The sequence below is a fragment of the Lemur catta genome, chromosome 8, assembly GCF_020740605.2.
Source record: "Lemur catta isolate mLemCat1 chromosome 8, mLemCat1.pri, whole genome shotgun sequence".
NCBI classification, from domain to species: Eukaryota; Metazoa; Chordata; class Mammalia; order Primates; family Lemuridae; genus Lemur; species Lemur catta.
The window spans coordinates 13,652,061-13,796,239 of record NC_059135.1 but is presented as its reverse complement, the minus strand read 5'-3'; the positions used below and the strand labels follow the sequence as shown (position 1 = coordinate 13,796,239).

At 38.8% G+C, this 144,179-nt stretch overlaps 1 protein-coding gene, 1 long non-coding RNA gene and 1 other non-coding gene across 5 annotated transcripts in view; all 3 read left to right on the top strand.

Annotated features, from left to right (window-relative positions):
* Nucleotides 1-25,601, top strand: part of LOC123643473 — a 49,020-nt gene extending 23,419 nt beyond the window's left edge. The window contains exon 5 of the long non-coding RNA XR_006736804.1: nucleotides 25,523-25,601. This is a non-coding gene — a long non-coding RNA (uncharacterized LOC123643473). The remainder of the gene's footprint in view (nucleotides 1-25,522) is intronic.
* Nucleotides 815-918, top strand: LOC123644193. The gene has a single exon (XR_006737020.1). It is a non-coding gene; the product is annotated as a U6 spliceosomal RNA (small nuclear RNA).
* Nucleotides 25,602-67,732: 42,131 nt separating the features above from the next.
* On the top strand, nucleotides 67,733-132,769 carry ACSL3 (acyl-CoA synthetase long chain family member 3). Of its 3 annotated transcripts, XM_045560306.1 has the most exons (16): nucleotides 67,733-67,945; nucleotides 94,228-94,283; nucleotides 103,985-104,402; nucleotides 111,289-111,466; nucleotides 112,724-112,833; nucleotides 114,046-114,184; nucleotides 116,176-116,326; nucleotides 117,643-117,766; nucleotides 118,024-118,095; nucleotides 119,333-119,472; nucleotides 122,672-122,844; nucleotides 124,487-124,561; nucleotides 125,871-126,062; nucleotides 127,477-127,591; nucleotides 128,861-129,018; nucleotides 132,042-132,769. In XM_045560306.1, the coding sequence occupies exons 3-16, from the start codon at nucleotides 104,025-104,027 to the stop codon at nucleotides 132,197-132,199; spliced, it is 2,163 nt and encodes a 720-aa protein (XP_045416262.1). In that variant the 5' UTR covers nucleotides 67,733-67,945; nucleotides 94,228-94,283; nucleotides 103,985-104,024; the 3' UTR covers nucleotides 132,200-132,769. The 3 variants fall into 3 exon arrangements, with proteins under 3 accessions (XP_045416262.1, XP_045416263.1, XP_045416264.1); XM_045560307.1 differs by lacking the exon at nucleotides 94,228-94,283; XM_045560308.1 differs by lacking the exons at nucleotides 67,733-67,945; nucleotides 94,228-94,283 and having other exon boundaries at nucleotides 103,983-104,402.
* Nucleotides 132,770-144,179: the final 11,410 nt, after the last annotated feature.

The following is a 144,179-nucleotide window of genomic DNA, read 5'->3' as shown; positions in this document are numbered from 1 at the left end:
ACACCATGACACCTCCTGTTTGACCATATTTAGTCAAAAGGAGAATGGCACCCTAACACCAGGAAAACACAGCCCCTTTCCAGGAAATAACATGAATATTCCTCTCCAGCCTACAATTAAGCTGTTGCTTAAATAGAGGGACCCAGGGAACTGTGGGGGCGGGGTCTCCTCCACAGGGAGAACTAGCCTCTACTCTGTCTGTGGACTGTCTATACTTTCTATATAAAACTTCCTATATTTTGTGAATAAAACTCACTTTCACTTTATACTGTCATCTGGCTCCTGAATTTTTTCTTGCACAAAGCCAAGGACCCACTTGGACTTCAAGTGATTCCCAGCATTGAGAGTCACAATCCTGTGTCACTATAACCCTTTCTTTGATGGGCAAAACTTGAACATTTCTGGAACCACTTTTATTTTCATCTCATTGTCCTGAACTTAGTTAGGCATCCACACTTACCTGTAAGGAATACTGACTGGGAAATGAATGTCATCTTGATTTTGGGTGGGCAAGTGTCCAGCTAAAAACTGGAGATTGTTTGTATGTGAGAGAAGGAGAACGTAGAGGGAGATAACCAACCATCTCCATCAACACTCACTGCCCACGCAAGCCCACTGCTTTCAGAGACAAGTGGAGATCATTTCTGATGAATGAAAAGCAGAACTGGTTCCAGTGTCTGCCATTACTTTTTCCTGATTGTATTCCCCATAGTCACAAAACTTTCTTCTGGTTGAAACACAAGGACCCAATCCCAGTCATTGAACCTACCGTCTACATTACTGAGGGAATTTTTCTGTGTTAAAATGTTTTTCAGTGCTTGCTTCAGCAGCACATATACTAAAATTGGAATAGAGAGAAGATTAGCATGGTCCCTGTGCAAGGATGACACATAAATTCATGAAGCATTCCATAATTTTTTTAAAAAATAAAAAATAAATCTTTTTCAAAAAATGATTATTAAAGTAAAATGTAGAAAAAAAAATAACAAAGTAAACTTCTCTATAGACTAATTCACCAAGAAATAATAACTGTTAGCATTTTGGTGTATACTTTTTGTATTATTTTATATTCTTTCTCTTGTGATATAGGCAATGATTTTAACATAAAATTATACCATACAAACTATTTTAAAATTAATTTTCTCAGACTTAATATATCTCTCACATTTTTTCATTCTATCAGCTATTCTATTTTTTATTTTTTTATTTTTATTTTTTCATTTTTAAAATTTTTTTTTAATTTTTTTAATTTCTTAATTTTTGAGACAGAGTCTCACTCTGTTGCCTGGGCTAGAGTGCCGTGGTGTCAGCCTAGCTCACAGCAACCTCAAACTCCTGGGCTCAAGCAATCCTCCTGTCTCAGCCTCCCGAGTAGCTAGGACTATAGGCACGCACCACCATGCCCAGCTAATTTTTCTATATATATATTTTTAGTTGTCCATATAATTTCTTTCTATTTTTAGTAGAGACGGGGTCTCGCTCTTGCTCAGGCTGGTCTCGAACTCCTGAGCTCAAACAATCCGCCCACTTCAGCCTCCCAGAGCGCTAGGATTACAGGTGTGAGCCACCGCCCCTGGCCTCTATCAGCTATTCTATAGCATCATTATTCCTGTTCTATTTTTTAAGGTATTATTTACATACAATAAAATTGGTCAAGTTTTAAGTGCAAGTTTGAGGACTTTGGGTAATTGTGTACAATCTCGTAACCATCATCAAAACAAGATAAAGAACATTTTTTCACCTTAAAAAATTTTCTGGTTGGGCATCGCAGCATTATTCCTCTCCCTCACGTCTCCAGGCCCTGGGCAACCACTAATCTGCTGTCGCTATAATTTTAGAATCATTTAAAATGCCTATTTTTTTTTATATTGATGTACCAGAATTTATTTCACCAGTACCTTGCTTGGGGGAGTGCAGTTGTTTGCAGTTTTTTTTTGTTGTTGTATAAACACCCCCGTGATACAGATACTGGTAGGTAAGTCTTTGCCCTCATCAATGATATGTTCTGTAAGATAAATTCCTACATGAGGAACTGCTTGAGTAATAAAACGAAATGCAGACTTTCAAGCTTTTAGAAAGGTAGATGATCCAAATTGCTCCCAGAAAGATTATGCTACCAGCCATGTATGTGAAGAATCATTGCCCTACATCCTTGTCCAGTCAATTTGATAGGTGAACTACAGTATCTCAATTTCACTTATGTTTTTTGATTACTAGTAAGTAATCCTTTCTGTGTTTATTGGTTATACAATTTACCCCAATTTATATAAAGGTTATATGTGGCTCAGGCTATGTGCAGATTCATGTTAAAAAGTACTACTCACATTAAAGAAGCACAATTCAGTAGCCAAAAGTAATTAAAGATAAATTTTATTCTCTACACTCATCTCATAAAGAACATTAAAGGAAATCCCATTCATAACTCATGTTTACTCATCTCAAATGCTCCACTCTTTGATTCTCCTGCCCTGGGTCTCTCATATCCCAAAACTGCTAAAACCTAGCCCAGGAGGCATTTTCTGTCTACCGCTTCTCTTCCATCCCTCCATCCATTTATTCTGTAGATGGAGTTCTCTCTCCTCCAAGCAGGGTCAGGGAAATAAACGAGCAATGACAAGGGAGTATTCTTCCTCCTGGTATGGATTGAATGTTTGTGTCCTCTCCCAAATTCATACGTTGAAATCTACTCCCCAGTGTGATGGTACCTGGAGGTGGGGCCTTTGGCGGGGGTGATTAGGTCATGAAGGGGGAGCCCTCCCCACTGGGGTTAGAGCCCTTATAAGAAGAGCCAGGGAGCTGGCTCCATCTCTTTCTGCCACATGGGGATACAATGGGAATCTGCAGCTCAGAAGAGGGTCCTCACCAGAACCTACCATGCTAGCACCCTGATCTCAGATTCCAGCCTCCAGAACTGTAAGAAATAAATTTCTGTTGTTTAAGCCCTCCCAGTCTGTAATTTGTTACAGCAGTCCAAGCTGACGAAGACACTCCCCATCCCAGTAAAAAGAGCAAGTGTCCTTTAGGTCGCTCCTGCTTCCTGAAGGCTGGTTTTCTCCATAAAGAGAACCTTGTAACTGGGAAGTGTCCGAGTTTCATTTCCCTTTCTTTTTTCCTCCACCTGCTGCCACCCTCACTCGATGCCTTGGAGCATTCCTACGACCAGTCATCCACCCTCCACCCCTTAGCTTTTCCCTTACTGTAAAACAAAACAAAACAAAACAAAACTCTGGCAGACCGGGAGGGCCAGGTTTGGAAAGAAGGGCTTGCAAAGACCCCCCAGTGGTGTCGCAATGTTTTCCTTCTTGAGAGACAAATGAAACAAATTGTGGCTTTCTCACTTATGCCAAAAATAACAACGTATGGAAGTTGCACACTTGCTCATGCAAGAACTTGAATCCCACTAACAATCCGTTTATTTCTGTGACTACCCAAATTGGCGTTTCAACATACACCCTGAAGTCACACCCTCAGTGGCAGTTACCCTAGAGTACCTGCCGGGTCCCTCTTCTCTGCTTCCCAACGCCCACTCCTCAGGAGGGAAACAGGAAGCGTCTGACTCCTGCTCTGACCTGGCCCCTGTTGGAGATCCTCGTCCTGTGGACGTGGGGAGAGCGGCCCCTCCCCAACACCGTGTCACTTGCTACCACCTGTGCTGCAAATCAGCCTGGACTATGCTCAGAAACTCAGAAGGTATCTCCCAAGAGTTATTTCTGGTTTTGGCTCTCGTTTCTCTAACCAGAGGGCTCGACACCAGGCCAGGAGGCTGGGAGGGAACAGATTCAGACACTGGGCTTTTCCCGTTATGGCTGCTGCCCCTCTTCCCAGGGCCTCGGTTCCTTATCTCCCAGAAACAGCCTTCAAAGCAAACGCGTATGTTCGTCCCTATATGAACAAAGGACACCACTCCCTCACTGTGCAGTGGGATCATAACTGTACCAGGGCAGTCTGGTGAAGCATATAAATACCTTCTCAGAAAAATATACATATATATATTTTTGAGACTCTGTCCCCCAGACTGGAGTGCAGTGGTGTCATCATAGCTCACTGTAACCTCCAACGCCTGGGCTCAAGGGATCCTCCTGCCTCAGCCTCCTGAGTAGCTGGGACTACAGCACCACACCTGGCTAATTTTTTTCTATTTTTGGTAGAGATGGGGTCTTGCTCTTGCTCAGGCTGGTCTCAAACTCCTGAGCTCAAGGGATCCTCCCACCTCAGCCTTACCAGAGTGCTCGGATTACAGGCGTGAGCCACGGCACCCAGCCTCTGAGCTGCTAATTCTTTAACCAGGTCTTGCCTGACACCTTGCCTGGGCCAGCAGCCTCACTACTCAGGCTCTGCCCAGGGCCTTTTCTCTCCCTGCAGGATGAATGTGTGAAGTGATCTTCCCCTTCCTTCCCTGCTACAGCATCTTGCCCTGGGCTCTGTTATGGGCTGAACTGTGCTGAAGCCCCACCCCAAGTACTGCAGAAAGTATTTGAGATAAGATCTTTAAAGAGGTGATTAAGTTAACATGGAGCCGTTAGGGTGGGGCTCTAATTCAATAAGACAGGTGTGCTTAGAAGAACAGACACCAGGGGTGCATGTCTCAGGAGGAGCCAACCCTGTCAACACCTTGATCTTGAACTTCCAGCCTCCAGAACAGTGAGAAAATAAATTTTTGTTGTTTAAGCCACCCAATCTGTGATATTTTTTATGACAGCCTGGGTAATTAAAAAAAAAAGCTAGTATAGGCTCTAACTCAGTCTTTGTATCTGGTTAAAGCAGCCTTACACCAACAAACACTCTGAGCCCAGCTACCCAATTGACCCCTGCATGATCAGCCTCGTGACCTGGGCATAAACAACAAGCTATTCTTCTTTTTTTTTAAAGACAGAGAGTCTCCCTCTGTCACCCAAGCTGAAGTACACTGGCAGGATTCACAGCTCACTGCAGCCTCGAACTCTTGGGCTCAAGAGATCTTCCTGCCTCAGCTTCCCGAGTAGCTGAGACTACAAGTTCGTGCCACCACATCTGGCTAATTTTTTTTATTTTTTAATTTTTTGTAGATACAGTGTCTCATTATGTTTCCCGGGCTGGTGTTGAACTCCTGGCCTCAAGCAATCGTCCTGCCTCAGCTTCCCGTGTAGTGGGGACTACAGACGCACATCATCATGTCCAGCTAATTTTTTTATTTTTTGTACAGATAGAGTCTCAGCCTGGTCTTAAACCCCTGGCTTTCTTCAAGTGATCCTCCCACCTTGGCTTCCCTAATCACTAGGACTACAGGCCTGAGTCACTGCTCCTGGCTTTGCTTGAAACTTGGAAATAATCTGTTTACTAACTGCTCCTCACATTATCTATTTTAATTGCTCCATCTGTTTTCTCTGGGGTCTCTGGCTGATACAGGTATATAGAAGGGTCTGAAATGTTATTGTGTGAATGAGTGAATGAATGGACGCATGAGCAGTAGAAAAAGCCTGGACTCTGGAGGTGGATCAGCGTTTAAAGCCAGCCTGGAAGGGTAGAGTCAGAGGAACCCCGTACGTTTCCCACCATCCCCATCAAACTCCGGTGACATAGTGACGTCCAGAAGGAGAGCAAATTCTATTGGTCAGAAATAGAAAAGACCCGCCAGAGATGTGTGGAATCAGCCAAGTGAACTGAGAAATTTGGGTCGTGGTACAATCAGGGTGGTCAAGGAGAAGGAACCCGTTTCAAAATGAACACAGCGTCCGTGACCTTGAGAATGTTTGCATATTTATTGTTGGGGCATTTGTTATTTCCTTACCTCCTACCAACTCTCAAGCAGACCTCTTTAGGTTTTATATAAGAGGATGCGTCTTATACGCAGTTGCAAATATCCTTCTTTATTCTTCTCTGGCTAAGAGCCAGCAAGGTCACAGTCATGAATATTCACCCTCTGAGGCTGCTCTTTAAGAGATTTTCTTAAAGCTGTGAGCAATGTTCTTTAGAATCTCTCAAGAGAGATTTTAGTTTTCTTTGGTCTTTATTCTTGTGTCAATGGCAAAAAAATGTGATACCAAAATACACTCCCATGCTCGAAAATTTCCAGTGGAATATAGGTTGTCTCGAAATGAGAAGCAGAAACGATGCTTATGTCATCACATCAGTGACTGCTATTGCGGAAAGTATGACAGTCTGATTTTAAGAAATGCTGATCTGCTATTAGGGAGAAAGTTGCTATTTTAGCACAGTCTGTTTGTTTAGAGAAAAGTCCTCTAGGTTGGCAGCTTCACGCCCTTCTATTAACCCTGCTTCCCGCATACTTCCATTCTGATGCCCAGTACCGATAATGGAGATTTCTTTCAACGCTATCATATTAATATTTCCTAACTCAGTTAACTCTTATGTAAACCTTGACCGCAGGTGAGAAACATACTGGCTTTGTGGCCACTTATGGTGAACTTTGTAAGAAATGTTTCTTTGAAGGTTATGTGCTTTGAGATCTGTTTATGGTTATGAAGATAGATTTTCCTCATTCAATTTTCATTCATTCAAAGTCTCTCACATTTGTTCTCTCTTGTGAGTAATGGCACTCATAATGGAAAATTTGAGGTTATAGATATAATCATGGTCATAAAACAGCAAAAACTTCTCTGGCCTGCCCAGAAATCAAAACTGTGACCCTGATGTGATTAGCACCCTGTATTGACCACAGGTTTATGGATACCTCTTACACTTAAGAACTATTGGTGAGTCTATGGTCTTTCTAGCACAAAAAGAGGCAGATCCTTGTATGTATTGAAAACGGTGCTTTAAAGTGTACTAATCATTTTACTCCTTAAAGACCACTGAACGTGGATTCTCCAAATAGAAAAATTTCAGGTTGTGTCCAAGAATATAAAGGAGGTGAGAACTGATGACACCTATGTTAATATGTTCTGGAAATTATTGTCCAGGAAGATACATGTCAACCAATAAAGAAGTTAACTATTTGCTTCAGGAGATTCCTGCAAACTAATTTATTCAGGAAAATATTTGGCTCATGGGGGAAAACAATTCTTCCATTAGGAAATGGATTGCACATCTGAGAAAAGAGCTTGTCTATTGGACAACAGCTTACTCACTAAAACCCTTCCCTTGCTGAGTACACCAGCCCTACACTTTATGTCATAAACTGTGCCCAGCATCAGTGGGTTCCCTATGGTGAAAAATCAGCTGAATACTACCTGAGACTGACCCCAAATCCTATAACTAGCCTTCCTTGATATCCTCCTTCTGGGATACTACCTGTTATCTGTCAAGGTGGTGTTTTTTGTTGCTACAGTGAGTCTAATAAAATTAGCTTTCGTGGATTTGAGAGTCAACAGAAGGGAAGAAAATCACTAATATTTATGGACTATACGTGTAGCTGCTTATTATGTGCCAAATTGCTATATATTATCCACTTCCATTGCTAATTTGTTAGAACACATTTGCTGTAAGTCGGTGTTAAGTTATGCTGTGACTTGGGCTAGGAGAGGTAAAGTCTTTATTTTCTTATTCTGAACTCTAAGATTCTTAGTGAAAATCAGTGGACACTTGAAGCTTTCTATACTATTAAAGGGTTAAACATGTTCAGACTTTAAGGCCTTAAACGAGCCCCTACTTTTCATCCTTTATGTTCATCTGGCCTCTACAAATGTAGTGTTAAAGAAGTGGGTGTGGAAAATCTTTCCTTTCTATTGTCCCCAGCTCCCAGCATCCTGAGGTTCACTTCTGTGGCCATTACTATCTTTGCTCATACAGCTCAGTATGGCCCCGTAATTCTTCGCTCAAGCCCAGTTTATGGGTTGAACTGTGTCCCGCAAGAAAGATTTGAAGTCCCAACTCCCAGTGCCTCAGAATGTGGCCTTATTTGGAAATAGGGTCTTTACAGGGGTGGTCAACTTAAAATGGAAGTTATTGGAGTTGGATTCTAATCTAATACAACTGGTAGCCTTATACAAAGGGAAGATTTGGATACAGAGACAGATAACACACAGAAGGAAGTTAATATTAAGATGCACAGAGAGAAGATGGCCATGTGACCAGAGTGATGCGTCTACATGCCAAGGAACGCCAGGGATTGTGGGCAAGCACCAGAAGCTAGAAGAGGCAAGGAAAGGGTCTCCCCTAGAGCCACCAGAGAGAGCACGGCCTTGCCCACACTTTGATTCAGACTTCCAGCCTCCAGGACTGTGAGACAAATTTCCTTTGTTTTAAGCCATTTAGTTTTTTTACGTTAGCCCTAGGAAATGAATAGATCTAGAGTCAACATTTTAAAGGAAAGACTAATGACAAAAACCATTTCATTACATTTTATTATACAAGTAATTAATTTTAAATTGTTACTTAATGTGGTTCAAGGCAACACTAATGGATAAAACAAACTGAATGCTGGGTTTCTGGTTACTTAGATGGATTGTTTTACAGTAATTTTTGTGGAAAAAATTTTCCTTTATATGTATTTTTGAAATAAATTATCTTTTTTTGAAATATGACTTTAACATATAACATGGAGACCTGGATCAGCTGGGTGCTTTACATATATGACTTAAATTGTTGAAATGGTTATCAATAACCCTTTCTGAAGATGGGGAAATAATTTCAAAAACGTTGAGTTAACTTGCCTAAGATCACATGACTGATAAATAATGAAGTCAATCATGCACACTAACTGCCATCCTGAAAACAAAAACCATCTTCCAACTCCATAATTTCATTATTAAAGGAACTAATTATAAGGATCAACTTACACTAAAAGATCATCACAGGATCAGTCTCTAAGGTCATGAAAGAGATGAGGCTGCTTTGGAAAAATAAAATGTCAATGGCCAAAATCTCCTCCAATTTTTCAAATAGTATGTATATATCTTGAATCTAGAAAAATTTATATGCAAATCTGGTGGCACCTACTACGTGTCAGACCTTGTGCTAGGTACTTTCATAGGTAATAACTTTTCAATCCTCATACCAAAAAAATCTATTGATATGTATTCAGATTATAAAGTGTTCATGTGAAAACAACACAAATTATATATTTAGAATTCTCCACCTTTCCCCCTTCTAGAGATGGATTTGATAAAATGTTTAAAATGTTCTGTGATGGATGTCCTTTTGTACCTTTATTTAGACTAGTTCAGTGTTTCTCAAGCTTTGACGTGGAGAAGGTTTATTGTACAAGATTGTACACGATGCACCATGTATACTGTCTTAAAGTTTGTTGTTATTTTTTTTTTCCTTTTTATATATATATATTTTTTTGTCTGCAAACGGAAACTGTCTTAAACTCTGAGAGTCATTTAAGGGATTTTCAAAAATCACTTTAAGTACACATAAGTTTTACCTTTGTGCTAACCCCTGGTTAATGGGCAATTTTGTAACAATTGCTGCGATTCAGCCCCAAATTTTGCACTGGAGTTCCAGTATCCAATGTTAGAAGGGCAATATGATCATAAAAAGTTCTGGACTAGAGTACATAAAGGTTAATTCAAAGAACTCAGAAGGGAAATTAGTGCTCTCTAGGAATTAGTATGGATTCATTGGAAAAAAAAATTTCTCCCACATAAACTTCACTAAGTATCACAGTTATTTGATTAGGAGATAGTTTCTCTTGATATGAATTTGTTGCAAAGGAGTTGAAAAAGGATCTTACAACGTCCTTAGGACAAAAGGTGAAGTATGAGCAGAATGATCATGAGGTGAACTTATCACATGTTGAAGGACCCTAGCTAAATGGTGATCAGCTTCAGTTTAGAAAGAAGTAAAGGGGGACAGGTTGAAAGACTACTCTGACCTTCTGAGAGTGACAAAGAGTATAAATTTATCACAATTGCAGATGATATCAATCTGGGAGGAATAACTAATGCCTTGGATAATAGAATTAGTATCTAGAAAGAACTCAATAAACTAGAAATACAAGTCAAATCTAATACCATAAAATACACTAATAACAAATACAAATTCTTTTCTAGGATCCCTAGAACAATTACATAAATAAGGAAGATGAAGAGGTGAAAAAGGTTCATGATCTTTTCTTAAGAGAGAGGGTCTCACTCTGTTGCCCAAGCTACAGTGCAGTGGCGTGATTATAGATTTATGTTCTTTAGTTGATTGAATCACCAGCAGGAAGTGCACAGAAGGTCACGCAAACGTGAACTGCCTTAGTGATAATCCAGAACAACGGAGATAATTTTCTGACTTCTCTGGCTTTGCTGAAGCCACCCTTTGATCAGTGGTGTCATTTAGGGCAATGAAGTCTAACAGAAACATTGATAAACTGAAACACATGCAGAGGAGAGCAAACTGAAAGATAAGAACCTGTGAAGTCGTGTCTCATGAAGACCCAACTGGAGATGCTTCATGTGGATAAGAGGAGAGTTAGAGGAGATATGGCAGCTGTCTTCAAATATTTGTACAGCTGTCACCAAGAAGTATCAAAATTTATCTGCATAGCTCCCACAGGGCAGAACCAACAACCACAGGGACAAGCTAGAGGAAGGGTGATTCTGATTCGAAATAAAACATCTTTTTAGACCTGTCAAAAATAGGACAGACTGTTCCCTTGCCCTGAAAATTTTCAAGCAAGTAGAAATGGCCTGTGATTGAGGAAATCTGTCCATCACTCACAATGCCTACTTAAAATCCATCCTCTACTTTCTTTTTAACCACACCTCAGTTCTACTTAGGCATGAACAGATGACCCAGTTCTAACCTTAGAGGACCATAGATCTTAGAGAAATTCCCTGCTGGGGCATTTGGGTGAGCTTTTGATTTCCTGATAAGAAGGGACAGATGTAGCTGGTGGCCACCTTCCTCCTTATTCTGCCTGGAATGCAGATGTGATGCTAAGAGCTGCACAAGCCATCGTAAAATCATGAAGAAAGGCCAAGAGAATCAGGGAGAATGAGTTCTGACATCGCTGAGCTGCTAGACCAAAGTCAGTAACTGCACACCTACAGACACCTCGCTGTGTGAGAAAAATACATCCTTATTTGTTTAAGCTGCTGCAGTCAGACATTCTGTTATTTGCAGCCAAATGCATTCCTAACTAATACAGGAAAGTGGAATACAAAGCAGTGGCAGCAGATTTGATAAACTCTAGAGTCCTTCCAGCTCTAAGATTCTTTTAGTTCATAAACTAAGTTAATGTTCTTAAACTTTTCTATATTTAACCTGTAAGTATCTTTGTTAGTACTTACTGTGTGATGGTAATATAGTAAGCAGTAAACACTCCCTTGTATGCGTATAGTACCAAAGCCTCTTAGTTTTTGCTGAGGGTTCAATAGTATACTGGAAACTCACAACAATATCACTTTAAGGAAAGATGATTTAACTTTCGATTGAGTTTTGTATGGCAATCCTAGTGCAATTTTGTAATCTATGATTAGTGTTTCAGACCCAGATTCATATTTGTTTTACAAAGCCTGGCCAGGCACGATGGCTCATGCCTATAATCCTAGCACTCTGGGAGGCTCACGTAGGAGGATGGCTTGAGGTCAGGAGTTTGAGACCAGCCTGAGCAAGAACAAGACCCCGTCTTTACTAAAAAATAGAAAGAAAATTATCCAGGCAACTAAAAATAGAAAAAATTAGCTGGGTGTGGTGGTGCATGCCTGTAGTCCCAGCTACTAGGGAGGCTGAGGCAGGAGGTTAGCTTGAGGCCAGGAGTTTGAGGATGCTGTGAGCTAGGCTGATGCCATGGCACTCTAGCTCAGGCAACAGAGTGAGACTCTGTCTCCAAAACAAAACAAAAACAAAAACAAAGCTTATGCCCTTTGGCTCAGGGCCTGTGAAGAGGGTTTTGGGGATTTCCAATAGGTCCTACATATTTAGGTCAACTTCTCCCCTTCCCTCCACCACACACACAGTACGGGAGAGAGAATGTCACACTGAAACTACTGGGGAGGGTGTCCTGGGGAAACAGAGTGGGACTCCAAGCCAGGGGGCAATCTGTGATCATTGCCCTGCTTTTGAACATGGGGAAGAGAGAAGGGAGAAGTCTCAACTCCACTACTTCGTCTGGAGACACTCACTGAATAGCTTCCTCCAAGGATAGCATCTCCATTTCTGTTATACCTGCACAGTCCTCGTTGGCTGAAAATCAGGAACCCTCAGATTGAGGAGTCTCCTGCATACAAGCACACTGTCAGAGACAGGGTACACAGTGACCTAGGAGCAAGGGTTTGCAGCACCACCTCTGCCAAGGTAGTAGAGGCACCTGAGCAGGTACACCAGGGTTAGCTGTGGAACAAGAAGGCAGTTAAATCTGGAAGAGTGGAGCCAGAGCTTAGGCCAACTTTGACCACAGTGGAGGTGGACCCCATCCTGGTGCCTTGGTAGCGTCCAAGGGCAACACCACCAAGGGAAGATGGGTAAGCAGGGGGAGAAATTATTCTGAGGGCTCTGTCCTGCTTTGCCAAGAGCAGAGGTTTCCCAGGCTATTTGGAGGAGGGATAGAAACCACATCTCCCTAAGAGAGGTGAGAAAACCTCTGGAAACATAGCTGGGGAGTCTAGCTCGCATTCCATAAACTTTGGTCGTAGGCTGGAGCTGAATAAAGCTTCCATTGTAACCCAGGTCTGGGTTCTCTCAGCAGCAGCAGAGGCAGGTGTGGCGTCAGAAATTAGGACGTTGCACATTAGGCCAGTTAATAAATGTGTTCAAACTGTGAAATGCAACCCATTAGTGTGTCATGAAATCAACCTAGTGGGTCTCTAACAGCATTTTAGAAAATGAGAAATAGAATAAAATAAAATAGGCTAAAAATAAAATATAAGTGCATTCCTTGTAGTAAAGGTAATTAATGTGAAAATTCTATTATTGTGTGTGTTTGTGTACCAGATTCTGATGGAAAATATATTTCTTACTGTGAGTCAGGGCTAAAAATGCTTGAAAGCCACCGATTAAAAGTCTTACTGCCTCGATAAATACTTAACTTGAGTAATACAGCCTTCAGGACATTTTGTAGCCTGTTTCATTTTTATGACAAAACTAACGGGAAGCAAAGTGATCCAGGGTATCTACTGATATTAATTAAACAAATGTCTCCTGATTTGGGGATGGTGTGTTCTGGTTTTCGGTTGCTCTTTTGGCTCATACAAATGTGCATACTTTATTCAGGGAGCGGATTGTTTGTTCTTTTGCTGCTCTTATTTCCTTCTTTCTCATCGTTAGTGATTTATTTCCTGTAACATTATCTACCTCCATTTCCATAATTTTGGTCATTGGTTCCAACATTCCTCCTTTCAATCTGATACGAATTATCTGTTTGTTTTTTTTTTTTAAATCAAACTGTCTCTTTTTTAAAAAAAAAATGTAGTTCAGGGGTCACGGTGATGTTCCTGGCTTTTCATTTTCTCACTTGGATAGGTTAAGGACCTTGTTTTATTTCCCTTCGTTTTACCAAGCACTTGTTGAAGATCTCAAACAAGGACTCAGCTTCTAGAACCTGCTGACAGAGGCTGGTGCTAGCAGGGAAAGATTTTCATGAAGAGGGGAATGAAGTGTTCTGCTTGAATACATATTGCTTCCCGAGAATTATCACATATATTGAAGTAATTAGAATACTCTTATAAAACAATTAGGGTCATGCTACAGAGCCAAGAGGGCTCAAGGACCCTTCCTCCTTTGGTCTGGAAGAAGCACTGGACTTCCAGGCTGGGTAATGCCACCAGAGCCAACATAGTCTCAAGTCTTTTAAAACATAGTGCTATCTCATGGGAGGGGATGTTAGGAACTTAGGAAGTTATTGCTAATCAAAAACTTAGCAGGGGGCTATGTATGACTTTCCACTGGGGCCACAAGACTCACTAGTAGACTAGTCTCTAACCTTCATTCAGTGCCAGAATCTTAACCCAGTAAGACCTTCATTGGCTACTTGGGCCCTCATCCCTGCCTGCTGACCAAATTGGAGCTTATCTTGCTCCAGTCCTGCCCTGACCCTCTATTGTTCTCATACTTTGGCTTTATCTCCTTCTGGGGACTGTACCAGGTCCTCGTCGCTGCCATCTTGTACTTCAGCCTTGCCTATGCCATGCTCCCCTCGCCTGCGTTCCTGAGGGTTGTGTCTTCTGCTCAGTTTCCCTCTATCCTGGCCCACCACTGTGATGATCTGCCCAGTACTACACCTTCTCTGTCCCCACCGTTACCATCACTAACACATACATTTTTAGTATTATACAGTAAGAAAATCCTGGGCATTTAGATGTTGGTTGTTCTACTGGTCACCTTTTTTGTTTATGTTACTTTGAGATGGTTTTTATGACATTTATAACCAAAAGGATCCTGACTATAACATATTAATTCACATGCTGCCATTAACTAGCTATGGAACATATGACTTAATCTTTCTGGTCCTCAGTTTCCTAATCTGATGGAGGAGGGAGTTGTAGTAGGTTCTTTCTAAAGTCTTCTCTCATATCCAAAAGTCTCTGAGCATACTTTTACTGAAGTTGAAAAGAGACAAAGTTGTCAGAAGACGAAAAGTCCAGAATCAGAGACCATCAAAAGCGTGAAAATCCACGGAATGAAAGAACTTTTTTTGCAAATTGTACATCTGATAAAGGATTTATATCTAGAACATATCAAGACCTCTCACAACTCAATAATAAAAAGACAAATAACCCAGTTTAAAAATTGGCAAAGGATCTGAATAGACATTTCTCCAAAGGAATTACACATGAAAAGACTGTCAACATCATTAGCCATCAGGGAAATGCAAGTAATGAGACAACACTTTATACCCACTAGGATGGCTATGATCAGAAAATAACAAGTGTTAGCCAGAATGTGAGGAAATTGAAAACTTCATACACTGCTGATGAGAATATAAAATGGTATGGCCTTTACGGAAAATCATCTGGCAGTTTCTCAAAAGGTAAACACAGAGCTACCACATGACCCAGCAATTCCATGCCCAAGAGAAATGAACACATATATCCACACAAAAACTGTACACAAATATTTACAGCAGCATTATTCATAATAGTCCAAAGGTGGAAAAAATCCAAATATCTACTAATTGATTAAAGAATAGACAAAATGTGGTATATATATACCAGAGAGTGTGTGAAAGTGAGATCAAGGATTACTAAATTCTTTTAGTTACTAAAGTTATAAATCAAGCACCAAGGCTGGATCATCAACTTTCTTCGTTAAAAATTAAAAAAGAAAAAAAAAAGGTCTTTTTCACCTTTTAAAAATTTATTTCTAATTTTTTAAAAATTTGATATATCATTTTTTTTCACGTCATGGCTAGGACGATATAATGAAGGGAAAGAGTAAAACCCTTGCAAATGGAAGAAGAGAGAAAAAGGGAAAGCAGAGAAGTTAAAACAAGGATTTTTACCTGCTGCTTCCTGAAGCTGTATGTAGTTCAGGGCTGTCTAACATGCACTGGAGGTGATGGTGGGCAGGTGGCACCAGGGAATGAGACCTCCCTGCACGCCTGGAAGGGAGGGCGTGGAGGTTCTGAGTGCACAATGGAACAGCAGAGGCCTGGGATCAGCACAGTGGGGACCCCAAGACCAGGGAAACCAGCACCACAGGTGCCAACTAGAAGAACCAGCAGATCATCCCCAAAGCCAAGATGGGACCAGGAATGTCTCAGGTGTTTAACTAGACCAGGAGACCAGCCCAGCCCCTCCGCAGAGATAAGCCCGGATCCAGCTGGCACAGCAAGGACCACCATCCACCCCCAGGCCCCTGTAAGCTACACACACCCCCATAACCCCAAGGCTGTGTGGGAGAGGAGCAGACAGAAGGAGAAATGGGAAACACCCTTTGTCTAATGGAACTGTTTAAATGATTGAATTGGAATAAGCTGCACTAAACCTTAGGTGTTTTCGCCTATTGTGGGCCAAATTGTGTTTCTCCAAGATTCACATGTTGAAGTCTCAACCCCCACCACCTCAGAATGTGACTATATTTAAAGATAAGGCCATTAAAGAGGTAATTAAGTTAAAATGCATTTTTTTAAGGCCGACCTTTACCCAATCTGACTGGTGTCCTTATAAAAAGAGGAAGTTTAGACTCACAAAGACCCCCCAGGGACGTGTGCACCCAGAAAAGAGACCAGGTGAGGGCATAGCAAGAAGGTAGTCATCTGCAAGTGAAGGTGAGGGCCCCAGGAGGAGCCAGACCTGCCGGGTACTTCGATCTAGGACTGTCAGTCTCCAGAACTGTGAGGAAATACTCCTTGTTGTTTAGGCCACCCAGAGTGTGGCACTTTGTCACGGCAGTCCTAGCAGACTAGTACACTCCCCCACCCTCCCCTGGGTCTACCCAGTAGGTGGAGGTCTTGAGGAAAAGCAAACCACTGAATAGGAAAATAAAGAAGCTATAGGCTGGGGCGCGGTGGCTCACGCCTGTAATCCTAGCACTCTGGGAGGCCGAGGCGGGTGGATGGCTCGAGGTCAGGAGTTCGAGACCAGCCTGAGCAAGAGCGAGACCCCACCTCTACTAAAATTAGAAAGAAATTATCTGGCCAACTAAAAATATATATAGAAAAAATTAGCTGGGCATGGTGGCACATGCCTGTAGTCCCAGGTACCCAGGAGGCTGAGGCAGTAGGATTGCTTAAGCCCAGGAGTCTGAGGTTGCTGTGAGCTAGGCTGACGCCACAGCACTCACTCTGGCCCAGGCAACAGAGTGAGACTCTGTCTCAAAAAAAAAAAAAAAAGAAGGTATAGTTTCTTGAATTTGTTCAAATCATTTAGAAAACAGTTTTTCAAACTTAATTTTATCTACAAATAACCTACTCTCATTTATCTAGTCATTGATGAAGAGGAAAGAAAATCTTTACTTACTAAACCTATATATATTAAAAAGCAACCCCCCCAGACTGTCTTTCTTTATTTCTAATCTGATGGTTTTTAAAAAATTAGACTAGCGGAATTTATTCCAAATTAGTAAATTATACCATATTTTATTTTCAAAGTCAGTCTCAGAGAATGCTAGGTTCATCCTATCTTACATTCAGTAAAAATAAAAGATCGTATTTTCCCACTAAAAAAAGGCCCCTGAAATTAACTTTAGAAGTATTTCCCTACCGTTGGTATTTGAATGTATGTTGCTGTTTTGTTCCCTGTGGTCCATGGTTCTATTTTATATGTTAAATTTTCAAACAGAGATGTGGAATTTTCTCATGAGTATTTCTGCTCAGAAGCATTATTTGAACAGAAATGGGACAAACTCGGCCAGTCCTCGGTGAGAGTCGCCCTTGGTCTTTGTTCGGGCCCAGGCCTTTCCCTCTTCATTGTAAGTAGGACAGTCGGGGCCTTAGCCGATTGCCCCATTGAAGCTGAGTCATACAGAACAAAACCGCTGCCTCTGATGGGGAACACGAAGCCTGGACACCGTGTGCTCCCGACTGCGCATGTTTCCATTTGGCGTCTGTGGAAATTGTTGCCAAGTCTTTAACAGTTGCAGCCTATTAAACACACTTCCCTAATGTTCACGACTTCCTTTTGCAATCATTTAATTCATCACAGGCTCTGCCTGACAAGTGTTAGGACCAACGCCAAACACTGTCTTAAACGTCTGAAAAGAGGGGTTTCCAAGCACTTGTTCCTTCCCCACAGACCAACCCACCCGCCTCTCACGGCAGACCAATTGCTGGAAAGACTGACCTTGGCTTTGACCAGAGGATTTTTCTGGCTAGTCACAGTTCCTCCTCCTTTTCCCAGTCTAGAGCTGTCTATCTTAGAGCACAGAATGTGTGGCTTCAGCACAAGGCTCCCTGGAGACATGCAAATGCAAAAAAGGAATGAATATTTGGACGGAACATGTCAAGTCAATGAAGATGGCGTGAGGATGTTTGTAGGATTTGCAGGACGGTGGAGCTTTGTGGAGTCTGGGCAGGAAAACAGGTCATCCGTGGCACAGTTAGGCAGCTGTGTATCTCTTCTTTTTAAATCTATTGCTTTTCCAAAAAAAGACTCCCTGCTAGTGGTTAAGAAGCCCAAAATGTGAACCCATGATAAAAATTGCTGTGTCACTTTTTGGAAACCCTCCTTTTTTCTTTTATTTCCAAAATAAAGCTGCTCCTCCCTCTCCTCCTCCTCTTTCTTCTACTTCAATAAAATGTTATTTCTGGACATCATCAAAATTCAAGAGGTATAAAAAAAAATACTGCAGACTAGTATTTTTTAAAGGGCAGAAATAATTCTCTTAAAGCATAAAGAAAAGTACAGAAGTATAGAAATATTATTTTTAAAGAATTCCATCCTTACCCTCAATTCTTCCTCTGAAGACAGTTACTATTACCAATTTCTTGTGCATATTTCTAGAGATATTCTGTATATAAATGAATTCTGATATATATATTTTTTTTAATTTTTTGTTTCTAGGGACAGAGTCTCACTCTGTTGCCCAGGCTAGAGTGCCGTGGCGTCAGCCTAGCTCACAGCAACCTCAAACTCCTGGGCTCAAACGATCCTCCTGCCTCAGCCTCCCAAGTAGCTGGGACTACAGGCATGTGCCACCATGCCTGGCTAATTTTTTCTATATAATTTTAGCTGTCCATATAATTTCTTTCTATTTTTAGTAGAGACGGGGTCTTGCTCTTGCTCAGGCTGGTCTCGAACTCCTGAGCTCAAACAATCCGCCCGCCTCGGCCTCCCAGAGTGTTAGGATTACAGGCGTGAGCCACCACGCCTGGCCCTGACATATTATTTTGAGGCTTGCAAAACCAAAACAAGATTTGCAACCCAGTGAAAGACCATCCTATTGTACCCAGGGAGAAAAGGGAGGTCATGATGTGGATTATGTAAGACCATAAGGCTCCCACCTAGATTTTCTGATCCATGTAGAATTCCCCATAGGATTGTCCTGCTTTTTATCCATAGGTCAAAAAACACAGTCTGTCCCCTGCTTAGGTTAGGTACAGTAAAATAGAATCTTTTTCAGAGTTTTTCCAATTCTAAATTGCGGGGCACAAATGAGTAGATTATTTTGCCAGCAGTATCCATGTGGAGTCTGTCTTTGGTCTACAAATGTAAATCAGTGGTTTTTTTTTTTAATATTTTTATTTTTACTTATTCTGGGTACATAATAAGTATACATCTAAATCAGTGTTGTATTGGGCTGCCATAAGAAAATGCCATAAGAAAATGATGCTGTGGCTTAAAAAACAGATTTATTTTCTTGCAGTTCTGGTGGTTGGAAGTTCAAGATGTAGGAGCCAGCAGGGTTGGTTTGTGGTGAGACCTCTCCTCCTGGCTTGTAGATGGACATCTTCTCATCATGTCCTCATGTGGTCATGGTCTTTCTTCTGTGCACGGGAGGGTAGAGAGTGAGCTCTCTGGTATCTCTTCTTCTTGTAACTACGCCCATTCTATTACATTAGGGCCCAGCTCTTGTCACCCCACTTTACCTAAATTACCTCCTTAGAGGCCCTAACTCCACATACAGAAGATCCCCGACTTACAGCAATGCGACTTACGCTTTTTTGACTACAATCGTGTGAAAGTGACATCATTCAGTAGAAACCGTATTTTGAGTACCCATACAACCATTTCTGCTTTTCACTTTCACTACATTATTCAATAAATTACATGAGATAATCAACAATTAATTATAAAATAGGCTTTGTGTTAGATGATTTACCCAACTGCAGGATAATGAAAGTATCCTGAGCATGTTTAAGGTAGGCTAGGCTAAGCTATGATGTTTGGTATATTGGGTGTGTTAAATGTATTTTTGACTTACAGTACTTTCAATTTATGATAGGTTTATCATGGCATAACCCATCATAAGTCAAGGAGCATCCGTATAGTCAAATCTGGGGTTAGGGCTTCAACATATGAATTTGGTGGGGAGTTGGGAAGCTGACACACAATTCAGTCTACAACAGTTAGCAATAATAACTATTTTAATAAAATAATGGCTACTATTTATTTAAGTACCAGCTATATGTCAGCCTGCTTTATGCATATTACTTACAGTCTGTAGAATAACTCCATCAATTACCTTGCTCATTCCAAGTTTACCACACTTCCCTCCAAATGTCACCTTGCCCAGAGGGACAAGGTAAAGTTCTGCGATCAGCAAATTTACTGTCACATTCAAACTTTACCTAGACATCCTCCATTTTTTCAACAGAGTTCCACTGTACGTAGCATTCTTTGGTCCTACATCCTGTTGTATTCATTGTTACTAGAATAAATATTTGTAGTACAAGCAGAACTTTGCTCAGAGGATAAATCAAAAGGATACTTCACACTCTGACAGATGAAAAGCCATTTTTTGTCTGCCCTTTGTTGTGTTTTCTTTTATGGGCTATGTATAATGTGCCAATTCGAGGCACTCCTTGAAGAGAGCTTGTTATGGAAAAACGCCCTCTAGACAATGACTCTAGACAGCCTTCCCCTCCCTGAAAATATCCCTCCATAGCGCCGAGGGTCTCAGTCTAAGAGTGAGGTCCTGGCCACTTCTTTGCTTTTGCACCATAAATGAAATGACAGTGAAGACATCAGCCTTGCCATGTTGGAAAACTGCCTAGGATGTTTCTTGGAACTGTGAACAATGCCCGTAACACACACAGGCGTACCCTCATGCTGGAGAGTTGCTGCAGGAAAGGGCTACTCATTTCTTATATTTACACTGCAGTAGTTGACACCCAGAGATCAAGGGATATCCTGGCAAGGCAGTATAGATCCTGAACCAGAAACCTCAGAATCGGCTGCCCATGAGCTGATGTTCCTTTATTTAGTCGTCACTCAGCACATACTTACTGAGTGTTGTCTCTGTGCCAGATACTACACTGGGTGTGAATGTCCAGCAATGGAGGAAACAGGCCTGAGATCTGGCCTTAAGGAGCTGACAGTCCCCTAGCAGATGGACCGTGGCTCCTTGCAGTGGGTCGCCACCCTGGGCACTGAGGAGCAGTGGCATGAGCTTGCTGAGCTATAGGGGCTGTGAACTGTTCCTACTATACCCGAGCCTCAGGCCTCAGGGAGTCTCCCCTGTTGCACCCAAACTGCAGGTAAACCTCAGCTTTTGAAATCCGCCCTTAATGTGTCAAAGACCTTAGCTTTTTCTGGTTGGGGAAATTTTTTTTCCTACATGACAAAGATTAAAAACAGGAGCCCGACAAGCAGGATCTATACCTAATGTTAAAGGAAAGACTTCCTAGGGACCATGCTCCAGAGATCATTTTCAGGAATGTTTAATCTTGTTAGGACAGATTTCTGTGACTGCTGTGAGGGTCTCTGAACCCTAAGCAAATAAATGCAGATGACATTTATTTGCTCAAGTTAATGCTACCTCAAATAAATATAAAAGGGTCACCATCTTTCCCCCAAACTCCCTCCTCCCCCAAAATAATCTTTCCTGAAGCTTATCTTCTTTGGCTGCAGGAGGCATAGGCTTCTCATCAAGTCCTTATTCCTTTTGAACTTGATGCCATCTGCCTTTGGGAAAAATTGTCCTAATAATGCTTTTGAAAGGAATTATTTGAAAGTTTTCAAAGCCAGTTCTTGGCCTTTTTTTTTTTTCTTTAAAGCTCCAGTCATTCAGTGGTCAACTTTCTGCCTATTACTTTATCACTGCCACTGAATTTGCATTTAAATACAGACATGCATCAAATAACAACGTTTCATTCAACAATGGGCCTCAAATACAATGGTGGTCCCATAAGATTATAATGGAGCTGCCCTATATAGATGCATCATTTTTAAATCTCTTATATTGTAATTTTACTGTATGTTTTCTATATTTAAATATGTTTACCTATACAAATACCACTGTGTTACAGTTGCCCACAGTGTTCAGCGCAGTAATATGCAGTACAGGTTTGTAGCTTAGGAGCAATAGGCTATACCCTACAGCCTAGGCGTGTAGCAGGCTGCCCCACCTAGGTTTGCCTAAGTACACTCTGTGATGTTCACATTATGACAAAATCACCTAACAATGAATTTCTCAGAACTTATCCCCACTGTTAAGCGATGGATGACTGCAATTATAATTCTTAAAGACAAGACAGTTTAGATTCAGGAAGAGGATGACTAACGACTTATTTTAACTGTGGTGACTAAAACACGGTAAATCTCCTGATTCTGAGTGGCACCTAGAAACATAATTCCTCCTTTTCTTTTTAATTATTCTAATTTTCAAGATAATATTTAAAGAATGGTGTGGGTTGATATTTTAAGATCCCAGACTATCTATTGTCCAGAAAATGCCCTGTAGGTGATACACCGAGAGGTGACTCAGCTGTGTTGACAGGTGACTCAGGGTGGCAGCCCCCTCTGCTTGCACCTCCTGGGGCACGGGAACTTTGAGATAAGCACATATCACTGAAGGAGTAGGTGTGGCCCAGGTGTAGCTCATTGGACCAACAGTCCCCCACCCCCACCCCCACCCCTCCACCCCGCATTAACGTGACAGGTTTGCTCATTCAGATCTGACCTACTACTTGACTGGAGAATACTTCAGCCGAAAGCCACTTGGGCTACTTGGTTCTATAGTGGGGCTCTCTTTCAGGCGTACAATTATGTCTGAATCCTAATCCCAGGAGCCTCAGGTGTGAGGTGGGATTTGGGTGTCGGGCAGGATGGGCCCATGGCCCAGTGACGCCTACTGGTGTTCATTCTAGATTCACATTCAACTGTAGCCAGGACCTTAAAGGAGCCATTTTACCAAGTTCTGGAAATGAAAGCTATGCACACTGCCCATACATCTTTAAGTGTAGTTCCCTCTTGAAGCTGGCAAATTGCTATCCATACAAAAATTATTTTCTGCCACACACTTCAGGGTTTCCCATTTCCAAATTCAGATAATCACACTGCTATAACTTAAAGTGATTTAAGGATTAATTCATTAAAATCTTAGGTCTTTTTATTATTCAACGTTGCAAATGTAATTTTGGAAATTATATCACTATACCAAATGATGGAATTCTTCAGAGGAAGGACACTTCTTAGAGTTCCTATATGTTGTTACTTGCATGCAATTTTGTGATTACTTTCTTGAAGGTTTGTATTGCATTAACTAAGAGGAATTAGTTGTCTTTATCACTCAAGGAAAGGTTAAGAAGTTTATGGAGAAATACCGAGTATTTTCTTAACTGTTACATGTTTAAGGGTACAGATAAGCTGGTTATGAAGGATCCAACCTGGAATTTCACTTTGCACTGTTTTCATGGTCCTGGTGAGAATTGTGGATAGGAAGGGGAGGTGACGAGTGAGGAACAGAGAGGAGATGAAGTTCAATTCCATGCATAGGCAGTCGAATCCAGTAAGACTGGCATCTTATTCTGTTTAGCCTTCTCTTCATGATTCTACCCCTTCTCTCACACAATTGGATGATCATGCTTGATGTGTGGTTATTATCTTCCTAAAAGAAGGCAAAATATATAGATAAACATTCATTAAACCCTTGCTCTGTGAAACCCATGTACTACATAAGCTTTTCAGGAGAATACAAAGGACTATAAGACACAGTATGTGCCCTCTTAAGGACTTTGATTTAGCAGGGGTAACATTAAACACCACTAATGACAGTAGTGATGATGTCACTGGTACCTGTCCCATCCAAAACAACACCATGAGCTTCCCACAGGCACTCAAATGAATGGGGATAAAGTGGCTAGTCAGTCCCAATGTCCAGAGGACCCCTTCTCTCCAGTGCAGAGCTTCTCCCATTAGCAGTGCTTGGGCCATAGAAGCCAAAGCGAGAATACCCTCACTGCCTTCCTATCCTCAACTGGAAGGCTGTGCACATGGAACAAGTGGACTTCCCGCCCACGTTCCAGCCAGTTACAGAACACGGAGTTGGACCAGAGAGTCTGCAAATGGCCCAGTTCAGAAGGCAGGGAACACTGGAAGAGTTTTACTCACTGCTGCACCCCCAGGGTCGGGCATAGAGTAGAAACTCAACAGAGACTGGCTGAATGAATGATTGACTGGAGCACGAGTGGATTCCATTAGGTGACTAAAATACGAGCTAAGAAATTCTTACTGTAAGTCCAGGAAAAATGTGGCATTGTTGTTAGAACAAACATAAGCAATTAGACATATATTCTTGCTGCATTTTAAGAAATCACTGCCATTCCAAAATTACTTTTAATTTTAGTAAACATTTTCCTATTAAGCCGTAAAAAATATTTCTTTTAAAATTTATTTTTCTAGAACCCAAGAAGGTTAATATAGAATCAGTACATTAACCAAGATGACAAAATGAGGTTACTATTATTTAAAAATTATCTGGGGATTAATTCTATTTTCTTTTACCTAAGAAAACTGTTAGGTATTTTCAATGGAATATTTATGCTTTGGTGCAAAATACTAAGGTTAAAATATGCAAATAGAAAAACATTAAGGAACATTGTTGCATTATGCAAATGAGAGGAAAAAAAGCCCTTGAGAAAAGCTCTCAGATTTTTTTGTTTGATTGTTTTTATTTTAAAAATTAGCCAACTGTCAGTTATCTTAGTTTATATCACAATGCAAGTAAATTGATTTATTGAAACCACTCTTTGGAAATAATGACAAGAAACCAATCACCCAGGGTATACCATGTCTAGCTATTTAATTTGTCCTGTGCATGACTACCCAATTTGAGGGAGAGAAATATTGATAGAAAGGGAAATCAGTTTTGTGTTGAGAACATTTGTACGAGAAACCATGACTTATCCAGGCTGCCTTCTGATGTACTGGGTGTCTATACCTATCAGATCCCTTCTTTCTTTAGATTTCTTATCTGTGTTCTAAAAGAGAATATTTTTATTATTTCTTGGGACTATAGAAAAAATTATGCTAACTATAAAAAACACAGATAAGTGAAATAAAAAGTTAAAATATCCTTACTCTTAACAGTAATCACTGGTAAGAGTTTGATATATATTTTTTCTAGTTTTCTTCCTAAGCATAATAAAAATCATACTTTTTAAAGTAACATGATGTATTATACATACTATTTTTGCAATTCTTTTTTCATTTAATATCTTTTCATGTCAGTCTTGTTTGGAATAAATGTCTCACCATAAATTATTTTGCAAAACTCAGATTCATTAAGGGCAATATTATATTTGGGGTGAACATTAACAAGATGATGTTTTGGACACAGAAACATAAATGATATAAATGCAGAAGTTAATGCTGATTTTCCTTAATCTAAGAATGGTGCCTTTTTCTCAGATCCTGTGGTATACTGTAGTTTGGATAAAATAGAATGAATAAATAAAAAATGACAACAGAGTCTTCATTTTAGGGCTAACTTCATCTCCCTTTTCCAATCCTCCCATAGAGTTAAGCAGGGTACAAGTGATTTTATATGGGGTCTGATTTTATATACAGTATATTTACTAATAGTTTTCTGACACAATATATTTTTTATTAAGGAGGTTGTTACGGTTGACAATTTGTCTTAAGAAAGAATGCATTTTTTTTGTCAGTCCTTCATCCCTAATTTAATGGGGATTTCCACCATTTTTATTAAAAATAATTTCTTTTGAATTTGTTTTTCCCTGATCTTGATATAATGGAGTAACTGGACAATTTACTGAATTGCGGTCTAAGAGAAATAACATGTTTGACATTTCAAGTTTGTGTTTTTGCAGACAGAGACTCCAACAGAACATCTAGAGACACACACTGAAGAGTGAATCCCCAGGCACAGGTCAGGAACAACCGTACCACGTGAGCTGTGGACGTCTCTCCCTCGCTGGTGTCCAGGGCAACGCCATGCCTCCCACCAGCTCTCAGACAGAACAGCATGCAGTGCCAGCTTATGATCTGTCTCCATTGTGGAGATGGATTAAAATCAGTTGAAAGAGCTGAGATTGTATTAATATTTGGAATCTGTGAATTATAATTTTCTTTCCTGTATCAGAAAGCAGAACTCAACAGCTTCATCTTCAAAGTACTGTATTAAGGTGAATCTGTTCCACGTGTCACTTGCCTTCATTTCCCTTCCTGGTCACATCAGCAAGCATGTGGGTGACAATCTGTGGTGCTGGGGAACCTTGCCACGGTGGTATGAGGAGCTCCTTGCACATGGGCTGAGGAATGGAGCTTGGGGACACGTGCTAGATGAAGCCAGTTCATCAATTCATCCAGATGTCTCTGCATATTTCTGGCTGTGACTTTTCCATCCTTTGATGAGTCCAAATGCAAACATCTCCTAATAGAACAAACAAGCACACTATCAGGGCAGTTTGATAAAGCTATCTGTTTGGGAAAAATAATGTGTATATGCCTGGATAATTTAAAATATTGTCCCAAGATTAAAACATAGTGTTAAGTGTGTGCATTGGCTAAACCAATCATATCAAATTAATACCCATTGTCAAGAAGTCTGGTAACAAATACATGGACACTTTGGCTCTGTCTATATCTTCCCCCACCTCAGGTGAGCACTTTAATTAGTTTCATGTATATCCTCCCTCCCAGTGTTTCTTTATGCATATGAAAAAAACCCACATTTTTATTTTCCCCTTTTCCTACTTAGAAGATAGTATAATAAGTTGGCTGTTCTACATTTTGCTCTTTTTAATATATCCTAGAGACCTTATATCAGTATGAAGAGAGCATCCTTATTCTTCTTTCTCTCTTTCTTTTTTTTTTTTTTTTTTTTTGGTAGTCTTGGTCTGAGACAGATATTCTTTTGTAATACAGCTTTATTAAGATACAATTCACATGCTATACAATTCATCCATATGAAATGTACAATTCAGCACTCTGGGAGGCCGAGGTGGGAGGATTGCTCGAGCTCAGGAGTTAGAGACCAGCCTGAGCAAGAGCGAGACCCTGCCTCTACTAAAAATTAGAAAGAAATGATCTGGATAGCTAAAAATCTATATAGAAAAAAATTAGTTGGGCATGGTGGCACATGCCTGTAGTCCCAGCTACTCAGGAGGCTGAGGCGGAAGGATTGCTTGAGCCCAAGAGTTTGAGGTTGCTGTGAGCTAGGCTGACGCCACAGCACTCACTCTAGCCCGGGCAACAGAGTGAGACACTGTCTCAAAAAAAAAAAGAAAGAAATGTACAATTCAATGGCTTTTACTATATTCACAGAGTTATGGGTCTATCACCACCTTCAATTTTATTGCATTTTTATTACCTCCAAAACAAACCCTATACTCTAGCCATCACCCCCAAACTCTCCACCCCACTCCCACTCCTTTGCCCAAGACAATCACTAATCTGCTTTCTGTCTCTATAGATTGCCCATTCTGGACATTTTATGCAAATGAAATCATATAATATACGGTCCTTTGTGACTGGCTTCTTTCACATAACATATTTTCAAGGTTCATTCACGTTGTACCACTTGTTCTTTTTTATAGCTGCATAGTATATTATTATGCACAAGTACTATAGTTCGTTTGACCAACCATTTCCCCTTCGATGGGTGAGTTGTTCCTAATCTTTGCTCTTTCAAGCAACACTGTAATGAATAACCTTGAACATATTTCTTTTCCTGTATGTGCTGGTACATATGTGTAACACATTTACTGAACTGGGATTTCTGGAGCAGACAGTAAATGCAACTGTAATTTTGTTACATATTGTCAAATCACTCTATTGTACTCCCAACAGCCAGATATGACAAACTTGTTTCCTCTAGCCTTGCCAGCATTGCATGTTACCAAACTTCCTGTTTTTTGCTAATTGTATGGGTTGGGAAAAAAAGGGAATCCCCATGTGGTTTTCATTTACATATTTCTTATTATGGTTGAGGTTGATATCAATACTTATTGACAGCTCTCAGAAGTTCCTTGTTTGAACTATATTTTCTTGACTTCATCAGAGTGGCAGTCAGAATCTACCAGCTATGATAATTTGGTTTTCCACAATGTTTGATTTTAACATCTTTTATATTTTACATTTTGCAACGACCATTACAATAAAGGTATATATTTTAAGCATAAATAATTATCTTCATACCACAAATATAAAAATGAATATAATTTGTTTATTCCCAAATTATTTTGCCCTTCTTTTCCTGGAATAATTGAATAAGAAATTATCTTTCACTAGTGATGGCTATTTTGGTTGGCAACATAACTGTTCTCATTATGAAACTGCAATTCACATTAAATATAAACAAAACATCTATTTATAACCAATTGAACTACTTTATTATACGTTAGATGCCTGTCATCAGTCCCATTTTGAATTTCTCAGAAAAACCTACGCTCTAGTATTTCCTGGAGAAAAAAAAAACTTTCTATGAACATTCTCCTCCTTTCATATAATTTTATCTAGTGCGTTTGTCTTTTTGAAACTAAGGTTTCTTTAAGGAGTAAGCAAATCTATATATGTTCTGATTTATTTCAGCTTATTGTACTGAAATTCTGAGACTTCTCCACAAGTTATTTGTATATTTCCTTGGCAGCAAGAGGTAAATATTTTTCTTTCTTTCTTTTTTTTTTTTTTTAATATTTTTCTTTCAAAGCACTGAGGTCTAATCTGCATATCTGCCTAAGAGACTCTGGGGTGTCAGAGCAGGACAGCAGAAATTCTTGCGTGGGGTACCCTTCACCTCCTGAAAGGAACAATCATGAAAGCAGGGTGGGTGGTCAGGCCCTTAGGACCCTGACATAAACGCTCCCAAAACAAAAGCAGAAACAAGCCTGCCCTAACTTGAAAATGGGCTACCCTGATACCTCCCAGTGAACCAGGCATGAGACAGGGGTGCTTCAGGTAACAAGCGTCAGAGTTTGAAACAGGTGGTTAATTGCTATGGCGGGAGGCAGAAGTGCTCTTGAGGGTGCCAGGGAGGTGACCCTCGAAAACTCTAAGACAACACGCCAGCATCCACAGCAGGAAGAAGTATACACTGTAAGTCAGACCCTCTTGCATAAGCTGAATTTTCTGAAAGGCCACGCCATTTAATATTATGCAACAACAAAAACAACAACAATAATAATACAAAATGTATTGTATTTTGTAATTTGTTTGACCTCAACGGGGAATATGCATGACAAGGGAGGGGTAGGCTCACATATTTTCACTGCTCTGAGCCTGTCCACAAGTGACCAAGAAAGCACAGGGGGTACTGATTTGGGGGTTATGATACATTTCACGTGTAGGCGAATTTGCAAGTATAGAATCTGGAATAATGAAAAGTAACTGTCATTGCAATCGTTGAAAAAAAAATAAATCCTTCCCCACCGTTGAGGAACATGGTTGCAAGAAGCAGTGAAGCGAGGAAGCTGATCTACAAAGAGTGGCCCCGAGTGCTCTGGGGCAGCCATCGTGAGGACACTTTGGGGTCTGATACTGATTTTCTGTGCGCCTCCGGACATGTCATGGAATTGCACCGGTTTCTCATCGGCAAAACGGACATAACAATTCCTGATCCGCCTCCTTCAAAGGGATGTTTTGAAACTAAAATGTAGAAAACCCAAGGGACTAAATAAATTAGAGAATGAATTATAAAAAGAACACAAACAACAATAGCAAAAAAATAAAATAAAATAAAATAAACCCTAAGGGTCAACAGTGGTTATTTCTGCATGGGAATAGTAGTTAAAGGTAATTTTTATTTCCTTCTTGGGATCTCTCTAAATTTTTTCACAATGATCTCTACTTAATATGGGCTATATTTATAATCAGAAAGAAATCTTTAAAAGGCAAAAGCACCCATGAAAATAACAAATTCATATGAAACTTTTTTGAAAAAAAAACAAACTTAAAATGTTAAAGATTAGAGGGTATCACTTTCCTGAAATAAATCAATATAAACGGAGGGTTGGTAAACTGCACTGAAATTCCAACCTGCTCTGTCATGAATGGAAAAACAAGTCACACCTGGTTTTTATGGTTAATCTTGTCAGAGCCATTTGGCTCAGAACTACCTTTATAGCATTAAAGAAGCTCCCCGGCTTGGTGCAGACTCCGCCTGCCTCACTGAGCTGCCAGAACTGCCCTTGACTTCATTTGTCCTGAAAGGAAAAGGAAGGGGAGGAGGGCAAGTATGTTCCCCTGTAACAGCAGTGTGTAATATGACATAAGGGGCCGGGAGATGGGCATGCCGCTCTCCTAAAAGGAGAAGCCTGCACTGTTTCCCCTTGACTTAGTAATGCAATTTATTAATAAAAAACATAATGCTCTTGTGTTCTTTTGGTTCCAGGAACTAAATCGACCCACTGTTTTAGAAGCGGTGGTGCTTTTGAATAAAGAGTAGGTTTGTCTGATTGGAAAGTACACTGCCTTCTGTAAACGGTCGTTTACTTGACGTCAAATTTCTCCCTGTCATTTCAATTGGACATGCGACTCTTTTTCATTTTCTAATATAAACTGCCCTGTGGTGTGGCTGAGGGCAATTCAACAGCTGGGATGTTTTATGATAGAGATAGCCGTTCTCCACGCTAGGTAATGTGATCCTAAAATAGATTAAGAGTGAAGCCTAAGCCCTTCAGCCCTTCAGCTCTCCTCTCCGGCTTACGTAAAGCACAAACCTAGTTAATATATTTTATCGATTCTGAGACAATTAGGCCCCTTGCAAAAGTCAGCAATAGCATCACTGTGTAAATATGTAAAATCACTTTTAGATATGCCAGAATAAAAAAAAAGTTGTAGAATTAATAAGGAACCATATACATGGTTATTATTTTTAATAAGAAATATAAAGTAATTCATGTTTTTTGAAGTGAACATTGTTTTAACATTGATTCTGTTGACACAACTAACATACTAGTAAGCTGGGTTTAGAACATGAACTAAGTGTGCTCCACGTAGATTTTCACAGAAAAGTCTGCAGTTTCACAATAATCCTTCAAAAGGTCACTTCAAAGGAACCCAGAAATGCTGGCAGGCTTGGGAGGGAGCAGAGAACCAGCAGGAGCTGAGAGACTAGGGAGGGACGCAGTGTGAAATCCGAGTTAGTAGAGTCTGGCAACCAAGAGGTCATTAAAACATAGATTCCAAGGAAAGGGGTTGACAGATGACAAGTTGAAGCCAATCATGTTTAACTAACAGTTAACACAACTGATGTAGGTAAAAATTTAATTTTAAAAGACTTTACCAGCTGGAAGTGGTTATGAACACATGAAATATTTATTATCATCGTGATAATAATAATACTCAAAGATCCAGTAGTATATATCATCAAGTCATTTAAATTTCTATATTAGTTAGGGTATTTTGGGGTTGTGAGTAGAAGAAACCCAAACCAGCTTAAACTGCTAAAAAAGAGCAGGGAATACGGCAACTCTGTACTTTCCACTGAATATTGCTGTGAACCTAAAACTGGTCTAAAAAATAAAGTCAATTTAAAAAAAAAGGGGTGACAGGCAGATCTTGGGGTAATTGATAGTCTAGATGTAATATTTTTGTAACCTGGATTAATTATTTAGAGCAATCTGGAAAAGATCTGCTCCTAGAACTACCCAAATGCATGAGATTTTGGTTCAACCCTTTATAATTTTGTATCATGAATTAATTATGAAGATATTGCTTTATATAATTCTTTTTTTAGAAAAAAAAAAAACATTGTACTGCTGTTAGAGAATCACTAAAAAGTGCTTATATGAGTAAGGCAGTTAATTCTGATCCAAAATAGGGAAATTTGGTAGTGGCATTTGTAAGCATTTCCTTGCAAGGAAACTAAGTCTGGAACATGGTGAAATTGATAACTGTAATCCTGGCAGAAACCAGTCTATTCTGACCTCTCTGTTAATTCATAGACAAAGCCCTATTTGAAAATAGTACCATCAAGGTACATTTTATGCATCTAAGAAGAATCTTGGAGTTTGTCGGACTCTCAGGCTGTTGGAATTTCATGAGCAAGGGGGAAAAAAGAAGCGATAGATAAGTGAAAATAAAATGAAATTAACCAGGGTCCATGAAACAAAGATTTGGTTTTGTAGAACATTTACATAAATATACAGGCAAAGTATTTTTGCTGACATGTATAAAGTAAGCCTTTCTTTGAAACCATTAGATAGAAGCAGATGTCAAAGGTGAAATAAAAGAAGGTAGCATTCTTGGTAGAGCTTAGAGGGACCCCTGAAATCTCTCTCCAGCCCTGTCATTTTAAAGTTGGAGACACTGAAGCCCAGAGAACCCAAGTGACTGGTGCACTGAGATTTCTTTCCTCCATGTCTCACTTCTCTTGAAATAAAACACTCTAAAAGAGCCAGCAATTCGTAGAACCTCCTCTGTGACTACAAGGAAGAACAGAAGAAGGAGAAGGAGATCCTTGCTCGAGAAGGAAGGCATTTTTCTTAAATTTCAGGCTTCCTGTTCATCTCCCCGCCTGCTCCTAATTATCTATCATTAGTTACCAAGGTACCATACCCAATTAAAAATGAAATGGACTTGAACGGATAAACTGTGGTACATCCAGACAATGGAATATTATTTAGCAATACAAAGAAATGAGCTATCAAGCCATGGAAAGACATGGAGAAAACTTAAATGCATTATTACTAAGTGAAAGAGGACAATCTGAAAAGGCTACATGCTGTATGATTCCAGTTGCCATTCTGGAAAAGGCAAAACTATGGAGACAGTAAAGACAGCAAAGTGGTTTCCAGGGACTGGGGGGAGGAGGGATGAATAGGCACAACACAGGATTTTTGGGGCATTGAAAACACTCAGTATGATACTACAATGATGCATACAGGTCATTATACACTTATCCAAACTCATAGAATATACAACACCAAGAGCGAACTCTAATGTGAACTGTGGACTTTGGGTCATAATGACCTGTCAATGTAGGGATTCAGCAATTCTAATAATTGCTTCACTCTGGTGGGGTTGATGACGGGACTGTGCAGGGGTATATGGGAAATCACTCTACCTTCCTCTTAATTTTGCTGTGAGCCTAAAACTGCTTGAAAAAAATAATAATGAAGCCTTAAAAAAGAATAGAAATATGAAAAAAAGCAAGATTTAAAAAAATGAAATGAACTTAAGGATGGAATGCAAGGATATGTTAGAAACAGCACCTGATATATCCATCTTAAGAAGAATAAATTGGCTTTTAAAATTGTAATCCTAATGAACTTATTGTCTTACTAAAAATGAAGTTCATTAGAGTATATAAATGCTAATCTAATAAAATATGCTCCATGACTTGAATGTCCCAAATATTAATTAGTAGGAGGATAGATGCCTGTGAGCACGAAAGAAAGATTTAAGAGTCTTGGCTTTTGTCTCTCATTTGTTGAGTGACCTTGGGCATGTCACTCTACTTTGGTTGCAGCTTTTCAATCCATAAAAAGGATAATAAAATTACCCACTGAGATAATCTCAAAGAAGTGTTCTCATGATTAATGAGTTGATGATGCTGAATGCCTTACACATCTGAAATGAAAGGTTGCTTATAAAAATGTAATGTCATTGTTGTTGTAATTATTGTTATTGCTCATACACAAGGAACAAATATTGGGGTATGTTGGTCATAGCTAAAGACCAGGCCACCCAAGAAAAAGAATGAGCACATTTATGAATTGTGGTTTCATTTGCACTGTATTTTCAAGGTTATGTTAGCAAATACACACCTTAACTTGAGTTATTGTTATAATAAATGTTTTCAGAACCTGATTTCCCAGTAGTAGATGTAGAATATGTGGAATGTTCTAATAGCCAGCACTGTGTCGATTGGATCTCAGTTTCCATGACAGTAAAATGCAGTTGTAGGATTAGCTGATCTCCATGTTTTCTACTAGCTCCGAGAGTTTACAATTCTATCACTCCAGCAACCTTGAAGGTCAGTCCTGCGGCTGATGAAAAAGCCCGCTGGGTTGCGGAAGGTTGATTACAAAACTGATTAGCACTGTGGAGAGGTTTAGAACAAGGGCTCTGGAGTCAGGGAGCCATGCTATAATTCTCGTTATGCTACTTTTTGTTAGCTTGTGGGCAGATTTCCTCATCTGAAAAGGGAGTTGAAACAGTGCTCAGTGACCCTTCAGAAGGTTGCTGGGAGGATTGCATGAAGGGTTTATAGCACCTGACACATAAGAAATGCTCAACCCATGTGGGACATCAGTACCAAGGTCTGGGAGGATCCACACAGCACTGACTGCATTCGCTCTGGCGCCCATAAAACATTCATTAAACACCCATTGTGTTCCTAGCATAGTGTCTCCCACCCAGAAGGTGCTTATTAATTTAAATCATTACCTTAGGTGTTAGGAACTGCAGTGAACCCAAACATGAAGAAAGTGTGTTTCACTGGGAGGCCGAGGCGGGTGGATCGCTCGAGGTCAGGAGTTCGAGACCAGCCTGAGCAAGAAAGAGACCCCATCTCTACTAAAAATAGAAAGAAATGATCTGTCCAACTAAAAATATATATAGAAAAATTAGCCGGGCATGGTGGCGCATGCCTGTAGTCCCAGCTACTTGGGAGGCTGAGGTGGAAGGATTGCTTAAGCCCAGGAGTTTGAGGTTGCTCTGAGCTAGGCTGATGCCACGGCACTCACTCCAACCCGGGCAACAGAGCGAGACTGTGTCTCAAAAAAAAAAAAAAAAAGAAAGTGTGTTTCATGTTTGGGGACAGGTGGCCCCAACAGGTATAACAAAGATCGAACACATTGGGAAGAATGGATTGGGTGGTATGAGATTAGGAAGCAGAATGGTGGATATTTGTTGTTTCAGCTGACCCAGATCCAACTCATCACTTCCAAGATTTCAGGAATTTCATATTGTAGTTTATGTTGGCAGAAGCAGTGCCCCATCTCCCTAAACATCCAGATCCTGCCTCCCCCTGTCTCCTAGCAGCCACTACTCAGGTCAAGGACTAGCCCCAGCCAATTGGCTGCTTTCATTAGAGATTTTGAGTATGGAGTGATAAACCAAGATGAACTGGCTGAATTTGCCAGCAGTTCTGAGGGGTGGGCAGCAGCACTGTTCTTTCCAGATTGTCTCTGCTAAAAGACCATTGTTGTGTGTCCTACTTCATGGCTCTCTGGAGCTGCCCAGGTTTCTGGACTGTTTTCAGGTCTGATCCTCTGCCCTTCCACTGGTGCTGTGAGCCCCTGCTCCTATCCAATGACTCCCGTATTAGGATTAAAAAGGAAAAAAATAAAAAGATTGCTGGGCCTTCTGCCACCTTATTATTGGTTCCATATGCCAAAATACCACTACTATCACCAATGAAAATATGTCACCCAATGGGGGACATTTGAACATGGATTGACTATGAGATGCTACTTATGCAGTATTATTTATTTTCTTAGACGTTTTAATGGTTTTGTGATCATGTAGGAGAATATCTTTATTCTCAGGAGACACATGCTAAGGTATTTATGGTAAATGTCATGATACCCAAAATTCAATTTCAAATGGTTTAGCCCAAAACCCTCCACTACATGCCTATATATGTGTGTGTGTACATATATACACATACGTACACCTATCTATTCATCCATTTACCTATCTCTACGGCAAATCAGCAAAGTGTTAACAATTGATGGACCTAAATGGAGAATATGAGTATTCATTGCATTGTTCTTTCACTGTTTCTGTAGGCTTAACAATTTTGAAAATAAGAAGTTGGGGGAAAGATAAAATATAGTATTTCATGAATTGAGAAAAATGTTTTAGAGAAAAATCCCTACATAAGCCAGGTTTCCCGAGATACCAGCAACTGGTAGATCTGTTAACTGTTATAACCCACAATGCCTAGCATGTAATTGGTATTCAGTGAATAAATAAATGAGTGGATATTTCAATGTCTCTTTAGTTCCTTTGCTTTTCCACCAAATACCAACTGCCTGCAAAGTGCTCCCCCACCAACTACGCAGAATGGCTTTCACACGTGCTCATAGCCAAGTCTGGTTCTCAGACTTTTCATTCATCCATTAATTCGTTCACCCAGGTGCTCATTTATCTAACTCTCAAGTGCTTCCTGAGTCCCGGAGATGCACTATGTACAGCGCTAAATACCAAGATACAATTTTGAATGGGACAAAAATCCTTCAAGGACCTTACATTCTAATGACATCTAAACTGCTTCTTTTCCCTTCTCCTGCCCTGGATACTCTTTGCTTGTTTCCTGTTGCTCTCAGGAATGTTCGAGGTAACAAAGCTGCCTAAACCAGCATTCATTTGGAAAGCAGAGAAGCTGCCCCCTCTCTCTGTGCGGCACTGGCTCTGCGTGTGTGGCAGTTGTGACTGTATGTACTGTTCTCAGCCATGACAGTTACCATCTACTGAATGATTTTCTTTGCCTGGCACTACACTAAACACATTGTTTTCGGTATCTCCTTTAATCCAACGCTATGGGGTAGATATAATTACTAGCCCTTTTTGGCAGATGAGGAAACTGAGGCATAGGAAGTTTAAAGCAACTTACCCAAGCTACAGGGCCAGTAAGTGTTTGAGTTGATACTTGGGGTTTAAAATCAGAATTGCCTCACTCTTTATGTGGCCATTTGTCTCCTGGAGATTTTAGTGAATTTTCTGTTTTGGTTTTTGCTCACAGCCCCTCTTTGCCCCACCCTTTTCTCCCTATCACTATACGATTGACACTCCTTGTGCAGATGTGAGTTGCACAACGAATGGGAGAGGGAAATCTTCCCTAGGTTGAGGGGCAGGCTTCATAATGCTCAGGCCAGCTCACTGCCCCCCAACACAGAGAGAGGTGTCCAGGGATCAACTTCCTCATACCATATATGAATGTTGTTATGGTATTGGGTCTTTGCAAATTTATGTATTAGTCTGCTCAGGCTGCCATGACAAAATACCATAGACTGAGTGGCTTAAAGAACAGAAATTTAATTCTCACAGTTCTGGAGGCTGGAAGTCTGAGATCAGGGTGCCAGCATGGTTGTGTTCTGGTGAGGGTTCTCTTCCTGGCTTGCAGACAGCTGCCTGCTCAATATGTCCTCTCATGGTGGTGAGAGAACAAGCTCCCGTCTCTGCCTTTTCTTATAAGGGCGCTAATCCCTTCATAGGGGTCCCACCCTCATGATCTCATCTAAACCTAATTGTTTTCCAAAGGCTCCACCTCCAAATATCATCCTATTAGGGAGTGAGGGCTTCAACATATGAATGTTGAGGGGACAAAAATTCAGTCCATACAATTTATAAAAAGCCATTTATAACTAAAGTCTAATAGGCATAGAGTGAAATCAGAGTATCTGTCCACCAAGAGGAAAGGGACGTGGAGACATCACCGTAAAATGCACCAGAGGTGTTTGTACATGTGTTTCAGGTACCTGGGGACTCACTGACAAAAGCCAGGGAATGAGAACTCCCTCTATGTAGAAGGAATTGGGTATTTTGGAAGGTGTGGGCAAGTGCCTTTCTGGTAAGATCTCTCAGAACCACACTTCCCAAACTGGGAGCCATATGCATCTGGGAGTAGGAAGTGCTTTCACTCCACAGTTGAAACAATTAAAATGATACATATTAGAATACAAAGTATCACAGTTCATAATCTATGGTAAATGTGTTCTATGAAACCTTTGTACATACACATGTATTTGTGTGCACTGTGTGGCACACATTTTTTCTGTGGGTTGTGGTCAAATGTTTGAAAGTTACTATTAACATCTTCAGTAATGACCCAGAATATGAAAGAAGTTTATGTTATAAAATTGTCTTCTTGTTCCAAAAATGAACATGAGCACAGTTCATCTGCTGTTGCCATTTCTCTTTTTCTTCTCTTTCTCCTCCTTTTCCAGTTTTAACAAATATAATTTGCCAATGTTCAATAGCAGGTTAATGGACTTAAGCCTTCTTTAGCAAGACAATGGTTTTCTTTTGAAAGCTCATTTTTAAAAGAAAACTAAAACATTTAACTGAAAGACAGAAAAGGTGTAAATAAGGCTGGGCATGGTGGCTCATTCCTGTAATCCTAGTACTTTGGGAGGCAGAGGTGGAAGGATCACTTGAGGCCAGGAATTTGAGACCAGCCTGAGAAAGAGTGAGACCCTGTTTCTACAAACTCTTCAAAAAATAGAAAAATTAGCTGGGCATGGTGGCATGCACCTGTAGTCACTGGAGCCCAGGAGTATGAAGTTGCAGTGAGCTATGATGATGCCACTGCACTCTAGCCAGAGTGACAGAGCAAGACTCTGCCTCAAAAATAAAAAAATAGATGTAAATAAAGGGAGATAATGTATCATATCCTTGGGTGAAAAGACTCAATAGCATTTAGAGTCTATTGCAAGTTAGATTTTCATTTCCTCATAGGTAACTTGCTTTTTACTTTTGTTCATTCAGCTATTCCATCCTTTTATTAATATTTGTCTATTGCATTTAAAATTTCCAAAATATGTAACTATTTCTTTTCTATGATAGCTTTTCAAATTTTCTGAGGAGGTTAATTTATCATGAAATCTTCTTTTGCCTATCTAATTAACTCTATTTCCTCATAATTCTTTTGTTTGTGGAATTTGGTGCCTTTTTATGGTAGTATTTCTCCCTAAATTTTTGGTGATACTTTTTTTCCTTCGATCTCCATACTTATGGTTCCTGGTCACCTGCCAGTTATATCTAGTGTTCTGGGGGTGGGGGGATAAATAGGAGAAACCACGTAGGCAGGAGGAATCTACCTTTAGCTTCTCCTCTGAGTGTGGAAGCTTTAGTGCCCATGGGGATGTGTAATTCTCCAGATCTTGCCTCTCTACAGCACCAGTGTCCACAACCAAGGCTTTGACAATGGGCAAAGCCCTAAGCTCTCCAAATGGCCCAACTACTCATACACCCTCCCAGTTGCTCACCCTTGTGTGCACTGCTTCTTAAACCCACCGCTCCTCAGCTCCATGGTCTCCCCGACCTGCTCTAACATGAAGGTTTTTTCCCTCTGGTTATTAATCCATAGTGCTAACCCTTAGGGCTCTCTACCAGTAATTCTTCAACTTTTCTGGTTTATTGAGGACACTTTTGTTTTCCACGTCTATGTTGATTTGTTGCTGATATTGATAGGCTTAAAGTTTGTTCCAGCTTCAAAACTACAATTATGACATCAAGTATACATCTCTTGATCCAATCTTTTAACTGTATCATTGAAGTTTAATATTAACCTTTCTTATCTTTGATCACTACCTCCCCTAAAATGGGTAAATAGCATTTTCATTATCAGTCCTCTCTTTTTAGCGAAGCAATTTAGGTTTTTTGCTTAGAAATAGAAACAGTAAGAGTTCTCAAGTATATAGAATTGTCCTTTTCTGGTGGAATTACTTGTATTATTAATATAGGGTGGGTCATAGCTAATATATAGCCTTCTAGTCTTTTTTAGGTAATTTCTTTTTAATAGTAAAAACAAAGTAGTAAATTTCAAATCCAGTACATACATTGGCTTTATCTATATAATCAGTTTTCATGATAGGTGTCATTTCACTTTCCACAGGAATATCAGGGCAGGCACTTAACTGATGTCTTTATCAGACTTGCCTTCTATCCCTTAGTAGATAGAAACAAAGAAAGGCTGTTGAATAAACAGGGTCAAAAGCCAAAAAACCCCGTCATCTGAAGGTTCAGTTTCCCTGGAATGGGGCTTGTTGCCTTAATCTTTATATTTCTGTAAAATCTCTTTGCATTTTAGATTAGTTGCACAGATTACAATCCATATCTCATTTAGTACGAGTGTGAAAAAGCCTTCTAGGGTAATTATTGCAGAAAAGATCAAGTTTCTGAGAAAAACAAATGCAGACTTAGCACAGACAAAAATGCATATTAGTAGGAGACTTTTCTCTTTAATGGATCCATGAGATCCATCATCAGTTGAGCACTTGTCACAGCTCAGCACGGAACTCCCTCACTAGCAAAGCCAGCAAAAAACAAGTTTCCATAAGCCTAATGTCAAGAAATAGGAGAAAACAAGGATACCAGTGAAACCATTGAGAAATCACTGCAGTGATGATATGGGAGTCATTATAGGATTTGGGGACATTGACCTTCATTTGTTCCAGACTGGTGGATAAACTGGGTCCTGGTTTTTTCTGCAGCCTTATATAATGGTCTTCCTTTTTCAGGTTGAATGGAGTTCACAGTGGTTCTTAACCTCATTCTCTTTTAGCTGAAAGTTATGACTCGTTTTATATATGCAGCTGCCTTACCCTTTCATTTGTCAGTGGAGCTGAGGGGGCAGGGACAGGGAGGTGCAGCCAGATCCTTACGGAGAAACCTGAGGGATGGGATGGAAGATACTAATGATGGCAGAGAAACACAGGCCTGCTTCGTTTTGCAGAACTCAGTCTCCCTCTGTTTGGAATGTTGTCTCTGTTCCTTCTCAGCTTAAAAGTCACCTCCTCTAGGCAGCCTCCCCTGACCTTCCAGACTAGACACAGTCTTAACCTTCCGTCCTTATCCTTCTTTACATGGTTATGTGATTATGTGTTGGGGAAAGTGAAATTTGCCTGGCACTCAGCAGAGTATCTTTCTTTTTCCATCTCACTTCTCCTTCAGTTGTCATTTTCGCTTACTCATTCCCATCTCAAGCTTGGCTCAAAAAGTGCTAGGGTGACTTCTTTTTTTGTTTGTTTTGTTTTTTAAGAGATAGGCTCTTGCTCTGTCTCCAGGGCTGGAGTGCAATGGCAGGATCACAGCTCTTTGCAACCTCAAACTCCTGGGCTCAAGGGATCCTCCAGCCTCAGCCTCCCAAGTAGTTAGGACTACAGGTACGCTCTACCATACCCAGCGAATTTTTAAAAAATTTCTTTTGTACAAACAAGGTCTCATCTTGTTAGGTTGCCCAGGCTGGTCTTAAACTCCTGGCCTCAAGTGGTCCTCCCGCCTCGGCCTCCAAAAGTGCTGGAACTACAGGTGTGAGCCATGCTTGGCCAACTTCAATATTTTGTTGATGGGTTTGTATCTTTCTATTGTCTGTCTAAAGTATCTTCTAACCCAACATTATTATTCTCTGTAAAGAACAATAAAAATTCAGTTATAAGGCCCCTTGGATAACTTGGTTATAATTTTTATAAACTGGAAATAAAATATTGATGTTGAGTGAGTTCAAACAGTTATTGCTATCACATCAGGAAGTCATCTCTTCTGAAATCAAATCTATGACTTAATTCTTTCAAGAAAAGTAATATTTTGACTACCATTAGTAATCAGAAAAAAACAATGTCTTAAATTATAACAAAAAAGCCCAATTAACATTCAAAATAGATTTGCCACCCAGATCATCTAATGTTATCAAGTGAGGCATCACTTTCACAAAATGTTTAAAATGAAGGAGAAATAAAAATTGTGTGAAGCAATTTTACCTGAAGTACTAATTAAATGTAATCACTTAATAAATTAGAGTGCTTAAAATTTTAAAAAATTTGCTCTGGAAATATTAGCAATGTAACAATTTAGAAAATAACAGATGTAGGACGCCACTGAGAAAATTGATTAAATTAACTAATTTTTAAGTTAATGATTACAGTTGGCCCTCTGTATCTGTAGGTTCTGCATCCATGGATTCAATCAACCACGGATCAAAAATATTTTTAAAAACCCAAACAATAACAATACAACAACAAAGAATGATACAAATTTAAAAAGCAGAAGAACTATTTATATACCATTTACATTGTATTCGGTATTATAAGTAATCTAGGGATGATTTAAAGTATACAGAAGGATATTTGTAGGTTACATGGAAAGACTACGTTATTTTATATAAGGGACTTGAGCATCCATGGATTTTTGGACTTTGCTGTGGGGTCCTGGAACCAATCCCCTGTGGGTACCGAGGGATGACTATATGTCACTTTATAAATTAGTTATATGGATTTTTCTATGAATATATCACATTAATGAAGTTTGATTTATCCTATCATTATATTTAAACTCACTGTGATGAAAAATGCACTAATACCATTTATTTTTCTAGTTCATATATTTTTCTATATTGTAGGGAGAAATTTTCAAAAGTTCCAAGAAGGAGAGTTCTTAAGTAAGTGGCTAAGAGAGGTTAAATAAGTCAACTTAAAGAAGTGGGACATGAGTTGGTTTTGTTTTTAAAGTTTGTTTTACCTGATCAGGAACTTTAAATGTATAACTTATTTAGTTAAAATATTAAAACATTAAGGAGGGAGAAACATCAAGGTATAAGTAATAATATAAAGACTGTATATCTCATGTCTTTTTCAGAGTTAAAAAGAGACAAATTCAAGATGTATTAAACTGGACCAAGTCTGTGCGTAGTTAAAGGTTAATTGCATTCTACTGTAGTCTGGCCATGAATACAGAGGGGACAGTAACCCTGAAGCAAATACACACATTTGACCATTTATGGATCTAGCATAATGATAGCTGTAAAATACCCAGCACCTGCTGAGATTGTAGCATGATTTTATTTTAATTAGTATGCTCTGCTCTATCATGTTTAAGGTTCAAATAAGGTCACATCTCCTTTCAATAATCAAGCTAATCATGGAGGCCCTACTTGCCCAGATATGCAGAAGTCTGCTTTCTCTCTCGAGGGCCTCTCTCAAGAACACCAAGGGGTTACACAGTCTGATTGGGCAAGTCTGCTTCCAAACATCTTGCCAAGATAGCCTGGGGAATCTCATTAGTCCACTGACAGATCTAGCATTTTCTGAGGCTGGTGCTTTGCGAATACCCTTGGTTTTTACTCTGTTCAGCCACAGTTCCCCAAAGCACAGCTTCCTTGTCAGAGTAAGCCATGCATTGTGCTGGAACTGGGTCTCAATAATCCAGACCTTGGTGGTGGATCTAGGAGTCTAGGCCAGTGCGCTCTTTCCTTCTTGGCCAGAGTCCCCTAGCAGACCCTCTCAGTCCCATAGAGAGAATCTGAACCCCCAATGGGTAGGAGCTTTAAGACTCTACATTTTCCCAGTACCCCATGCACATTTGCCCACATTCTCCCCCACACATAACACCTCTGCATACCACAGAATATTGAAAGAAGTGTACTTTGGCAGGCCAAAAACAAAATAACTACAACAACCAAAAATAAAAATTAAAAAGCAGCAGCATTACTTTCTTAAACGAAGAAAAGCATGCTTCACACTTGTTTGCTTCCACCATCTGGGCTGAGAGGTAGGTGTTCAACATGATTTAAATGGCAATCTCTCTAGGTAAATTTAAATCCAGCAGTAAGCAGTAAAACTATATTCAAAGTGCAACGGAGTTGAAAACCAGTTTATTTCTCAATCCCTTTTTGCATTAACCTTACTTCTTTCCAGTCTTGTGGGTGATTTATTTATGGATAAAGAAACTCTTTCACGCCACTCCATAACACGTTGACAAAGAATGGGGCTGCCCCGATAGCCTTGAAAAATATAATTTCATGGTACATACAGCTACTTTTTCTTAATTGGCTATTTCTCATAATTTAACTTCCTGTACATTTTTGAGATCCTTATTCAACTTCAAAGGCTCACTTCTTGGAAGAAAATTATGAATTCAATCTGTGTTATCTGACTAAAGTACAGTAAGAAATAATATAAATTGTTTGCAGATGGGTTACAATCTGATTATGTTCCTCACGCTTGGCAAACCTTGGCAGTTTGTGATCAGATGTAGACTTAATATCTGAATCAAGTGAAATTAAACAAACCCAAAAACCTCTTTACTATCTTTCTACCAATTTTTGAATATAATGTTTTTAGATTCTGTGTCTTCATGGTAGGGGTTTTTAGATATATTTTCTTTAAAAAATATGTCTGGTTTTTATTCTTAGTATTCAGGCTTCTACACTTTAATCTTCAGAGATGGAACTTATTTTCTTATATAACTTTTAATGTCACATCTTATGGGAACAAAGACTTTCTGTTTCTGGTTATGTATGGAGTCTCCTTTTGGATTTCAAGAATTAAATACTGTTGTTTGAAATGTAAATGTTTTTTATTTCTTAGTCAAATCTCAATGTTTCTAGATATTGATGTCCTATAAAAGACTGTGAAATACCACATGAGTAGTTCTGAACACTTTATATATGGTTTCCAGTGATTTGTTAAGCAGTATTTATTAAGTAATGAACCATTCAAACTTGAATTTTACAGAAAACCACTCAGGATAGAATCTCTGCTGCTGGTAAGTAGGTCTATTGCGAACAAGTCTTTCAAAATGTTTTAGAAGTTTATTTACAAGGTCATAACTCCACAGATATGGTATTCTCAGACATTGACTTCAGCTGGATTTTATTTCCAAGTCAGCACATTAGCAACGCTCCATGTGGCATAGAGAAAAGAAGATCCTTTGTATTAATTAGGGCTTTTTGCAATGGACAGAAAAAGCACCTCCAACTAATTTAGACAATGAAGGGGATTTATTGGCTTAAATAATTAAAAGCTGCAAGATATATAGCCTTCAGACAAAGTTTGAGCTCTCAGTTTAAACAGTCTCAGCATGAAGGAGATCATCTTCTGGTACTTTAGGGCATTTGACCCGCCTCCGCTCCTCCCCAGTGGCTCCAGGTGGTGAAATGGCACCAGCATTCAAAGACCTCACATCTTCACATCATACCTTCTGGCGTAGCTAGTTCCTCCATAGGCCTTGGGTGTCATGATTTCATTGACCAAAATTGTGTAACTTGTCTATCCCTGAGCCAATCTCTGTGGCTGAGGAGATGGAACATGTTGATAATCAACCAACCCAAACCCTTTTCCAGAAACGAGGTTGATCCCTTGGGCAGGAGTGAAATGCCTGTTGTTCTTGGTGGCAGGAGATGGGGTAATGGATAGAGAGGGGGCACACACGACACTCTTCTCCTCCATGCTCTCTTCTTTCCCAATGCCTTTTCATGGGACACATGGGAATGTAGAAAATAGGTCCCCAGATGTCAGCAGCCCATTTGACTGCTTTCAGAACTGTGTCCTCCAGAGTAGCCTGTTGTCTCTGGCCATCTCCGTGGGGCAAAACAAATGTTCCTACTCCTTTGTTGATGTGATTCATTCAGCCACCATTTCATTATTTCATCCATTCATTTTTCCTTCAGTATACATTAATGTGCCCTGTATTGTGCTCTTCTTCTCATCTCTTCTCTGAAGACTGAGTGAAGGTGCTGGGCCTGGATGAAGGAGCTGAACCTAGGCAGAGTCAGTGCAATGGAAGCAGAGGGGACAATGTGTAAATAGTTTTTCTCACTTATATGTAGGCCTGCCAAGAGCTTTTCTTTATGGGCATGTAACTCACTCCACCCACTCTTACCTAGAAATGCCTGGGGATTTTCAAGGTAGTTAATTAGCTATTCAAAGATAATCCTTGGGAAGCTGCAATTTTCAAACAAGGTATCTTTTAATGGTATTTTAAAATTCTCTCCTTAGATAACAAAGGTAATCACTGCCATTTATTGAACGCCTACTAGGCACTACATTATTCATTTTACTTACATTATGTTATTAATTCCTTACAACAAACCTCCAAGGGAGGAAGTATGATCCCACTATAAAATGAAGGCAGGGAGAGGCCAAGTGAATTTCCCAAGGTAGAAAGTGCCAGAAGCAGCAGGTAAACCTAGATCTGTCCAATGCCAAAGCCAGTGTTTATTCCATGGGCTTCTCTCGCCCACGAGTACGCTGCACCATGCCACTAAACACTGTCTTATTTTCATTTTTAAACGTGTGCGTTCTATCAGTGTCTATTTAATTCAATTTAGTAAGTAATTCTGAAACTAACACATAGATTTCAAATGGATCTAAGAGATCATGTAAATAGAACTACATTTTACTAGGAACTAGTAGTAGAACTTAGGTTTCCTGACTCCCAACTTGGTGTACTTTTCTGGATCCCACAAAAGAAAATAAGACAGAGACCCTTTCTGAACTTATACTCTAGCTGAGGAACAGATCTTATGAAAGGAAACACTACTCTTATTTATCAAAGCAAATTGTGCAAAGGTAGTCAAATGTCAAATGAAACGCTATCAACAGCAAGAACTACAGGAGGAGCTTGGAATGTGCATTGCTCCTGTGATTTCTTTTCATTTTCACAATCGTGGGAGAAAACTTCTTTCACCTTCCCCATTGTTCCACATGGAGAAACTCCCATTAGAATCACATGCCTACATTGGAGGTGAGTTGTCTGATGAGTGGATATCGAGGATCCCACACCTAATGGTGCATGTTCCTTGATTAAAAGTAATCTATTACAGAGCTGCAAGGCTGCAACCATCAGAGAGGTTCATTCTTTTCGCTCCGCCAGACCAGTGAGTCGGTGATCCCGGGTAAGTGCATGTGCTCAGGTGCCCTGTCCCACCGTTTAGACTGCACCGTATGGGCTCACAATGTTAATTCAGCCCTGCGCTTTTCGCCATAGGTGTAACTTCATGTTCTCTAACTAACTGCCCCTTTTATCTCCATCGGTCAGTTTCCTGTGTCTTATATCTCAGTTGCTTCAGTACTCCACAGAGGAGAAAAAGAGGCGTTATGTATTGGTCTCCTAAAAATCTGAAAGCATATAGCATTCACTTTCTTCTTTATTTAAAATCTGGCCGACATCATGTCTTATTACCACTGAGGTAAAGGAACTCAAAATAAAACTTCTTTATTAATACTTTAATTTGCATTAAGAATGCTCAGCAATGATTTACCAAGATGTACCTTTTTAGAAAACATGTGACTGCTTCTCCCAGGGCCCTCGGTAGTCTGACTGTAGCCGAGGTCTGTGGTAGCCCATGTCACAGCCTTCTATCCCCTCTAATTCCAGCCACAGCTGGGGTGGATAATTCCTTGTGACCTCCAACTACCCCACCTCAAGCAGATACCATGTGTTCTCCATTTTCAACCCCCGAGTGCTCCCCCAAGTGTGGGAGGCTGCTCACTTAACCCAAAATCACAGCCTGGGCTTGTGGAGGAGCCAGTGTAATCGCTCCAGGCTCCTGTCCCGCAGGCGGACCATTCTGGGAGTTCATTCTGAACACTTCCCAGGGGGTCCCAGTAGAACAAAGTCTCTTTGCCCATAGATATGACAGATAATGTATTCTTTTATTGGCATTTCCTTCTTTCTGGTCTCTGACTTCTCTCTCCTGCTACCAGGGATCACCCCCAATTAAACTACCTGCACTCAAGTCCTGGCACTGCTTTGGGGGAGACCCAAACAGTCAGTGACAAAAGAGGATATGGTCTATCCAATAGGAGCAGACTACTCCCTCAGGGTAGACTCTGATGTCCCAACCTACCCAGCACACACATAGAAGAGTTCCTGTCATTGCCTCTGGTCATGTTTAGCTGTCATCACCTAGGGTGAAAATAAAGACCATCTCTTCATCAAAACCATGCCCCTGAATTCTGGCCTTTTCTCACAGCCTGGGCTTGTCCACATTTATCCTTAATTTGTCCTGTTCACTACAATCAAGCAACTAGTTCAAGTGCAAAACAACGGCTCAGAACTGTGAGAAAATGTCAAGGTGTCAGTTAAGCTGAATTCTGTTTCACGTTCCTCTGTTGGTGTTTTCCAACTTTGAACCATTAGACAATGTTTTATGACACTTATTGCTATCTTTTCCCCATTGTAGACAATAGGCTTTTTCTTTTAGATCCTGACCTTTAAGTTTTTCCTAGACCACCCTTCCTTTTTATTCTTTTGTTTGGGTTATCGCTATTGAGTACCCTGTGGGGTTTGTGGAGAAACATATATTTTTATATATACACACATGCAAATGATGCATCACTTAACAACTGTGATGCATTCTGAGAAATGCATCATTAGGCAATTTTGTCATTGTACAAACATCACAGAGTGCACTTACAAATACCTAGATGGCATGGCCTGCTACACACCTAGGCTATCGGGCATAGCCTATTGCTTCTAAACTAGGAGCCTGTGCAGCATGTACTGAATATTGTAGGCAACTGTAGCACAATGGTAAGAATTTGTGTATCTAAACATATCCGAACATAGAGAAGGTACAGTAAAAATTTGGTATTATAATCTTGAGGGACCACCATTGTGTATGGGGTCCATCATTGACCAAAACTTCATCATGCAGTTCGTGGTGACTGTATTTCCATCTGGGTTGCAGAACTATTCTTTGATATGCTGGATGAAATAATCACTTTGGAAGTTGCTCCCTCTCAATCTTTCCTGCAGTCTCACTATAGCTACAGCCTAGAATCCTGCTCCACTTTATCCCCATAGTTGGCTCTTTCTCTTGGAGTCTCCGTATTTGGGGTCCTATCACAGTTTGGGTTCCCTGGGAGTATCCACTGAGATTACTGTTCAATAAGTTTTTAAGGAATGTTCGTGTGATTTAACAACTGAGGTAGGTGTGAGGGAATGCAAACAGAATTGGGCAGGGGGAAAGGTGGGCTGTCATGCAGGTGCAAGAAGGCCTCACTCCACAGAGAGCCCTGAAGTCGGGATGGCTCTTCAGGATTGTCCTGTGTTGGGGCAAAAAGCATGGCCTTGAGGACCTCCTTGCAGACCAGTCCTTGGATCAGGCTGCTCTGGGAAAAGGTGGTGACCTTGGGTGTGGTGGGTTGACTCAGTCTAGGCAATTCCTGAAGAGGGCTGATAGCTGAGGAACATTCCCAGCAGCTGAGGAAATAAATCCTTTAGCTCTGAAGGAGGAGGGATCCCAGAAGCATGATAACCACAAGTGCCTAAACTCTTCCACTGCTTAGTCTCCATTATTCATCCTCTAAGTCCTCGTCCTAAGCTCTGTCTAAAGATCTTCAGGGTAAAAATCAAAGGCCTAGCAACATCTTAACAAACAAACAGAAAAATATGTAAAAATTGTGGTACAAGGTAGTCCTATTTTCTTTCCAAAACAATTGAGACATCAATCCTTTTTTTTTGGTAAACAAATGTCTGTGTTCCAAAATACATTTCTGAAGCCTAAAGCTTTCTTTTCCAGACACACTAAACTTTGCGAATGCCCTAGGAAATTGAAGCTATTTTCAACAATAAACCTTGGAGCAATTTGAAAATAAAGAGGATCTTCCTTTTGAACCTATGCTCAAAGTTAAGCAGGCCCACAGGCACTGTGAACCAAACTTCTTAAGACTTCTTCGGAATTTGAAAAGATTGTAATAACAGATGTCCTAGAGTATGTGGCAAGATTTTAAAGTAGCTTAGGGAATACTGAGGAGGCTTCCAGTGAGAAACTTACAAATTCTTTTTTCTGAACTTAAAGTACATTCTAAGGTCCTTCAGACTTTGTGAAGTTATGTGAAGACAGGAGTGCAAGCCCATTTGGAGGTATGAACAACTCAGTGTTAAGCCATCGCTGTGGGATGAGCTATGTTTCCAAGGCTCCTTCTCGCCACCTCTCCCCTCAACCCCCAAAAGATATGCTGGTGTCCTAATCCCCTGGACCTCAGAATGTGACCTTATTTGGAGACAGGGTCTTTACAGAAGCGAACAGTTTAAAATGAGGCCATTAGGGTGGTCCTTAATCCAAATGACTGATGTCCTTATGTTAATATAAAGGAGAAATGTGGACCTGGAGTCAGGAATAGAGGGGAGATGATGTAAACACACAGGGAGAACATCATCTATGCCAAGAAACACCTGAGGCTACTGGAAGCTGGGAGAGAGGACAAGGGACAGATTCTCCTCTGCATTCTTCAAAAAAAAAAAACCAACTCTGCTACCATGTTGATTTTGAACTTGTAGCCTCCAGAACTGAGACAATACATTTCTGTTGTTTAAGCCACCCAGGTAGTGGTCCTTTTGTTGCTGCAGCCCCAGGAAAGAAATACAGCTACTCTGACAGCACCTTCTCTGCCTCACACACTCATCTTCCACAAAGGTAGCTCAGAAGTTGGACAGACCTGATCCTGGTTCAGTCATTTGGTCACGTTACTTAATTTCTCCAGCCTGGTTCCTCATATGTAAAAGAAGAACATTAACAATACCTACTATGGAGGCCTTTTGAGCATTAAATGTGCTAAAATAGATAAGATTCTTCCTTTCTAGATGCTTATAAATTCAAGGGTGTCACGTAAGGCCAACTGGCTATCCTCCAATGAATGCTCCTAGTCTAATGGTGGATAGTCTGATCCTTGTAATTTTTATACCTCTTAGAGATTCAAGTTCAGCATCATTCTTCTGTCCACTAGTGCTCATTATTAATATTGCTGTCATTTTTTTCTTATCAACTCTCAAGGATCAAGGCCTGAAACAAAACAATTTGTTATCTCTAAATATTGAAGAAGTCATAAACCAGAAAAACAACAGCCTAGAGCCAGCACCCACCCAGCCTTTCTCGACGAGCCATGGGAATCAGTCTGGGGACATTGTATATTAATTAGCACTGTGGTCAGGCTCAAGAAGTCACCCAGCCAGATACCAGTGTCCAGCCTCTTTTGAGCCAGATATGTACACGGGGCTTTCTTATTTTGAATGTATTTTTTAAACCAGATAATCATCCTTGGTTTCTGTGGCACAGATACTTTCAAATAACACCTCCGCATTACAAAACTAAATACAGATAGTCTTTGGCCTATTGGTTAGATTTGATTATCTGAACTGTTTTCTTGCATTGTCAGAGATAACTAAAAGCCGATTAGATTAAACCACAAGATACCACTTCACACCTACTAAAATGTCTATAATCCAAAAATTGGAAAATAGCAAGTGTTGGTGAGGATATGGAGAAACTGGAACCCTCCTATGTTACTGCTGGAAATGAAAGCAGTATAGTGCTGTGGAACAGTTTGGTAGTTCCTCAAAATGTTTACCTAGAATTACCATATGACCTAGCATTTCCTAATTTCTGTTTGAATGAAAACATCAACCTAGCTGTCGCCCAAGCCAGAAACCTGGGAATGCCCCCCACCCCGGAATCCCCTTTCCTCCTCTGTCTTTTCCTGCACCCATCTCACTTTCTCTGTCCTGTGAATTCTGTCTCCTGTGTGTTACAAATCCAGTCTGTCTTCTCCACCCTCACTGTGCTTCGTTTAATTCCTCCTGATCAAAGGCCACCTGGACTACTGCAGCAGCCTGTGTTTGTCTCCCTCTCTCCAATCTTAGTCCTCTGCAATTTGTCCTCCAGGAATGTTTAAACAAACAAACAAAACCACATTTGGTTGTATTTTTCTTCTACCTAAAAGCATTCAGTGGCTAATGCTTGCTCACAAGATAAATTTCAAACATCCAGGCTTGGCATGGCTGACAAGTTCGTTCCTGCTCTTTACCACACGTTCTTGGGCCACATTCTTACACACAATCTGAGCTATAGTCATTCTGGCCGACTTGTAATTCCAAAGATGCACCATGGCCCATCACGCCTGTGTGCTTCGGCACAAATTGTTCTTCCCACCTGGAATGTCCATCCACCCCCTTGTCCTTTACCTCTCTGCCTACCTCTTACATGTCCTTGGAGACTAAGCTCAAATATTGTCTTCTCTCAGGAGCATGTCCTGACCACCCTGAGCTGATGTGGAGGCTTCTCCTTTTAACCCTCCCTTGTCAGTCTGTGCAGAACTCTACCTACTCCTTATTGCACTGTCTTAATATTGATTTTTGTGTATAATACCTTCACTAGGCTATTTAGGTGGGAACTGGTTCAAACATATGTTTAAAACATAGAAGGGGACGAAAGACATGTTGAATCAATGTTCCCTGCCTAGAAAATTATTCCATCTCAGTCCAAATCACAGGGAGTTGATAGACAATCTCTTCCCAGCAATGACAGTAATGCCTCACAGGCTCCTTGGGACTCCCAGGTTGAAGAGAAAAGACTAACAGATTGAGACAGGACAGTCAGAGCCTGTTAGGCATTAGAGACCTAAAAAGGACAGTAATTATGATGAGCCTGGATTATCTGGCGTAGCTACTCATCAGGGAGACTGGTAGACATCTCTTGTTTTTGCTTCCTAGTAACATTTCCCCTTCCTGTTACTGATAGTACCTTCATATGCCTCAGAAATAGCAACCTGACCCCAGATGGGGCTGACCCCAGGCTTCCATGCCATTGGTAAGCACATGAGCTAAGCCTGTCCAATCAGGACATTCCATTCCCATTGCCTCAGCAATTGGTTCACAGATTGGGCACATGACCCAGGCCAGACCTATGACAACACCAGGATGTTCTCTGGTGCTATCTAGAGAGAGAGGTTCTTTTTCCACTAGAGTTGCTTGTTGGAAATATACAGTAGGATTATAAGGCTGCAGTGACTTGTTTGCCATCTTTGTCTCCATATGGGAGAAGACTTCAGAATGAAGCCTGTGTAAAAGAAAGAAGACCCGAGAGGCTGAAAAACATACTGCTTATAATAGTTTGTGTACCTACTCCAACTTTGCATGACACCCAGCTTGTTTTGTTTTGCTTTTCTAGTTACAGGATAAAAATAAATTCCCCTTTTTGAATAAGGAAATTCAGTTTGGGTCTCATCACTTACAACCAAGAGTCTTAATTAATATAGAAATCAGAGCAGTTGACAAATCTATAAAGAAAATGTGAGTACAGATGTTCTGTGACCATGTGACAAATATGTGTTTCCTTCCATCCAAATCATTTCACCCAGTGACCCTCTGGCTGACCCTCTGGACATGTAGTACAGGTAAGAGTTCCTTGGAGGGAGTGTGGGTCTCAAACTGCTTTAACTATGGCTCATTTAGATAGAACACACTTACTTCCTATTCCATTTGCATTTTTCAAAGAATTTATTTTGTTTTACATTTGTTTTTAATTACCAAGCAAAACATGAGTATATTCTTCTTATAGAAATTGAAATATTACAGAAAAAGCAGAAAGTCCCCTGACTTTCGCTTGATCATTCTCTTGTAGTAGTTACCCTGTCTCCAGCTAGTATCCTTTAAAGCCGTATATATAACTCAGCACAGGCACACACAGGAACACAGAGGTTTGTATCACATGGGGGCTGTGCAGGGGATGGTGACTGTAATTATGTAGTGTCTTCCCACATATACACAAAGACTAAAGATGCATTAAAAAGTCCCACCTGCAAAAAACACCTCCCTTCTCACTCTATCACCCAACCCCAGAGATGTCTCAAACTGCCCCTTCTTTTAAATCCCTTCTATGTATTTAGAAATACATAGAAGCCCGCTATTAAAAAATTTTCCATGAAGGGGAGGATGAGCTAAACTATAATTTTTCTCATGTTTTTTTCACTCATTTAAAAGAATTATATTAGTAATATATGAAAATGTGCTTAATTTAAAAGATTAAAAAATACAGACCAGTCACGGTGGCTCATGCCTATAATCCCAGCACTTTGGGAGGCTGAGGCGGGAGGATCATGTGCGGCCAGGAGTTCAAGACCAGCTTGGGCAACATAAACATAGCAATACCCTGTGTCTATAAAAAACAAAAACAAACCACAACAAAAAAAAATCCCAGAAATATATGGAACAAAAGGTGAAAAATCTGCCCTCATTTTATAATCTCACCCCACCATTCCCTCCTCTCCTCATTATATTGTATTTTTCTAGTCCTTTTTCTATGCATTTTCATTTTACATATGTCATGCAGCAATATATTTTAGGAACTTTTCCGTGTTAGTTTCATATGATTAAAAGGTTAAGTTATGAAAAACAGAGAATATGCCTTTAGGTAATGACATACAGGATGGGCAAGTTTTGAAGGGTGGGGAGGGGCCAGGAAATTGTTGTACACAAGCCTGAATAGGGAGAGCTGGCTGGGTGGGGTGCTGAATATTTGTATGGGTGTAGCGCTCAGTGGGGCCATGTCAAAAGCAAACTTCACTGATTTCCCAATTTTTCTAGACCTGCTTGTCAAATCCCAAGACTGGGAGGATGGTTGTGTTATTGGCAATAGTAACACTCTAATTGTTTCTATTCCTAATTGCTATTTAAATACAGTATTTTTTTTGCTACAATGTTCACTCTTCCTTTTTTTCAGAAAAATCAAGCTAAATATCTTTTTTCTCCCTGTGTGCTAATTTCATAACATGAGATGAATAGTCTTTGAAGACTGATTCTTGCACTCTGGGAGGCCGAGGCAGGAGGATCACTCGAGGTCAGGAGTTTGAGACTAGCCTGAGCAAGAGCGAGACCCTGTCTCTACTAAAAAATAGAAAGAAATTATCTGGACAGCTAAAAATATATAGAAAAAAGTAGCCAGGCATGGTGGCACATGCCTGTAGTCCCAGCTACTTGGGAGGCTGAGGTAGAAGGATTGCTTGAGCCCAGGAGTTTGAGGTTGCTGTGAGCTGGGCTGATGCCACGACACTCTAGCCTGGGCAACAGAGTGAGACTCTGTCTCAAAAAAAAAAAAAAAAAAAGACTGATTCTTGTTTTGAGTTCTTTTTTATCTGGCAGAAATTTCCTCTTCCTGTGCTCCTCTTCCTTCTTCTGTTCTTCCTCTTCCTCCTCTTTCTTCATTAGTCTTTGCTCTAGTCAATATGTTTGTGGCACCAGGGAATGCATTTTCTTTATTTCTTTCCATTTTGGACTTTCATTCAATTCAGGCTCAATCCTGTGATTACTTATCTAACATGCTAACTATTTTACACTGAGGCTTATAGAACGTTGAATATACTTCCAAAATGCTAGAGCATAGGGGCTTTGGTGTAATATAAGACATACCACCAGGATGACTGACAATCCTGCCCTGTTCTCTGGAAAGCAATGTAGTGCCAGGGAGAAAATCATGGGCTGTAGGGAGTCAGAGAGACCTGGGTGTATATCTAGGTTTTACCTCTTAGTTTCAGGATCTCAAGAAAGTATCTCACAAGGTTTCAGTATTTCTTCTGTAAAACAGGGAAATTCTTCATGGGGTAGTTATCAGATTGATAACATTGATTCAATAAATGAGTGCTGTCTTTCCATCCTAACATTTTGATTTTGACAATAATTGAAGGAAATTTTATACCATTCACTGAGTCAACCAGGGCAGAAAGGGAGAGAGTGATTCAGTGAGAAGATCTGTGTAAAAGAACACACTGCTTTATACCTCTTTTTTGCTGTATTTATTCAGAAACCTGAGCTTGCCTGACCTAGTGCAGGAAGAAAAGGAAGCCCTCGAAATTTGATTCCTGCTTTACAGAGACAGGATGATAGAATATCTGCCAAACACAGGAACTAGCATAATGTCTTGCCACATGTTTGTTTAGTAAAGACATAACCATAGTTTCACAATATCAACACGCTACCTTTGCAAGTGTCAATGAATTTCATTTTTTAAATCCCTCTTTCATTTTCCTGTTTGTATATCAGAAAGTATGAGTTATGAATGATCCAAAACTAGCTTAAGCAAACACACACACGTGTACTGACTCATTTTTCTGGGGAGAATAAGAGGTGCTGACCTCAAGCACTGCTAGATTTGGGGATTCTCCTCCCCATCTTTTTCCTGGGTTCCCCTCTGGCTATGTTGGCCTGATGGCTTCTGAGAGAGAGTTGATATGGACTCAGTAAACTTCAAGCGTAGGTGGCTCCAAATCATTAGGGATACAGATGTAAAATGCCAGTGATGGACTCTGATTGGTCTTCCCTGGATCATGTCGACTGCCCTTTGAGCCAATACCTGTGACAAGGGGAGACGGGATATTTTGATTGGTGGGTTGAGTTCGGTACTTATTTCTGTGGGTAGTGTGGACAAAGTTTGGTGACCTATAGTTCCTCCAGAAACACACAGAATGGGGAGGGGCTGTTTTCCAAAGGGAAGGAATGACTTTTCATAGAAAAAGTGGGGGAGGGGTTGCTGGGCAGACAATACAACAAATGTCCATACTCGAGATAATCTTTTATAAAAGATCCTCTAGCTAGAATTTTACTGTGATTGTATAAAATAGAATTTTGAAATGTTATATATATCAAGTCCTTTATCCCTTGTAAGAGTGTGTTTGTCACAACATTACTTCTGGTAAGTGTATCCTAAAGTATTCAGGGAAGTGATTATTTTTCAGATTTGCTTTAATAGTGGTAATAGGTAGGGGTATATTGAGGTATCTCTCACCAGAACCAACAAATTCTCACTAATTGTCCATTTAGTGGTTTTCTTCTTTCTGTCCTTGCTAAAAGTAGCTGATTGAAAAGTGGAGAGATGAGAATTTGTGATTTCGTAGTTAAAACCCATGTGTGATGAATGACTTTGATTTTCTCGAGTATAAAATGAGGCTGGGAAGCATGTTCTGATGTTTTAAGTACTCCTTGGCATCGCTTAGTTTAGTTCTGTGAGGGGGTGGGAGTGGGGAAGGTTGTCTTTGAGAAGATTAGGAGCCACTTTGGGAAAAACTTGGTTCTTTAAAACATGCACGTACTTTTTTTGGTTTTTTTTCAGCCTAGATGCTCAGGGGCTGGCAAAAGCTCCTGCTTTTTTGATGAGTAACAAACAACCAGATAAACTTAAGGTCTGTCTTCCCATCACTCTTCCCCCCAGCTTTTGCTCCAGCTGTGGCAAGCTCCATTGTGTCCCTGTTCAGCAAGCCAAGGCGCTGGAGATCAGGGATCCCGTAGCTGTTCTCTGAGCCAGTCTTTTTTTTTTTCCGTCTCTCTCTGTGCCTGGCTGTAAGGTAAGCAGCAGGTATATCTACATTTGTGATAGAAGGAGCTGACAGTAATGCCGAGTCACTGCTTCTCAAACTTTCATGTGCACACGAATTACTTTGTTAAAAATGTTATTAAAATGCGGATTCTGATTCAGTAGATCTGGGCAGGGGCCTGAGAGCCTGCATTTCTCACAAATTCCCAAGTGAGGCAGCTGCTGCTGGTCCACGGAACACAGTTTAAATAACAAAACAGTAAATCATGGTTAGGTTTTCCCAAGTTTTAATTAAAGCTGTTTTATACCTAGGTGAAGTAAATTAGGTACTCTTAGTAGACTTTTATTTAATACTTTGACACTTCCACAATTCATGCAAGTTTGAGAAATACATTCTTAAGCAAGGTGTGATGACAAGAAAGTGATGATTTAAAAATTACATAGAAAATATATAAAATAGATAAAATATAAAACATACAAAAATGTTTTTATATTTGTATATGGATCCTAGAAATGTTCACAAGATCATTAGAGATTCAGTATGAATAAGAATAAATTACTAGCAAGATGCATATAAACCACCTTTACAAGTAGTTTTTTTTTTTTTTTCTTTTTTTGAGACACAGTCTCACTCTGTTGCCTGGGCTAGAGTGCCATGGCATCAGCCTAGCTCACAGCAACCTCAGACTCCTGGGCTCAAGCAATCCTCCTGCCTTAGCCTCCCAAGTAGCTGGGACTACAGGCATGTGCCACCATGCCTGGCTAATTTTTCTACATATATTTTTAGCTGTCCATATAATTTCTTTCTATTTTTAGTAGAGACGGGGGTCTCTCTCTTGCTCAGGCTGGTCTCGAACTCCTGAGCTCAAACGATCTGCCCACCTCGGCCTCCCAGAGTGTTAGGATTACAGGCGTGAGCCACCACGCCCCGCCTGGTTAAACGTTTTAAATATCCTTCCCCTCAAACGTATAAATTTGACAAGCACTTATTGAATGCCTGTTACACGTCAGGCACTGAGCAGGGACTGGGCTACAGGGGTGAGTGAAACAGACGTGGTTTGTTGTTTTCAGGCATGTTACAATCTAGAGTTGCGCTCATCTGCACAGTTGTCACCAGCCACGTGTGGCTGTTGAGCACTTGGAAGGTAGCTAGTCCAAACTGAGATGTGTTGTAAATATAAACACGGGGTTTAAAGGAATACCCCCGAAGGTATCTCATTAATAATTTTTTATATTGATTACAAATTGAAATGACAATATCTTGGACATATTGGGTTATACAAGCTATATTATTAAAATTAATTTCATTTGTTTTCTTTTTACTTTTTTAATGTGGCTACCAGAAAAATTTAAATTACATATTATCTCCAATGAATGGTGCTGGTCTAGAGCAGTTGGCCACTGATTCTCAAATGTTATTGTGTCTATGAATCACCTGAAAATCTTGTTTAAATGCAAGTTTTGTTTAAGTAGGCCTGGAATTCTGCATTTCTTATAAGCTCCCAGGTGATGCTAATGCTGCTGTTCCACAGAGCCCACTTTGAGCGCCAAGGGACTAGAAGACTTCAGAAATGGAAAATTGAATGTGGATTGAAATATATGATTAAGAAAAAACATAGGAATGAATTCATTGTAGAAAGGATGATGAACTAAAAATATCACAGAAGAAATCACTGAAGTAAATGTAACATGAGGATAGTTTTTCAGATAAACTTTTAGGAAACAGTTTGATGTCTTGTGAGAGAATCAAATGTACTGTAAAGGGCCAGACACTGTGGCTCACGCCTGTAATCCTAGCACTCTGGGAGGCCGAGGCAGGATGATCTCTTGAGCTCAGGAGTTCGAAACCAGCCTGAGCAAGAGCGAGACCCGGTCTCTACTAAAAATAGAAAAAATTAGCCAGGCGTCGTGGTATGCACCTGTAGACCCAGCTACTCGGGAGGCTGAGGCAGGAGGACCACTTGAGCCCAGGTGATATTACTGTGAGCTAAGCTGATGCCACAGCACTCCAGCCTGGGCACCAGAGTGAGACTCTGTCTCAAAAAAAAAAAAAAAAAGTACTGTCAATACCAACATTGGTGCATGATATACACACAGTATTTATAGTTGAATTCAACAAACGTGTATGGTGCTGACTTGGTGGAGTCATTGTAACTACCAGCACATTGGGTAGACCTTAGGGATAAAAAAATGAAGGTGACGTGCTTCTTGTTCTCAAACAGCTCATCACTGAATTAAAGAAAGTGATGAACACAACTGATAATAAAACTCACAAGAAGCACTAAGCTCAAGGTAGTGCCCCATGATGTTTTTTTTCCTTTCACCTTTCTTCTAACAACTATACTCTGATTTTCCTGTGAGGAATTCACAGCTGCCTCTTTAGCCACATTCTTTAAGTGTTTTGGGGCTTGGACTGGGGAACTCCACCCTAGGATCTAATGGTAAATCTAGTGGGTGAGGCTTGGACAGATAGAGCCATGTTCCAGACACAAAGATTGGGCAAGGAGGGACACACAACCTCTCAAGAGGAAATAAAATTTCTGGGAGGAGACCCTGAGTTTCCAGGGGGATAGGAACCTGAAAGGGCCTCTAGCCATCTTGCTGCCACGGGGACCTCAGGGTGGAGCAAACACCTACACTGAGGAAGCAGACCTGCAGAATGAAGAGTCAATACTGCTCTTTCTGACATCTTTTGAGCCCAGGATCAAGCTGTCCCTGAAGGCGAATATACTCCAGGACCATTTGATTTTGTAAGCCAATAAATTCCATTTATTTAAGCAAGGTTAATTTGCATTTTCTATTCCCTGTAGCCTAAAGAGGCCTAACTGGTAAACTAATAGCATGAACAAAACACAGAAAATGGGACAAGTAATTTTGCAAATGACAAAGCAAGATCTAATAGGCCTTTAGATATGATAGGATTGTGTTCCTTATTATGTTTATGGATTCTGAAAATTGGGCAGGATTCCTACAAATGACAGGTCAAGTTGACACGATACAAGAATATGTTCCTAATCTCTAGGGGAGGCTCTTTAAAGCTGGAGAAACATTTTTCCTGCTATAAATACCAGTTAGTTCCTCATTAGGGCTTAAATGTCACCTCTCAAAGTTGGTTTCCCTGACCTCCCCACTCAAAATTGTCTCTCTTCCTCATTTCTCCCAAATATCCTGTTTAAATGTCTGAAGAGAAATTTTGACTCTGTAATTATCTTTTTTATTATCTTGTTCACTATTTTTATTTATTTATTATAACGATCTTAAACTCTTTAAGGGTCAGGAGCTTTTCAGTCTTGGTAAGTGCTATATCTGCAGTGTTTAGCATAGCACTTGTCTTCCGGTAGCACTTACATTTTGTTGAATTAATGTCCAATTAATTAGAGCATTGAATCCAGGCTTGGCTTCCAAATAGTTTTTAATGATTTAGAGAAACCATAGCATTTCCAGAGAAAAGAAACAAAAAGTATGAAAGGGGTAAGAAGCAAGTTCACTAAGAAACTTAGAAGGAAATTAATACGAATGATTTCAGAGAAGAGAACACTCAGGGATTATTTATTTCATAATTATATAAAGGCTCTTTATTAGAAACATGTAAATAAAAAAGCTGCTTTCTACTGTCACAAACTTCTAAAGCAAAGGGAGAAGGAAACAAGAGCACTTTCATTGGTCCTAAGGAAGCAGCTTGAGTATCATCAGGTTAAGTGAAGTATTTCAGGGCCCAACATATTGTGGCTTTCTTCAGCTGCTCTCCTTTTATGAAGAGGGCAGAGACTGTTGGTTGCTTTCCCAATAACTCTTCTCCCCTTCATGGCTAGTAGTAGAACCCTGATTTTAGTTAAGATGACACTGTGTGCTTCTAAGAAATTGCATGTTCCAGCTTCCTTAGTATGTCGTGATATTCTGGCCAATGAGATGTACGGAGAGATGTTGTGTGGAGAAAACTCTTTAAAGGAATTACTAGAAGCTGCATCTCTTTTGCATTGTCCTCTTCTTCCTTCCTGATGCCTGAAATGCAGAAGAATGGCTGGAGCTCCAGTAGCTATTTTATGACTATTTTATGAGTATGAAAGTCACACACTAAGAAGTACATACTGAGAATGGCAGAACGGAAAGAGAGAAACATCTTGGGTCCCTGCTGATTTTGTGGAGTTGCCATACTGGCCCTGGACTACCAACTTCCAGATTCCTTTTATGTGAAATAAAAATCCTTGTATATTTCAGTTACTATTATTTTGAATTCTTAGTTATATGCAGCCAAACTTAATTCTAATAATCTTATTTTTTCTATTTTTAATCAAATATATAAAGTCTATGTTACAGAAGATCTTAAAAAATAATAGAGAAAGAGCTATTTTGGAGAATTTAACATAACTGAATTCAGGGTTGTTTACATATATACTTAGGTGGAAAGCAGACTCAAATTATTTGATAAGTTATAGAGAAGATTTAGTAAAGATAATATAAAATATTCTCTATGCAGAGACTCATATATATAATAGAACAAAAATCAAATAAGCTCAACAATAGATTCAAAGGGATTCTTAGATATATAAGCATGTGTGCTAATAAATGTTTACTTCCTTAATTGGGAATTATTATCAATCAAAATTAACCAGGAATGAAAAGTATGTGGTGTTACTTATAAAAGCTAATGAATTTCAGGCTATTTTAATGGAATTCTGATGTGTAAGGACCGAGAATAGATCTTTTCAATATGTTTTACAATTGTCAGGTCCTTGATAAAATCTAGGTATTCTATTTTATCCTCCAAAGATGAAGAGGGGAAAAGAATAATAAAAATGATTAAAGGGATAGAAAATAGGTTATTTGGGAAAGGTGTTTTTTTTTTTTTTTTTTGAGGCAGAGTCTCACTCTGTTGCCTGGGCTAGAGTGCCGTGGCATCAGCCTAGCTCACAGCAACCTCAAATTCCTGGGCTCAAGCAATCCTCCTGCCCTGGCCTGCCAGGTAGCAAGGACAACAGGCATGCACCACCATGTCCTGCTAATTTTCAAATTTTTAAATTTCTTATAGAGATAAGGTCTTGCTGTTGTCCAGGCTGGTCTCAAACTCCTGGCTTCAAGGGATCCTCCTGCCTCGGCCTCCCAAAGTGCTAGGATTACATGTGTGAGCCACCATGCCCAGCCCTGATTCTTTGAAATTTTGGTAACTAGAAAATTCTTTGAAATATATTCCAGGATTTTTTTAAAACAGAATTATAAATGGCAGACATTGTTGATTGTCCACTTGCAGCAGATTTTGTGGGTGTCCTGCACACACCCCCTTGGCATTCCCATGTTCAGCACGTGCTGATGACATCTGGGAATATCCACCTCAGGGCTTTCCCTCCCCCAGCAAGTGTCTAAGGCAGTAATGCCTCCTTACCGGGATGGATCTGTAATCTGGTTACGAGTTTGTTGTTCCTGCTCACTGAGCCAGCACCACAGACTGAGGGCTCACAGAACGTCTGATTTGCTCTCATGGAATCCTGTATAACATTGGTCTGGGACCGAGGGACCCATCTTATGGCAGACGAGCAACAGTGGGCATGTGACTATGGGTCTTACCGTATACTTCACCACTGAGAAGTGCTGCCTGATGGAACTGTTAGAGTCCCCTTAAAGGACCAGCAAAGGAGCCAGCTTGAGGATGATGTTCTGTTGGGGTGGGGGTTCACAATGTGGCACGTGGTACTTTGAGAACTAAAGGGCAAATGGTATTGTGTCCCCAGTAGCTAGAATACCCTCCCCTGGCCTCAGCAGATGATCTATGATTGAGCTAGATTTTTCAGGGCAAATTCATTTGCCAGCGATTGGTTTAGGAGAATTGGGCTTAATGCATCTTGGAAAGATGTAGTTCCTCAATAAACATAAACTGACATGTAAGGAGAAGCTGTTTTTCCTTTCTGGTTTTGGATGTGTTGTACAAGCTAATGATTGGTGCAGTTGCAGCCATCTTAGAACCGTGAAGGGAGAGACAACGTGGAGACTGAGAATGGCAGAGTGAGAGAAGAGGTGGAAGGAGTTGGATCCTTGATGACACCATTGAGCCTTTGAAGGAGCCGAGGAACTGCTTCCTCTAGACATTTTGTTAAGTGAAATATCAGATGGCTTTATCGTTTAAGCCATTTTTAGTACAAAATGGGTAATTTCAGGGGATGTCCATGGCAGACATTGCTAGTTAAGCTCTCCTACATTTCTTCCTTCCCATGGCTTCCTCTGTGCTGATGGTGGCTACCTCCCATTACAGAGGCTGAAAATGCCTAACACTTTCCCAGCCTCCTGTGCAGCTAGGATATGGATGTGTGACCCAAGTCTGGCCAATGGGATTTATGGAGTGGTCTGTTGTGAGCGTCCTGAGAAAGGGTGTCCTCCTTAATAAAAAGTGGTATTTAGGGAACATCCCCCTATTTTTTGGCCAGATGCTGTTGTGTCTTCATGTGACACTTGAAACTGTGGCTGCCATCTGTGACTATGAGTGGACGGCCTAAGGATGAAGCCAGTATGCTAAGAATGACAGAGTGAAAGATGGGAAAAACCCATGTCCTCAACCAAACTGATCTTGGATTTTCCCTGCCTCTTGAGTTCTGTGTATGTGGGATAAGAAATATCATTCATTTTTAAAGTTTTTTTTGTCATGTTCTACTCCTTGAAGCCAGTGTCATCTTAACTCAAACATAAGTATCACATGCCACCTTAATTCCTGCCCTCTGCCCCCCAAATCCACCAGAAGTGAAAGAACAAAAAAGTTTCTGTTAAAATCTTAAACATCAGCTGATCCTTGTATTATATTACAATGATTATGGAAAATACCAGTAGTATTTTAGAATATAGTCACAGACTATTTCTGTGACCCTTCATAGGAAACAGATCATTAGGTATTCAAGACAACAACAAAGACATCTCCCTTCAATGTTCCTGCAATTTGGAGAAATAACACAACTATAAAAGGGACTGCCATGCTCCTATAAATGTTTTCATTTAGTTGGACGTTATAGTTTCTGAATTAAATTTTAATAAAAAGAAGGAAGATATAGCCCTATTCAATAACTCTCAAAAGCTATCAATAAAAATGTACTGAAAACCTTTCTAAAAGAAAAGTAACTGTACATGTTTTTTTTAATTTAAAAAACAAAAACCTTAGAGAGTAGAAATACTACACGCATATCTCATTTTATTGCACTTCACTTTATTGTGCTTTGCAGATATTGTGTTTTTTGCAAATTGAAGATTTGTGACAACCCTGCATTGAGCAAGTCTTATCAGCACCATTTTTCCAGCAGCGTGCACTCACTTTGTGTCTCTGTGTCAAATTTTGGTAATTCTTGCAATATTTCAAACTCTTTCATTGTTATTATATCTATTATGGTGATCTGTGATCAGCGATCTTTGATGTCACTATAGCAGTTGTTTTGGGGTGCCAGGAACCAAGCCCATATAAGACCATAAACTTCATTGATCAATGGTGTGTGTCCTAACTGCTTCATTGATTGGCCGTTCCCCTGTCTCTCCCTCTTTCTCTCTCCTTGGGCATCCCTATTGCCTGAAATACAACAATATTGAAATTACGCCAGTTAATAACCCTACAATGGCCTGTAAGTGTTCAAGAGGAAGAGACCCATGTCTCTCACTTTATATCAAAAGCTAGAAATGATTAAGCTTAGTGAGGAAGGTGTAGTTGAAAGCTAAGATGGGCTGAACGCTAGGCCTCTTGTGCCAAACACTTAGACACGTTGCAAATGCAAAGGAAAAGTTCTTGAAGGAAATTGGAAGTACTACTCCAGTGAACACACAAATGATAAAGTGAAACAGCGTATTGCTGATATGGAGAAAGTTTGAGTGGTCTGAATAGAGGATCAAACCAGCCACAGCATTCTCTCAAGCCAAAACCTAATCCAGAGCAAGGCCCTAATTCAATTCTATGAAGGCTGAGCAAGGTGAGGAAACTGCAGAAGAGTTTGATGCAAGCACAGTTTGGGGCATGAGGTTTAAGGAAAGAAGCCATCTTCACAACATAGAAGTGCAAGATGAAGCAGCAAATGCTGATGTAGAAGCTGCAGCAAGTTATCCAAAAGATCTAGCTAAGATCATTGATGAAGGCGGCTACACTAAACAACAGATTTTCAATGTAAACAAAATAGCCTTCTTTGGAAGAAGATGCCTTCTTTGGAAGAAGATGCCTTCTAGGACTTTCATTGCTAGAGAGAAGTCAGTGCCGGATTTCAAAGCTTCAAAGGACAGGCTGACTCTTTTATTGGGGTCTAATGCAGCTGGTGACTTTAAGTTGAGGCCAATGCCCATTTACAATTCTGAAAATCCTAGGGCCCTTAAGAATTATGCTAAATATACTCTGCCTGTGCTCTATAAATGGAAAAACAAAGCTTGGATGATAGCACATCTGTTTACAGCATGGTTTACTACATATTTTAAGCTCATTGTTGAGACTTGCTGCTCAGAAAATAAGATTCCTTTCCAAATATTACTGCTCATTGACAATGCATCTGGTCATCCAAGAACTCTGATGGAGCTGTACAAGGAAATGAATGTTGTTCTCACACCTCCTAACACAGTATCTATTTTGTAGCCCATGGATCAAGGAGTAATTTCAACTTTCAAGTCTTATTTTTAAAGAAATTTTGTAAGGCTATAACTGCTATAGATAATGATTCCTCTGATGGATCTGGACAAAGCAAAATAAAAACCTTTTGGAAAGGATTCAGTATTCTAGATGCCATTAAGAATATTCATGACTCAAGGGAAGAGGTCAAAATATCAACATCAACAGGAGTTTGAAAGAAGTTGATCCTAACCCTCATTGACTTTGAGGGTCAAGACTTCAGCAGAGGAAGTCACTTAAGATGTATTGGAAATAGCAGGAGAACTAGACTTAGAAGTGAAGCTTGAAGAAGTGACTGAATTGCTGCAATCTCATGATAAAACTTGAATGGATAAGGAGTTGCTTCTTATGGATGAGCAAAGAAAGTGGTCTCTCAAGATGGAATCTATTCCTAGTTAAGGTTCTGTGAACATTATTGAAATCATAACAAAGGATTTAGATTATTACAAAAATTTAGTGGGTAAAGCAGTGGCAGGGTTTGAGAGGATTGACTGCAATTTTGAAAGAAGTTCTACTGTGGCTAAAATGCTATCGAACAGTATGGCATGGTTTGGCATATGTAAAGGAAAAGAAAAAGAAAAAAACCCAGCATTTCATTCTACAAGGAAATCTTTTTTTTTTTGAGACAGAATCTTGCTCTGTTGACCAGGCTAGAGTGCCGTGGCGTCAGCCTAGCTCACAGCAACCTCAAACTCCTGGGCTTAAGCAATCCTTCCGCCTCAGCCTCCCGAGTAGCTGGGACTACAGGCATGTGCCACCATGCCCGACTAATTTTTTTCTGTATAGATTTTTAGCTATCCAGATCATTTCTTTCTAATTTTTAGTAGAGGCAGGGTCTCGCTCTTGCTCAGGCTGGTCTCAAACTCCTGAGCTCAAGCAATCCTCCCACCTTGGCCTCCCAGAGTGCTTAGGATTACAGGTGTGAGCCACTGCACCCAGCCCAAGGAAATCTTTTGTAAAAGGAAGAGTCAATTTATGCAGCAAACATCACTGTTATCTTACTGTGAGAAACTGCCACAGCAACCTCAACCTTTAGTAACCACCACCTTGATCAGTCAGCAGCCATCAACATTGAGGCAAGACCCTCCCCTAACAAAAAGATTACTATTCACTGAAGGCTTAGGTGATTGTTATGTTACGATGTTTTAGCAATAAAGTATTTTAAAATTAAGGTATGTACTTTTTGAAGACATAATGCTATTGCACACTTAATAGACTCTGGTATAGTGTAAACACAACTTTGATATGCATTGGAAATAAAAAAATTCATGTGACTTGCTTATTGCTGCGGTCTGGAACCAAACTTGCAATATCTGACTGTACGTTTCTGTTTAGCTTAAGTGTTAAACAGAGGACAATTTAGAATTTTAATTCCCAGGAATATTTTCTTTTAAATATAAATACATGTCCATAACATATATATTCCATGATATAGAAAGATATAATGAAGAAAGATGTTGCTGGAATCTACTAGTCTGCTTTAGGATTATTGATAGAAAAAAGAATTCAATATTAGTTTTCTTTTCTTGGAAGTTACTTGGTTTTTCTAGAGGCTTTTTGGGGTTCTGGAACTACCACTTCTTTTTTTGTTTGTTTTTCGTTTTACGATGTTTTTAGTTGTTTATTTGACTGTCAGCATACCACTTCTAAAGCATGATTCCCTCTGCAGAGTCGTGAAGGTCTTTTTAGATAAGAAATTCTAAAGTCCACTTATCTTCAGGGTGTATCCTTTGATAACATTTCGACAGATCAACCAGCAATTGAAATGCCATATTTTGTTGTGGGAGAACAGGTTGTCTGAGTCAGGTATTCATTCCTTGAGGTAGCTAAATTGGCCTTTGCCCAAGGTGAGTGAGCTTTCTTTGCTCTGTACATCATTGCTCCACCTAGTTCAAGTTCTGGCAGCTTCCTGATTTTGAGATTCTCTTGAGAAGTGAGTCCCTGCTTTTAGCCTGAGGCTGGCTCATGCAGGCAACCTTTCACCTACTTAAGGAAAAGTTCAAACTAAACAATATGTTGGCTTAAAAAACAAAAGAGCCCAACCCTGCTACTACTAGGATAATAAAAGTCTTCTTTCTTATAGTACACAATAGTTGTTATTTTACTCATTTGTGTTTTGGTGTGCGTATGTGTTTTGTTTCGTTTGCTTGTAAGGCAGTCTACCTGCGTGGGGTGGCTTTTTTCCCTTGTGCAGTGTCCAAAATGCGATACAATGGCAAACTCTTTAAAATACACAAACACTTTAGTTACCTAAGAAGAACGTTCAAAAACAATTTGGAGTAAACTTTATTTTTTGAGAAGAAATATCAATTTTGTATAGTGAATGCATTTAGAGGAAAATGGGTTATATGCTGGGTGAAGTGAAGCCAAAATGAGAAATAATAACGGACATACTTTTAGTGCTTGAGCCTCTTCCGGCCCCAGCCATTTCCAAGAGTCATTTTATTTTGCAAGATTTGACAGAAATTTGGGCAAGAACAGAGCTACTCTAATCCAGTTAAAAATGAAAACGAGTATGCATATAATTCCATAATCTACATTGAGATTCATACATTACAGCAATCGCAGTGCGTCTGCAGTTCTCTTTTTCGGGGGGGTGGGGGGTGGGAGTGGTCTTTCCTCCTAGAGGGACGGCCCTCCTGCAGACCCTACTGGAGTGCCCTCTCCTCCTCCCACGTTGCGGCCGCAGATCCCTGCTTCCCTCCCCCACCGGCCGCCGACCGGGTCCCCGCCCCGCGCCGGCTGCGGCCGAGTCCCGGCCGCCGCGGCTCCGCGGAATGACCCGTAGTAACCCCGCCCCGCCCCGGGCCGCCAGCGCCGCGCTCCCCGGCCCGAATTCGATAGGCCCAGCTCCGCACGCGCCACCGCCCGCGGGCCAATGGGCGGCGTCCTCTCTGCATAAGCAACGAGTGCCGGCCGGGGGTGCGCGTCCCGGGCGGTTCTGCTCAACAGACGCTGGGCTGCCGGCGCCGGGGAGCGCCGCTGCAGTTGCCGGGGCAGACGCGGCGGCAGAAGGTCGTGCCCTCGCCGTGCTACCGCGACGGCCGCGCCGGGGTCCCCAGGAGGCGGCACGGGGCGTGAATGCTCTGGGGCTCAGCCAGGCCTGCGTGGGCCCGAGGCCGGAGGAACCCGGGCCCCGGCGTCGTGGTGAGTGCGGCGCCCGTTGTGGGAGCGGCGGGGGCCGGTTGGCGGCGCGGCCTCCGCGTGCGGCTCGGCTGGGCCCGAGGGTCGCCCCGGCCTGGGGGAGGGACGCCGCCAACCTGGGGGCCCGGGTGTCCAGCGTCGCCGCCCAGCGTGGTCCCGGGGGTGTGTGCGCAGGCGGCCCGCGGCGCTGGGAGAAGCAGTGGGCAGGGTGGGAGGCGTCCGCCGGGGGTCCGGGGAGCCGGCTGACGTGGGGCCTCGGGCGCAGGGCCCACGCGAGTGGGGGAGCCGCAGCGCGAGCGGCGTGGGGCGGTGCTGACGCCGCGGCGTCCCGGGGAGGAAGGATGCGCCGGGTCCCTCCGGGCGCTGCGGGCGCGGGGTGGGGGGCGCGGGGTGGGGGGCCGGCCACTGGAATTAGGTGGGCTCTGCCGCGGCCCGAGCGGTGAGGTGTCCGTGGGAGGGAAACCCAGTCCCGCGATTTCGGAAAACCCATGTTTGGAGGGGCAGGAGTGTCTGTTGCTGCAGGGGGTGAGAAGAAATTGGGTGTGTGAGGTGGGTCGATCTTAGTAATTTGTTCTGGACAATGTTTGTGGTGGTGGGATTGGAATTGAGACTGATGTCTGGGGTTGAGAGTTTGTAAGTTTGTTTTCCCCTAAGTGCGTTTTAATTAGACGCTGGTAATAGGATGTGTCACACTTAGGGAGTGCTTACCACCGGCAGTCCTGTGGGGTAGGTATTCTCAGGCCCGTTTCACATGTGAGGAGCCCGAGGCACAGATTTAACTGATTTGCCCAGGGGGTCTGGCATTATTAGAAAATGTGCTCTAAGCTCTTGTATATAAGGCTCCTCAAAAAGAGAAAGGAGTAGAAGAACATCTTTAAAATGATGTGGAAGCTAGAGAGGGAATAGGCTTTGTGAATGAGATTATAGCTGAATAAAATGACAAATAGCTGGCATTTATTGAGCCTTTATTACATGTCATGGCACTGTACTAAGAGCTTTATGCTCATTGTCTTTACACTGCTAACAGTCCTCTAGGGTGGAGGTTATTCCCATTTTACAACGGGAGAAACTGCAGTTTGAACGTGGTAACTTGCCTCAGATCTCAGCTAGTGAGACAAGAAGCTGGGATTCAGACAGGGCTGTCTAAATCCAGAGCTCTTATATCTGACCACTGCATTATACTGCCTCTCCTCGGTGGCTGGCTGAATAGTTTTCACAGTGGATTTTAGTCTGGGTGGCTAGGAGAGCTGTAGTTTGATATCATTTCTTTCATAATCATCACATCCTATTATGTGTGCTCATATTAGTTCTGAGAGTTAAGGATGCTGCTGAGTTGCTCCTGAAAGTGTCATAGAAGGTAGTTATAGGGGAGAGGTGGTATGACATGGTAGTCTTGTTGCACAGACTTTATTCTTTTGTTTTCTGTGCAGTTCTTACACTTAGGGATGAGTAAGGCTTTTCTTATTACTCTGGCATGGATTTTCTCTTTAGACTTTTCCTGGTTTTTCTCTCCTTTTTTTTTTTTCCTTGTGAGACAGGGTCTTGCTTTGGCTCTGTTCCCGGGGCTAGAATGCAGTGGCGTCATCATAGTTCACAGCAACCTCAAACTTCTGGGTTCAAGCGATCCTCCTGCATCAGCCTTCTGAGTAGCTGGGACTATGGGCATGTGCCACACTATGCCCGGCTAATTTTTCTATTTTTTGTAGAGATGCAGTTTGGCTCTTGCTCAGGCTGGTTTTGAACTCTTAGCCTCAAGCAATCTTTCCGCCTGGCGCTTCGGCCTCCCAAAGTGCTAGGGGATTATAAGCATGAGCCATTGTGCCTGGTACCTGGTTTCTCTCTTCTATAAAAAATGTTGGTTCTGTAGCATGGCAGTGTTGTTGGGTATAGAGCAGAACGGTCCATTGGACCTAAGGGTCAAGGTGACAAGTTACCTCCTATCTTTGGATGTTAGCTTCTGGATTTGTAAGATATTTGGCCTAGGTGACTTAAAGCTCAAATATTCTATGAGTCTAAAATGTCCTCCTTGAAGGAAAAAAGGAAAGATGGGAGAAATGAAGAGTGAACAAATTATAAGGGAAGATCATCCTTTTTCTATTCTGGGGCCAGGGGGTAAGGTGGGGGATACTGGAAATATAGCAGTGAATGGAATTGATGTAATCCCTGCCCTTATGGAGGAAACAGACAAGAAGCAAATGATCATGCAGATAAACATGTAATTCCATGTTTTGATACGTGCAATGAATGAAAAGTATTTTTTGAATGATGATTATAAGCAGGATTGTGATTTAGGTAGAAATCTAGGGATCTTTTTTGAATTAATGTGATGGGATTTTTTTCTAGATGACAGTCTTGAATTCTGAGGCCAAAATTAAGTGTGTATAATGTAAGAGTTTGAGAACTTTTGAGCAACAATAATTCTTTTCAGTTCACAGTGTCTGTTCCTACCCAAAATGTCACTCCAGCTCACAGTGCAAGATCTGGAAATGAGATAGGGAACTTTTTCAAGCAGTCAATCTGTCTGCCTTTGGGGTACTTAAAGCTTAAATATTCCTATAATACTTGCGTGTTCCCCTCTCCAGATGAACAGTTGGAAAGCAAGACTCTTATGTGACATTCGGTCTGTTTGTTTTTTTTTTTTTTTTTGGAGACAGAGTCTCGTTCTTTTGCCCTGGCTAGAGTGCCGTGACGTCACCCTAGCTCACAGCAACCTCAAACTCCTGGGCTTAAGCGATCTTTCTGCCTCAGCCTTCCGAGTAGCTGGGACTACAGGCATGCGCCATCATGCCCGGCTAATTTTTTATATATATATTTTTAGTTGTCCAGATAATTTCTTTCTATTTTTAGTAGAGACAGGGGTCTTGCTCTTGCTCAGGCTGGTCTTGAACTTCTGACCTTCAGCAATCCTCTCACCTTGGCCTCCCAGAGTGCTAGGATTACAGGCGTGAGCCACCTTGCCTGGCCGACATTTGGTCCTGGAGATAGAATTATAATTTTTTTTTTTTTTTTGAAAAGCTAGGCCAAAGGTGACAGGCTTTGTAAATTTTAGATAAGCAGCACAGTAGTTATCAAAACTTTATCCATTGTAGTTTACACTTTACAGGGTGATTTAACTTAAAATTCTCACCTCTTAGAGCATTGTTTTTTGATGGCAGGATTGGGAAATATAAACTGTTAAATACCTAAATATTTCAGTTGAACATGTATGAAGCTAATACAAATAATTCATTGCAATATACTTACTGAATGCCATCTACATGCAAAGCACTGTCCTAGGTTTACCATGTTGAATAAATAAAAAGATGAACTTGACAAAGTCTTTGCTTTCAAGGAGCTTTTAGTTTAATGAATATTAATATTCAAATTTAAGTTTTTTTCTTTTTTCAAAGTACCGTCATATGTTGGCTCATTTGATGCTCTTAGGATCCTTACATAGTGAGTCAGAAATATTGAGAAAAGATTTTAGATATAAAATTGTCAGGACATGATGATAAATAGTACATGGGATGGGAAAAGATGATATCAAGTACTAGGTTTCAGACTCATTCAACTGAAGGAGTGTGTGTGCTATTCACTGAGCTGGGGCTTACTGGGAGAGAACTGTGTTTTGTATATGGGGAGAGCATGGCTTTAGTTTAGGAAGTGTTCCTTTGGAACTGACTTTGAGACCTCTGTTGAGGTCCTGGTTTAGTGCTCAGAATCGGAGTGGACATTTCTATTTTGGAGCCCTCAGTTTAGAGGTGAGAGCTGAAACCATAGGCATGGGTGAGTTTGCCTATGGAGAGAGACTGAAATAAGAACAGATGGAGCTGGGTAGAGGAGTTTGAGCTTGCAGAGGAGTCAGGAAAAGTGAGAGGACAGCCAGAAGCAGCTGTCCCTGCAGGAGGAAGCGGTTTATACTCTGAGATGCTCCTGTGAGAGGAGAATTGAGAACAGTCCATTAGATTCAGTAACATGAAAGTCATGAAGGTCATTGGTGATGTTTGAAAGAGATGCTGGTCTGGTGGCAGGGGTGGAAATGGGAAGGAGACAGCAAGTACAGGTTACTTAAACTCTTGTTCCCAAGAGTTTTGATTTCAGCATGTTTAAGCACTGATGGAAGGCTCAGTGGAGAGGGAGAAGTTGAGTATAGACTAAAAAAGGGTTTGTGCAAAGTTCCTGAGAGGATGGGAGCGGATGGGATCCAGAGCACAAGTGAGGCTTGTGTTTTAGCTGGGAGGAGGGACACCCATTCTGCGGTAACAGAAGACAGGCCTGTAACTTACCATGGAGCCCTAAGCACATTCCAAAAAATTGTTAAGAACTGTTAAATTCCTAAAAATCAGCCCAGTTTTAGCTGACTCATGACATAGTCTTTTAGAAAACTCCACTACAAGAGTATTGTGTGAAATTGATTTAATATATGGTTTAGTTTTGATTTCATCCCCTCAGTAGGGTATATATTTTCATCTAACTTTTGATTATAATTTATTTCTCTTCTGAAAAAGGAGACATTATAAACATTAAATCTTGTGATTCCTTCTCTACATGCTTATTTTTGGTTTTGTAACTAAAAGGTTTCAGACTGCTTCTGTTTTTCTGACATTTTAAGTGCCTGAGTTCTTCTTTTTATTTGATTTGAGCTTCTGTTTTTATTGGAATATGTTTACTTACATGTTTGTAATGTTTCCCATTTTGAGGGATAAAGAATTGGATGATTCAGTGGGCTCAGTTGATCTGCTAATTTTTACTTATAATAGAATTGAAGATATTTAACCTTTTGGATAAGTCACCTCCAAATACAGACTTCTACTTGTTTGTGAAGGATATACACAGAGGCATGGGTTCATTCCTTTATGTATTTATATTGTGCCTATGTAGCAAGGCACCGGGAATGTGGAAATGATTAATAGAGAGTTCCTGCTCTCAAAGAGCTCACTGTTCACTAAAGGAAGGAGGTGTTTCAACAAACCTTACAGTATAGTGCAAGGGAAGAAGGCATATGAGCAGGTATGTTATAGTATGGTAATACTAATCAGTACATCAGTGGAAGCAGCTAGGGAAATACAGAAGTGGAAAGTAGGCACAGAGTAAAGGAGGAAAAAGGGAACGTGCAGTGGAGGTGATAGCTGCACCAGGTTTTCCAAGATGAATTAGAGTTTTGCCAAGTGAAAAGGGAGCCTGGGAATAGAATGTTTTACCTTGAATTTGGACTGTGTGTGTGTATGAATTGGAGATGTTATAACAGTATCAAAGAATATTGTTAGAAAAATTTTAATAAAGCTTATCTTACTATTCTAACATTGATTGCTCAAGAGGTAAAAAGCTGCCCATTTTCCCCTGGTTCTGTCATGGTCAACTTTACTGTCTCCTATTTGATGCAGAAAATAATTGAATATAGTTATATTCTTTTGATACAAAGCCTAGGTTTTCTTTTTCTAAGCTAATGGTTTTTGGAATAAGGATAATAGCTAATACCTTAACAGCATCCTGTGGCTTGGTGCTGTTCTAATTTCCTTATCATTCTTACGAGATAGGTTCTTTTATTTTTACAGATGAGGAAACTGAAGCACAGAGGAAGTTAAGTAACTTGCTTGAATGTGTTCTGGATTTCATTGCAGGTAGTTTGGTTCTAGAGTCCATGTTCTTAACCCTGGGTACTGCATCTCCTCTCTGGGGTGACGAGGCATAATTGTTTCTGGAAAGGAGCCACGATGACATTTAGGGGCAATGTTTATGTCTGTTTTAATTACATATAGTTACTGCCCCAAATAAAACCCTTGATTTTTACAGGGAGGAAAACATCAGAAATAACAAACTAAATTGAGAGAATTTAACTAGATTTTCTTATTGTACTTCAACATGAGTATTTCAGGATACATTCTCCTTTAACCTTCTTTCACAAGAATCATTATCATTGCCCTTTTAGGGTTCTTTTTTGGATCAGGAATATAAAGGAATTTGAGATGCCATAAAAATGGAATGCTAATTCCATTCTCCTTTTTAAAATTTTTATTTATTTATTTATTTTCTGCGACGGAGTCTTGCTTTGTTGCCCCAGCTAGGGTGCAGTGGCATGATCATAGCTCACAGCAACCTCAAACTCCTGGGCTTAAGTGATCCTCCTGCCTCAGCCTCCTGAGTAGCTGGGATTACAGGTGCGCGACATGACACCTGGCTATTTTTTTTTTTTTCCAATTTTAGTAATGTTGGGGTTTTCCCTTGCTCAGGCTAGTCTGGAACTGCTGAGCTCAAGCGATCCTCCCTCCTCAGGCTGGAGCCACCACACCTGGCTGCTAATTCCATTTTCTCTCTTTTAAATACAATATAGACATGCTTTCTGTATGTCTGAACAGTATTTCATAACATTTAATCCAGTTAAAGAAACTACTCTTTTACCTCATATCTTTCAGTTAACCACTGCTCTGAATTTGGTATGCATTTCTATACAGTTTTACTACATATGTGTATCCCTGAACAGTGTATTGTTTTGTATATTCTAAAATTTATATAGATGGTACTGTGTGTTCTTTTTTTTTTTTTTTTTTTTTCCTTTGAGACAGAGTCTCGCTCTGTTGCCTGGGCTAGAGTGCTGTGGCGTTAGCCTAGCTGACAGCAACCTGAAACTCCTGGGCTCAAGCAATTCTTCTGCCTCAGCCTCCCAAGTAGCTGGGACTACAGGCATGCGCCACCATGTCCGGCTGATTTTTTCTGTATATTTTTAGCTGTCCATATAATTTCTTTCTATTTTTAGTAGAGACAGGGTCTCGCTCTTGCTCAGGCTGGTCTCGAACTCCTGACCTTTGAGCAATCCACCCGCCTCAGTCTCCCAGAATGCTAGGATTACAGGCGTGAGCCACCGCACCTGGCCGGTACTGTGTGTGTTCTTGTGCAGCATACTTTCCCCCCCATTCAGTGTCACTTATCAATGTGGTTTCATGAGTTGAATTTCAGCAGTGTGGGTACATGTCGATTTAGTTCATTTATTTTTACTGTGACATGGTATTACATTTTGGTGCTATACCACATTTATTTTCCCTCTGTTGGTAGACTTTTAGGTTGTTTGAATTTTTTTTATTCTTAAAAAATATTAATATTATTACCGTAGTATTCTAGTGTTCTAGATAAACACAAGCCTGTGTTTATCTAATTCCATTTCTGATGCTGTAGTTACCCTGTGCTCCTTTTTCTTTGTTCTTTGCATTGTTGTTTTGATCTTCCTCTAATTTTTTCATTACTTGACCTAAAGTACCTTTATCTGTTATACTTACAGTACAGAATTACCATGGGCACTTTTTCTAAGGCTGTTTTTAGTAACCTTTAGTTAACCTTGTTTTACTTTCTTTGTTTCTATTTTTTTCTAAATAATAAAAATATCTTAAAATATCAATATATCTTAGCAGATATCTTGTAGATACATATCTAATATCATTTCACTTCTAATTCCATAAATGACTGTAGGGATAATTCACATGTGCTCTTTCTCTTGGGAAATGTTTCTTTCTTTCTTTCTTTTTTTTTTAGACAGAGTCTTGCTCTGTTGCCCAGGCTAGAATGCTGTGGCATCAGCCTAGCTCACAGCAACCTCAAACTCCTGGGCTCAAGTGATCCTTCTGCCTCAGCCTCCCGAGTAGCTGGGACTACAGGCATGCGCCACCATGCCTGGCTAGTTTTTTCTATGTATATTTTTAGTTGTCCAGATAATTTCTTCTTATATTTTTTTAGTAGAGATGGTCTCGCTGTTGCTCAGGCTGGTCTCGAACTCCTGAGCTCAACCAATCCTCCCGTCTCGGCCTCCCAGAGTGCTAGGATTACAGGTGTGAGCCACCACGCCTGGCCGGAAATGTTTCTCTGTTAAAAATCTGCTTTAGCCAGATCTGTATTTTAGTGCTTGTTTCCTTTAAGTAATTTTCTTTAAAATGTAGTGGGTAGGAACATGGACTTGGAGATAGGATTTCTTAGTATCCTGGCTCTACTTCTTATTAGCTGTGTGATGTTGGACTGTTTATTTAATTTAGCTGTGTGTCAATTTCTTCATCTGTAAAATAGAGACCATAAGAGAATCTGTAGATTGTTGTGAGATTTGAATAAGTGTCAGGTGTATAGTCAGTACTCAATATTAACTATTTTTATTAGTTTCATTTATTTTTAGAATATGCAGCATCTCACTGTTACCTTTTCTGAAGCAGCACAATTATTTTCATGTATACTCATATACCTCAGGGAAATGTCTAATGTTTTATAACCTCTTGTTAATGGGAATTGGGAAAAGATATTGTAGATAGTAGAAAACTAAGGGACATTAACTGGATTTTGTTAATATATTATAACATACATAATATATTAACAGCAATAATTTGGGGTTTATATTTTGCTTTAATTTCCTTGAAAATAGGCGTAAAGCACATTGAAAGTTGACATGATGAAATTCTCATTCAGATAACTATTCAGGGTCTATTTTCGTTAGTTTTAAGGACCTTTTGAAATATCACCTTGAGTCAGTGATGTTTCTAAATGTATTGTCCTATATCATCAACCTGTGTTGTTGAGTGGTGAAGGAACCATTGCCATCCACATGTAAAACTTCATAGGTTAAATTTGAGCTAGTTACTTAACCTTTCTTGGCCTTCCATTTCAATATCTGTAACATAAAGATTTTAATTCATACCTGACAGGGTTATCATGAAAATTGAGGGAGGCAACTGATAGTAGTAGTTCCAGACACGCAGTTGGCCACCTGTGTTAGTTGCTTCCTTCATGTCTCTTCCTCTGTCTTCTCTCTTGATTGCCTTTTTTCCTGTTTTCTCTCTTGTCTGTTTTTCCTTTCTTCCTCCTTCCTCCCTTCTCTGTCCTTTAGAAGTAGTTTTTTGGTAAATGCTAACAAAGCATTCTGAATCCAGCATGTTAGCAAATCCATTATATTAATAACAACATCATTTAAAGAGGGCTAGCAAATATTAATTCCTTCAGGATAAGAGTTTTGAAGCTTTGTGAGGGTATAAATGTTAAATGAGCGTTATAGAGGAAAAAGAGGTCATGTTTGGCCAAAGTAGCCAGGGAAAGGTCAGCTAAGCAAAATGAGACTAATGTTGGAATTGAAGAAATAGTTGAGTGTGAGGAAGGTACTGAAATTGGATGTCCGGGGCAGTGGAGTTTGGAAGAGCAGAATTGACCCGTAAAATTAAACCATCAGCTGCTTAGGAGGACTAAGGAACCTGTGAGGATAAATCACATCCTGTGGGGAAGGGAGGAACAGAGACTCGGAGGACAAAAATAATTAAGTCCTTGCATAAACTCATTTATTTACTTATTCAACTCAGAAAGTACTTCTTGAATGGATGAAAGGTTCTAGGAATAGGAAGGGAGACCAAGCAGCTAGCAAGTACAGAGAGCAGCATGGGCTCTGAGTTGTTACAGGAAGAGCACTAGGGATGTGGCCCAAGTTGTTTGTAACCCTGCCGCTATGACTCAACGGCTGTGTGGCATTGTCCTTGCCATTTAGTCTGACTGGACCTCTCTCTCTCTCTTTTTTTTTTTTTTTTTTTTTTTGAGACAGAGTCTCACTCTGCCTGGGCTAGAGTGCTGTGGTGTCAGCCTAGCTCACAGCAACCTCAAACTCCTGGGCTCAAGCAATCCTCCTGCCTCAGCCTCCCGAGTAGCTGAGACCACAGGCACGCACCACCACGCCTGGGTAATTTTTTCTATTCTTAGTAGAGATGGAGTGTCTCGCTCTTGTTCTGGCTGGTTTGGAGCTCCTGAGCTCAAGCAATGCTCCCACCTTGGCCTCCTAGAGTGCTAGAATTAGAGGCATGAGCCACTGTGCCCTGCCTGACTAGACCTCGGTTTTCTTGTCTGTAATCTTTTCTTTCTAAAAAAAAAAAAAAAAAAAAACCCAAAATAACACAGCAAAAAGAAAACAAACAAACAGAACCCCTGCTTATCCATCACTGTTCTTTTTTTTGTACCTCCATTTCCACCTCTTCCTTTTACTTGGTTCAGGATTTTGTTACCTATGCCCTATTTCTTTCTTATGTGTCTTTGATCAGTCTTAGCTTTGTGCATTTCCCCTTGTATGTTCATTAAGTGTTTACTACATGAAATTCACTGGGGGCATTTGCCTGGGTCTCTTCCTGTTTAGACATCTCAATAAACAAGATTCTCAGAAACTATCTCAGGGGCAATGGGCAGTAAATAGCTGGAGCCAGAGATGAGGCAGACCCTTTCTTTGATGTCAGGATCTTACAGGCATTCCATTTTGAGATAGCTGATAAATTCACAAATAATTAATTGCGAAGGAAAATGAGTGCCTTGAGGGTTCAGTGGATGGATAGAGAAGTTCAGGCTGGAGTTGGGGCTGGTGGAGATTTGGTTATCAGAGAATGCCTTATCAATTTAGATGTTAAGAAATTACTAGAATTTGGGTATATGTAAAACAAGAAAGACCATTCCAGGTAGAGCTAATAGGCAAAGTAAGCAAAGGCAGACAAGGCAGGTAAGGGGGAAGAGAGATGCATACTTGAATATAGAGTGTGTGAAGTAGAGAATTGGGAGGTGAGAGTTGAAAAGTAAGGTGACTTTAAGTTGTGGAGGGCCTTACATGCTTGGCAGAGGAGTTTGGAATTACTGTTTTCCGTTTTCTTTTCTTTTGGGCAATGAGGAAATTAAGACTCTGGAGTAGAGGGTTGAGGTGGTAAAATTTGGGTTGTAAAGGAGTGACAGTGTCACACTGCAGTGTAGTTGCAGGATGTATTAATGTGGGAGGGGGAGCAGGGATTAGAGGCAGGGGGTAATTAAGGAGATAGTTGAAATCTGCTAGGTGACAGGAGTAAGGACTTAAACTGCCAAAATAACAGTGAGAATGGGTGGAAGGGGCTGGATGTATCAAGTCAGTATACTTCTTTGGTACTCAGTTACTAGAAAAAGTTTAAATTTTATTCTAATAAAATATGGAAATAGTTAACTTTTTTCTTTTTGTGGTTTGAATTGTATGATTAGGAATGTTCCAATTTACCAAAATGGTCTTTAGCAGTATTAAAGCCTCTATAAACATTTATAGTAATATACCTAATTCTAATGCATTATGTTGATTTTGGGATTGCTCACATATTGAGTTAAGGCCAATGGGAAACTTTTCAGCTAGATTGGGTAATATTTCATAATTCCATGGAGTTGTGTGTTTTGAACAGAAATATTTTAAATTGGTGTCTTTATTCTCTGGGTTTACTGTTCAATTTCTTGTTTAAAATCTCATAATCTGGCCTAGTGTTTGAGGGATGTTAGTACTGTTTCTACATATATTTGTAGAAATTATAATGCACTTACATATTTGCTTAAAGTTTTTCTTAATTCTAACATGTTCAGTGAAAAAATTTATAAAATACGTAAAAGCATAAATTCTACATTCTAGACGTAGCCAATGCTGAGGTACTTTCTGTCTTGATACCTGTGTGTGTTTTAACATAAGTGGAAATATATTGTGTATATTTAATATTTAACCTACTTTTTCTCATTTATCATTATATTATGAGCAATTTCCGTGTTATTAGATGTTCTGTGAAAATATTTTTAGTGGTTGTGTAATAGTCAACTATGTGTACATATCATAATGTATTTGACCATTTCCCAATTATTAGATATTTGCTTATTTTTGTTTCTCCTTAGTATAAATAACTAATGGAAATTCTCAAGCAAATTTGTTTTTCTTCATTAAATATTCATAGAAGTTGAATTGTTAGGTCAAAAGGTATGAAAAATTTAAAGGCTCTCATTAAAAATTACAAAATTGCTTTCCAGAGAGGTTTTTGTGCCCTCTAGCAGTTTACGAGAGTGTCTTTACTTTGCACCTATACTTACATTTGTATACCGAAAACCAGGAGAAAGATGTTATTGCATATTAATAATATTTTGTGTAATTTTTTGGGGATTAGTAACCTATTTATTTTAGTTAAACCAGTCTTAATCTAGATCTCATTTAATAAGCAATAATTTTTGTTCATTAGATATATCCTGCTGAGGGATTTGAAGAGTAAAAAATTTCTAGATTTAAAGTTTTTGTTTAAAAATTTGTATGTTTATAATTAAAAATAATGAAGAATATAAAATTTTCATTTATGTGAAAATTTGAATGAAGAGGTAAAGTTGGGAGTAATTATAAAGATTTATTTTTTTTTTATTTTTTTATATATGTATATTTTTAACCTTAAAATCCTACTACCATTTTTTATTATACACGTGAACCCCGATCCTCGTGATGGGCTTATCGGTAAGATTTCTGGTAGCGAGCACAGGCACCAGGGCCTCCAAACTTTTTGGATTCGCAGCGACACTTCCAGTTTACCTTTCTTTGTGTTACATATAACCTGTTAATGTTAAAGCTAATATGTGCAAAGTGATTAAAACAGTGCCTGGCACATATTAAATGCTCAGTTAATGTACTTATTATTTTTACACTAAAAATTTCTCCCTCCAGCTGTGTGAGGTATATTAGCTCATATAACACAATGTCCCTCCGAGTTTCTTTTGTCCCCATCACTGATACAATCAGTACAGTTGGGGAGGGAGGGAATGAGGTTTTCTTTGAATAAAAAGCCTTAAAGAGTGGTGGGGTGGAGAGAGGAACCTCTCATATCCATGAGGGATGATTCAGATCAAGATAATAGTGAGTTGATCTGTATAGTCAGTTGAAATCTGGATTTTTATTCAGTAAAATATAGATTGGCTTTCCACTGGTTGATTCGTACCGCATTCTATATTCCTTTACTTCTGGTTCTGGTTCCTAGAAAATGATTGGAATAAGTTCTGTAAATTTGACCTCATGGCAAATTTTATGACATATTTTAGAAAGAAATGTCTTTGTATTGAGGGAGATGATTTATTGACGAGGCTTTTTCTTTTAAGTGATAGCCTTTCTGTACAGATATTTGAGCAGGAGCTAATTGTTACTTTATGGCTTTAAAATATTTTCCCCATACCTATTTAAAGTATTGAATACAAAATAGCATTTATTAAAGTATACATTTATTTATACCTATTATATATCACCTTCTTGGCTACAATTCAGGAAAGCAAAAAATAAAACAGTCTTTGCTTCAAGAAGCTCAGTCTGTTGCAGGGACACAGAAAAGTAAAGTTAAAATGCAATTGCAATAAGTTATGTTAATGGTGTGCCTAATGTGCTTTGAAAGCTGAAAGAACATCTAACCCAACCTCCTTGGTGGAGAAGGGGAAGAGAAAGGAAGGAGGTGAAAATAGGTGGAAAGAATTCAGTCAAAGATGGGTTAGAGTTTTTCTGAGTTAGCAGGGGGTTGGAGGTGGGACTTGGGGAATACAAGTATAAAGGCACAGGGCAAAAAAATACATGGATTGTCTGGTGGAAATTGAAGGCAGGGTCAGTTTAATACTCAGGGTCTATTTATGTAAATCTGAACCACTTTATATTGAGATTGAAAAGCAAGCTGGCCTGTAGTCCCAGCTAGCCAGGAGGCTGAGGCAGGAGGATCTCTTAAGCCCAGGAGTTCAGGGCTGCAGTGAGCTAGGATTGTACCACTGCACTCCAGCCTGGGTGGCAGAGCAAGACTCTATCTTTTTTTTTTTTTTTTTTTGAGACAGAGTGTCACTCAGTTGTCTGGGCTACAGTGCCATGGCATCAGCCTAGCTAACAGCAACCTCAAACTCCTGGGCTCAAGCAATCCTCCTGCCTTAGCCTCCCGAGTAGCTGGGACTACAGGCATGTGCCACCATGCCCGGCTAATTTTTCTATATATATTTTTAGCTGTCCATATAATTTCTTTCTATTTTTAGTAGAGATGGAGGTCTTGCTCTTGCTCGGGCTGTTCTCGAACTCCTGAGCTCAAACGATCCTCCTGCCTCGGCCTCACAGAGTGCTAGGATTATAGGCGTGAGCCAGTGCGCCCAGCCACCTTATCTCTTTAAAAAAAAAAAGAAGAAAAGCATATTTATAGATTTATTTATTTATTTTTAGGCATACATTGATGTTTCTGGATTGTAGAATATTCAATATCCTTTTGGCCAAAATTATGAAAAGTTCTTTTTCAACCACAAAAGCTTCTTATTTTTGTTTACTTATTTTACATTTATTGGGATTGCAGGGATTCTCATTCTGGACCTTGATGCTGGCTTTCTTACTGGAAAACTAAACAGAGATTCCTTCTCTTCCTGTTGGAGGCTGACTTGATCTCTAGACTTGGTATCTGCTGTTTGGGGGTGGGGAGTGGGTGGGGTAGTTGACTTCTTAATAAGATGAAGCAAGGAGTTTATTTTAGTTCCATATAGGAAACCAGAATGCATCAGAATGAATTAATCTTAGAACTGTATTTGGCTCAGTTTTAATGTTAACAGAATTAACATACTCAAACTAATTTAAATTATACCACACAGACCTTGATACATGGAATCGTTATTTTTTAACATGCTCACAGTTGATACTTCCCGAAGTCATTTTCTTATTGTATTATATATAGCTTTCCACATTCCTACTGTGTTAGATTCTAAGATTTTGTACTCATCATTTACTCTGAAACTAGGCCTGGAGTGGAGACTGATGTTTGCTTAGACTGAATAGCACCCTCCTTAGAAATTAAAAATGTTTATTTTGTATACCACTTTCTGAGGCATAAAAAGAATACCTCTTCTCTCCAACAGTATCTTGAGGTGAGGAGGTTGTGGAAAGTAGTGGCTGGCTGTGGGGGGTGAGGTGGGGAGGTCACAGAGGGAGATCATAGTACCCCAAGTATAAGTAAAGAGATGAGAGTGGTGGAGAAGAGGGAGAAGAGGTATGAAGAGCTTGAGCACAGTGACCACACTGTTGCTTGAACCCTTCAATCTGGCTCTACCTCATCCTATATAGTTTGTGACCCCAGAAAATTTAATCTCTCAGCTTCAGTTTCTTTAAGATAGAATGATGCCTTCTTTGCAGGGTGCATAATGATGCAGGGTATACATGCAACCAGTCACTGGTGTGGTGGAAGAAAATGGTAGAAATTCTTTCTCTTATTTTTAAAAAATTTCTATATTTTGTGCATGATTTATAATGTTTACAGTATACTAGAGCAGTAGTGTATGTACACAATATTAAGGTACACATGATTGGAATGCCAACAGTTTTTATAAAGGGGGCTTTTGGGATCCTTAAAATTTAGAGACCATGATATAATAGAGGAAAGGTAGGCCCACGTTTGGAGGCTTATTATTAATAGCTTGGGGGCAGTTCTAGAGATGTATTGAGTTTGGTTAATGGGTCTGGGAAATGAATTGAAGGAAATTGGATTTAGGGAGCTTGTTTCTGCAAGTTCATTTGGAAAATGGTGGACATAGTAAAACTGGTATGTGTAGTGCCTGTATAGTCTTACACTATGTCATGTGTTAGAAGATTACATGGTAGAAATTTGGATAGGATGCCACCCAGAAACATGAATCAGTATTAGGGAATTGCCCTTGATGCATGGTTAATTTATCTGCAGATAATTGGGAGCTGACTGTATGTATGTTTAAGTTAACAAGGTTTATTTATATTATATGATGCCACAGTACAGGCATGTTAACTATAGATGATTAATTATAGTTTTTGTTTCTTGTTAATTACAATAGCTTTATGAAATAATTGTGAATTTGCTATCTTTCTTAGATTCAAGAGCACAGTGTTTGTTTTGGGCTCCTTAAGGGAGAGTTGGTTTATTTAATTTATCCTTCCACTAAAAAGAAATCTTTATGAGGGCAGGGATATTTGTATTTTATTCACTATTGCACACCCAGTGCCCATCATATAGGAGACACTCATATTTGTTGAGTAAATGAATCAATCTCTGCTACCTAGCACAGTAATGGATTTGAGATACTGAGTGTTTATTAAATTGAGTTGAAAGATTTGAGCATAATACCAGAAAAATTTTGGAAGGTCAACAATCCCACATCAGAATGACTAGTATACCCTTATTCCTGGGAACTCAGGAATTCCTAAAGAATAGACTTACTGTTGATAAATATGTACTTGAAAAACTAGCTAGTTCGGCAATATATACAAATATAACTTAAAAAATTATATGATAATGAAGGCAAGAAAGTGATGGGTTGTTTTAGGCCAGGTTAACTGCTTGCTGTACTTCAGTGACATTACCACTTGTTGCCTTCTCTATAGCCTTTGACACTCCTGACAACCTTCACGTTTGTCTTCGGTTCTAGGGCACTACTCTTGGTTCCTCTGTCTTTCTTCCTGCTTCTTCTGGTGTCTGTCCTTAATCCTTTGTCTTATAACTGGTATACTGTTTCTGAGGGATTTCATGTTATATGAATAGAGTCAGTGATGACTCTTAAATCTACATTTTTAGCTGTTTGGAGCCTATCAGGTAATCTACTTAATCTGTCAAGTAACCATACAAAACAAGTAAGAAAAATCCTACTGGGTTTTGATTGGGGGATTGCATTTGATTTACAGGTTAATTTTGGAAGAATCATATTTATTCTTCCCACCCAGGAATAAGTCTGTATTTCCATATATTCACGTTTTTTTAGTGTCTGTTAATAGAACTTCATACACACACACACATACACGCAGACACTCTCTTAAATATGGGTGTTGTATAACATGGCTGTTTTAAAGTTGCTTTTGCTATTGTGACTCAGATCTTTTTCCATTTCATTTTCTAAGTGGTTATTAATAGTATACAGGAAAGCTATCAATTTTTATTATCTACTTAGTATCCAGTTATCTTAGTGAATTCTCCCTCTGGTTGTCTGGTTTTCAGATGATTCTTTTGGATTTTCTTGTCAGACAACCACGTATCTGCACACCATGATGATTCTCTTTCTTCTTATTCAGTATTTATACTTTTTTTTAAGTCATTGCATTGGCTAGACTGCAGTGCTCCCCAAAAGAAATGCATCGAGAGCCAAAAATGGGAGTTATATATGTAATTTTAAATTTCTAGCAGGCAATTGATTTTAATACATCCAAAATATTATCATTTCCAGTACATAATCAATATAAAAATTATTAATGAGCTGTTTTACATTTTTTAAATACTAAGGTTTTGGAATTCCATGTTTATTTTATATTTAGAGCATATCTCTATTTGGACTAGCCACATTTCAAATGCTCAGTAGCACTTGTGGCTAATAGTTACTGCATTGGATAGCACAGGGCTAGAGCCTTCTTAATGATGTACAATAATTATGATCATAGTTGGCCTCATTGTCTTGTTCCTTACTTGAATGGAAATTGCTTTTCAGTGTGATGTTTACTGTTGATTTCTGATACATACATTTTTTTTTAAGTTAAAGAAGTTACTGTTGTTTCTGAGTAAGAAGTTCCTTTAAAAGTTAGTAATTGATATTTACTTCCTTAAAGACTTAAAAAAGAAACATACTGACATGATCAGACCTTTCCCCTCCCACTTAGTTTGTTAATATAGAGGATGATAGTAATAAAATTCTAATGGTGAAGCATCTTTGTACTCAGAGTAAATAAATCATGCTTGGTTATGGTATGTTATTCTTTTAACTCTGCTGGATTAGATGTGCTGATATTTTAGGATTTTTTTTTTTCATACTCATTAGAGAGATTGTCCTGTGTAGTATGTAAGGTTTTGGGATCAGCATTATGTTAATATTAACTAGCTCTTGTAAAATAGATTACAAAACTTCTAATCAATTTTGGATTTTAAAAATATTTGTGTTTTAAAACTTATATCAAAGGAATATATGCACATAGTTGAGGACTTTTTAAAGTTAATTTCTTAGCAAAATATATTTGTAAAATGTAAATTTTCTAAGTCCTAGCATGTCTGAAAATTCCTTTACTTATTTTGCAAAATTTCTACTTGCAGTTCATCAGAAATTTAGTTGGGAGTAGAATTCTAGGTTAAAATTGATTTCCCTCGAAACTTTTAAGGCAATGTTCAGAGCTGCCTAGCTTCCCATGTTGCTGAGACATCTGATGCCAGTATGATTCTTATTCCTTTATAAGAAAGGTGACCATACATCCTGATTTGCTTGGAATACCCCCAAATTACACCTTTTAACGGCACCTCCTTTTACTCTGAAAATTATCCTTATTTGTTGATCTGTTGTTGTAGAATTATTACCTTGTTTGTAGATGACCTGCTGTTTGGTTTTTTTTTTTTAGAAGCTTTCAGGCTATTTTTATACTCTGTGCTCTGAGAATTTACAAGACTGTATCTAGAGGTCAGTTATTTTTTCCCTCATTCATCTACTCAGTCTTTCAAACTGAAGACTAGTGTGTATCAGCTCTGGGATATTTTAGTGTAGAAGGCTTCAGTAATTTCTGTTACTTTTTTTTTTCCCCTCTCCTTCTGGAACTCCTCGTAGTGGAACTTTTATCTCTTGGATTGACACCTTATTTTTAAAAATGAGTCAGTTTTTTTACTCTTCTTTAACTCTTTGCTTTTCTTTTTCTTTTGGATCTATAGATCTGCAGGATAAAGATATTTTTGCTTTTCTTTCTGGGAAATATTCTCAACCTCATTTTCTGATACTTGCATTAACTTATTAATTTCAGCTGCTATTATTAATGTCTAAGAGCTTTTTCTTATTTTTATTTTTTCTATATAGCATCCCATTCTTATTTCATAGATGCAATAGCCTCTTTTATCCCTTTGAGAATATTAATTACATACACATATTTAGAAATTTCTCCCATTTCCTACATTGTCTGTTTTCATTGAGGTACCTTTTCACAGCTGTTTTTGTCTCTTTCTTTCATAGTGATGGTTTTTCACAAATACCTGGTAATTCAGAACTTTATCTTCTGTCTGGATTTTTAGTTTTCAAGTGGTTTTTCTGTTTCTAATTTCTTTTTCCCACCAATAAATTCTCAACATTGGCACCAAATTTAACATTATGAAACAGAGACCTGATTATGTCATTTCTCCTACATAAAAATTAGATGACTTTTCAGAGACCTGAATAATGTCTCAACCACTTACTGCAACATACATTCACAGTGGCAGTGAGGGGACTGCGTTTATTTCCCGGGGCTGCTGCAACAAACCACCACAAATTTGGTGGTTGAAAACAACCGAAATTTGTTCTTACAGTTAATAGAGGCTAATGTTACTGGGGTGATGTCAAAGTGTTTGCAGAGCTTTGCTCCCTCTAAAGACTTGGGGGAAGAATCCGTTTCTTGTGTCTTCCTGCTTCCAGTGGCAGCTGACATTCCTTGTATCAGTCCAGTCTTTCAGGCCAGCATCTTCAAATCTCTCTGCTCCATCTTTACCTCATTTTCTGCTCTGTGTGTGTCAACCTTGCCTCTCTTTCATAAGGTCACTCACGTGTGATAGCAAGTGTCCTTCCCTGCCCTTTAACCTCTGGCAATCACTGATCTTTCAGATTGTCTTTTTTCACTTAGCAATATGCACTTCAGTTTCTTCCATGTGTTGTCATGACTTGATAGCTCATTTATTTTTTAGGTTGACTCTGTTCCGTTGTCTGGATGTACCGCAGTTTATTTATCCATTACCCACTGAACGACATGTTGGTTGCTTTCTAGTTTTGGCAATTGTGAATAAAACTGCTATAAACATTCATGTGCAGTTTTTTTTTTTTTTGTGAGTGTGTTTTCAACTCTTTTGGGTAAATACCAAGAAGCGTATGTTAAGGGTGTGTTTAGTTTGATAAGACGCTGCCACACTTCCAAAGTGGCTGTACCATTTTGCATTCCCACCTGCAGTGAATGAGAGCTCCTTTTGTTCCACATCCTTGCCAGCATTTGGTGTTAGTGTTTTGGATTTTGATCATTCTAATAGGTGTGTAAAATATACACTATATGTTTTTGGAGAAAGGTTAAATGATACAGTGTTATTTGCTAGTATGATACATAACTCACCAGAAATTTTCCTGCAAGGTTTAGAAGTAACATATCTCTAGGAAAATGTTGGTATTTGGCTCTCATTATCTAGACTAAGAGTAGTACTGCTTGTCTTAAGTGTTTGTTTTGACAGATATTGACACAAGGGTGAAGGCCTCCTACCATTGTCAGCTGGTAAAATATTTAGTTTTTTTATTATATTTCTTTTATTAGGCATAAAATAAGTTATAATTAATTGTGGCTAAACTGAGCAAAAAAATTTGAAATTCTTCCCATTTTGTGACCGTAGAATTATGCAAGTTATGAGAAGGTAGTTTTATACTTACTTAATTCCACGTAAACCCATTGGGACATTAAACCATGTTATTTAGCAATATTGTCTGCCTTCCTTTTCTCGATTTGAATTTCATTAAGTATCTGTGTAAGGGATTTGAACTCAGTAGTCTCTTTATTTTGCAAAGTTTAGCACTAGAGTGTTATTACTGTTTCAACATGTGGTCATTTATTAATAAAATTTGTGTTAGTGTTACTATAAATTTAAAACTGGACATTTCAATAGAAGTTGTAGATTCAAGGTCAGGAAAACAGCAGTGGGCATTTTGTTAACCTGTAGTTTCTGCGTGATTATAATTATCATGGGGCATAAGAAATGTGGCACAGTTTTATTCTAGAGTTTGTGACATTTGGGGGCAAGAATTTAAGGCTCAAATGACCTGAAGGTTTTTAGTATTCTGTGAAGTGAAAGTAAAAACTACCATAAGGAATAGTTTATGTTGGTAGAGTGCTTTGATGACATAAAAGCAATAAGCATTTTATCTATTAGAATCATGATTATTGACATTCATCTTCTTTGTCAGAAGATCATTTCAAAGTGTTTGTTCATATCAGTTGAATTTACTATTCTTTACATTTTTGGCTGATTTTAAAAAGAAATTATACAAGTAATATGTTTATTATTAAAAACTGTAAACAGTATAGAAGTCTGTAAGTAAAGGAGAAACTTCCCCGTTCCCCTGGTTCTTTTGCTAGGGATCACCCCTTAACAGTATGGAATGTGTCCTTCCAGATTTCTTATGTACATATCCAAAATTACCATCTTTTAATGAAGCAGGTGTGCTGGAAAAAGGAATTTACTCTGCCCAGTTTAAAATACATTTCACTTAATTTTAGACATTTCCTTGCCTGTATCTCTCTGAAGGATATACGTGGCCAAATGAAGAGTGACTGAGTAAACACATTGGAGCACAGTACTACTCTACATATTTCTTTTAGTGGTTAATGGATTATAGCAGTGGTCCCCAACCTTTTTGGCATCAGGGACTGGTTTCATGGAAGAGAATTTTTCCATGAGGGCAGGTGGTGCAGAGCTCAGGTGGTGCCATGTGAGCGATGGGGAGCGGCTGTACACACAGATGATGACTCTTGGTTCACTCACTCACCTACTGCTCACTTCCTGCTGTGCAGCCCTGGTTCATAAGTTTCAGGGAAGACCATTTTTCTACGTATGGCGTCGGGGTGGGGGTGGTGTAGGGGTGGGAGGAGCTCAGGTGATAATGGATGGCCTGGTTGCTAACAGGCCATGGGGTTGGGGACCACAGGGTTATGGGAACCCCAGACTTTGAATTCCTAGCTAAGAATGCATCAACAGAGTTTAGATTTACAATAAAATTGAAATTGCAAAAATAATTTATGGCATGTTAAATAATAGATTTTAAACAGTAAGGCATTTATAGAAATGACTAATTACTATTGACTTTATGGAGGCTTAGCTAGGTTTGGGTAGATGGAGAAATGGTTTTGGAGCTTTAGTACGTTTACCTTGTGCTCAACATAGGGCACTTAGGACACTTGGGGAGGATGGAGAAAGACATCAGAAACTGGAGGTGGGAGGGTGGTGAATGGGGAAAAGCACTGTGGTACAGTGATAAAGGTAACTTTCTCTGTCATAATTTTGCCTAGCTTGGCCAGGTACCTAAAAAGGGGAAGAAAACTTGTAATAATGTTATAGGTTAACTATATGATGAAGTAAAAGGCATGTCATGAACTACTTAGAAACCCAGTGTCTTGAATTCTGAAACTTAAAACCTAATCCTTTTACAGTTAGGAACTGCCCATGTTTAGAAGTCCTGTGACTTAAGAAAGGATGTGAAAACTGAAGCTGATTCACATGTGTACACATCCTTTGCGTGATTGTGGGTTGAAGCATTTTAAATTCCTTTAAAAATCTGGGGCAGCAGATTTTGATTATAGAATTTTATATTCATTTTCATGCTTTCAGGAATCCATCTAAAAATCACATAGCATTTGAAAGAGAACATTAACAAATAGGATTATGTATGAATAAATTTAAACTTCTATTACAGCTGTTATTTAATGTTTCGAATCTGCTGTGGGTTTGCAGCAAGTTCGTTACTGTCATTTTTTTCTTGATGTTATAGTGATAATACAAATTCATATTTAAATATTTTATAGGTTAGACAAGTTTTGATGGCTTTCAGGACTTAATTGCTTATCTTGATGACCCAGTGTTTCATATTCAGATGGTAGCAGAAAATTTTGTCCACATATATATATATATATATCCCTATGTAGAGAAATTATTCAGAATATTTTCATTTGTATGTGAAAGTGACCTAGATTAGAAGTATGGAAGGAGATGGGGACAGCAGCAGGTTTGCTACTCCCTTGGTTTAACAAGAAAAGGTTTCATAGAGTTGGGCTAAATATTTCTCATAGCTATTTGAGGTGGATCTTTTTTTCCTGTGCCTTCTATTTTTAAAATGTAATCTAGTTTTTGAACACTTACGGAAAAGCTATAGAGGCCAGAAAATGACACACCAGAGAATGAAGGTGAGGAGAGGGAAGACAACTGTTTATCTTAGTAGCTTTGATTTTGAAACATGTTGTTTAGGAAAAGCTTTTTTAGTGGTAAAATAATTGAGAATTTGTGGGAAGAAGAAAATACTGTATGCAAAAAATTTTAAAAGGAAAAATAAAAAAGTGAATAATATATGAATAAAATACAATAGAAAACTATTGAATGAAGGAAGTAATTCTGTGTTTAAGCCTTATTCTTAGCTATTTCACTTTTAGGTAGTACAAATGAAGGTAATGTAATGTCAGTTGTGATACAGATAATGTATTCTGTAGTTATATGTATTTCCACAACATACAAGTTCTAATTATGTATATTTGGTTTTTCTTAAGTTTGTTTTGTAACTGATCTGCCCAAAATATAAACAAGAAACCGGGCTTTGGGGGGTGGGGAGGGGAATGGAGGAAGAGAAAAGGAAACACCCAGGGAATTTTACTGAACAATATATAAGTCCTTGAAATTAAAAGAGAAGGTATTCCGGGTAGATAGACTTAGATTGCAAAATTATTCCAAGCTATTTTCACTCTTACTCATAAATGGAATAAGCATTTTAAAATCATCTTGAAAATCTTAATTTAGAAACTTTAATCCTTTTACATTTTCAAAGGCTAAACTTACCTGAAGAGCCATCTTCTCTCAGTCACGCATTATGAGTACATTTACTTTTGCTAATATTTTGTATGTTTGGTGCTATTATATTTTGCCTCTGGCCTTTGAATTTTCTTTAATTTTCTTTAATTTTTTATTTCACTCTGGGGAAGAAAACAGGTAGATTCAAAAGTGCATTTGTTAATCCAACTAAAACAGCCTTTACTTAAAAATTAGGCTGTTTATTCTCCTAGGTATAGGTTCATGTAATCCTAATTGTAGTACTTAGCTGGATTGAGTTGGAATTATTAAGACCCTTAAATATTAACTGCCCAGGTTGATGTCATTATATAATCTAATAGTTCCTGTTTTTCTGAAACATTTATATAACTGGCTCTCATTAACCATTTTGTAGGAAATAACTGGAATAAATAAGGACATTACCAAAAGGATAAGGAGTCCTATGCAGTACTGTCTTAATAGTGTCAAGATATTCAGATCTTGGCCAGTTAGTAATACTGATAAGTAAATCAAGATAGTGATACTAACTAGGGCTTCTAGGGTCTAGTTTCTCTGTCCTATCATTTGGGTAATATAATAGTGATGAAACATGTCATTCCTTCCTGTTCCCTTTTAATGAATCAAACTTGAATAAAATTCTGATATAAAAAGTTATGGTTCTGTATAGAGAAAACATCTTTAGGATATAATAGAAAGAGCATGAAATACTAGACACAGGAAAAAGTATTCATAGTGTGTGTATTATCTTAAGCAAAAATAAATTTGTAATGATATCTCCAAAGCTCATGGAGTAAGATCTCCAAAACTGACTGGCTAGCTAGGAATGCTAAAGGAATTGATACCAATGCCAAATATAAGATGTGTTAAGTATCATTAATACTCTTTTTGCTTAGTATTTTATGTCATAAGGGACTTCATGGATAGTCTTATGATTTCAGCCTCTTCTAACCTTAAAATCTTAAATGTAGTAAACATGAGTCAGTAATGATGAAAATAGCTGAGATTTGAGTGTTTGTAGGAGGCATGCACTACATAATTTCCATATTCTGTTTAATCCTCATAATAATCTTATAATGCACATAGTCTCTACCTTTTTACAGATGAGGAATCTGAGACTTAGAAATATAATTTGCCTAAGACAATATTTAGTAAATAGTTGAGCCAAGTGTCAAACCCAGTCTGTTTGCCTCCATAGCCAAACGTCTCATTAAGAGTAAAGTTTTGACTTTAGTATTTTCATAATCGGAGTGTAAGAAATAATCATGGTAAAATAAAAATATTGGTACAGGTTTGAGTATCCCTTATCTGAAATGCTTGGGATTAGAAGTGTTTTGGATTTTGTACCTTGGAATATTTGCATATGCTTACTGGTTGAGCATCCCAAATCTGAAAATCAGAAATCCTAAATGCTCCAGTGAGCATTTCCATTGAGCATAATGTCGGTGTTCAAAAAATTTTGAATTTTGGAGCTTTTTGGATTTTGGATTTTCAGATTTGGGATGTTCAACCTGTATACATAGGATTGTATAAACAATAGAATTTAAAGTACTAGTAAGACATGCATCACATTTTGCCGTTTAAGTAGAGTGCTTTTACCCATTTTCCTTGTTGATTCCTAACCGAAGTTTTGTGAGGTATTTATTATTGTTACTCCAGTTTTACAGTTGAATCTGAAGCTGGAGGATTAGGGACTTGTCCCCCAAGTTACATAATGATTAAATGGGTAGTCAGCATCAAACCCAGAGTTTATTGTTATAGTTCTAGAAGGAGTGAGTCTATTGAATATTTTTAGTGCAGTCAAACCAATGTTACAAATAATAGCACTTTCAGTAGATCATATAAAGTATATGAATAACAAGTACTTGTATGCTTTGAATCTGCATGAAACAAAACTTTGTACCCAGACTACCTGTACTAATAACTAGCTTTTATAGCGCCCTTGTTTTTTTCTAAAGCCATTAATATCTACTGCATTTCACATTTTATCCTTACTTTAATTTTGTGCATTAGATAAATGATGACATACATGGGGAAATAAAGTACAAAAAGGTTATTTCATGAAAAAAGATCAAGCTGAACTAGTGGTAGAGCCCAGGCTACAGTTAGTTTGCTGACTCCATGAGTTGATTAATTGTAGGGTGACCAGCTCTTCCTGGTTTGCCTGGGACTTTCCTGGTTTCTAGTATTCAAAGTCTTGTGTCCTAGGAAACCCTGCAATCCAAGGCAAAGCAGGATGGTTGCTCATCCTAATTAATTGTAACACTTTGTGATAGATTGGGGGGGATGGTAGTTAAGATGCCATATAAAATGTAAGGCACCCAGTTAAAACTGAGTTTAAGTTTGTTAAATCTGGCAATCTTAAGTAGGAGTGAAGGGGTATTTCAGTGTGTAAGAAGTATTCTTAGCTGCTTAAGGGAGCACCATCTGACAGTTTCCTTTTCTCTGGAGTACTTAATTCTTGTTCTTTGAGCTGTGTGGACAGGATGCAGGAGGTCAGGATGAATAAATGAACACAAATTGTGCCCAGTGCATATAAACTGATGGAAGTGTGTGTGGCAGGGGGTGATGGTGGTGGTAGTTTGAAGCAGTTAGTTCTCCTTTACTTATCTGGAAACTTAACCCAGATCTGAGCCTATCCCATCTTCGTTGGATCAATCTGTCAAACACCAGCACATTCTCAGATCATCCGTGTTATATTATCCTTAGACTGTATGTTAAATAGTATTTTTTGTTGTTGTTAAGGTAGCACATTCACATGACTGAAAAATGAAAAGGAAGCCAGGTGCAGTCGTGTACCTTCCTGCTTGAGAGGCAGAAGGGAAAGGAGTGAAAGTCTTTCCCTATCCTCTTTCTTGCACCTGTTCACCTACTCACCATGGATTTAATTTGATCTGATTGGAGAAGGTTAGAATTTTTTTTGAAGTGGATCTTAGAAATCTTCTCATTGAGTGATTTTTTTTCTTCTTCTTTTCTTTTTTTTAGAACTGAGAAATACTTTTTCCTACAGAGTACTTTGTATAGAAGACGGAATTCCTCAGGTTGGTTAAATCTTCATTGTTTGTTTGATAGCTGTCAGTACTCCTAAATTCATTTTGGAGCCCTTATGCATCAATAAAATATAGTCTTAAATTTGATGCAGTTGAATTATTAATACATCAATATTAATATTGAACAAATGAAGATAGAGTGACCTATCGATCTCATAGTAATTGGTGGCAGAGTTTAGACTAGTGTATGTATGTGTGTGTGTATGTGTATGTTTAAAATCTCTATTCTGTATCAAACTGAAAAAAGTATGTATTCCCATGTCTAATTTTTGTTTCCTATTGATTTTTATCTAGAAGAGGGAATAAAAGTGTTTTTTTTTTAATAATGTGTCTAAATCAGGTTTGGGGAAATCAAGGGGTTTGTATTTGCAGTTCAAGGAGAATACTCAAGAATCTTCTTATTTTTTTCAACTGTCACAATAAAAGGACTGAAAAAGTTTAAAAGTTACAATGGATAACTGAAATTTTAAAAGTTATTTGGTTCTGTTAAACTGCTTTTTAATTTAAATATATTCATGGGGAAAGACTTGTTAAATGTCCCTCCCTCACTTCCAATATGTATCTTTAGTGCCAAAATTTCATTTTTTAAGCTTAAAATAAATACAAACTTGTTTTCTAGAAAATACCAAATTATTATTTCTTCATAAAACTTGCTAGTTGTAAATTGAAACTTCATCTAATCCAGATGGTAATATGACTAAGTCTTCTAATGTCTAACTGATTTTCCTGTCTAGAATTTCTTGACCATTTTATTGTGGTGTTAAGGAAGTACTTGCACAAATTAGTGATCTGTATTTCAGCCCTACAGTCATTGCAGTGTCATATAGCAGTAACAAATATGAGGTCAGAGTTGAAATCTTCAAAGTTGTTTAAAGATTATGTTAGTATTTGGGGATTTAGAAAAAATCCTTTGTCTTTACTTCACTAAGGAGTGAGAATCACTGTTTATGTGTGGTAGTTAGCCAGTGTGTTGATACTTATAAGAATTTAAAACAACTTTTCCACCTTTGGGTCGTGTGTGTGTGTGTGTGTGTGTGTGTGTGTGTGTGTGTGTGTGTGTGTGTGTGTGATACTTATAAGAATTTAAAACAACTTTTCCACCTTTGGGTCGTGTGTGTGTGTGTGTGTGTGTGTGTGTGTTGGGAGCAGGATATCTAGTCAGTGAATGTTTTAAAGAAAGCCAAGAAGCAAACATGTTCATCAGAACCACAGTCCTCCTCTGCAGAAACTCTTTCCTGATAGCAAATACTAGTTGCTGGTTGCACTTTCCATTACAACTCTGAGAGATTAGTTCTGGGAAGGAACTAGTTCTTTCTGCTCTTCTTTACTCCAGTTTCTTATTTCAAAATAAATGATTTGCATCATTCATCTGGTACTCTTTTCAGTTTCTGTAGAATGTGTGTGACTGTGACTTGACTTTTGTGGAAAGGAAAAAAAATCTCAAAAATAGTGTAGTGAAGAACTCTTACTTTTCATCTTTTTTTCCCCCTAACAATAAAGTATTAACCATAGAATTTATTTAGGAAGAAGGGTGGGGGCATTAAAAAATTTGGATGTGCTTTAAAGAGGCAAGTAGGATAAAATCCCACCTTACCTGCTAGCTGTAAGTGCCCTTGGGCACGATATGTTTGAAATTGTTTTTTTTCTGAGAATTAAGATAATATATTAATAGTAAGCTTTCTGAAGAGTGCCTGCTTGATTGGTACTCACAATTATTTCCCATATATTGCAAGCTTGGCGAAAAATGCTAGGCACATTTCATGCTAGCAAATAGAGATTTTCTTTGATATCTAGCATTGTGCAATCCACTCATTTATACTTCATTAGAGATAAAATGCTAAGCTGTGTTTTTTTTTTCCAGATATGAACAGTTACATATTGTTGATGCATGTTTGTGTGTTATAGACTGAAAGGAAAATGCAGAGGAGGAAATCAGATTGGGCAAGATTAACCAAGAAATAAATTGTGCCCACTCTGGAGCATTTTCTTCTACCCTCCTCGCTCTTTCCTGGTACCCTTCCTCTGCTGCTTTGAGTTTGTGGTAACTTTTCCAAGTGTTGGGGTTCCTCCCCTGCTCTGGAAGTTTAGCTTTCAGGTCCCCTTTCGTGATGCAGGTAAATGGGGGAGTGGGTAGGAGGCCATAAAAGACCTGCTTGCTGTACTGGTAGAATGTGAATATAATGGCTTTTTCACTTCCCTTCTATGGGTATTACAAGTGTCTTAGATTCTGAGAATAACTCCCATTTTCTTTGTTCAGTTCACCAGCTTAGTGAAGGTTAATTTTATGAGCCTACTAATTTTGGATTGAGATACTATGCTGCTTCTCTCCTGAGCCTAAGAGATTTTTAAAAATGTCTATTTCTAGGTAGCTGCAACCAGATCTAAGCAGGTAGAACCATTTAATATATTAATATGAATGTGATCCCTGTGGCAACCTACTCCTTGCCTATTTCTGTTACTAAAATACTCTCCATTGGAACCTTTCCATATGAGTATTTGTAGCATTTTTTTTTATAAAATTTAGAGTTACTATAGAAGGTATGATTATGATATTACTAATACTCCTTAGTAATGATATCAACTTCATATACTCTGGAAGTATATCAATTGGTAGTGGTTCGTAGGTGGGCATTAAGTTCCATTTATGTACAGTTGTTTCCACAACCCTCCTATCTGTCTTCAGCTTTCTGACAATGACACAAAATCCTGTCTGCCCTCCTCCTTCTCCACTCTTTCCAAGTCTCCTGTGTTTTTTCTAAGGAAAAGATCTTCCCTTATATTTATTCATTATGACTTAAATCAATTACTAAGTAGAATATAAGATGTAAATAACTTTTTGAAATAATGCAACTGACCATTTACATAGAACATTTAAAGAACACATTTCAAGTGTTTGAACCTAGCTATTAATATCACACAATTTCATATTTTAAGATTTAGTTGTTTACTCATTTATTATTGTATAAATAATGATAAGTTATTTTATTTTAATGCTATTAAACTTGACTCATCTTGTTATTTAGCAGTTCTGAGAGTGTAGTGAAGGTGGGAGTTGTTATATTCTTTGTGCTGAAAGATTAAGTACTTTGCATTAATTCCTCCCCCCTCCCCCCTCCTCCCTATTCTCTCCTCTTTTTCTCTTTTCCTATTCTTTCTTGAACTCTCTTCCTTTGAACTTTGGTCCTTAACACAGCGCTTTCCAAGGTCAACAGAGACCTTCATATTGTCAAATCCAATGTTTAATTCTCAGGCTCATCTTTTTTTTTTTATTTTTTTGTGGTAAAATAAACAATATTTGCCACTATAGTTATCTTTAAGTGTACAATTCACTTTATACATACACATTGTGTGCAACCATTATATGTGCTTAATATGTGCTTGCTTTTCTGTCGAATAGAGTTCCAAATGTGGGATTATAAAAGGTATGTGTGTTTTTTAAAAAATTCTGATTACTTTCTTTGGTGGACTCTGGATATTGCAGTCTTTTTTTGGTGAAACTGTTGGATGAAAATTGGTATGGCTTCACTTTAATCTCGATTACAAGTTAGGGAAATATATTGACATCTGTGTATCAGCCACTTGCATTTCCTTGGTAAATACTGGGGCAGTAAGAAAGGTGGGGGAGATATGTCTGAGTAATCTGAAATAATCTCAGAGGTAATTCTGATATGATTGGCCCATGGACCACATTTGAGAAACACTGTTGTAAATCCTACTATATTTGGAGTAGTATGGTATTAGGAAAGCACTAGAAACATATCCAAGTGTCAATGAGAAGTTATTAATGAAGATGACATTTTTGTTAATTGGAAAAAGTGTGGCTTATTTAATAAACAATTCAGGCAGTTCATCTGAGAGGAAAGAAATTGGCTTTCACCCTCATGCAATATGTAAAAATAAACTCTTGGTTAAAGATCCAGATGTAAAAATTAGGCAAATATTAGAAAAAATATAGAAGACCATTAGTTTAACATTTGGATGGGTAAGGCCTCCTTAAACTAGATTGGAAATCTAGAAGCTGTGAAAGAAGAGATTGACAGATTTAACTGGTCAGGTTTACTTTTTAAGGGTCATACTGATGTTAGGGTATGGTAAACATAAAAGAGTACCTATTTTTTGAAGAACTAATTTTCCTCATTCTATAGAATTTTCACAGCCCCTTTAGCAAATATGCAGTTGGCCAAATTCATGAGCTTTAGTTTATCTAGAACATTTTGGAAAATTAAATGTCTCAATTGAATGTGACTGGTATAGCTAGGCTGCACTTGACATCATTGAACACTTAATCCATGACTTTCCCCTCTCTTGGCTTTTGTAACACTGCCCTCTCCTAGTTCTCCTACTTTATTGGTCTCCTCAATGGGATTTCCTCCCCTCAGTCCTGTGGATTGGTGTCATCCCAAAGTTTTCTGTCCTTGCACTTGATCTTAGAGATTTCCCGTGTGTTCTCTTTGGGCATTCTCATCTTTCATCTTATTATGGCTCCAAAATATGTGCTTCTTGTTCTCTCAACTTTCTCAGTTTATGTGTATCTGGATGACTCACAGGCATCTTAAACCCTTATTTTCAAGACTATTCATCTCCTTTCCACTGGCCATCCAGACACCGACCAATTCTTTCACTACTTGTATTTCTGTCTGGGTTGAAGGCACCAAAACCATTTTCTTTTTTTGCATTGTCACTAGTCTAATTCATGACGCCATTCTGTTCAGTATTTAGGTACAGAAACTGTCCTCACTCTAACTCTATGAGGCTGACACAGATTGTAGTTATTAGGAAGGACTAGAGGAACAAGGGCAACTTTTGCTACTCTGAGAAGCTGCTGGCCTCCTGATCTAGGAGTAAAGAATTATTTGAGCGGTCTGGTCTTTTATCTAATTGCCTTGCTTCTAGCTTCTGCTGCCTTCACATGATCTTTTACATATAGTTATTTTCTAAAACTGTGTGTTTGTGTACATTAAAATGCAAACTAAATTCCTTTTGCTAGCATCAAAAAGGGCACAACAGTTTCTCATCTCCTCACCCCACCTTGCTCTGCTGGTTTGCTTATTATTTATTGAACACTTGCTGCGTTTGATGTTTTTCAAATTATATGGTGTTATCTCTTCAAAAAAGTTCCATCCCCACCCCTACTTCCCAACACCTTTCCTCCCTTCCACTTGTCCTCAGCCTTTAAGATCATGATAAATTACTATTTGGTTCAAGAAGATTTCTCAGAAAATGTAAGAAGTAGCCTCCACCTGTTACTGTACTCTTCCTGAAACACTGTTTGCACTCAATAATTAGTACTAACTAGAAGTTTTATAGTTGTGGCTCTTACATTTAGGCCTATAGCCATTTTGAGTTAATTCTTTGTATGATATAAGGAAAGGGTCCAACTTTATTCTTTTACATGTTCGTATTCAGTTATTGCCGCACCATTCATTGAAAAGACTATTCTTTTCCTATTGAATTCTCTTGCTACCCTGTTGAAATTCACTTGTCAGGAATACAAGGATTTATTTCTGGACTCTTAGATCTGTTCCATTGATCTGTATGTCTGTTCTTTTGCCAGTACCACGCTGCCTTGATTACTATTGCTTTGTATTAATAGAAAGTTTTAAATCAAGATACGTGAGTCCTCCAAGTTTGTTCTTTTTCAAGATTGTTTTGGTTGTTCTGGGTACTTTGGATATCCATGTGAATTTTAGGATCAGCCTACCAGTTCTGTATAAAAGCTTGCTGAGATTATGATGAGGATTATTTAGGTGCAGTAATGGGGTGATCCCTTTCCTTCCCATAATAAAGCGTTGTGGCCTACACCCCATAATAAAAACATTAACAAGAGAAAAGCATAACAAACTTATTATGTGCACATGTGTACGGTAGTCATAGAAAATATGAACTCAAAGCGGGGCCAGATGGTTGAGGCTTAAATGCTTTTTTTTATAGAGGTGAGAGAAATGGGGAAATGAATAGGTCTATAGGGGCAGAAAGGCACTAGAACATAGGTTGTGTTACTATACAAATAAAATGCTCCAGGTAAACTCAGAGCTGCCCTCTGAAGAGTAAGTGAAAAGTGTATGTGGGCATGGTGATGATTCCCGGTCTCTCTTCTTTTTGGGTGGTTGATCTTTGCTGGTTATTTGATGAGAGTCCTAGGGAGGGGGGTCTTAAGACAATTGCATTTATTTTTTTCTTCTTTTTTAATTATTATGGGTACATAATAGTTGTGTATCTTTATAGGGTACATGTGATAGGATGTTTTAATACACACATAGACTGTGAATTAATCAAATCAGGGTAATTGGTAATTGAGTATCTGTCACCTCATGCCTTTATCATGTCTTTATGTTAGGAACATTCCAATTCCACTCTTAGTTATTTTAAAGTACACTCTAACTTACTGTTGTTACACTTTGTTGCGCTACCAAATATTGTTCATTCTAACTAACTATATTTTTGCAACCATTAACCATCCCCACTTTATTCCCTCCTCCCTGTTACCCTTCCCAGGCTCTGGTAACCATCCTTTTGCTCTCTGTCTCCATGAGATCAATTGTTTTTAATATTTAGCTACCATGTATGAGTGAGAACATACGAGATTTGTCTTTCTGTGGTTGGCTTATTTCACTTATCAAAATGTTCTCCATTTCCATCCATGTTGTTGTAAATATAATATTCCATTGTGTATATGCACCACAATTTCTTTGTCCATTCATCCATTGATGGACACTTAGCTTGATTCCATATCTTGGTTATTGTGAATAGTACTGCAATAAACAGGGGAGTGCAGATATCTTTTTGATATTCTGAATTCTCCTCCTTTGTGTATATACCCCAAAGTGGGGTTGCTGGATCATAGTAGTCTTATTTTTAGTTTTTTGAGGTACTTCCATACTGTTATCCATGGTAGTTGTGCTAATTTACATTCCTACCAACAGTTTATAAGGGTTCCCCTTTCTGCACATCCTCAACAGCGTTAGTTATTGCTTGTCTTTTTGATAAAAGCCATTTTAACTGGAGTGAGATGATATCTCATTGTAGTTTTGATTCGCATTTCTCTGATGACTAATGATGTTGAGCATTTTTTCATATACCTATTGGCCATCTGTATAAGACAATTGCATTTCTTAAGAAGATTTCTTAGATGAGGAAATTTCAGAATCTCTCCCTGAGCTTGGGGTGGAAAGAACAAGACAAGGTTAGAGGGACCTTGATTCTCGAACTCCTGGCCTCAAGCAGTCCTCCCACCTGAGCCTCCTAAAGTGCTAGGGTTACAGGCTTGAGTCACCATGCCTGGCCATTTAAACATTAAGTCGTCTCCATGAATAGGATGTTTTTCTATTTATTTAGGTCTTCTTTAATATCTTTCAACAATGTTTTATGGTTTGCCGAGTATAAGTTTTGCACTTGTTGTATCTGTTCCTGAGTATTATGTCTGGTGGTATTGTAAATATATAATTGCTTTTGTAATTTCATTTTCTCATTATTCATTGCTAGTGCATAGAAATACAATTGATTTTTCTATATGCATCTTTAAAGGAAGAAACTATTTCTCTAGTCGCAACTCTTCTGACATTAAATGTGTGACATCAAGCAATTCTCTATTTCTCTGGAGACCAACTGGTACAATTTAATTCAGTTCTTAGAATAAGTACCCAGAATTATCAGAAATCCCACAGGTTAAGGGCTCTGTCTCACAAGGATGCCCCCCACTTCAGATGCCAGTTGCAAGTAGGGGGTCCCCAGATTACTCACACTTGTGTCTGACTTGGCCACAAATTGGGGGTTTTCTACAACCTTCTCCTCCTCAAGTGTGATAATTTGTTATACTGAACTCAGGGAAATGCTTTATTTACTATTACCAGTTTATTATAAAGACTATAATGGACAGTTCAAATGAACAGGCAGACGAAAAAGTACATGGGGTTAGGTCTGGAACCGTCTGGAGCTTCTGTTCCTATGGAGTGTGAGTGGGACACCCTCCAGCACATGGATGGTGGTTTAGGGTTTTTATGGAGGTCCTGTTACATGGGCATGATTCTTTAAATCTGTGGCCATTGGTGATTAGCTCTTTCCTCATGTTGGGGGACGGGGCTGAAAGTTCCAATCCTCTAATCATATGGTTGGTTCCTTTAGCAAGCAGCCCCCATCCTCTAAGAGTCACCTCAGTAAAATCTCAGGTATGGTTGAAAGGGGCTTATTATTAATAAGCAAAGACTTTCTTCTTACTCCCATTGCTCAAAAATCCAAAGCTCTTAGGAGCTCTGTGCCAGGAACTAGGGATAAAGACCAAAAAGATATTTCTTATTATATCACAGTAATCACAATCTTGTATCTTACAACCTTGCTAAACTATTTTTATTAATTCCGATAGTTTTTTAGTGGATTCCTTAGGATTTTCTGTATACACAATCATATCATCTGTGAATATAGTTTTTTTTTCTTTTCTTTTTCTTCTTTTTTATATTTTTTCATTGTTCATTAGGGCAAAGAATATAGTTTTTTTAATCATGATATTTTTATTTCAAAATACAAACATGGAAAATTAAATTTCGGAGAGAGTACTTAGTTAGATAACATCATTCTCCTGGGTTATTAGGATGCATTTATTCTTTGCAACTCTCATGTCCTGGAAGTAGCAAGACCATTTGTTTTCATTTTGTCACTTTCCTGTACAGAAACCTTCAATGGCTCCCCGTGAACTTTATGCCAAAAATCTAGTTTCTTAGTCTCCCAGCAGTACTGCATACTTTTTTTCCCAGCATAGGTACATGGCACACTTTTCTCTCTTCCTTGGGAGACTCTGTTCAGATATCACTTGCCCTCGAGACCCTCTCTGACTACCTACATGATAGGGCTCCTTTCCAGCTTTGCCCAAGTCACTTTGTTTTCTTTGATAATATATTTTGTAGTACCCTGGAGGCCACTTCAGTATTTATCGCCACCTGGCATGTATGCATGCATACATACATACATATATATTTGCTTGTCTACCTCTCCCATTGAATGTGTAGGTTCCATAAGAGTGGGACTTAGGCTGTTTTGTTCACTGTTATGTCTCCAGTACTTAGAATAGTATCTAACATCTTTTTAATAAATCTCATGAATGCAAAGTACAGAATGACCAAATTTTACTACCTTTTTGTTTCACAATGTAACCTGCCTAGATTGAAAAAGATCTAGAGCGACCATAGAAAATGAATTTTACGTGTTTGCCAACTCCAGTTGGTTGTTGCTGCCTAGGGTAAGAATGGGGCTCACAGGGAAAGGATGCAGATTATTTAGCAATGGCAGCTAGGGCCCTGAGAGAGGAGCATGTGACATATATGCAAAGTATTTGCCATCCCTAATGCAATGAGATGCTAAAAAATAGAAAATGGGTAAGTTTTTGGTCTCTTATTTTTTTCCTCCTCTTCTGGCTTGCTTCCTTTTTGCTACTGGGAAATGTTTGTGGATACTTGGGGTTAGGTTGGAAAGGCCATCTGTTTATGGTATGGTGTGGAAATTTTTCTGTGTAATTTCGTTGTTAATAGATATGGTACAAATGAGTCTCTTAGAAATATCAGGACATTGCAGGGGGCTGGTATACTAGCTTCTGCCTGATTGAAAAAATAATAATTTGCCTATGTAATATATGAAGAATTTTTCTTTAAAGTTATTTTAAAATTATTTTGAACTAATATTTTTCTTTTTCTTCTTCCTTCTAGATTCTTGCTGAAATCTGTTAATTCTACTTTTTGAGCACACATGAATAACCACGTATCTTCAAAACCATCTACCATGAAGCTAAAACATACCATCAACCCCATTCTTTTATATTTCATACATTTTATAATATCACTTTATACTATTTTAACATACATTCCATTTTATTTTTTCTCTGAGTCAAGAAAAGAAAAATCAAACAAAATTAAAGCAAAGCCTGTAAATTCAAAACCTGAGTCTGCATACAGATCTGTTAATAGTTTGGATGGGTTGGCTTCAGTATTATACCCTGGATGTGATACACTAGATAAAGTTTTTATGTATGCAAAAAACAAATTTAAGAACAAAAGACTCTTGGGAACACGTGAAATTTTAAATGAGGAAGATGAAGTACAACCAAATGGAAAAATTTTCAAAAAGGTAACGTAATCTTTCATTGCCTTTGAATTCCCTCTAAACAAAGTATACTCTTAGAAATGATAGCAAAGGACAGGCACAGCCTGCTTTTATTGGAATTTGTTAATGTTGCAGGAGAAACAGTATAGAAAGGGGACTAGACTGTGCTCTAATCTTTTTTTGTACTTATCAGCACCGATTTGTTCTGAATTTTCAGAAAGACATTGAGAATGCTCACTGGTGTGGAGCACTTCTGAACCTGCATGTCTGCCAGGGCTTGGAATAGAATAGAATAGGGCAGTTTTGGGTATGAAACCATATTCTTTGGTTTCCAGAAGAAACTAGGTGCTTGAAATGGCTCTGAGTTTTGGGATGTGACCCTCTGTTTTTGATTTTGCTGTGGGTTGCAGTAGGTGCTTAATGTCCTGGTAATTTGGTCGTGGCAATTGTGTGGTTCTTAAAAAATTTCTCTTCACAAATATAGAGGAACCTGCCATTGTTTATTTGAAACAGGACATGATGATGTCTGTAGAGGCAGCGTAACAGTGATTAAGAGCCTGGACTCCAGACCAAGTCTATAGGTTTGGATCTTGGATTTGCCAATTACTAACTTTGTGACCTTGGAAAAGTGATTTATTTTGTTTTTTTTTTAAGAGACAAGGTCATGCTCTGTAGTCCAGGCTGGAGTATAGTGGCATGATCATAGTTTGCTGCAGCCTCAAACTCCTGGGCTCAAGTGATCCCCCTGCCTCAGCCTCTCCCAAGTAGCCGGGATTACAGGCATGTGACACCACACCTGGTTAATTTGTTTATATTTGTTCTCTGGAGCTGAGGCCAGAACCCAGGCCTTCTGACCCCAGAACTCATAATCCTTAACTAATCACAGCTTGCCAAGTTCTTGTAAGGACTGTGTGTGTGTGCACACATCTGTAATGTGCTTAGAACGGTTTGTGGTTACCTAATGTAAATGTTCTAGCATTCATTATTATATTACTATATTATTACTATATTATTCTTGGGAATTCAAGTGGGGAAAATTATATCAGTGAGTACAAAAGGACTTACATCATGGAGTAGTACTGTACTATGAATGATAGTAAATATAGAAATGGCATAAAAATGTTACTTATGAACTTGGCTTCATGGCTTTCTTATAAACAGTTCTTAAAACTCTGGTAGGTAAAAATTAAAGATAAAGTGTTTTTTAGAGGCAGTACAATCTGTAGTTGGTTGATAATTTGGTTACGTTATAGGCTTAATACCTTTTTAGGCAAAGTTGTTCTTGTCTTATCCAATCCTAGCTATATCTTGACTCCCCCAACTGCCTTTTTTCTGTCAGCCACAAGGAAACTCTCCGATCTTGAAGGGGAATCTAAACCACAACTGTGGAATGAAAACCTCAGAGCTCCTCCTGTTACTGGAGGGCCAGGGGGATGTTGCTTAACCTCTTTCCTGGCCCATTAAGTTTGCAACTTATCATACAAATTCCCTATGTCATTTTCCTCTAAACATAAAGGAGATGGCAAGCAAGTTGATGTCAGTAAAAACTATAACATTTTAACTCAGCAACAGGATCTGTAAATTTCCTTGCCTTTAAACAGAGTGACCATATGTCTTGTTTTGGCTGGGACAGTCCCAATTTATACCTGTTATTCTGACATTAGTAGGGCCTCCAGGCAATCTCAAAAGTGACCAAGTTGTATGGTCACCTTACTTTTAAGGCATATTCCCTATTTTTTCTGACTTAGAAAAAACTGGATTTTTTGCTACTTAATTAACTTAAGATCTAACTGGACATAAAGCACATTTCTAGAAATTGAAGTCATGTCGTTATTATGCATGTTTTATTCTTCTCCAGTCTGTAGTTTATATAATTTGCAAACCATTTTACCGTAACAAAGTCAGCTTTTGTCATATTTAGTTGATGCTTTTTATGGTATACTATCCTTGAGTCTGTCTTTGAGAGATCTGTTAGTTATAAAACGTACTGAAAACACTACATTTTTATGTGCTTAAGTTTTCCCCTCTTCTGCCTTCTCTGTGCTCCTTGTAGCATATCTAAAGCATATCATATCTTTTGATCTAATACGCTATTTCAATTCAAAGTTTGGATTTTCTTACTTTTAGTTTAAGTGTACATAACAGAGGTCTTATTTTACAGGAAGCTTAATTTTTCTCTAGTATCTCACATACATTATATGACTTGTAGTTTTAGTCATCATTCAGTACATACAGCAGCATACTAGTTCCTTATTATGTAAAAAGGAGAAAAGCTTGTGTAGTGAATATGAAATTTCTTCTTAATTCATGTTCAGTATAATTAGGACAAAATAAAATCCTAGAGCTATCATAGATGTTCCCTAAATGCAGTCTACACAGGAAATAGGATGGACACAAGGAAAGTTTTTTTTTTCTTCCCATGTGTATCTAAGTGTATGTGGCTCCGCCTTGCCTGTCTTGATTCATTGATTATTCAACCAAGTATGAAGTATTTGAACTCACAGAATTTAAAAGGTGAGACAAACTGTTTTTAGTCAGCAACTTTTTCTGTTGCTAACTATTAGCATTATTGATCTAACTGGCATTTGTGGTTCATCAAGCTTTGTTCAGAAGGCTGTATCCAGGCTCTGACATGGAAACAGGTTATATTTTTCTTGTCCAAAATTAGGTCCATTGGGGAAGTAGAATTTTTAGGTTTTGTGTATAATAAATGCCACATATATTTTCTCTTGGCCTTATTCAAGAAGAAAGTGTGCAGTACCGCTGTTAGGCTAAGACTTGAGTTTCTGTTGGTCCTCTCGCAGCTGTGGCAGGAATCTGCAAACTGGAGAGTAGGTCTCTCAGCTGCATGCTAAACGGGCTAGGCTCTCTCTTTTTTCCTTTCCTCTCTTGGTCTCTTGTCAGACCCATCGTATGGCATCCGCCATGATAGGATATTAAAAAGGGCAGCTTTTCACAACTGCTGGGTTAAGCTGTTGGACATCTGTCCTTGGTGCCTACTCAAGCTCAGGTGGGAGCTCTAGGAGATCAAGCTCAGGAGGGAGGTCAGAAGACGTTTTTGAAGTGTATTTTTTTTTTTTTTTTTTTTTTTGAGACAGAGTCTCACTCTGTTGCCCGGACTAGAGTGCCGTGGCGTCAGCCTAGCTCACAGCAACCTCAAACTCCTGGGCTCAAGCAATCCTTCTGCCTCAGCCCCCCGAGTAGCTGGGACTACAGGCATGTGCCACCATGCCCGGCTAATTTTTTCTATATATTTTTAGTTGTCCAGCTAATTTCTTTCTATTTTTAGTAGAGACGGGGTCTCGCTCTTGCTAAGGTTGGTCTCGAACTCCTGAGCTCAAACGATCCGCCCGCCTCGGCCTCCCAGAGTGCTAGGATTACAGGCGTGAGCCACCGCGCCCGGCCTTTTGAAGTGTATTGTCATTGAATAGTTTCCATATTTGAAGATAATCTTCAGTTAGAGAAGAAAGCTAATGATGTAGCAATATCTAAAATTTTTTGAGGGTCAGACTTTTGGGGATTAACCCCCAAATGTATCTGAGATAGTTGAAGCAAAGATGCACAAATCTTATTTCAAATTAATGAACTTTGAAGTTTTGTTTCCATCTTATCCTAAAAAACAGTCTATTTTGAGCTCCCAAAGGAAGATAAACAGAAGAAAAGGCAGTTGTGATGATTCTGCTCTAATTATGCCCCAGATTGAGGAGCCATCAGCTTCACCAAAATGAGACTCTCTCGTGGGGCACAGAGAAGCACAAGGCACCTGTGGCCTGGCAGGCCTTAAGGACTATTGTCTCATCCTTTTAAGTTTCATATGGTTTTATAAAACTGTAGCAGCCTTCCCAGCAATAAGTGCATTGTACTCATGTCTTCTTGAAATGTAGAACAGTGAAACAATTGGATTTCAGAACAACTTTAAAATATATGTAAATTTGAAATAAAAGTTGCAAAGAATAAAAGTAGCAGAAACAGAAAAGAGCGCAGGGTGGTTCAAATATTTTGTGAGCTATCGAACATTTTAATTTTTTTAATAGATTTTACACAGATTAGAGAGAAGAGAATAAATGGGATTAGGTAATCATAGTGCTTAGAGAAGATTTCACTATGACATTCCCTCAAAATTGATCTAAAAAGTTAATAGAAATATTCATTTCTGTCCTTGTAAGTTGACTTAGCTTTATTTTTCTCTTAATGCCTGTTTTTGTGTTATTTTTTACTCCACTGTCAACGTTTTTTACTGTTTGCACATATGTATGATATTTATTTTCTGATTTATTAGGACATTTATATCATAATTTATATAAAAAATAATGGTCAATTTCTTGGCCAGTATTTGTAGTGTGGTTATTATATTACTCTTCTCTTGGTTTCCCCTTCCAAACTGTTCCTTTCCCTGTCATCCTGTTTGTTATAGGCACTACCGTGTACCAAATTGCTCAAACCAAAAAAGCAGGAGTGTCTGATTTATTTCCCTTACATCGTGCAGCTTTTCCCCCCTACTTTTTTTTTACATATCTTCCTGCTTCCACTCTTGCCCTCTGCTATGATACACTCACATACAGTAGTTAAAATATTTCTATAGTTGTTAATCAGGCCACTTCACCTGCTTGGTAAGATCCTGGCTCCTTTTTATAGTGCAGTCAAAGCATTGTGATTTTGTACTTAAACTCTGGAATGAGTTTGCCTGGGTTCATATTCCAGTTTCATCATGTATTAGTTGTTATGATTTTGAGCAAGTTATACTTTCTCTATGCCTCAATATTTTCATCTGTAAAATAGGGACAATAATCTCTTACAGTTACGATGAGAATTTAATAAGTTAATAATGTTTGCAACATGCTTAGCACATAGTAAGCACTAGTAAAGGTTAGCTGCCCTCATCATTATCTTAATTGTTAACAAACATCCACATCTCTTGGATATTTTCACTGTCTTTGGCTCTCTTACAATAATTTCTTCATAATGATCTTCAGTTGTAGAAAGAAAGGTTAAATGAAACCAAGTGTACTTTGTTGAAGACAGGAAAGTGTATAATTTTGAAATATTTCTATCCCAAATAGTGAAAGTAAAAACAGTATAAGTGCTTAAAGAGGTTTCAGTATGAGACAGGATCATCTTCTAGAAATAAAGAAGGGGAGGGGAGAAGGTATTTGAGTAGAGAGAAAGTTTTAAAGCTATTTCAGAGAGTGAGAAAATGAACATACCAGGGAAGTATAATAGGATTGTGGGGTGGTGAGGTCTTTGTTCCTGTATTTAATGAAGTTAGGTGTTTTTCTTGTAGCAGTGTTCAACAATGTAGGCAGGGAATAAATAAATGAGTTTAATCTTGGGTTAGGCTAACCATAGGGACAAAATAAGGATTAGAAACTTTTTTCAGCACGAGTTAGATAAAATTATGGAGTGGAGGTTCCTCTCATGTAATCTTTATGAGAAAGATAATTACTAGAAGATTCAGTGGTTTAAAGAATTAAAGTAGTGAAATTCAGATTTGGGTTTATATTTTGTTTTTTATATATGAGGAAACCTTATTCTTGAATTAAACTCATGATTTGATTTCTTTGCCACGTGGTGGCATCATTGCACAAGTTTACATATTTGGATTATATATCAAATTACTTTTCATTAGCACACATATTCCTTGAAATTTATGAAGCCCGTCATTTAGATTCTATAAACTAGAAGGTAGCTCATTCTTATCTTTGGAGTGTAAAACTCTTAATAATTGTAATCCAGTTCTTGCACGTTTTGGCCAAATTCTCATCTGTCTTCTCACCCCCACAGAGCTCCTTTTGAAGTCATTGGAGCTCCCTGTGCTGAGCATTTCGTGGGGGTGCAGAGCAAGGTGAGAGTTTGCGACCACTAAAGTTAAATAAATATCATCTTAAATACAATTGCCTTATCCATCAAAATTAAGAATTTATTTCTTAAATCCATCATTGAATAGGACACTAGAGAGCAGCATTTATCCTTTTTCCATTTTTATCTTCATCCAACCTCTTATTTTTAGAAAGCTCTTAAATTTTGTTTGCATTTTAAAAAATGAGTATGGTCAGATTTTAAGGTGTTCGAGATGTATATTACTGACGCAGCCACATTGGGAATTATCTGTGTATTTTTGCAGAGAGGAGCCTTTTATTCAATCTATATGTAATTAGGAATTTACGGTCTTGTCTATGTTGAAGAAAATTCCTAAAGGCAAAAACATGTTGTTTTAAAAGGGGGTTGTGATTAATGCACACTTAATGTTCCTTGTACTTCTGATAAACAGAAAATGTTGAAAGCCTGAGGGTACCAGTGAGCATTTAAGACATGAACAGGGGGACTTTGATGAATAATATAACAAGTCCCCACCTGGTTATGTAGAGACTTGTTTGCTTTGCTTATCCAGACTTTGATGCAATAATTCAAATTGAACAGCCATAAATACTTCTTAACTTGGGTAGGGCCAGTTTTTGTTTATGGATCATATTGTGCTAATGAAATCTGGGAATTCCTGAGAAGAGGGAAAGAAAAATTTTGTTATCAGTAGTACTTGGTACTAGGTTAAATTTTAAATTAACACATAAATCATTTAAGTAAATTATATCTCTAAGTAAGTTATTAGTATATGACCATTTGGCCAAGAAGTTGACCTTTAATATCCCATCAAACTCTGAATATTTTCAAAAACCAAAAATAAACCCCCCAAAATGCTTAATGTTTAAAGATTTAGTGTAAGATTTGAGATATCATAAAAAACCTAATTTTTAAAATAGATTTTTTACTTGAAAACTCAATTTCTAGCTTTTTATTAGGAAAAAATAATTTTATGCAAACATAACTTCCTGTTTTGTCAAAATTTTAGAACATATTATGGTTTCTTTCTGTAAATTAATATTTTGGTCATATTAAAAAATAATTTTTTTATCAGGTTATTCTTGGACAGTATAATTGGCTCTCCTATGAGGATGTCTTCGTTCGAGCTTTTAATTTTGGAAATGGCCTTCAGATGTTGGGTCAGAAACCGAAGACCAACATTGCTATCTTCTGTGAGACCAGGGCCGAGTGGATGATTGCTGCACAGGCGTGTTTTATGCATAATTTTCAGCGTACGTAGGCTTTCTTATCTTCTAAAAGAATGGACTTAACGCTTTTTATTATAATACTTCAGTCTGAAGAGGTTAGAATTCTGATGTTAATTTTCACCTTGTGTCCAATTAGTGGGGAACTCTTTGTTATGACTTGGAAGTTTTGGTCTACTTTGGAAAAGGAATAGGGTATACAACAAATTGTGCCAGTCAGTGTAGTGACGGGGCTTGAACCTATTCATAGGGTACTTTCCAAGTCCTGGGGAACTGGACCTACACTGAGGGCACATTGTTCTACTACCGTTTCTCAGGAATCCCCTTTTGAAATTACTATCATTTTGTTATGTCACTTCTGACAGTAATACCAGTTGTCTAAAACACTTCCATACTCAAACCTGGTGAACTTCAAGGTGCTAGGTTAGATGATAGAGAATTTTAATGCAATTATTTGAGTGGTAATTGTGATGGCTCAATCTGCAAGATAGTCCAGGAACCTTAAGTTCAGAGATCTTGGTGCCAAAATGTGATGGTAATTGTGAATGTTGTCTCATCCTTCAAATGAAACAGAAATAGACTTTCATCAGATTTCTTGCTGTAAATGCCTTTTTCTTTTAAACAAGCATACCATATTTGTTTCATAGGTTGAGATTTACATCATGCTTCTTTTGAAAAGCTTTAAAAGAATTATCATGGTTTTCAAAAGTCATTATATATATATCTAATTTTTTTGAATTATACAGAAAGTAAATAAAAATCCATATTATTCGTACTATATGTTTTAGCATTTCTAAGAATGTTTTTGTTTTAGATATTTCTGCTTTAGAATAAGCAGTGCTGCCACTGGTTTATGCTCTTTTCTTGACATATAATGACTTACATCTGACATTCAATGTGTCATCTTATTGGTACATGTTCTTTTTCACATTTTAGTACTGAGTAACCAACAATTAAGATTTTGAAATTTTAGAAATCACTTATAATTCCTTCCCAGCATGATAGTCTCAGAGTAACATCTGTAGGTGAAATAAAATTTAAAAAATCTTACTTTGAAATATTGGAAATCTTGAGGAAATTAGGGGAGGGTGAGTGGATATACTGTTGATTAATGTATTAAGAGTTTTAAAAACACAACACTGTTTCTTACAGACTATAGATTTAACAATTTAGGGTTCAGAATACTCCATTGTGATTCATGTCCACTTTCAGAGGCTTTGTTGACATATGGTTGTAGTTCATGAAATGTTTAAATATTTGACTTGATGCTGCTTTTCCTTGTAGTTGTTACATTATATGCTACTCTTGGAGGTCCAGCAATTGTTCATGGATTGAATGAAACAGAGGTGACCAACATCATTACTAGTAAAGAACTCTTGCAAACAAAGTTGAAGGTAAGGACTGTAGTTACTTTATAACTATCTGATACTTTAGAATTTTCAGTGTCATGAGCCTGATTTTTTTTTTTTTTTTTTTTTTTTGAGGCAGAGTCTCGCTCTTTTGCCCGGACTAGAGTGCCGTGGCGTCAGCCTAGCTCACAGCAACCTCAAACTCCTGGGCTCAAGCAATCCTTCTGCCTCAGCCTCCTGAGTAGCTGGGACTACAGGCATGCGCCACCATGTCCAGCTAATGTTTTCTATATAGTTTTAGTTGGCCAGATAATTTCTTTCTATTTTTTAGTAGAGACGGGATCTTGCTCTTGCTCAGGCTGGTCTCAAACTCCTGACCTTGAGCGATCCCCCCCCCCCCCCCCCCCCCCCCCCCCCCCCGCCTCGGCCTCCCAGAGTGCTAGGATTACAGGCGTGAGCCTGATTATTGAAACTTAGTTCTTTTATGACTTCTCAATCCTAATATCTTTGTAAACTTTTAAGAATATCATACTTTATTCCTTTTCTTTAGAAAATAAAAAGTAGACTTCATGTGTATTCCTATATAAGTAGTCCAGAATTATTGTTAATTGTTAATATGCCTATGTCCAAATTGAAGGAATTACAACTATTTTTTTTTATATTGTGCTCATCTATTTTCTAGTCTACTTTTGATAATTTTGTAATATTGGGTTAATTTTAAACTAGTAATTATTTTATTTCTGAGGTATTCAGTAATTATGAGTTTTCAGAATTATTTGTAAGTTTAAAGGAGATATTTCATGAAATTATGATAAAAAGAGGTTTCCTCAGTTTCTAGAAAACTCCTTTTATCTGAGCTGTTCTTTTACAAACAAGTTTACATGTGAATTCCCCCCTCCTCTCCCCATATATTTTTATTTAGTCTCTAGAAAACACAAGGGGCTTTGGTTTCTCTCTAATTCAGGCAGCCTGTGTTTGTATGCCCATTTTGTAAGGCAGTACTCTTGATGATGAGAATTTTACCAAAGAACAGGGGTACACACAATAAATCTAATGCTGTAAAATTGTAATTAATTCAGACCAATATTTCTTCATGTGAAAAAAGTGAAATTATGCCAGTGCACGCTTTCCTCTTGCTTTTTTAAGAAATCACTTCAATAATTCACTTAATATGGTAAGCTACTTTTCTTATGTCCTGAACTATTTGCTTAACTGTTTGAAAAATAGTGAACATGATGAATGTTTTTGTATTTCTAGGATATAGTTTCTTCGGTCCCACGTCTGCGGCACATCATCACTGTCGATGGGAAGCCACCAGCCTGGTCCGAGTTCCCCAAGGGTGTCATTGTGCACACCATGGCTGCAGTGCAGGCTCTGGGAGCCAAGGCCAGCACGGGTACGTCGCAGTTTGCTAATGCCGTGTGTGAGCTCTCCAGCGATGACCTGCTCCAGAATTATGCCAGAGTTTTGATCTTAATGTTAGATCAAGTGACATATCAGTTTTCTAGACTGTCAGCTGGGGAAGTAGGTCCCTCTAGGTACTTTCATTTAGCCTTTAAAGAAAGGTCTAAGGAAATGCAAGTGTTCTAAAGTAGTATTTGAAATTAATTTAAAATACTTTAACATTGTTCAATTTTCTTGTTTCCTTTTTGTGATCGTTTTGGATGAAGTATGTTTATAAATAATGCCATTAAACATTTCCTATGTGAATTACCTGTCAGTATTAACAGATAGAGTGGATAAACTTGGAGGCCTCTTTTTTCTTGTTCCCTTTCCAAAAGGATCGACTTTATTCTTCAACTGGAATAGGCATGGTGACTCTAGAAGTCCCTACTCTCAGATAAGTGTCAGAAAATGTTAGAAAGTATAGAAGCATTTAGAGATACTGCAAAAGCTGCTGGAATGCTGGAACTATATTTCCTCTGTAGTTGGAAACTTAGTGATTAACTAGATATAAGTAATCACTGGGCTCAGGGACAGGGTTATATTGACATTAATTTTGGTTATGTTGAATTTTAGTTGCTGATGGGATATTCATATGTAGTTATCTAGTGGGCAGTGGCATATACAAGTCTAGTACTCTGGAGTTAAGTTTGGAGTTAAGGGTTATGGAAACTAGAAGCAGTGGGAGTAGGTGAGGTCACCCACAGGGAATGGGTGGCCCCAAAGGTCACTGCGACCTAATCAGAGAGGAAAGAAGAAAACATGTGGTGTGTGGTTCATAGAAGATAAGGGAAAGGAGACCTTGGCTGGGTATCTGCAGGACCCGACACGTGGAGGTCAGATGACACAAGGATTGCCATTTCCAAGAAGTGCTGTGAGTTGAAGGAGTGAATGACAGATTTGAAAGCAAAGACTTCCAAATGAAAACAGTTCATAAGAAGTATATCTGGATGATTAGGAGAGAAAGGGTATTCTCTTAGCAACATATTTAAAGAATATTTTCACACTTAGAAGTGTTGATATGGAGGATAGTTCGGAGAGTATTTCAGACGTATCAAAAATGTCATCCATGACTTATTTCTCTTTGTCTTTCCGCTGTGCCACTGCTATAGCATGTTGGTTGCTGTCCTTAGGCTTGTAGTCTTATGATTGCAAATGGGTTGCATTATCTTTTAATCTAGGGTTCTGAGTGTAACCAAGTTAACTTTGCTACTGTGAAACAATGAATAGTTTTTAGCAAATATCTAGGTACCCTGTCCAAGCTATCCTTATTTCTTAGTTGAATTACTGGAATGGAGTTTTGTCTCCCTAATTCCTTTTTTCCGTTACTAAAGTTAGGTGGGGACATAGTAGGCAAAGTGATCCTTGTTACAGATGATGACATGCCCCTATTCAAAATAACGTTGCTTTTCATTCAGAGTGAAATCCAAAGTCAGCATGGCCTTTGAGTCCCTATGTGTGGTCTTGGCAGCTACTTCACCTTGTCATCATCTTGTTGCACACTCCATTCTAGCCACACTCCTTGCTGGTCTTTAGATATGCCACACATGTCCTACCTTGGGGCCTTTGCACTTGCTTATTTTCTTCTACTTGGAACACTCTTCTCCCAATTCCAGGGTTTTTATGGCTCCCTTTCTCACTTTATTCAGGTCTTTGCTAAAGTAACAATTCTACAGAGAGGATTTCCCTGACTTTTCCATCTAAATAATATCTATTATAATCTTCTCACTTTGTCTTGCTTCATTTTTCTTAGTAGATTAATCTGTTTGTCTATCCCAATAGATGTATCTCTCTCATGTGCAGGGACTTAATTTGTTTTGTTGACCTCTGTATGAGGTCAGTTGATACTTGTTAAATTGAGTTAAATAAATGATTGTTAAAAAAATTGGTGATGTGACTGAATTTCTCAAAAGTGTGCTTGGTTGTTTTTTTTCTTCAATACAGAAAACCAAACTCATAGCAAACCATTGCCCTCAGATGTTGCAGTAATCATGTACACAAGTGGATCCACAGGACTTCCAAAGGGAGTCATGGTCTCACATAGTAACATTATTGCTGGTATAACTGGGATGGCAGAAAGGATTCCAGGACTGGGGTATGTCACAGTAAAATAACATTGAGTAGTTCAGTATTTGTCTGTTAATAATGTTAACATTTGTGTCATTTTAGTAGTATATGGGTAATTACTCCTTCAGAGTCTGTTTATAGTAAGCATTTCATTTAAAAAAGTACATTAAAAGTACATTAAAATTAATTGCAAAAGGGTTATAATTGTGAGGTTTAAAATAAAGTTGATAGTTTATTAAATTTCAATTTTTTTAAAGAGCCACTGGTATGGAAGTTCATAAAGTATAAATTTTAATTGTGTTTATAGTTGTAAAGCTTTTAATTAAAATTATCTTAATCAGCTGGGCATTGTTGCCTCTATAGTCATTTTTATATCTAAATATAATTCAGGTGAACAGATAGCTTAATCTAGTATTTTTTGAGCTTTTGTGTTCAGTCTCTGCTTTTTCTTTTTAAGACAAACTTCAGTGGTAGCTGGGTGTGGGGGGTGGGGCAGGTATAGTAGAGTTGGAAAAAGACTGATGGTGGCAACCAAATGGAAGTTTGTTAAGAAAACATTCCCAGAAATGAGATCAGTATTCTGATGACTGAAGTGTGCAGTGGTTGGATGTTTGATGCCTTTATACATAGAACTTATACACCCACAGACACACACATACACACACACAGTTACTGTGGGATTGAATTTGGGAATGGAGAAATTTTTCTTATGTATTTATACATTTCAGAAAAAATTAAGAGCAACAGTTCCCTTATAGGTTTGCCTCAGTTGCCTTCTATATTTTGGGTGTGGGGGCAGTCTTGAAATATATACACACACTTGCACATTTTCTTATATATTAAGATATAATTTATTATTTAATCTGATTCCCTTCTGTAAAATTTCTGACAGGGAGTTGTGGATTCTATTTGGACTCTTCTGGTTGGTAGTATATTAGATCTAAAGATGTTTTCCTCCTCAGATGATTTCATCTGTTCTTCAAAAGAACTCTTCATTTTTTATTTTTTCCAAACTCCTATTTCTTCTGCCTTCGCACTTTGCTTCTGCAGCACTCATAATTCGTGAGTGCCTTCAAGTAGGAGTGGAAACAGAACCCTTTCCTGAGAGTGCCTGCCTCCTCAGTTTTAGGTTGAGCTTTAGTTTTTCTTTTTTCTACCATCCCCAATGTCTGTTTGTCTGTTTCTGTCTCTCTCTTTCACACGAACACACACATACACACACTCCACCAACAAAAACAATTTCTCGGGGGCCCTTCTGTGTGCCTTCCAGCTTGTTCCCATTCCGGTCACTTCTGGCAGAGACGGCATCTGGCCTTTGCTTCTTATATCTCCCTTTTCTTTTAGAGAGGAAGATGTATACATTGGATATTTGCCTCTGGCCCATGTTCTAGAATTAAGTGCTGAGCTCGTTTGTCTTTCTCATGGATGCCGCATTGGCTACTCTTCACCACAGACTTTAGCAGATCAGGTAAATTAAATGTCTGTGACTTGGAAATACTAAAAAAATCATAATTATTTTTAATACTTTTTTCCCAGTCAGTATGATAGTATATTGTAAGGATGACAGATAATCATTTTAAAATAAGCTCTTGCCTTTTAAGTGCTTCTTAGAATATTAGTACATTAAAATGATGAATTTATAATATGCTTTTTGATCTAAGAATTCCATTGAATTTTAAAATAAAGATCATTTTATATGTGTCACTTTTTGTCTCTATTTTATAGTCTTCAAAAATAAAAAAAGGAAGTAAAGGAGATACATCCGTGTTGAAACCGACACTGATGGCAGCTGTTCCGGTAAGAATCCACCATTGTTCAATATTGAGTACTGACGAAGCAGCATCTACAGAATGCTAGTGAGAAAGATATTGTTGATAAGGTAGTTTATGTAGGATTTATTCCTTATTGATTATTGATATTGCCTTAAGTTTTACAGGATTTATTCAATTTTGCTTTAGCTTTATTCTTACTTACTAAACATTCAATTTTAGCTGCCATACGAAATTATCAGCTCCTTTTTCTAAATAGCTTCTTATCAAAATAAAAATCATTATGATATCTGTTTGCTGACTTATGGAAACCTAAAGCCCAGCAGGAGATAGCGGGGAGGGTTTGAGATCACCTCCTTCTAAGCAAATTATATGATTACCTCTTGGGTCCTCAGGGAAAGTCTGGTCTATACCAAAAAAAGTGACAGACAAGCTGGAGCAACTTCGAGTTATGTGAGAAGTACTGTGCATCCTGATAGAGAGAGGCCTGCGAATAAGATAATAGAAATGGGAGAGCAGTGGTTTTCTGGCTCCAGCTAATGTAGGCTTTCTGAGTTTGTCAGAAAGTGTTTAGAATTGTTGTCAGATACTTGAGTGCTTATATCAAGCATAATTATGTAGTTATTCCAAAGTCAGATATAAATGATCAATAGTTTGAGTTTTTATAATTATAGTTTACTAAGGTAGTATCCTACTTTAAATTCTTAGTTCTCTTAAAAATTACAAATAATTTAAAATTGTAGGGGAAAAACTTATGTTAAATCATGAAAGTATACTTCATAGTAATGGACCTAGCAAACAAAATGCAATGCTGACAAGGACAATGTCCTGCATATAGTATTAAAAGACAAACAGCCAAAAAAACCCCCCAAAATTCTTGTGTTCCTTTTGTGAGCAACGAATGTGGTACTCTGTATCTTTATAAGATAAAGTTAGGAGATTTTAAAAACCATCTTAAGTAGTTCATTTCTTTCTTGAGTTTACTTTTTAGATCAGAATAAATAAGATAAACAAAGTAACATAAAGAATCAATGATATATTCCTAAGATTTTTTTTCCTCACTCTTATGAATATCTAGACATATTTCAGCCATTAAAACTTGCTTTTACGGAAACCTCATTTTTAAACTAATTTTGTTTCTGTTTTAAAACTTTTATCCTGATAGAATACATCTTTTAAAATGCCTTAGTACTGTTGGAGTATTAGAGATTTGAATGTGTAAGGCAGCTGATATTAACTATGTTAACTCATTTTTATACATTAAGGAAATCATGGATCGGATCTATAAAAATGTCATGAATAAAGTGAATGAAATGAGTAGTTTTCAACGCAATCTGTTTATTCTGGCCTATAATTACAAAATGGAACAGATCTCAAAAGGATGTAGCACTCCATTGTGTGACAGGCAAGTAAAAACTTTCCGATACTCTCCTCCCTTGATAATTTAATTATCTAGTTCATATTAGTAGCCCGGTTGAAATAATTATAAAAAATAAATTTATTTTAAAAACTCAAAGGGACTCTTTAAAAATCCATCCTGTGTAAGAATGTGAGCAATTAAAAAAAAACTGCAATGTCATTTAAAAAATTGTTTTACTTAAAATGTTGCTGTTATTTAATAGTGTGCTTATATTTTCTGTATACACTTAGGTGAGAAATATTTTGAGAAGTAATTTCTCTTTGCTTTGGAATTTATTTCAGTATGAATATTAAATGGTAACTAAATATGATTAAATGTTTTGTGTTTAAAGTTTTAAGTGACCAGTTTTGTTCCATAGCTTTAGTTTTGTAGTGTTAATGGAGTACATAGATTTATGATTTTGTTATAAAATAGTTTAGGAATTAGAAAATGAAAGCATGACATTGAAATTATTTCTTATGGGAATATTAATATAGTTTTCAGATGTTTCATATCATTTAGAGCTTTATAAGTTTTTTTCTTATCTTTCTTTGGTTGTCTCTTTAGTGGGATATACAGTCAGCTGTCCATATCTATGTTCTGCATCTGAGGATTTAACCAACCTTGAATTGAAAATATTCAGGGGGAAAAAACAGTAAAAAAAAATACAGTATAGCAACTTACATAGAATTTATTAGGTTGGTGCAAAGGTAATTACGGTTTCGGAACATGAATTTTAAATCATTATAACTAGGCTCAAACACATCTTTATTAATCAGAATAGGAACCATTACAATCAAAACATTTTTGCCAACAAGAAATAAGTTTGTTTATTCCTGTAGCATAAAAATCTGTGCTTTGGGATTTGTCGAACTCTTAGAAAGCATTTGCTGCATCCTGCTGGTTGTGGAAGCATTTTCCCTGCAAAAAGTTGTCAAAATGCTTGAAGAAATGGTAATTGGTGGGCGAGAGAGAGGCCAGGTGAATATGGTGGAGGAGGCTAAACTTCGTAGCCCGATTCATTTAACTTTTGAAGCGCTGGTTGTGCGATGTGTGGTCCGACGTTATCGTGGAGAAGAATTGGGCCCTTTCTGTTGACCAACAGGTCTGGTAGTTTTCAGGCATCTCATCGATTTGCTGAGCATACTTCTCAGATGGAATGGTTTCACCAGGATTCAGAAAGCTGTAGTGCATCAGACCAGCAACAGACCACCAAACAGTGACCATGACCTTTTTTGGGGGGAACTTTGGCTTTGGGAAGTACTTTGAGCTTCTTCTCAGTCCAACCACTGAGCTGGTCTTCTTGGGTTATCGTATAAAATCTACTTTTCGTTGTACGTCACAATCTGATCCATCAAGAAATAGTTCATTGTTGTTGCGTACAAGAAGAGAAGATGACACTTCAAAATGATGACTTTTTTGATTTTCAGTCAGCTTGCTTATAGAGCTTTTTCACCTTTCCAATTTGCTTCAAATGCCGAACAACCATATAATGGTCAACATTGAGTTCTTCGGCAACTTCTCCTGTAGTTTTAAGAGGATCAGCTTCGATGATTGCTCTCAGTTGGTCGTTGTCAACCTCTGATGGCCAGCACTGTGCTCTTCATCTTCAAGGCTCTTGTCTCCTTTGCAAAATTTCTTGAACCAACACTGCACTGTATTTCGTTAGCAGTTCCTGGGTCAAATGTGTTGATGTTGCAAGTTGTCTCTTCTCCTTTATGACCCATTTTGAACTGGAATAAGAAAATTGCTGGAATTTGCTTTGTGTCTAACATCATTTCCATAGTCTAAAATAAATAGCAAGTAATAAGTCATTTGCTAAAAATGTAAAGGGAGAAATGTGCATTAAAATGATATATAACGTAACTACATTTAAGAATATATTCCAATATCAAACAGCAAATTTCAACAATGCTAAAACCACAATTACTTTTGCACCAAACTAATACATTGTATTAGGTGTTATAAGTGATGTAGAGGTGATTTAAAGTATATGGGAGAATGTGTGTAGGGTTATATGCATATATGCCATTTTATATAAGGGACTTGGGCATGCAAGGATTTTGGTATCTGCAGGACCAGATACTGAGAGATAACTGTATACTGGCTTTGGAGAGTCTGTTAATATTATTTTTTTAAATGGTTGCCATTTAGTTTTCACCTTTTTCAAAGGTTTTTTTTTTGTTTGTGTTTTTTTAAAGAATCCTCTGCCTTTTTTGATCAATGTAGTATGCAGTCTTTTTTATTAGTGTATTTTTAGAAACATATCAATTAGATGTCTAAATTGTTTGCTTTTTTTATGACTCATGGATAATTTATTAGATTTTTTAAAACAGTAAACACTTCAAAACTGGAATTAGTGAAACTTTAAAAACTGCTAGATTGATGATATAAATATGTACACATTTCTAATGAAGTTAAAGCAAAAAATTAATTTGACCTTAATATATTTTATAGATACAATAGGATTATTCAGTATTAATACATAATAATATGTATTATATTAATGATACATATGGTGTATAAATAATGATACAAAACTAATTGCTCTGGCCATAAGCGAAGGGTTTTCCATCACTATACAAAATTAAACCTGACAGTTTTCTAATTCAAATAATAATTGAAAAGTTCTGGTTTTTGTTTTGGTTTGGTTTTGGGTGTTTTTTGGTTTTTTTTTTTTTGTTTGTTTGTTTTTTTTGAGACAGTGTCTTACTCTGTTACCTGGGCTAGAGTGCAATGGCTTCATCATGGCTCAGTGCAACTTCAAACTCCTAGGCTCAAGCAATTCGCCCGCCTCAGCCTCCTGAGTAGCTGGGCTACATGTGTGTGCCACCACACCCAGCTAATTTTTCTACTTTTTGTAGAGGCGAGGTCTTGCTCTTGCTCAGGCTGGTCTCAAACTCCTGGCCTCAAGCAGCCCTCCTCCCTTGTCCTCCCAGAGTGCTAGGATTATAGGTACAAGCCACCATACCCTGCCTTGGAAAGTTCTTAAGAGGAAACTATATATTTTTCACTTTGCTAAAATTCTAGAAATTAAGATTTAAGTAGTGGGTCAAGAGAATCTTCTAAATGGGCCATGAGACCTTGAATAAGTCACTTAATCTCAAAATCTTGTATATCAAAATTGGGAGATTAGTCTAAATGATTTGGAAAATACCATTTAGTTTTAAAATCCTGTGATTCTCTGTTTAATTTTTTTCTTTAGCTTTGTTTTCCGGAAAGTTCGAAGCTTGCTAGGTGGAAATATTCGGATTCTCTTGTGTGGTGGTGCTCCACTTTCTGCAACCACCCAGCGATTCATGAATATCTGTTTTTGCTGTCCCGTTGGTCAGGGATATGGACTTACCGAATCTGCTGGGGCTGGAACAATTACAGAAGGTTAGTGTTGTCCATGAAATGGGGCATCCATCAGCGGCTGGGGTGCAACTCCAGGCACTTTTTTGATATGAGCTTTTCCTGCAGATATATAGGAGAAGAGTAATTAAGGTGTTTGTCTCGCAGAATAATGGTTAATTCTAGGTTCTGTGATTATTGATATTATAACAATTTTTAGAGTGTATTAGGTTCATCTATGGTCAATATTTCATCTAGAGTAGTTTTTTATATTAAACTGTAATATGTAATATTAAAAACTTTTAGCATTCTAGAAAAGAAGCTTTAGTAACAAGCATTGACTATTTTGTATACATTTATTTTCTCACATTAGTTATTTTTTTATGTAGAAAAATTAAGGTGTTTTTGTCTAGTTGTAGAGGTAAGTTTATGGGGATCTGGGTAAGTGTAGAGAGAAACTAGATTCAAGTCTAGAGAATATTATTACCAAAGTTATCATGGTGACGTGGTTGAGGAGGGGATCCACCTCAAGCACGTGGTTACCAGATGAATTACATATTGCTTCCTGTGTCTCTTTTACAGAAGAAAGTTATTTTGCTTTCCACTAGTAGATAAAGCTATGTATGCTTCTCCTACTTGTATTTTGTAAATACTGATAGATGCTAAACCTTTTAAGTTATCGTTTTTCCTTATTATTTTGAGTGCTTATGTGTACCATTCTTATGCCAGATTTATTTTGCAGTACTTTTTATTTTTCTGCTTTTCATTTATCTTCTCTATATTTTATATATTTTTTGAAGCTACTTCTAAGTCTTGTTTTGCAGGAAATAAGCAAGCTTAAATACATGCATGTGTGGTTTATTTCTTCTGAGGATCCTTAATTTCTTCTATTTTTAAGATTCAAATTGAATGTGTGATTAATCAGTAACATTTTTGTTTTAAATAAAAGTCTTTGACGTATTAAATATCAGCCTTTCATTTTTGATATTTGAATGATGTTTGAAGAGGAAACATAATGCAGTAGTAATTCATAATAGTGGAGGGTTCTTCCCTCAGATCCTTGAAAGCTAACAATCTTATTCTCCAGCCTGGTTCTGAGCTATTACGGTATTAATTTTAAATACGGTGTGATAGCATAGGCTGATGTGAGGGAGGCTGCAGAGATCTCTCTTTGAAATCGTTATATGTGGGAAGACTGGAGAGGTTTTTTTGTACTGCAAACCTATGAGGCCTGATAAGAAAGTGGAACAGGTATCAACCATTGTGCTGCATCATCTTTTAAGCTAGGGACTACAAACTTAGGAGTAGCTGCTTAAATGAGTGAAGTGGCCCTGATGTAAGACATGTGATGGGTGAGGATTCTGGGGAAACTGGAGCAGGCGTACCCTATCTAACAGAGGCTGTCAGTTGCTGTGCCTGAAATGTTGGCCTGTCATTGCTGGAGAGTTCACATTTATATGTAAAATTTCCTGATTTTTTAAATGGTAATCATTAATTCAGGTTCTAGAAAACGTCAGGGTGGACCAAACAGTACGATTGTGCAGTTCACTAGTTTGTGACTTATTTTAAGGATTCTTTGGGGATATCTGAGCTTTGGGATGAATCATCATTTTTGGTAATTTAGAAAAATGAAACAGTTTATTAACTACTTTTCTCAAATATTTTTATTCCCCTGTTTATATCTTAGTGTGGGACTACAATACTGGCAGAGTGGGAGCACCGTTAGTTTGCTGTGAAATCAAATTAAAGAACTGGGAAGAAGGTAAATTCAACCACATAGCATTTTTATAATTAATATTAAAATTTTAAAATTAGACTTGTACTTCATCTCCTTCTTTATCTTATTTTAGAATATAAACACCCAGAAGTTCTCGTTGTTCTTTATAGTAGATATTTTTTTATCTAGAGCTACATTAATTGCATTTGTTTTATTAATTTCAATGATGGTTCTGAAGAATTAGAGTTGTTTTTATTTTGCCCATTATTTTATTATATAAATGCAAATAAGAATTATGGCAAAAACTTGAGAAATGTGCTAAATGAATAATGTCAATAAGTTAGGAGTGATCATAACTTTGTTTTGTAAAAGCAAAATTAGAAGCTTCTATGAAGCTGAGGATTTTTACGTTTTTCCTTTTCCTGGAGGGCGTTAACCTGGAATTATCATAGGAAAATTTTCACAGTTCTGTAAAAGTCTGTTGCTTGTGCCATTTAAAATACTAATCACTTTTAAAAAATTCATTTGATCCTATTAAAATGTACAAATTATCTGTGATTTATTGGGATGCACGTTTCCTCTGTACAAAGTAAAGATAAAGATTCTAAGGCTCAAATGTCATTTTTCAGTTGTCTTTAGCAGGGTTAATGAAGATGTTCAGTAAGTTTAAGCTTGGAGATTTGTTCTGTTATTAAATGCATGACTTAATACTTGTATCAGTTTATTACTATGATATTTAAAACTCTATAGACTATTTTAAACAATTTACCTCTGTAGTATTTGTAATTATTTTATACAATGAGTGGAAGATGTTGGATTTTTTTTTTTTTTCCCTGAAACAGAAGTGCAGTGGTGGGCTTCATGGCTTCATTGCAGCCTTGAACTCCTGAGCTCAACCGATCCTCCTGCCTCAGCCTTCAGAGTAGCTGGAACTATAGGCATGTGTGCCACCATGTCCAGCTAATTTTTTAATTTTTTATGAGACAAGGTCTCACCATGTTGCCCAGGCTAGTCTTGGACTCCTGGCCTCGACCTCTTGCCTCGGCCTCTCAAAGTGCTGGGATTACAGGCGTGAGCCACTGTTCTAGCCAGATGTTGGATTTCAGAGTGTGATTTTCTTTTTCTTGGAGTAGTAGTTTAAAAGCATAAATGCTTATGGTTAAGCAACTGAAATTTTGCACCTGTTTTTAAATTGATAAACTTTGTTCATTCCTAGTGTCTGCCTTGCTTCCTTTGGGAAGCTCTAATTGGATTAAAATAAGATGTCCTTATTTAGAAACTAATAGTTTCAAATTTTCATGTGTTGCATATAGGGATTAAAATATTGAATTAACTCAGAATTATTGTTCATTAGGTGGATACTTTAATACTGACAAGCCACATCCTAGGGGTGAAATTCTTATTGGTGGCGAAAATGTGACAATGGGATACTACAAAAATGAAGCAAAAACAAAAGCTGATTTCTTTGAAGATGAAAATGGACAGAGGTGGCTCTGTACTGGAGATATTGGAGAGTTTGACCCTGATGGTTGTTTAAAGATTATTGGTGAGCCATCTAACAGTTTTTTTAAAAGTGAACATTTCTTAAATAGTTTTGTACAAGAGGTACAATGTATTTAGAAAAGATGTTTAATGATTTAAGTATATCTTTATGTAATGTTGGTATGGGCTGTTGCATCAAGCCTGGAATATAAAAGTTTTTAATACGGACTGTGGAATTTGAGGCTTGACGTGTTATGAGGTCTCAAAAACAGTTCAACAACAGTGGTATTTTAAATTACTCTTAGTCATTTTTTTCCTGCTTGTATAGGAAATATTCATTTTTGTGAATTTTTTGACCCCTAGAGATCATTGGATGGGGCTCTCCTGTCTGAACTGTGTCCTTCCCTTGCACAAGAGAATGAAGGAAAGCCAGGCAGCTCAAATACTATCACCTATATGGGGTGAAAAACACCTTCCTCTTCTTCTCACCTTTTTTTCAGTTAATGGCATTTCTACCCTGGTCATGCTAACTAGAAACCTGGGAAGAGGTGAAAGACTCTTCTCTTCAGTCAGCTCCCATACCTATTTCATAGCCCACTGATTGATCTTACGAGAGATATTCCTTGAATTCATACTCTTCTCTCTTTCTCTGTCCCTCTTGCAATGATTGTAGCTCAGGCCTACACCTTCTGCCACTCTATTGTGAAATTTCTCTCTGTTGCTATGCTTTCTGCCACTTAAACACACCCTCTCACTTCTACCATGTAATTACTAAACACTGTTCTTACTGGATCTCTTTCTTACTGTAAACCTTTTAATGGCTCCCAGAAGCTCAGTTCAGGGTGCCTCAGTTACATGACTGCTGTTCACTTCTCCACCTCCATCTTCAGTTGTTTCCCTTTTCCTCCATCCCTCTTCCTCTGTGCCGCTGAAATTCGAACCGACATGTTTCTGGCCTTTGCCTGTGCGTGCTGCTGCTTGGCTGCCCCTCACTCTTCCATGAAGGTGCAGCTCAGGGCTTACTTGTAGGAATTCTTTTCAAATCTAGTTCGTAGAGTCTTAACACTTAGCACTACCATATTGTATTGCAGTAATATGTTTTTGCATTATACGTCTCTCCAGATAGAATGTGAGCTTGCAGATGGCATTGAGTATCTTCTTCACCTGCCTGGTATTAATGGATACTAGGATCATATCTATTCAGCAGAACATACCTGAACCCCTGACACCGGGGTCCCTTAAGCAGAAGCTAATTGTTTTTCTCTTAAGAGAATGTATTTACTAGTACAAATATGAGGGCCTAATTTTATTATGTACTTTTAATTTTAGCATAACCATTAATGCTTAATTTAGCAAAGTTTTAAATAATTTGATGGCAAATTATATAGGGAATGGCCAGTATTTATATGTGTTAAAGGTGTTATTAATACTATTCTTCTCGATGTTTTCCCCTCCCCACCTTTGTTTGTTTTGCACAGATCGTAAAAAGGACCTTGTAAAACTACAAGCAGGAGAATATGTTTCTCTTGGGAAAGTAGAGGCAGCTTTGAAGAATCTTCCACTAATAGATAACATCTGTGCATATGCAAATAGGTAAGAAAGTGGAATTCTTGCTACTTTTACCTAAAACATTTGGTGTGTTACAGGGATTTCTTCCCTGTATGGACATTCTTTGTAAAATTATCCCAAGAACTCTTCCTTCTTTTCTGTTATCACTGGGAACAGTCTCCTCCTCATTATAGCCATTGGCTAACTCATTCCTTGCAATACTTCCCCTCATCTTCTTTCTCTGTATCCCTGTTTTCTCCTTTACTTCTTGCTGCAGTGTCCTATATGGTTAGGAGGTAAAGAAAATAAAATCTTCCTTCCTGCAGCTTTGGTATCCCTAGCTACCTGCCTCTCTGCATGGGGAGCTTCACAGAACCACTCCAGGGGAAAGGGGAGTAAAGAAATGTTAGTGAGCAGTACACTGTTCAGTACTTACTTCTCTGCTCTGAACTTGAGTCTGCTTAGGACCCTGGCCAGGGCTAGGGGCTCCCACCTTAAGCTGTGTTACAGTATGGCTTAATAGATAGCATCCCTAGCCCATGATGACACAGAGGCAGTTGAGAATCTGTCTATAGCAATTGCCAATTATTATGGGAAAAGAAAATCTGGTATCAGAAAAACCAATTTAGAAACAGGCTTTTGAGTACAGCCCATGTTAAAAATGAACTACATTGATTTATAAATGATTCTTCTCTTTAATTAGCCATTTAGTATTCTCTTTAGTGATGCTACAGTTCTGGATTATACTTATGTGATGGTGACCAAAACTATCCTTCTCTTCCTGTGCAGTAGCCATTTTTTCAAGTTGTTGTTTTATGATCTTTAAAAAAAGTATCTGCCTTCATTGGGCATACCCAGTGTTCCTCTGTAGACAAGTTCTCATGGTAACAAAAGCAAAAATGAATATAATCAAATTATTTTGATTCTTTAGATGCAGTTTTTAATTATATTTTAGTTTTGTTTAACCTGTTGCCATGAATTACTGATTTTTTTAAAGATGAATTTTCTAATATTTGTAAGTTTCTTTTAAAAAATGTATGCATGGCACTGTTCATAATAGTTATGTTTTCTTGAAATTTATCATGAAATGTCAGATTGAGATTTATTTAACAATGAATTCTGCCAAAGCATTGGAGCATACTATGAATCAGACAGCAAAACTAGCTGTTGCATGAAATAAATACGCCAGTACCAAGTATGGTACGTGTTTTTTAAAAATAGTAAAGAGTTAATTACTGTCATCGTAATCAGTAACTGTAGTTAACATAGTATACCATTTTGTTCCTTATCTAAGTTGTCCTTTGTATATTTCAGTTATCATTCTTATGTCATTGGATTTGTTGTGCCAAATCAAAAGGAGCTAACAGAACTAGCTCGAAAGAAAGGACTCAAAGGGACTTGGGAGGAGCTATGTAACAGCTGTGAAATGGAAAATGAGGTACTTAAAATACTTTCTGAAGCTGCTATTTCAGGTGAGTGTTCTGTTAAACTGATTCTAAGAACTGAGATGGGAAGAGAGTAGTTACATCCATTTAACCTGTTGTAAGGCTTAGGGAACAACATTTCCTGCTCAGAAACCATTTCTACCATTAGTAGATGGAAGAATATATACTTAACCAGTTCCCCAGTCAAGCCCCTCTCTCTAGGAAACAGAAATCATCCACTCCCACCAAACTGATGTACATGTATATTGATTGAATGGTCTTGTCTCTGCAGCTTTTGTTTTCTGGGTTGGGCCTTTCTCTCCTTATCTCAGCTGTTGCTTAAGACCCTGCTCAGTTTCCTGGTCACACTAGCCCTCAGTGAACCATCCAAAACTCGTTTTGGAACTTTATACAATGTTAGGGTACAGGTACTTGATTGTACTAATGTCCTATACTTGTTTTTTCTTTTGGTTCAAGACTAGTTTAGTATTGTTGCTTTAATAATTGACATACTATACAACTCATCCATTTAATGTGTACAATTAAATGGCTTTTAATATATTCACCAAGTTGTACAACCATCACCACAGTCATTTTTACAACATTAAAAGAGACCCCAAACCCATTAGCAATCTCTCACCATTATTCCGGAAACCCCCAATTCCTCATCAACCACTGATTGACTTTCTGTCTCCATAGATTTGCCTATTCTGCAGTTTTTGTATAACTAGAATCATAGAAGGTCTTTTGTGACTGCTTTTTTTCACTTAGCATATTTTCAGAGTTCATCCGTGTTGTAGCATGTATCAATACTTCTCAAGCCTTTTCTGAGGATGTATCTATCCTCTGGGTTTGTGGGTATAATATAATTGAAGAAGTTTGCCAGTTTCAACTCAGGAACTCCCCCTGTGCCTGTGATACTGTGCCTCACTGGTGCTGTAGTAAGCTGTGGCACTGGCATGCCACCTAGTGTCTATTTGTGATATTGTAGCCTCTGGTGTATTTTTTGTCACCTTTGTCCTTGATAGACCCCAACCTGGTGCCCTATTCCTTTCAGTGCTTTAAATTCAGGCCAGATAGAAACCAGTCTCTCAAACCCCAGAAGTCAGAACATTACATGTATGTTCCATTTTTCTTTTCCAAGGGGTAGTCAGAAGTCTGGGTTTTCTTCCCTATTGCTCTGCACTGTGCTGAGGAGAGGGGCTCTAGCAAGCGAATGCTGTGTATTTTTCTACCAGACTTTGATGCAATTGGTTTCATACTGTCCTGGAGTGCAGGAACCGCTTAACTGGTTTCTAAATTTCTTACATAGCTAATAAATAGGTCTGTATATTTGTTAAATCGGTGTCTCTGTTGGGGAAAGGAGAGACTGGGTTTTCCTTTACTGACGTCTCTCCTCCTTAGCACATTTCTTTTGTATACTATTATGGTGAGGCGTTCACTTGTGTTTTCTTTTTAGATTGCATACCGCTTGAGAGCAACAACTATTTATTCATTTTTATGTTTTTTAAGAATTATAGTATAGCACTTTACACTTAGTCATTCTTTTCAATAAGTATTTGTTGGCCAGGTGCGGTGGCTCACGCCTGTAATCCTTGTACTCTGGGAGGCCTAGACGGGCGTATGGCTTGAGCTCAGGAGTTCAAGACCAGCCAGCTGGAGCAAGAGGGAAACCCCATCTCTACTAAAAATAGAAAAAATTAGCCGGGCTTGGTGGCACTCACCTGTAGTCCCAGCTACTCGGGAGGCTGAGGCAGGAGGATTGCTTGAGCCCATGAGTTGGAGATTGCTGTGAGCTAGGCTGACGCCATGGCACTCTAGCCTAGGCAACAGAGTGAGACTCTGTCTCCAAAAAAATAAGTATTTGTTGAATGAATACTTGAAAAGTAAGTCAGTCCTACTAAGGACATACGCTTTTTCAGAACTACATCTTCCTCTTAACATCCCTTTGGATGCTTTCCTTTCCTCCCTTCCTCCCTCCATTTGTCTTAGTACGAATCTACTGGCATTGCATTAGGAACATGACAGCGAGGAAGCATCTTCACTGTAACTTACAGCGAATATCCTGGTTTAATGACAAGATTCTCTCTAAACTTTATTATTTTTTTAATTTCTGAAGTAATTGTACTCTTTATAAGAAATTGAAGGAAAACAAATAGGGGTAAAGGAAAAAGCAAAATTTCCTCTTTTACTTTCTCCTGGATCGCAGTCCCTAGAGGTGCATGGTTTTCAGCTTTGTGTGTATTCTCCTCATCCTGTACATCTAGATGTATTTAAATTTATCTAGCCTGTGCTATAACTTGCGGTTTTTTTTTTTTTTTACCTAACAATATGCACTTATGCACTGCATAATGATGTTTCAGTCAGTGACCACATATATGACAGTGGTCACATAAGATTATAATACCATATTTTTACACTACCTTTTATATACTTAGCTATGTTTAGATACACAAATACTGTTGTGTTACAGTTGCCTACAGGATTCAGCAGAGTAATATTCTGTACAGGTTTGTAGCCTAGGAGCAATAGGCTATACCCTACAGCCTAGGTGTGTAGTGGGCTGTTCTATCTAGGTTTGTGTAAGTACACTGTACACTGTGATGTTCACATGACAAAATCACCTAACAATGCATTTTTCAGAATATATCTTTTCTCATTAAGCATCGCATGACTGTATTAGATACCTCTATAAATCTAACTCACTTTTAATGACAAAATTTTATCCCATTTTGTGCCTATATTGTATTTAACTCATTCTCCTATTGGTGGGGATTTGTTAAATAGTCTTTTACTATTGTAATTCTCATACATCTTTTTTTACTTACGCTAGTATTTTTGAGGAATAGATTGCTTATTTATTTATTTAAAAATGCTAATCTCTGTATTATTCCAATTTTAGTACATGTGCTGCTGAAGTGAGCACGAGGGATAGATTCCTTAGAAGTGAGATTTGCGGACCTTTTGTTGGTTGTGCATTTTGATAGGTACTCAGAGACTGGGAAAGTTACACTATTTACTCGTATACTTTTAATGTCTTTGCCTTTTTTTTTTTTTTTAAATCATTTTAGCAAGTCTGGAAAAGTTTGAAATTCCAGTAAAAATTCGTTTGAGCCCTGAACCCTGGACCCCTGAAACTGGTTTGGTGACAGATGCCTTCAAACTGAAACGCAAAGAGCTTAAGACACATTACCAGGCGGACATTGAGCGAATGTATGGAAGAAAGTAATTATTCTCTTTTGGCATCTGTTTGCTACAGTGAGCTCAGATCAAATAGGAAAATACTTGAAATGCCTGTCTCAAACTGTGAGGCAAACTCCATTCCTCATTAAATCTAAAATGTTATTTCTCATAACATCACCATTTTTAACCGACAGGATTAGTAAAATATTAAGACAGCAAACTTGTGTCTGTCTCTTCTTTCTTTTTCCCCTCCTCCAGTTTACTTTACCACCTATGACTGTACTTGTTAGTATGAGAATTTTTCCGAATCATATTGGGGAAACAGTGATTTTAAAACCTCAAGTTTTTAAACATGATTTATATGTTCTGTATAATGTTCAGTTTGTAACTTTTTAAAGTTTGGATGTATAGAGGGATAAATAGGAAATATAAGAATTGGTTATTTGGGGGGCTTTTTTACTTAAGTGTATTTAAAAATACAAGGGTATTGATATGAAATTATGTAAATTTCAAATGCTTATGAATCAAATCATTGTTGAACAAAAGATTTGTTGCTGTGTAATTACTGTCTTGTATGCATTTGAGAGAAATAAATATACCCGTACTTATGTTTTAAGAAATTGAGATCTTGTGAATATATGCCTGTCAGTGTCTTCTTTATATATTTATTTTTTATTAGGAAAAAAATGAAGTTTGGTTGGTGCCGCATGAAACAAAATAGGAGTAGAAGGTTATGGTTTAATAGTAAAGGAGATAAACACAGCAAGTGTAGCACCCATTGATAATTAGTCTCCAGTAGCTTACTATCAACACGTTCAGTGTCTTCTATTTAGCTGTTAAACTAGGAATATATCTAAATTAAATGGAAGCAATTCTGAAAGTTAGGGTAGAATTTAAAAAATAAAGACTAGACAGTTATTCTTTATTTCATCTATATTTATGAACACAGTCATGAAAAATTATTCTACTCCAAACTCTTATTCTACTTTTAGTCTAGATATTTAATCATACATATCATTTCAAAATTAGGATTTTTTTTTTATAGTTTACACTGGGGGGATGGTGTGTGTATGGGTATGTGAGAGAGAAAGGAGGGAGAGAGGGGGATCGTCAGGGGTGGTAGCTTATTAAAAAAGCACCTTAATCTTTCTGTCGTAATCTTTCTACAGTAGAAAATGAAATAATTTAGAATGTGTTTGATACTGGCATTCTCACTAAGATACATGAGAATTTAATTAACTGTACAATGAGGTGAGTTAAGATTTAATTTGTGGGTTTTTATGTCAGTGTAGAAGTTATTTGTGATTCAAAAAACACTGTATGATACATAGTATTTTCATATGTATTGCTCGTCTTTTGTTATTTCTGGATTATCAAGAGTAATATTGCTCCAATTAAGATGTGCTCAAATCAGGACTTAAAAAATCATAGGCACCACATTTTTTCATGTCAGACTAGTTATTTTCTTGATTCTCAGTTACTTTAGGCATCAAAAGGCTAAATAAATATATATATGAAAAGATACGGACATAGGTCTGGGTAAGATAGTGGGATGCTGAGAGAAGCCAGGACCTTGTAGGTTTTGGTCACATCACAAATGTTATATCTGGAGACATTGCAATATGGTGTTTATTTTGTGTTCAACTTTTCTTGAATTCTTGTATATTTGTATTATGTTTAAATGCTTTTCTCTTTGTCATAGTTTAAATTTTAATAGTAGTTGGGATAACTGCCAAAAAGAAATAAAAATATGAAAGAAAGTAAATGGAACTTCTCTATATCAGGATGCTGCGATCTAAAAATTAAATCAGGGTAGGTGGAGAGAATTTGTTTCTGATGCTTTGTCTTTACGATAGTTGTTTGCTTTCAGATGATTTTAAAAAAGGTATTTAGAAAGAAAAGCTTTAATGCTCTACAGGAGAGATACTGATAATTGTGACTTGAAATAGTGTCAGATGAATATGTAGCTTATCACCGGTTCGAAGTAAAAGTTGCTTCTTTCCAGAAACATCTAATGAGGCTGGTTTAATCTATATCAAGTTCCTTTTGCTTTCTCACATGATTAAAGTTTATAATTCCTTTCAGTCCTAAAATAGCAGATGCCCGGTATCAAATGTCACAGTAGAACATGAAATTAAATAATTTCACATCCCATTTCAAACAAATTTCTCTCTAAGCTAAAAAATCTTTAGTGAATAACAAAAAAACCTTTAGTACTGCTTTCAAGGAGAAAAAATTGAAGGAAACCATGCAACAATTACTATATAATTCTGTTATATAAGAAATACTGGTTTAACCAGGAGATATTTGGGGAGGACAACTTTAAGGAATTTCAAAGTAAATTGCTAAATCTAATATGCATATCTGAAAGTAGGATATGGATCCTAACAAAATGGTTCCTAAGAACCATTTTTTTCTGGAAATAAGCTATATGAAGAATTCTTAAACATTTCATATTGCAGTAAGTTTAGCAGTTTATAGCACATAGACTGGTGGCCACCTCCATTCCTCCTTCCACTCCTTCCATCCACCCACCCTCCGATATTTATCTTAGCTTAAAGGTCATTAAGAAGTTTTTGCTGACACAGAACAAAACTGAAAGTGGGTGTCTACTTTCTAAATACTACTTTGCTTTGAAATAGCAGAGTTTATATCCACGATGTTCTCTAAAGCTTGTGATTTTTTCAGCAATATTTAAAAATAGACTAACCTGGAATAACTTTTTGTTTACCACTAAAATACTCAAGATTTTACAGTTTTTAAATAAGTCCCTGTGCTACAACTTTAACAAATTTTTAAAAACCTGTGTGGGTTCCTTTTTTAGTACAAATTATGTACATCTGTGATGTTCTAAAGGGGGATCCACTTTTCAACGGTGTACATATTGGACCACGCTGACATGCAATGCATCCTTTCTACATGTAACATTGGTTATTTACTGTGAGTTCGTTTCCAGTGTATTCTTGGTTATTGCTGTTTTCTGCCTGAAAATGTGTACATCATAAAGAAGCTACATAGCTACATGGTATGGACTATTTTTTTGTAACTGGACATGAAAGTTTGAAGAATAAAGATATGTAAAAAGTTTCTGATATTAAAACTAATGGTTTGTTTTTTTTTTTAAAGAAAATCTCTCCCCATAAAAGTCAAACTTTAATTGACATTCCTGAAATACGTGTTGAAAAAGTAGTTTGGGGAATTTTCTTCCCTGTCCCTGGCCTAGCCATTTATTTGAAGGGAATTTTTTTATTCTAGAAACTCTAATAAACAATCTCCTTTGTTTCCTAACGTTCTTGTATTCTAACTTTGCCCTAATCCTTTCTGAATTCCTCCTTTTTCATTTCTCCCTTTTGGTTTTGACTGCACAGAAGGCTGTGCTGTCAGCATTTTAAAGGCAGTGCTGATAAAATGTTTTCTACGCTTAAAATATTCACATAGCCTGAAGTCTTGAGAAGGTCAGTTAAAATTTGGCATCAAAATTTGTGGAGTAGAATCTGCATCGTAGCAGCAATAAAATATATAAATTCTGTGCCAATATTTAATCCAATGATTGTGGGAAGAAGAGTTTTATCATACCGTGGTATCTCAGAAACTAATCCCTCCCTGCCTTTGCCATTCAATGTTTGTTTCTGGCAAAGCTGGGTATATGTAACTTTATACTAACTTACACTTTTATAAAAAGCATGTCTTTGTATGTAATCCTGTGACTAACAAAACCGGTTCAGGTGTTTTTACGTAAGCATCTGGCAGCTTCTGTGTGTTTTGCCTTAACTTAAACCAATAGTTGTGCCTTATTTCTCTTTATTAACTTTGCTGAGATTATTCTTTTATTAATGTTTATTGGTAGCTTATTATTTCTACCACATCAAACATGTAAGTGATTTAGCACGAGGCAGGTCTATGTTGTCATGGAAAGGTTTTTATGACATAACATAAAAGCAGGCTATATACAGATATGGGTGCTTTAGTGCTTCTTTGCATCCCCAAGTCTAGTGTTATACATCTTTTTTCTACGAGATGCTGAGTAAGTATCGGCTACAGTATTTTCATTGATTAGCCTTTCGTCCACGCTGGAACGCAGGAGCCCAGGGGAGAGACGGTGTGCAGTGTGAGCCGGGGTGGTCTCCCTCTGAGCCTCCGGATCGTGTGTTAGGTTTTAGGTCCTGTCTTTCCTACTTTTCTTCCTTTCCTTACCGTCCTTCCCTCCTTGATTATAAAAACCAATTTCACATGGCCATTCATGCTATTTCACAGATGAGAAAGTTGGGGCTTACAGAAATGAAGGGAGTAAGTGACAGAGCTGGGTTGGAACCCGACAGTCTGAAGGTCACTGCAAACTAGTTTTGGGGGGTCAGTCTCCCAGACTCCAGCCTCTCTGGGCCTCATGCTGCTCATCCTCCTGAGCCACCATTGGCCCCAGCTTGTTGACTAACTCCAGACCCCTCCCCCTTGCCCCAGTGCCTTGCTGATGGCGATGTTTGCCTGCTCTGCCCGCCTAGTCTCCAGGTGCTGCTTCTGTGGCCCTGCCCTGGCGCCCAAGCGTGGCACTGACCACCTGCCCTGAACCATTAAACAACACTCAGCTGACGGCTGACCGTGTACCCCGGCATCGTGCAGGTGCTTTATATAGGACCAAGTAAGTATACGTGAGCACTACTGTGTTCTTAGAATGGAGTTTTGTTAACTTCGGCTTAGCGTGGGCAACATAATTACCCTGTTCTTGAGACTTCAGTCATTCTGGCTATTTCTAGTTTGGTTTGCATATTAAAATTAAGGCCACATTTCCCTATTAAAATTTTCCATCTAAGAGTTTTCATTTTCTTTTTTTAAACAGCTTCACTGAGGTATAATTTACATGCCATAAAATCCACTCATTTTAAGTGTATAATGTAATGGTTTTTAGTAAATTTATAGAGTTGGGCAATCATCACCATAATACAATTTTAGAACATTTTCCTTACCTCAGAAAGATGCCTCATGCCCATTTACAGTTACTCTGGGGGATTTTTTGCTCCCTCCTGCCCCCTTGCCCTGGACTTTTAAGTAATTCCACAGGGAGGGGGCAGAATTTGCACCACGGACCCTCCACCCCTTCCCTGCTAGCTTCGGCTGCAGTGTCGCTCTCGCCTGGTGTAGGCCACCGTTGCTAACATCCTGGATGCTGGTTCTCTCAGCCCAGGGTGGCTTCTGATGCTGGCTTCTTCAGGTGAACTCGGACACCTGCAGCCTCTCACCTGGTGACTTTGCCCGGAGCCTCCCGATATGGGGACCTGTGGGAACTCCACCACCCACTGCAGACCCCGCCGCATTCCCGCTCCAGCCTTTCTTTGGGTGCCTTTCGCCTTGACGGGGAGACTCGGGAGGAAAAGAGCCCTGGCATGTCCTTAGCTACCACTGATGGCCCTTCTGGGCCCATGGCTAGCCCAGATGTCCCCACGGTGCCTGTGCCACCTCTGTGCTGGGAGAGTCCTGCTGCTGGTGCTGCTGCTGCTGCTTCAAGGCTTCTCCTGACTCGAGGGGCTGCCCTGTCATGTTTCCAGTGATCCCCAGGCTTCAGTGACCATGGAGTGGTTCACCAGTCCCGCCGCTGATCAGACTGCTGGTGAGATGTAAGTGCACCCCCCACCTCACCCCAGGAGACGAGTCCAGGGACAGCATGCCAGGACCCCTCCTTTTTGCCCACTTACGTATTTATTTTCTCTTTGGTTTGCAAAAGACGTCAAAGCAGATCTGCCTCATAAATTGTCTTATGAACTGAGATCCAAACACCAGGAATGGGGCTCTTTGAACTGAGCCCTGTGGAGTAGTGAGACTTTGCTGTCACCAAGGCTTTGTCCACAGTAATCCCTTCACATACCAGTGTTACAAGTCACCCCCCCCCCCCCCCAGGGTTAAGGCAGACTGAGGATGACTCCTGACTTGTGGGAGGAACAAGGAAGAAACCAGCAACAATCTATTTGCCAACACCAGGGAAATAGATAAAATGATGGTATAGTCTTATGGTGGACTACTATGTAGTCATTAAAATTCATCTCTTTAAGCGTATTTAATTGAGTATCTATAGCAGTTAGAATCCATGGGCTAAATGGAGTGTGCAAGCTTGCCAAGTGAAAAATTAAGGACAACATGAGCTGTGTATCATTATAGGAGGACACAGAAACCAAGAGGAGAATAGGGATGAAAGAAATGAATTTAAAAATACTGTTGATAAAAGTACTATTTATCAATAGTACTAAAAGTACTATTCATAAATATCAATATAATCAAAAGCATGTCATTAACTGAGAAATAAACAAAAGAGTGTCATTAATGAATAAACAAAAGTCTATCATTAACTGACTAATTCAACCCTCTTCACCTTTAGAACATTTTCATAACGAGAGTGATGCTAATGATAATATTCCATAAAACCAGGAGCATGTAAAATTGCATATAAAGCATGGTCTGATCCCATTTGTCCAAAAAGGCACATATAAGTGTGTACACAAATGTAATGAAAACTGGGCTGACCATCAGATTCTGATTTACAGCTTTCTGTATTTTCCACATTTTCTTGAATGAAATTCCTTCCATGTTTTGAAATAGGAAAATAGCAAACCTGAAGATCAGAGGAGTGGTAGCCTGGCAACTTTTCCCTTGAAACTATAGTTAGTGTGTTGCAGGTTCCTTTACTGTAAAGAAATAAGTAGGGTTAGTTTTCTTTGAATGCTTGGTAGGATTCAGCAGTGAAGCCATTGGGTCCTGGGCTTTTCTTGGATGGGAGACTTTTTTATTACTGCTTCTATCTTGTTACTTGTTACTGGTTTATTCAGGTTTTGGATTTCTTCCTGGTTCAACCTTGGTAGGTTGTATGTGTCTAGGAATTTATCCATTTCTCCTAGGTTTCCCAATTTATTGACATGGATTATTCTCGAGGACAGACCACATCTTAGACCACAAAACAAGACTTAAAAAATTCAAAACAATTGAAATCATACCAAGTATTTTTCTCTGACTGCAATGAACTAAAACTAGAAATCAATAACCAGAGGAACATTGGAGAATACACAAACACGTGGAAAATCCTAAATGCCAGAATGTAGAGATGTTTCCAGTGGGGCCTTTTGGTTTGTTTTAAGAAGGACCCTCTGATGATTATACTGGGGAGTTGGGTAGGGGGGAGATGTCTGGCTTCCAGGTGTGCTGCGGTGCAGTGGGGCAGAGCAGCAGAGCACACACCTTCCTCTCACTGCCTTTATTGTTCTGTTTCCCAGGGCTGGACCTGATCAGGGTTTGGCAGAGTAGAGAGGCTTTTTCCTGGGTTGTATTCCCTCCCACACAGACTCTCGGCCATGGTTCCTCTGATGTATTTCCCTCTGCTGTGATTTCCTCCATCCTCTATCTTCTGGTCATTTGTTGAATTTCCATCCCGTGACAGCCCTACCCCCCTTTTATTTTCTTTATTCTTGGGGGTTAATATTTTTAAAAAAATTTTCTTGCTGCCATTTTAATGGAACTCAGATGGGGAGGAGTTACATACACATTCACCTTCCATTTAGAGCTCAATCCCTACTTTCTATATTACCTATTTAATTAGCCATTAAATCAGGATAGTTTTCTGTTTATGGGACCAGATTTTTAAAAAATACACAAATAGGTTATAATCTACAGTGGGCAGGAATCGTGTGTTAGTCTTCATTTATTGTATGGCGACTAGCCCAATGTCTTTTATGTGGTAGGTACTTAATTAATGTTTATCGCTGGAGTTTGCTTCTACATTTAAGCTCTACCACTGTTCTTTGTGTTTCACGTTTTTATCTGTCCTCACAAACGTGGTTTCTCATAGGACTGACTCAAATATCCGGAAGGCCATTTGGATCTCTATTTTATGGCCTTTCATGTTTTCAGTCTTGACTACGCACTTCTGCAGGGTCCAGAAAACATGAGAAAATAGAGTAAGTGCCCTATGTGGAGAGATTCATATTCTGTAACTTGTCTTCAAAGTTACAGTCCTCTTGGCTTACTTTCCTTCTAGCTAAAAACATAATGGGCATTTCATCGTCCCTTTTTTTTGTTTGTTTGTTTGCCAGGGAAAATAGGTTATTTCCTCTTGTAATCTCCAGAGTTCTCTGCAAATTACAAGGGACATTCTTTCCTTCCTTCCCCGTGGCCGTGAGCACGAGGATGTGCACATTTGCACGTGTCTCTCCCACCCCTCCGCCACCACCACGCATACTCGTGTATCCTCTGGACATTTTCCCGTTCACAAGTAAACCAAGTTGGTGATTTCAGCTCATCCAAATAAAAACCACCAAACAGAGCAGCGTGACATGGTTCCTTAAGTCCCACAGGTCACATATTTGGCAAATAGCTGTGTCCCGTAACTGTCATTCCCATGATGTCTAGCTTACTCACCAGCTAATGCGTGACATTTTCTTGGCCTTGGAATGTTCCATCTCAATTAAAATGGGAAGAAATAAAGCCATTCTTCTACATTGTAAATGGAAAAGAAAAAAGTACACCATGGAGACTTTTCTCATCGAGCTACGGAAGAAGAGAAGTTGCCTGTCCTGCTCAGGTCCTTGCAGGTGAGAGCTGGGCCTGGGTGGCATCGGCTCGGGGGGAAGCTGGAGGATTCTCTTCTGCTTTGTATGGTGTATTTGGGAAAACTGATTGCAATGTTTGTTTTTTGTGTCCTTCAGTAATCAATAAACTACCCCAATTAACTCATCACATCTACCCAACATACTTTTCACACAGAGTTAATTTTAATAAATATATGGTTCAACAAATTTAGAATTAGACAATATATTAACAGTAGGAGGAACACTGATTTTTTTTAGGGCTAAGAATGACATGACTTTGAATAGTAACTCAGCACCATCTTCCATCTGCCTATTATTTATCTATTGATCTATTTATTATTGTGGTATTTTATATATAACATAAAATTTACCATTTTAACCTTTTTTAAGTGTACGATTTAGTGACATTAAGTACATTCACAGTGTTATGTGACCATCTCCACTATTCATTTCCAGAGCTTTTTCCATCATCCCAAACTTAAACTCTGCACTCGTTAAACACTAACTCACCATTCCTTCCTCCCTATAGATCCTAGAACCTCTGTTCTACTTTTTGTCTCTGTGCAACGAATTTGCCCATTCTAAGTACCTTAGTGGAATCATACAATGTTTGTCCTTTTGTGTCTGGCTTATTTCGCTTAGCATGAATGTTTCCAAGGTTCATCCATGTTGTAGCATGTATCAGAATGTCATTTTTTTTTTTTTTTTAGTTTGTTTGTTTTAGAGACAAGAGTCTTGCTTTCCTGCCCAGGCTGGAGTGCAGTGCATACTTCTTTCAAACCATGTGCTAATCACAAGTCATGGTTCTATTTCTACATCTTTCCTCAGGCAGCCTCTGGTGGCTGTAGCTGCTATGGCTTGAAGGTTTTGAGAGTGATTAGAATTGCTGTATAAATTATTGGAATGTTGAATTCTCACAAATGAAGAGTGATCCGGCCCCTTCCCTCTCCTCAATCCCTGACACACAGAGGGGAGCCAGTGAGCTCGCACTGCGCAGGGCCACTTGATAGCAGGGGAATTGTAACGTGCGTGAAGTTCAATCTGGAGCTCAGCTGACCTTTCTTTGCCACAGGCCTGCTCCTTGGTGTGCAGCTTTGTCGCTTCCCTTCTCGGTGGTGGGTGGCGCATCTCCTCTGGCCTCGCCCTCCAACTCCAGCCTGTAGGTTGGCTATTGGTCATCTGGGTCGGTATGATCGGAAATCAAGCCGTTACCTCTCCCAGGAGTCTTTCCATCTAAAACCCGGGTTCTGATGGTGGAATGAAAGGCATATTACAGGGCTTGCAACAGGCTAGGCGGTGCTGGGTTTTGCGGACTGAGGGTGGGCGGCCTCCGCCGGTGCCGCTGAAAGTTTACCTCTTAGGACGCCCACTCTGGATACTGATGACTGATCTTACCCACAGGGCTTCCCGATTTAGGGAGTTGACCTGGCTGACTCTGCTAAGAAAAGGACAGTCTGGGAGAAGGGAAATGTCTGGCAGCCACCAGGAAGACCTTTTTTTTCCTGAAAAAGAGTAAGAATCACCAACTTAAAGCATTCCCAGCCAAGGGCCTTTGGGAAGTCGAGGACTGGCGAGGAGAGGTGGTAAGGTATTGCTTCTGGGCTGGGGAGGAGACAGCAGGCAGCAGCGTTGCTCCGCACGCACACCCGCGCCGACACGGCAGACGGTGTAGTTCCCAGGCTGTCCACGAGATGGCGCAGAAGCCCTGCTCACAGCCGTCTGCGCGCGACGTCGCCCAGGAGCGACTGGCGGCCTCTGCCAGACTCCTGGTAAAGGGACAAACCTGCTTGGAGAGCAGGATGAACGAAGCCTTCACCGTGGGGAAGATACTTCGATATTTTAAGCATTCCGATTGCATATTCAATTAAAAATTGATTGCATTCCTAATAAACTAAATGAAGTGACAAATGTGTACAAGGCTGCGCATACAGCGCCTGGCCCGGGCGAGCGATCCGTGTCCCACGAGGAGGCCCGGACGGAGACCAAGGAAGCCAGCGTGGAGGCCCGGACGGAGACCAAGGAGGCCAGCGTGGAGACCAGGCAGAGTGGGGGGAGCGGGATATGAGTCAGGGGACACTCCCGGAGGGAGAGCAGGGTTTAAGCAAAGGGAGTACATAAAACCTTGTAGGACAGTATGAGGACTCTGTCCTTTGCCTTGGCATTGATGGCAGCCACTGAGGGTTCTGAAGGGGGGAGCGGCATGACCCCACTCGCATTTGCTGAGGCTCCTTCTGGCTCCTGCGTTGAGAAGGGGACACAGGCAGGAGCAAGGAGACCGGCCGGGAGGCGAAACGACTGCCAGGCTCCGCAGGAGAGACGGCGGTGGCCGGGCCAGGGGCACGGCGGTGGCGGTGGAGAGAAGTGGTCAGATTTTGGTTCTCTTTGGAGCCAGTGGATTTGACGGTAGAGAGACTCAGTGTTTGAGAGGAAGAGAGGGGTCAAGGATGACTGCAAGGTTATTTCCCTGAGCAGCTGGACGGATGGAATCGCCGTGAACTGAGATGAGTGGGAGGAGCAGGTTTCTGGGGGAAAGAGCAGGAGCTCAGTCTTGGAGACGCTGAGTTTGGGATGCAAGAGACGTCCCAGTGCAGATGTTTAGAGCTGTGATTACTGAATTCTGGGGCAGGGCCCAGGCTGAGAAATAAATTTGAGAGTAGCAGGTCTGTTGACTAGAGTGAGGCTGGCTAGACGAGAGATTAAATACCAAGGACCCTCCAATGTTTAGAGGTCGGGAGGCGAGGCGGGGACAGCAGTGCTGACAGAAGAGGGTGGGCCCTGAGGTTGCAGAAAACCCGAGCCCTGAGAGTGTGGTGTCTTGGAAACCAAGGAAAAACACAGCTGGGGGGAGGGAGAGGGCAGCTGTGTCAACTGCTGTAGCTGGGCAAGCAGTGAATCCCTGTCGGGCAGTTTCTCTACCTTACTGCTGCCGACGTTCGGGGCTGGATAATCCTTGTTGTCCAGGGCCATCCTGTGCATGGTAGGATGTTTGATGGCATCCCTGTCTACCCTTCAGATGTCAGTAGCACCTCCCTCCCACTTGCGACAACCAAAAATGTCTCCAGACATTGCTACGAGCCTCTGGAAGGACAAAATTACCTCCAGGGGCTGAGAACCACTGCTCTAACTGTGCCAGGGAGGGAGGCTCTCTTTTAACTGAGGGCAGAGGAAGCTTCTGGAGAGGCTAACACTTTTGAATTGAACTTTGAAGTTTGGATTGAATATTGACAGACAGTAGCTGGGGTAGGTGGGAAGGCACCTTAGCCCAGGAAAAATCCCTGACGCTTGACAAATGTCCCTGCATAGAGACCAATATCTCCTTCTAGAGTCTTGGAAATAGTTGTATCATTTTTACCACCTCTTGCTTTAGGCACAGGCCTGGTTTCCATGACATCTGTCTTCCCAGCAAAGGAAGACTGGAGGGAGGTTAAATGGCTTTTTCTCCAAAATACATAATTTAGGGAG

Excerpts from the sequence above, each read along its gene's own strand:
- ACSL3 (XM_045560307.1), top strand. The coding sequence starts at position 104,025 with ATGAATAACCACGTATCTTCAAAACCATCTACCATGAAGCTAAAACAT. Across the intron at positions 117,767-118,023 it reads CACAGACTTTAGCAGATCAG|TCTTCAAAAATAAAAAAAGG; the intron begins GTAAATTAAATG and ends TCTATTTTATAG. Across the intron at positions 129,019-132,041 it reads TTCTGAAGCTGCTATTTCAG|CAAGTCTGGAAAAGTTTGAA; the intron begins GTGAGTGTTCTG and ends AAATCATTTTAG.